General features: G+C 35.4%; 2 protein-coding genes across 3 annotated transcripts; both read right to left on the bottom strand.

Moving 5' to 3' along the window:
• Positions 1 to 15,236: 15,236 nt before the first annotated feature.
• Positions 15,237 to 16,043, bottom strand: LOC136032410 (uncharacterized). Its single transcript, XM_065712720.1, has one exon. The coding sequence runs from the start codon at positions 16,041 to 16,043 to the stop codon at positions 15,237 to 15,239; it is 807 nt and encodes a 268-aa protein (XP_065568792.1).
• Positions 16,044 to 38,027: 21,984 nt separating this feature from the next.
• LOC136031893 (uncharacterized) lies at positions 38,028 to 123,361 on the bottom strand. Of its 2 annotated transcripts, none has more exons than XM_065711869.1 (8): positions 123,128 to 123,361; positions 114,111 to 114,193; positions 93,391 to 93,662; positions 87,398 to 87,531; positions 76,301 to 76,515; positions 64,387 to 64,619; positions 59,391 to 59,636; positions 38,028 to 38,916 (listed from the first exon to the last, which is right to left on the bottom strand). In XM_065711869.1, the coding sequence occupies exons 2-8, from the start codon at positions 114,145 to 114,147 to the stop codon at positions 38,293 to 38,295; spliced, it is 1,761 nt and encodes a 586-aa protein (XP_065567941.1). In that variant the 5' UTR covers positions 114,148 to 114,193; positions 123,128 to 123,361; the 3' UTR covers positions 38,028 to 38,292. The 2 variants fall into 2 exon arrangements, with proteins under 2 accessions (XP_065567941.1, XP_065567942.1); XM_065711870.1 differs by lacking the exon at positions 38,028 to 38,916 and adding an exon at positions 43,395 to 43,527 and having other exon boundaries at positions 123,128 to 123,341.
• Positions 123,362 to 144,179: the final 20,818 nt, after the last annotated feature.

The raw sequence follows: 144,179 nt of genomic DNA, 5'->3' as shown, positions 1-144,179 counted from the left end.
TGTGTGTTTCCTTCAACATAGGTCTCTGCTTCATTATAAGCATAACACCGCTAATTTTCGACAATCTTTATTGAAAAACAATCTTGTCCTTTTTGAATTTATTTGTATAAATACTTTACTGGATATATACTACCAATATATTTGAAATTGATGTGACTTTAAAATCTTATGAGCGTATGAGGGACATATATGGCGACGTGACGATTATCCCGAGTAACTTTACTCGATTATTAGATTTTCTTACAAACAGCAGTGTCATCTGGAAATTGTTCTTTGTTCATTTCGTCTAATTTAGGATTATAACGGCACTGATACTTTGATTTTTCACTATCTGCTAGAGATGTAACTGAATAGTATTGCATTATAAAACCAAAGCAGCACTGCAATTCTTAATTTTTATTGATCATACAACTGACATTATGATTTGACTCCCCTCAACGATTATGGATTTTCAACTTTAAGACTAATTCTCTTATTAAAGCATCGTCGGTATGGAATATTAGTCAAAATAAAATCGGAGAACAGATTCTTTCATAAAAACTCATGATCAACAACAAATTCATATTTAGTAGTCCACGCTCGTGAGATTCAATCGTATACACATATGCTGCCAACTTTATAAATGTCTCTCTTTTATCAATATCATTGATTATTTCCTCAAATTTCAATTTTGTAACCCAAGAAAGCGGGATCACTATGAGGTTGAGTCGACTGATCTGTGATAAACTGATTATCATCAGATTTAATACATGCTGCTTCTCTAACTTCAGGCCAATCAGGATTTCAAGTCATAGCTAAAAGACAAAAATGGGGGTCCAAGGTGAGGAACAGTAGGCAAGGCACCTTCTAAATATGCAGCAAAGTAGCGTGCTCATCCAACGAACGAAGATGGTATTATTACTTTTTCACCAAAGACTGCATTCTATTTTGAAGCCAAGTCGCTAAGAAGGTGCGTAAAACCTTTGAAATTATAGGCCATAATAGTTTGCTAGTTGAGTTTTATACATTGGATCGTGCCCAACACGAATATCTTTATTGACGAGATATTGTTGAAAAACTCTTCCACCGAAACGCAAATCCTTAACCAATATAACGCAGCTCAAGGATTACAGATTGCCGAGAAAGGCCTTTGGCATTTTGAGGTAAAAAACCAATATGATATCTCGCTAATTCAAACAGTGTCAGGGGTGGACGACTTGCAAAAGGTGTTTGAAGTTTCTCGTCAGCAGTCCATCCTTTCGTTCCAGCTGGATAAAATCAAAAGCGTGAATCAAAACGGGTTAACAACGAAAGTGAAGAATAAAGACACTTTTGATTAGAAAACAAGGCACAGTGAGAGTCAGAACATGTAAAAAATGAAAGCGAAGAACATAAAATTGTAAGGTTATAAGGCATACGACAGCTAGTATCAGAATGAGAAAACAAATAAGAAAATATTGTGTGGTTGGAAGACAAGCTACAGCGAGAATCAGAAATAGTCAAAAATGAGAGTGTCAAAAATGAGAAATAGTCAAAAAATCGATATCAATGAAATGCAGGAGAAAGTCCGTTACAAACCTAGAAGATACCGTAAAATACGCAAATGTTAACTACATACCACTGGGACTCTTCAACATTGAATTTTTTCACTGTGGAGACCTCCATTTTCCGAAGGAAAGAGTGGCAAAGAAAGATAATTCTTTTGGAGGTTGCTGTTTACACAGTCAAATTGCATTGCCACGTCCACAATTTCCAAATGGATTCGTTTCCCCTTTTTTGGGACGTCGCTTACTCTCTAACGATTGATAAAGCGGTGATTCATTCAAAAATAATTCCAACAAGGATATGCTAATTTATTAAAACACAGTTCCATCAGTTTTAAATATTGAAACATTGGGATCTATAATCAAGTAGTACAGAAGCTTTGCTTCTTCGGGGGCTCCTAAGCAATAAATATAATTCTTGAAACGTTTCTTCCACGTGTCAAGCAAGTAACTGAAGGTCGTTATCAATATTCAAGGAGGATCTTCTCAAATATAGCCTTATCCAGGATCAGCTAATTCTTTTAACTTTATTTCTCAGATTGACTGTCAAAGTGTATAAGCTTTACATAAGTTTAAGTGGTAGAACTACATTATCAAAACATTATAGACACGATTTTGCTGTATTATAGGCATTGATTACATTGCAGACACAATTGTATTAGTTCAAACGTTTAATACATTAAAACAATGATTGAAATAACTTTAATAAAGACTCTAAAGACTAAAACTACTGTTATCAGCCGAACATGGTTCTTAATTTGCTAAATAAAAGAGAACACAAACTGAAAAAAGTTATAAAATTTTTCAAGACACTTAGACAGCCATAAAACTTTTATTTAACATCATTAGATTTAATGAAAGTCAGTTATAAGACCCCCAGAGTAAAAACTAATAAGAGCATTAGTTTTGGTAAATTATCTACTTTTCTTCTATCAGTCTTCGGATGAAAGCAACTTTAAATTAACCAGTCGTTGTAAAAGGAAATCCAAGATCAAAAAACAAAAAACATTTTCCACAACAAACTAAGAGATGAATAGCTAGCGATACACTTATGGGAATTTTCCATGTCCCCTCCCAAAAATAAGTTATGACAATGTCCTATAGTTTATCATACATTTCAATATAATCCTTTTTATTTGGAATTTTTTAAGTTTTTGAAGAAAACTTAGATGCTGGAAAAATCCTTGCAGTGGTTGGATGAACCTTAAGAGCGACATGAAATTTATCTTCTGAGTTTTACATTAACACACTAACAGACCCGTCAAGTGTGAAGCAATTATGAACTTTCTTCCACAATTTACAGAAAATGGTAGAAAATGTAAATACAACTTATAGGAATCATTTAAAATATGAAAAACCTAATTTCTGAAAGTTTCGTTTATCTAGATCAAGTGTTTTTTTTCTTTTTGAAATTGACGAAAATTCATCAAGAAAGTAATTGTCAATCCTAATTTGGTTATTTTAAGAGGTTGTTGTTTATCCTATTGTATAATCATATATTAATTTTTTTGAAATGACTTATGCTCACTGACAAGAATAGCACATTGGAGGGAATTCAGCCTAAGAAATTAAGCACTTTTCTTTAGTTCCTCCGTCGTCTGCTTAGATATATATGTGCCCGCCTAGTCAGAGCTATCCAGGTTCCAAATTGCAAGAATCCAGAGGCAAAATTTACTGTACAAAGCCATGCTTTCATTTTATCTGCAATAAGATCCATCGGAAAATATAAAGAACTTTTAGAGAAAGGCAAGAACACTACATTTATCCACCCCAAGTATGGTTCGAATTTGAGACTCAGTGGTCCAGTTTCTCAAGTGGCGGCTCTAAGCTCTAGGTCCAGTTTCTGAACTGTCTTTTTATTGTGATTCAGCGTCCCGAAACAGCGCGAGTTGTGTGTTTTGTAAAAGAGGTAGATTGATCATTTTCGCCACCCTGCTAAGCACGAGTCTTTTTGCTTTGGAGCTCCATTACTCCAGATGTTTGTCTTTCTTTCTCTGCATAGGTTTTTTTTTCGGTGGGTTTTCCATTGTAATTAATTGCACTGTATACTTTGAAGCTCCAACTTCCTGTATTTTTTTTTCTTTTATTCCCACTTCTTTTCATTATTTAACTATTCATATGTTTATTCTCTTTTCACATTGCCCCCGCTTATACACAGTATCATTGCTTCTTCTATCTTACTCTTTTCTTCTTCTACTCTTTGTAAGGAGCGATTCGTGCTAAAAATAATCTAAGTTCTAGAAAACATATTTCTAGAAAGAAATTTCCTCCTTTACGGAAGTAAAGAATGAACTTAAAACTTAAAACGACCAAAACTTATTGCTTAGCAGTTTGTGCAAAACATCTGCAAAACTGTATCACCTTGTGATTATTTTGAACGTCTGTAGACTTCAAAAAAATTGGCGCTTTACTGAAAATATAAAACTGACCCCCAAAAACCAAGATATTCTCTTAGAAGCAGAAAATCCCATGAGTAGCCTACAGAAGTTAAAAAACTAATTTATAAGATTCTTTCGGCTTTCGGCATAATACTGATTTATTAAAAGACTAATTTACTTGCTTAACTCTAAACACTAATTTATAACTCCCCCGTCGGCATGATATTGCCAACGTTTACAATACAATTATGATATTCTAAGTCCTTAACCAGGTTCAGTTTTCAGTAAAGTGCTAATTTTAAATTCTAGATATATTGGAAAATATGACGCGTAGGTTTATTTGAGTTTATTTTGCAAATATGTCTTATGTAACCAACGAAACAACAATTTTTGCTCGTTTTGAGTTTCAACTTTGCTTTTTACATCCTTCGGTATATTTGCAATACTTGCCTTATAATGCTGGCTTATTTTTCGTTTCATATTAACAAAAAAAAAAAAAAAACAAAAAAGATCATTGTTTAAATTAGGTGAACAAATTAAAGAGGTCAGCATGATTTTTTGGTACTTGTATGATGTAGCGCCGACCTAATATTCTTTATCAAACAGTTCGTGGTAACGAACTGTAGTAAGGAACGATCCGGCTCAATAGTAACCAAAACTCTAAAAAATTGAATTTTGATATTAATAGCTGCTTGCAATTGTTTAGGTTGGGACTCACAACTAGTAGCTGTTTCTTATATTTTATGGACCCTTCTTGCTATTCCTTTAAAGAAACTATCCAAGGGTTCATATAATAGCTCATAATGGCTCCTGCCACAAGAGTTACTGTCAATACTTGAGCCCATTGAATTACCATAAATTAGAGCTCAATTCAAAATATAATCTTTATTTATCACGTCAATCAAGGATCTGGTGAGCTTGCTTGAAGCAAAATTAGAGCTAATCAAACAGTTCGTGGTAACGAACTGTAGTAAGGAGCGACCCGGCTCAATAGTAACCAAAACTCTAAAAAATTGAATTTTGATATCAATAGCTACATCAAAAGAATCGCATTTTAATGCTGATTTTAAATATATAAGTTTCAACAAGTTTAGTCTTACCCATCAAAAGTTACGAGCCTGAGAAAATTTGCCTTATTTAGGAAAATAGGGGGAAACACCCCCTAAAAGTCATAAGATCTTAACGAAAATGACACCATCAGATTCAGTGTATCAGAGAACACTACTGTAGAAGTTTCCAGCTCCTATCTACAAAAATGTGGAATTTTGTATTTTTTGCCAGAAGACAAATCACGGGTGCGTGTTTATTTGTTTTTTTTTCCCCAGGGGTCATCGTATCGACCAAGTGGTCCTAGAATGTCGCAAGAGGGCTCATTCTAACGGAAATGAAAAGTTCTAGTGCCCTTTTCAAGTGACCAAAAAATTGGAGGGCATCTAGGCCCCCTCCCACGCTCATTTTTTCCCAAAGTCAACGGATCAAAATTTTGAGATAGCCATTTTGTTCAGCATAGTCAAAAACCATAATAACTATGTCTTTGGGGATGACTTACTCCCCCACAGTCCCTGGGGGAGGGGCTGCAAGTTACAAACTTCGACCAGTGTTTACATATAATAATGGTTATTGGGAAGTGTACAGACGTTTTCAGGGGATTTTTTTGGTTTTGGGGGTAGGGTTAAGGGGAGGGGGCTATAGGGGAGGATCTTTTCTTGAAGAAATATGTCATGGGGGAAGAAAAATTCAATGAAAAGGGCGCAGGGCGCAGGACGAATCTGGTCACGTTAGAAAAAAACGTCAAATTCAGAGCTTAATATGCAATGCTGGGTGTTCGGAGCCTCTCAATTATGGAGTTTAATTTGAAAATAACACAACTATAAGAGCGATAAAACATATATACCACAACCACAACTCAACTAACGAAAGAACTGCTAAGAGATAACACAACTATAAAGCGAAAACAGGTGAAAACTAACGGGAAAATAAACGAACTAAGAGGTGGAAGGGGCCCAGAGAAAAAATATAATCCTTTTACAATTTTGAGCCTAACTTCCGCAAAGGAGCAATAATGTCAGAAGCCCCGAAATACCGAATTATTTTCTTTTCAAACAGTTCGTGGAAACGAACTGTAGTAAGGAGCGACCCGGCTCAATAGAAACCAAAACTCTAAAAAATGGAATTTTGATACTAATAGCTACATCAAAAGAATCGCATTTTAATGCTGATTTTAAATATATAAGTTTCATCAAGTCTTACGAATCAAAAGTTACGAGCCTGAGAAAATTTCCGTTATTTTAGAAAATAGGGGTAACTCCCCCTAAAAGTCATAGAATCTTAACGAAAATTACACCATCAGATTCTGCGTATCAGAAAAACCTACTGTAGAAGTTTCAAGCTCCTATCTACAAAAATGTAGAATTTTGTATTTTTTGCCATAAGGCAGATCACGGATGCGTGTTTATTTGTTTTTTTTTTCCCAGGGGTGATCGTATCGACCCAGTTGTCCTAGAATGTTGCAAGAGGGCCCATTCTAACGGAAATGAACAGTTCTAGTGCCCTTTTTGTGTGACCAAAAAAATTGGAGGGTACCTAGGCCCCCTCCGACGCTAATTATTTTCCCAAAGTGAACGGATCAAAATTCTGATATAGCCATTTTATTCAGCGTAGTCGAAAAACCTTCTAACTATGTCTTTGGAGACGATTTACTCCTCCACAGTCCCCATGGGAGGGGCTACAAGTTACAAACTGACCAGTGCTTACATATAGTAATGGTTATTGGGAAGTGTACAGGCGTTTTCGGGAGGATATTTGGTTGGGGGGAGGGGTTGAGAAGAGGGGATATACTGGGGGAACTTTCCTTCGAGGAATTGGTCATGGGGGAAGAAAATTTCCATGAAGGGAGTGCAGGATTTACTAGCATTATTTAAAAAAAAACAATGAAAAAATAAATATGAAAAAGTTTTTTCAGCTGGAAGTAAGGAGCAGCATTAAAACTTAAAACGAAGAGAAATTATTACCCATATGAGGGGCTCACTTCCTCCTAATACCTCGCTCTCTACGCTAAACTATTTTTAGTAATGTCAACTATTTATTCTACGGCCTTTGTGATTCAGGGGTCATTCTTAATGAATTGGGACAAAATTTAAAATTTGGTGTAAAGAGAGAGGTACTGACGAGGGGGCGAACCCTCTCATATGTGTAATAAAAACATGAGAATAAAAAATTCTTTACGTAAGCTAATTTTCAAGTTACGTATATCTTTTACTAATTAAAAGATTCGTAAAAAATTAAAAGTTCTAGTTGCCTTTTTAATTAACCAAAAAATTGGAGGGCAATTAGGCTTCCTCCCCGCTCTTTTTTCTCAAAATCATTCGATCAAAATTATGAGAAAGCCATTTAGCCAAAAAAAAATTAAAATTCCTCTGCGGAGAACCAAAATCAAAACATGTATTGATTCAAAAACGTTCAGAAATTAAATAAAAAAAACAAGTTTTTTCAACTGAAAGTAAGGAGCGACATTAAAACTTAAAACGAACAGAAATTACTTCGTATATGAAAGGGGCTGCTTCCTCATCAACGCCCCGCTCTTTACGCTAAAGTTTTTTACTGTTTTAAAAAGAAGAGTTGAGAGAAAGAGTCAAACTTTAGTGTAAAGAGCGGGGCGATGATGAGGAAGCAGCTTCTTTCATATACGAAGTAATTTCTGTTCGTTTTAAGTTTTAATGTCGCTCCTTACTTTCAATTAAAAAAACTTGTTTTTTTTATTTAATCTAAGTAGAACCTGTTTCGCTGACGCTTAATCCTAATGAGATATAACTAAATATGATAAAAACATAATACCTTAGAAACAAATTTGGGTTATATTTTTTCACATAAGGGATTTCTGGGGTGTTGCACGAATGCGCAGAACCCCCCTGTGTTTTAGGCATGCAGTACAAAGGCCTTTTAGGATTATTTTTAGCACGATTCGCTCCTTACAAAGAGTAGAATAAGAAAATAGTAAGATTTATTATTATTATTAGTTTTTTACAAAAATTAGGCATGCAGTACAGCGGTTCTGCATGCCTAATGTGTTTTAGGTACAGTAATTTTGAATTATGTGAAGTAAGAACTGTTTCCTATCTTCACATTGTCCAAATACTTTACCCCCCCCCGCCTACTGTGCAAATATATAACCCAAATTAAATATTGCCGATCTATTCTATCACTTCTCTTTGTCTTATCCCTTGCTGAGCTGAAAGAAACTAACGAAAACAAGAGCTAAGATCTCATATGGCACTTGTGACGAGGTCGGAAGGGCCAAGAGCCAAGAACTCATATGATATGAGCTCTAGCAAAATTCTAAGAATCAATAGATTGCTTTGAAAGGAAAATCAGAGGCTTAATTCCGGTCGGGATTTAAAATAAGAGCTCTGAGTCACGGGGTCCTTCTAAATATCAAAATTAATTAAGATCCGATCACCCATTCGTAAGATACCTCGCTTTTCACGTTTTCCAAGAATTCTGGTTTCCACCTCCAACTGCCATCAGTGTCATCGGATCTGGTCGGGATTTAAAATGAGAGCTCTAAAGCACAAGATTCTTCTAGATATCAAATTTCATTCAGATCTGATCACCCGTTCGCAAGTTACAAATACCTCATTTTTTTCCGAATTAATCCCCTCCCCCTCCCCCAACTCCACCAAAGAGAGCGGATCCGATCCGGTTATGTCAGTCACCTATCTTGGATTTGTGCTTATTCTTTCCACCAAGTTTCATCCTGATCTCTCTGCTTTAAGCGTTTTCAAAGATTCCCCCCCCCCCTAATGACACTGGATCCGGTCGGGATTTAAAATAAGAGATCTGAGTTTTGAGGTCCTTCTAGATATGAAATTTCATTAAGATAAGATCACTCTTTCGTAAGTTAAAAATACCTCATTTTTCTATTTTTTAGAATTAACCTTCCCCCCTAACTCCCCCAAAGAGAGCAGATCCGTTCTGGTTATGTCACTTCCGTATCTATGACTCGTGCTTATTTTTACTACCAAGTTTTATCCCGATCTCGCCAATCTAAGCGTTTTCCAAGATTTTAGGTTTCGCCCCCCCCCCAACTTCCCCTTCACCGGATCCGGTCAGGATTTAAAATAAGAGCTCCGAGACATGATATTACTCCAAACATCAAATTTCATTAAGATCCGATCACTCCTTCGTAAGTTAAAAATACCTCATTTTTCTATTTCTTCAGAATTAACCCTCTCCCCCTAACTTCCCCAAAGAGAGCGGATCCGTTCCAGTTATGTCAATCACGTATCTAGGACTTAATATTATTTTTACCACCAAGTTTCATCCTGATTCCTCCACTCTAAGCGTTTTCATAGATTTTAGGATCCCCCCCCCACCAATTCTCCCAATGTTACCAGATCTGGTCGGAGTTTAAAATAAGAGCTCTGAGACACGATATGCTTCCAAACATCAAATTTCATTAAGATCCGATCCCTCCCTCCTAAGTTAAAAATACCTTCCGAATAAGATCCGATCACTTAAGATTCATTAAGATCCGATCACTTCTTCGTAAGTTAAAAATACCTCCCGAATAATTTAAAAATACATTCCGATCCCTCCACTCTAAGAGTTTTCCAAGATTTTAGGATCCCCCTTCCAACTCCCCCAAATGTCACCGGATCCGGTCGGGATTTAAAATAAGAGCTCTGAGACACGATATGCTTCCAAACATCAAATTTCATTAGGATCCGATCACTCCTTCGTAAGTTAAAAATACCTCATATTTTAATATTTCAGAATTAACCCTCCCCCCAGCTCCCCCGAAGAGAGCGGATCTGTTCCGGTTATGCCAATCACGTATCTAGGACTTGCGCTTATTTTTTCCACCAAGTTTCATCCTGATCCCTCTACCCTAAGCGTTTTCCAAGATTTTAAATTCACCCCCTCAATTCTCCCAATGTCACCGGATCCAGTCGGGATTTAAAATAAGAGGTCTGAGACACGATATCCTTCCAAACTTCAAATTTCATTAAGATCCGATCACTCCTTCGTAAGTTAAAAATACCTCATTTTTTCTATTTGTTCAGAATAAATCCTCCCTCCAACTCCTCCAAACAGAGCAGATTAGTTCCGGTTATATCATTCACGTATCTAGGACTTCATCTTATTGTTCCCACCAAGTTTCATCCCGATCCCTCCACTCTAAGCGTTTTCCAAGATATTAGGCTCCCCCCTCCCAACTCTCCCCAATGTCACCGGATCTGGTCGAAATTTAAAATAAGAGCTCTGAGACACAGTATCCTTCCAAACATCAAATTTCATTAAGATCCCATCACCCGTTCGTAAGTTAAAAATACTTCATTTTTTCTGTTTTTCCGAATTAATCGGCCCTCCACTCCCCCCCCCCAGATGGCCAAATCGGGAAAATGACTATTTCTAATTTAATCTGCTCCGATTCCTGAAACGCCTGCCAAATTTCATCGTTCTAGCTTACCTGGAAGTGCCTAAAGTAGCAAAACCGGGACAGACAGACCGACAGACAGACCGATAGAATTTGCGATCACTATATGCCACTTGGTTAATACCAAGTGCCATTAAAAAACGGTTCTACAATGCGTCATGGATGAAAAACTTTAGTGGTTGGCACTATATCATACGATAACCATTTTTTTCATGCTAAAGTCTAATAAATAAAAGTTTTACTGCCTTAATCTCTTAAAGTACTAAAGGCACTAAAAATGGAATCTGATTTTAAATTGGTTAAACGATAAACGAAACGAAACATAAACCTATTTTATTATCAAACGCCTTACACGGTCATGCCAATCAGCGGCATTTCTTGTCACAATAAAATATAAGGCACTAAGCACATAAAATCACAGCCATAGCCATCTTCTACAAATTTAGACGTTGATTCAAAATATCACAGAGTCAAACTAAAACCTAGGACTTTGAAATATCCAACTATCTGTAAAAAAAAAAAAAAAAAAAAAAAAAAAAAAAAAAAAAAAAAAAAAAAAAAAAAAAAAAAAAAAAAACTCCAAGTTTAAATTCAAGGAAAATTTTTAAAAAACAAAACTAATAAAAAGAATAATAAAAGTACAATTATTTACGAGTAAGTGCAGTATTAAAAATCTTGACGAGCAAGGGAATAAAACTACTCGCGTAACGCACTTGCCGTGCTGGTACCGGCTGTATTTTTGGTACCGGTTCAGCTTCTTGTCGCGGGAGCCGTTGGCACAAAAATAAATAATCAGAGGGGGAGGGATAACAACACCAGACCTAGAACAAAATTAATCACGGCGTGTCGAAGGATTTGTAAGGGAAAAAGTGTTTTGAAAGGGAGGAATAAGGGACTTTGAGAGATTTAGACACTACCAGAAGAGCTTGGCATTGGATTCTTTCCAGGGGTCTCCCTAGTTCGAAGTTAGGCCGTAATGCCAAACGGGACAAGAATATTCTACCAGTGGTCTGACAAATGTAAGAAAAATAAGTAATTAGGGGGGGGTGGTTGCGACACCATGATGAGTAAGAGTTTTAAAGCAGGGATACCTAGGTCTGCCCGTTTAATCATCTCTTGTGTCTGTTTTTCTCACTTCAGGTCGTGTGTGCGATATATTCCTAAGAGTTTAATATCCATGATGCTACAGCCTGAAATATTCTGTAAAACAAGGGATGAGTTGTCCTTCAGAAAAGAAAAAGTTTATATGAGCGATTTTTCACGATTAACGATGATTTTGCCCGCCTCATCTTGGCGTGATAAAATCACCATTGTTTTGTCTGCCTTGCTTGAAACACTCTTTTCACCCAGTTTCAGTACGAAAAATACTTCATCCGACTTAAAGTGGTCCGAGTCATCATTTGCCAACTCACTTACCATAACCATAAAATGTAGAGGGCCTAAATTTGTTCATTTGGGAAACTCCATAGTAGTTTGGCTGGGGATCAAAATAGGCTGGTTTATGCTATTTTTTTTTAATCCTACCTTAAAGTAGTTGCAACTATTCTTACTAAATATGCAACGACATTACATTTTTGTCAATAGCTTGCGGATAAGGGTTCCATGGAACATTAAATCAAATGCTTTCTTTAGGTCCTTTTGCAATGAGGTTGACCCAGCGTTCTAGTTCATCTAGATGCTTTAAAATCTTATCAAGCAAACTACTGTAACTACGTAATGTCTTGTCGAACTTTTGGTCGCATTACCAAAATGTTGAGGATCAATTTATGCAGAAAAAAAGTTTTCACCCACCCATCGATGAAACTTGCACAGATCTCGCTGAAAATAGGTGTCATCGTAATAGGCCACACACCAGTAAAATCCCATGGGCGCTCCTTTTGGGGGATAGGGGTTATGAGTCCCTTTTACCAATTTTGCAAATACTGGCCTTATATTGTAATCTTGTTGCAAATTAAAGATAATAGAGTACTCAAAAATTCAGGAAAAGCCTTATCAGGGTAAACAGGAATATTGAGTTGTGCATCTTCAGTTTCATGAAATTGAGGCAAATTTGGGATTCTGTGATGATTAGGAAATCCATAAAGTCTGGAGATGGAAGCAGAAAATCTACTAAAGGCGATCTGCAGTGTCTTGTCCTGCTCATCATAGCCAAAATCCAGTCCAGTCTGCATTTTACCTCTCATTTGCTTTGTCCTTTTGTACCACTGTACAGGCTTAGAATCCAATAAATGATATACTTCCTTTTGGCAGTACACTGCCGCTGCCTGGTAGGTAATGCCTCTGATTGTTCTTTAGGGTAGTCGTTTCTTTTTTTCCCTGAAAAGTTGTCTCATTTTCCTGCTTAGTGCTTTGTATTCTTTTGTAACGTATGGACGATCTGCTGAAAAAGTTTGTTAACTTTTTTAAGAAAATACAAATGGTATTTTTCGACAAATTTTCTTGAAAAGTATTGGCCATTTCATAAGCATTATCCGTAGAAATTATGCTGTCCCAGTTTTCAGTCGTTAGCCAATTGCTGAAACTAAACAATCCACCATTTGTGATTGGCCAACTTGTAGTTGTTTCCATAGTGTTTGTGACCCAAACTTTGCTTGTAGGGTGTAGCTCAGGGGTGAAGTCGTTGCTTCCTCCTATTGGAGGGCATGGATAGGATTTTCCGTATAATTGACATATGTTAGTAGCTATGTGGTACAGAGCCGTAACCAGACCATATATGTCTTCAAAAACGGAAAATGAGGGAATTTTATTTTTAATACAAAAGTTTTTCGATGTAGGTATACAATTTCAGTACCTAGCGGGCACGAAGTTTTACAATAAAGAACGTGTGTGAAAAATCAGCAGAAAATGAGTAATATATATATATATATATATATATATATATATATATATATATATATATATATATATATATATATATATATATATATATAAAAAACAAAAAGAGAAATCATCAATGCAACAGCACAAACACGTTTATCCGATCACCTATTCGTAAGATAAAAATACCCCAATTTTCACGTTTTCCAAGAATTCCGGTTTCCTCCTCCAACTCCCCCCAGTGTCACAGGATCTGGTCGGAATTTAAAATTAGAGCTTTAAAGCACAAAATCCTTCTAAATATTAAATTTCATTAAGATCTGGTGACCCGTTCGTAAGTTGCAAATACCTCATTTTTCCGAATTACCAGCCCCCCCATCCCCCAACTCCACCAAAGAGAGCAGATCCGGTCCGGTTTTGTCAGTCACGTATCTTAGACAGATTTTTATTCTTCCCAACCAATTTCATCCTGAAATCCTCCTCTTTAAGTATTTTCTAAGATTTCCGGTCCCCTCCCCACAATGACGCTGAATCCAGGTGAGATTTAAAATAGGAGATCTGAGTTACGAGGTCATTTTAAATATGAAGTTTCATGAAGATCTCATCACTCCTTCATAAGTTAAAAAATACGTAATTTTTTCTAATTTTTCAGAATAAACCCTCTCCCTCCCGAAAGAGCAGATCCGTTCCAATTATATCAATCACATATCTAAGACTTCTTTTTAATTTTCCCACCAAGTTTCATTTCCCCCGATCCCTCCAATATAAGCTTTTTCCATGATTTTAGGTTCCTCCCAAACTCCCCCAATGTCACCAGATCCAGTCGGGATTTAAAATAAGAGCTTTGAGACACAAGATCCTTCTAAATATCAAATTTCATTAAGATTCGATCACCCATTCGTAAGTTAAAAATACCTCATTTTTTCTAATTTTTGAAAATTACCCCCCCCCATAACTACCCCAAAGAGAATGGATCCGTTTCGGTTAGGACAATCATGTATCTTTCCCACTAAGTTTCATCCCGATCCCTTCACTCTAAGCATTTTCGAAGATTTTAGGTTTCCCCCTCCCAACTCCCCCCAATGTTAATAGATCTGGTCAGGATTTAAAATAATAGCTTTGAGACACGATATCCTTCCAAACATAAAATTTCATTAAGATCTGATCAACCGTCCGTAAGTAAAAAAACTTCATTTTTTCTATTTTTTTCCGAATTAACAGGTCCCCCACTCCACCCCAGATGGTCAAATCGGGAAAACGACTATTTCTAATTTAATTTGGTCCGGTCCCTGATACGCCTACCAAATTTCATCGTCCTAGCTTACCTGGAAGTGCCTAAAGTAGCAAAACCAGGACCAACAGACCGACAGAATTTGCGATTGCTACATGTCACTAGGTTAATACCAAGTGTCACAAGAATTATTTAAAATATGAGGGGTGTTGTGCCCTTCTTAATACCCCTTTCTCTGCACTAAAGGTCCATACAGAGCACTTTAAGAGAAAACTATCATATATTTTTTCTTTTATTCGGACAGAAATAAAAGACGAATTCAAATGTGACTAAATACAATAGTCTGGTATACAAACTTGGATGCATTTGGATTTTTTCTTCTAATTTTTGGCTTTTTGGAGCTCTTTCCTTTTCTTTAAAAAGCTTGTTTAGTGTAAAAAGTAAGTTTAGTTAAACTTGTTTAGTTTAAACTAATAAAAAAGAATAACAACCAATGCTGAAATGGTCGATTCAGTGGTTTCACTTCAACCTCAAACTCAACCATATTCAAACTCAAAACATATTCAATATTCTCTCCATTCAGATCAATTAATCTACCTAATTCATCAGTAATAATCATATATATATATATATATATATATATATATATATATATATATATATATATATATATATATATATATAGATAGATAGATAGATAATTTTATTCACCCACTCGATACAAAACCACAAATGGCACGAATGGAGTATAAAGAAGAAGAAAAAAAAAACAAAAAAACACTTAACTGCAAAAACAAAAACAAACGTTACGATACACCGCCAATAAATAAAAACATTATTACAAAAACTCACTAAGGACGAATTGCAATTGCCAGACTACTAGGCCCAAGCGACCCCAAAAATTCAGAACGACGTTTCGTCACAGCAGCAATCGGATCTGTGATACCGAACCTTGCAGACATCTTGGAATTTTTAACCCACGGTGGGGTATTTAAAAGAAATTTTGCATATTTGTAAAAAAGTGATCGAAGGTTTCTTTTATCGCTAACACTAAATATATGCCAAAACGGTGATAAAGCCAGAAAGTGTGGGATCACCAGTGCATTATATAGCCTAGCTCGAATTTGTCGATTATATTTCGCTTTAGTTGAAGATAGCGCCCCGTAAGCCTTACGTGCCTTTTCTGCGAAATTACTTATTTGGCGAGCACGTGTAGATGCCATGTTATGACCTATAGGCATTCCTAAGTACATTATGGAGTCAGACAGTGGAACCTCTTGAGCACCAAATTTGACAGCAAGATCTATACAATCTGCATTTCTCCTATTGAAAGCAACAATCTCGCTTTTACTTGCATTAAAAGATAGGCCTATCTCTCTATAAGCATCATCTAGAATCTGAAAATTTTCTTCAATACGAGACAAACATCTACTTAAATTAAAAATATCATCTGCGTAATTAAGTAATGTTACATCCAAACCTCGGAAAATGCAGCTCATTTGCACTAACTTTTGGGCCTCGAGAACACTATTATTATACAACCGGGGTGACGAAATTGCACCCTGCCTAATGCCCTTTCTAACCGGAATAGCATTTGGTAATACAATCGGCCCGTTAGGAGACGGGACTTTAACTTGGACTCGAAGCTTCTTATACATATCCCGAAAAGGCAAAATAACCGATCGGTCCACACCACGTTTATGAGCAGACACTAATAACTGGGGATGTATCCCAGAATCAAAAGCACGTCTAACAATCAAAAGCATATATATATATATATATATATATCTATATATATAAAAATAAGTTGTCTGTGTGTGGATCTGTGGATCAGGTGACGTCATGTTTGTTCGCATATGACGTCTGAATTATTTCACACTAATACAAAAGAAGAAAAAACTAAAAAAGGTAAAAACTACAAAAAAAACTAAAAAGAAAAAAAAACTAAAAAAGCTAAAAAACTAAAAAAAACTAAAAAAAGGTAAAAATCTAATAACTAAAAAAAAACTGAAAAAAATAAAAAAAGGCAAAAACTACAAAAAAAATAAAAACTAATAAAAAAACTAAAAAAGCTAAAAAACTAAAAAAACTAAAAAAAACTAAAAAAAGGTAAAAAACTAAAAAAAACTAAAAACTAAAAAAGAAAAAAACTAAAAAAAGGAAAAAACTGAAAAATAAAAGAGAAAAAGAAAACTAAAAAAATATGAATAAATATATATAAAAATAAGTTGTTTGTGGGTTATGTCTGTCTGTCTGTCTGTCGAGTGACGTCGTGTTTGTCCGCATATGACGTCTGAATTATTTCACACTAATACAAAAGAAGAAAAAAAACTAAAAAGGTAAAAACTACAAAAAAACTAAAAAGAAAAAAAACTAAAAAAGCTAAAAAACTAAAAAAAAACTAAAAAAAGGTAAAAAACTAAAAACTAAAAAAAACTGAAAAAACTAAAAAAAGGCAAAAACTTAAAAAAAACTAAAAACTAATAAAAAAACTAAAAAAGCTAAAAAACTAAAAAAACTAAAAGAACTAAAAAAAGGTAAAAAACAAAAAAAAACTAAAAACTAAAAAAGAAAAAACTAAAAAAAAGGAAAAAACTGAAAAATAAGAGAAAAAGAAAACTAAAAAAATATTAATAAATATAAAAAATATAAATATAAATATAATATAAATTAGCAATCAACAAAGCACCGAGACACAAATGACGACCGGGACACAGGGAGTATAAATGACGACCAGGACATAAGTAAAAAAAAAAACTAAAAAAACTAAAAAAAATGGTAAAAACTACAAAAAAACTAAAAACTAATAAAAAAACTAAAAAATCTAAAAATCTAAATAAACTAAAAAAAAAAGAAAAAAGGAAAAAAATAAAGGAGAAAAACGAAACTAAAAAACGAATGTATATACAGACCGGGACACCGGGATACAAATGACGACCGGGACACAGGGAATATAAATGACGACCGGGACACAGGGACACAACTACAATGGGGACGCCGGGGGGCACAGGGGGATATAAATGACGACCGGGACACCGGGACACAAGGAATATAAATGACGCCCGGGACACTCAAAGAGAAATCACAGACTGGAACACCGGGACACAAATGACGACCGGGACAGAGGGAATATGAATGACGACCGGGACACGCCCCGGTCGTCATTGGTTCACGGTGAAGCGCCCCCACCAACTAGGTGTTGGGGTGGCGCTTCGCGCCACCCCAACAGCTAGTATATATATATATATATATATGTATATATATATATATATATACATATATATGTATGTATATATTTATATATAGACAGATGCACACACAAAAACACAGTCAGAAACACAGTTATGCAAACAGACGTAGAGACAAACAAACAGTCACAGAGAGATACAAAAATACACGCACACAAAAACAAAGTCGATCACAAGAGCTCTCTCTATCTGTGCCTGTGTGTCCGAGCGTCTCTTTGTCAGTCTCTGTGTCTGTTTTATACCTGTTTTTCTTAATTTCCGTGTTTGTTTGAGTTTTTTCTCTCTCGCTGCCTGAGTGTCTGAGTTTCTGTTTGTCTGTCTCTGTGTGCAAGTGTGTCGGAATTTGTGTGTTTTTGTTTGTTTTTGTCTGTCTCTCTCTCTAATTTTTTTTCTCAGCGTCTGCTTGCTTGTCTTTGCGTCTGTTTGCAAGTCTGTGTGTCTTACTTTGTGTGTTTGTGGGTGTGTTTTTGTCTCTGTCAGTGCCCGTGTTTCTCAGCATCTGTATCCCTGTCTTTTTGTGCATGTATGTCTGACTGTGTATGTGTGCCTATTTTTGTATTTTTGTATCTCTCTGTGCCTATGTGTCCGAGTGTCTGTTTGCCTGTAACTATGTGATGTGTGTCAAATTTCGTCTGTTTGTGTGTCTTTTTTTCTCTCTGTGCGTCTTAACGTCTGTTTGCCTGTATCTGTTTGCCTGTGTGTCTGTGTTTGTGTTTATATATTCTCTTTACCCGTGGGTCTGATCACATGTTTCCTTTTCCCTGTATCTGTTCGCATGCGTGTGTGTCTTGCTTTGTTTGTGTGTGTGTGTGTGTGTGTTTTGTCTCTCTCTGTTCCTGTGCGTCTGGACGTCTGCTGGTCTCTTGACCTGTGTCTGTGTATATGAGTGTCTGTTTGCCTTTTTCTTCGTGCCTGTGTGTCTGACTTTGTGTTCTTGTTTTATGTGTTTTTTCTATCTCAATGCTTTTGTGTCTGATAGTCTGTTTGCTGTCTCTGTTTGCCTATCACTGTGTCTGATTTTGTTTGTTTGTGTGTTTTTATCTCTCTTTCTGCGAGTCTGTCTGACTTTGTCTGCTTGTATGTGTTTTTTTGTTTCTCTCTGTTGCTGTGGGTCTCAGGTCTATTTGACTGTCTCTCTAAGCCTTTGTCTCTGGCTTTGTGTGCTTGTGTGTGTTTTTATCTCTCTCCTTGCCCATGTGTCTAACCGTCAATTTGCCTGTCTTTGTATGCCTGTGTATCCGACTTTTTGGGCTTATTTGTGTGTTTCCCTCTCTCTCTCTCTCTATTTATCTCAATCTCTCTGCACGTGGGCCTGACCGTCGGTTCGTCTGACTCTTTGTACCTTTGCGTCTAACTTTATTTGCTAGCATTTGTTTTTATATCTTTGTCCGTCTGTCTGTCTGGTTGTCTGTCTGTCTGTCTGTCTCTCTCTCTCTCTCTCTCACTCACTTACTCTCTCTCTCTCTCTCTCTCACTCTCTAGCTTTCCCTCTCTTTCTATTTCTCTCTCTCTCTCTCTCTCTCTCTCAATTTGTGTGTGTTTTTCTCTCTCTGTGTTTGTATGTCTGAGCGTCAGTTTGCATGGCTGTGTGTCCAAATTTGTGTGTTTGTGTGCGTTTTTGTCTCTTTCTTTGCCTGTGTGTCCCACTTTGTGTGTTTGTTTTTTTTTTCTCTCTCTCTCTCTGCCCGTGGGTCTCACTGTTTGTTTGCCTTTCTCTGTGTCTAACTTGTGTTTTTTTGTGCTATTCTCTATATGTATCTGTGTGTCTGAGCGTCAGTATGCATGTCTGTGTGTCAGTTTATTTGCGTGTAAATTTTTTTGTTTCTGTTTGTTTTGTATTTCTCTGTGCCTTTGTGTTTGAGCGTCTGTTTGCCTGTCTCTGTGTGCCTGTTTGTCTCACTTTAAGAGTTTTGTATGTTTGTTATTTCTCTTTCTTTTTGCCCTTGGGTCTGACTGTAGGTTTTTCTACCCCTTTGAGCCTGTGTGTCTGACTTTGTGTGCTTGTTTGTGTTTCTCTCTCTCTCTCTCTCTCTCTCTCTCTCTCTCTCTTCCTCTTTCTCTCTCTCTCTCTCTGCGTCTGTGTGTCTAACCATCTGTTTGATTGTCTTTTTGTGCCTGTGTCTGACTTTGTGTGTTTGTATGCATGGTTTTATCGCTCTCTGTTTACCCGTTGGGCCGACTGTCTATTTGCCATTCTCGGTGTGCGCACTTTGAGAAAAATCCTGCTCTTCTCTCTCAAACTTCGGTAAAATCCCATGTTAACCTATCTCAGACTCTAGTAAATCCCTTATGAGCCTGGTAGTAGTATCGTTGTCTCTAAAAATTTCTTTTCCTACACCTCTGACTATTGGATAAACAGTCTAAACATTGGAGTTGTTACCTTACCTATAGGAAACAAGAAAATTGATCTGGGAGTCAAAAGTTAGTATATTGCCTCACAACAACAAACAAATCTATAACGTTGGTCATAGTCTTACTCGAGCTGTGATATCAGTAAAATTATCCACACAATTAAAATTATGTTAAAAATTAGGCATAAAAATAGATATAATCTTAATACGTGCAAAGTCATTGAACACCATAAGAAAAATATTGGATTGATTTATCAGGAAACATCTTGGTCTCACCTAGTATTACTCGAAATGAAGAACAAATAAACCATAATTAAAACTCTGGAAATCTGGTTGTTTCTCTATATATAACGGAGATGAATTTTAAGTTATAATAAAAATTCAGAAGCGACTCTGTAGACCCGAAAGTACTAAGATTGGTTCCCTTCGAACTTATCTACAAAATAATCAAAAGAGTCCTTTTTCAGATCCAAAACGACAGTTAATCATTGGACTGAGCTCATTGTACCGTAGTGACACCAAAATAAACAAAAAAAATTAAGCAACAATCTTTAATTCTTTATTTTTGTACAGTTAAAAGTGTCCTTAAATTATTTACTTTCACTGCACCAAAAATCTTATATTTTTTTGTGTTTTTAGTAAAGCGCTAGTTTTCTGTAGTCCTACAAACATAGCAGAATATCATCAGTTGATGTATTAGCACTAGTTTTGTCGATATATGTTAGATATGCTGTGAAGTAATACATTTTGTTTGTTTTAAGTTTCAACTTCGCTCTTTACTTCCCTCAGAAAAACTTCGTTCTTTAAAATTAACTTTTATTCAAGCTGAGGGAAAATTAAGTGAATCTTTTAATATTACGCTATTGTAAATTGGTTTACAGGAATATCTTCAGTATTTCTATTTAAAGCAAGGTTTTTATTTATACAAACATAAAGTTTGCCGCAATTCTTAAAAGCGACTGCACAAACACAAGAGCTGTTGAATTGCAATAAGAAGTATTCTTGAAGCACTATAAAACTGTAAAAAAAAAGTGGTAGGGAATGAGGAGGGGGCCCTCTTATACGGCATAATTTCTGTTCGTTTTATGTTTCAACAGTGCTCCTTACTTTCACTTGAAAATGCATGTTTTTTTTATTGAATCAAAAAGTTAAAACTGTAAATAAGGAGTGATATGGCTCAATAGTAACCGAAACTTTAAAACACAATGCTTCTGATACCAATAGATACATTAAAAGAGTGGGATTTTTATGCTGATTTCAACTATATATAGTTCATTAGTTTAATATTACGCATCAAAAGTAAATAGCCTTGGGGAAACTTGTCCAGTTTTCGAAAAAAGAGGTGAATCTCCCCGCAAAAAGTTTCATGACATTAATGAAAACCACACCATCACTTTAAGCATATCAAAGAAAAATACTGTAGAGGTTTCAAGATTCTCTATACAAAAATTTGAAATTTCGCATATTTTGCCAGAAGAAATGTCACAGATGCGTGTTTATTTGTTGTTGTTTTCCCATGGGTGACTATCAAACCAATGATTCTAGAAGATTAGGAGAGGGTTCACTTGGGCAGATATTAAAAGTTTCTAGTGCCCTGTTCAGGTAATAGTAAAGATTGGAGGAAAACTAGCCCCCATCCTACGCCCCTTTGTTCCTAAAAATCATCCGATTAAAATTTTGAGATAGCTATTTTGTTCAGCACAGTTAGAAGGTCCAATAGCTATGCCTTTGGGGGTAGAATGCCCCCCACAGCCCCTTTAAGCAAAAGAGCTTTAAGGTACCAAAATTTACCAGTATTCATTAATGGGAAGTATACAGACCTTTGGGGGTATTTCCTCCTAGGAGGATTTTTCAACTTGAGATTTTTCTTGAAGAGGGAAGTTTCCTGGGATGAACATTCTCGGGGGAATTTTACACTGGGAAAATTTTCTAGAATTCCTATACAAAATTCTTAATGTTTGTCTTAGGCCTAATTTGTCTTTCACAGGTCAATTTTATATGTTGATGTGTTCCAGTGAAATTTTCAGCGGGGTTGGAATTGTCTGGAGGATATTTTGGGGGGTGGGGGCATTTTTAGCGGAGGGAATTTTACGGGAGAAATCCTTAATGGGAAAAATTTCGTCAGGAACGACTTTACAGTAGGGGTGAAGTGATTTCCAGGGAAATCTTCCACGAAGGACATGCTTTTCGGTATGATTTGAAAACCGATCAGAAATTCGAGTCTTTCTCAAATGAAAGTAAGGTAAGGAAAGTTTTTCAGACGGTTTGAAAAGCGAAGTGTTGAGGTGAATAATATCCTTAATATACAGGATATTTTCTGTTTATTTTAAATTTTAATGTTACCCCTTGCTGAAAAAAACTTGTTTTTTTTACATAGTTTTATAAAAACATCTGATTTTCGACTCTGCCTTCGTCCCTTTAAATCCATTACTATCAATTTAAAGAAAAACAACTACCCTAGGAAACCTCATAGTATATTCAATCTACTTTGTATTCAGTAAAACAAAAGGAAACTCATCTTTTGATAGGGATTTGTTGGCGCTAAAATCATCCTAATCTAAGTTAATTTATGCTCGTTTGATGTCTTTGTTAGTATTTTAACGTAGTTGTTTTAGTATTTAACAGTGCGTAGTAGTATTTAACAAGTAGTTGTTGGTCACAGTTCTTCATCAATAGTAATTTCTGATCATTTTTAGCTTGAAATCTTGTGCAAAATAATTTCTGTTTGTTTTAAATTTACAATTAGCTGTGTACTTTTCATAGGAAATTTTTCGTATTTTTAATTTTATAAAATATTAGCATATAAAAGATAACGATTTATCTTTATACATTTATAAAGATAAATAAAAATTTATAGGTTTATTTTTATACAGAAGATGTGGTTGAGAATAAGTTCCTTATACAATTCCAGTTCGATGACAATCAACATAGAGGAGGATGAAACATGCTCTCTGAGGATATTTGGTTTTAGGACTAACCCTCAACAATCCAATCAATTCTCTACTAACAGAGATGGGCAGATGCTACTTTTGAAGAAAAGTATTCTACATTAATTGTTTATACCTACGCTAAAATTGTTTAGTGTTTATTTTATTTTCATATAATGCTTTTTTCGTAAACTGTTCAGCATCTCTTAATTATTTGTGTTTACAGTTTTTTTGCGTGCTAATTCAGGAAAAATTTAAAAATATATACTGGCCAGGGATTTTTTGGTAATTCGCCAGGCTTCTACAGGTAATGTGCATATAAGATTCGACTACTACTTCCTCAGAAGTTCATAGTTTACATGGGTAATTTTAGAAAAGCTATTAAGATTGATTAAGCCCCAACTTGCATGCATATATAAACTTGAGACGCAAATAGAGAGGTCATAGACACCGTTTCTCTTATTCGTAGTGATGCGCACAACATAAGAAAAACCGGATTAACTGTGTAATTAGCAAAAGCAATTATTTTACGCCATACGTTATGTTGTCTGGCGTAGGCTGTTACAAAGGCTCATCCTTTTAATATTGTTAATGCCGACTCAAGTGGAAGTCCTATCAATCTGTTCACAAGAATAACGATTGAAATACCCAGGGGGAGGGCGCCAGAGGACAGAACCCCCCTATAGTTCTCTTACTGAGAAAATATTTAAATATTTGAGCAAATTCGGTATTTTTATAGGTTTTTTGTCTATTTTTATTTTTGGCAAGATAAAGGCTGAGAAAATCACTGATTTGCTGCTTTAAACTGTGTATATGAGTAATTACTACGACCTTAAAGACATTTTCATCTTTCTTTTTTTTTATCGTGGCAGATTCTTCTAAGATTAATTTAAAAAGTTTTTCCCTAAACTAGTAAACTTCGAAAGAATAATTAAGAGCTATGTTAAACCAAAAATGAGCAGAAATGAATTCAAATAGTTTTCCAGGCGTAAAACTACCACAAATCACCATCAATAGGTAAATGATACCTAAAATGAACATAGATTACAACAAATAATTAAGGGGAAAAAAAGGAACGGAGACTGAGAGGAGTAGGGCTAACACCTCCAATACTTTCTGAAGACCAGACAATAATTTGCACTTTACTGAAAACAAAATATATTTTATATGGTTTCACATTCTTAATTTTGAAAATCCTAAGTTATTAACACTTTAAAGAATAAGTATCAGTATATACCTTATCTCTATAAACGTGAGTGGTGACGGGCCTCTGCTTTTAAACGGACCCATGCCCATTACTCCATTCTTCCTTTTATGCTTTAAGTTGTACGGCGATTCCCTCAAGACACAGGTATTGTTAAACTTGTTTGAAATGGAGGTGATAGGTGGCAAGAAGGTGACAAACGGTCGGTCATGGAGTGACAAGGTGACATGAAATGTCATGGTGTACCACAGAGGGATGGCTTGCAAAAAACCCGAACTAATGGATTTAAAGCATGATTTTAACATGAAAAGACCCGGAAAATGCCTTAGCAGTGATGAGAGGGCGCTAGAGGGTGCCAGAGGGTCGGTAATAGTGTAGCACGGTGGCGTGAATTGGCATGAAGGGCATCACATTGAGGGATGGATTGTAAAAACACGAATCAAGGGAATTTATGCAGAATTTTATTAAGAAAATATCTGGAACATGCCTTAGGAATGATAATGCGTATCTTAGCGTTGTCACGGGGGGGGGGCTTAGCCACATATTATCACGGTGCGTGAATTGCCCTGGAGGCGATTCGGGCCTAAGGGTGGCAGAGGGTTCCGTGTGTCATTCATAGTGTGACAAGGTGGCGTGAATTGCTTGGACTAACATGTTCTACAGCTTTGCCAAGGTGGGGATATTAAAAGAATTTTTCAATGGTGAGGGGACTGAAATCTAAGAACCAGTCAAAAAAAATAAGGTATTTCCATTTAAAATATCTCAGAAATAACTCTTAATATGGTTACAATTTATCTCTAATAACAACCCTCCCTCTCTGGAATGGCCTGCTAGGGTGGGCTAGCCATTTATTGTCACGGTGGCGTGAATATGCCTAGCCGTGGCTCAAGGAAACGTAATGTTTCCATTAAAAACTCTCAGAAATAACTTTCAGTTTGGTTAGATTTATCGCTAATAACAAACCTCTCTCTGTTGAATTGGTTGTTAGGGTGCTGCCGTTGGAATTGTATGTTAGGGGGCCCCGCTGGAATTGCTCAAAAGGGTGCCATTGAAATTGGTTCTTAGGCACCCGGTGGAATTGGTTGTTAGGTGGGCCCACAGGAACTGCTTTCTACGGTCCCATTAAAAATGGTTTCTAGGCCTTCGGTGGAATTAGATATTAGGGTATCCCGCTGGAATTGTTCTCTAGGGGGATGGTCAGCCACATATTCTCATGATGGCGTGAATATACATAGTATTGGCTTAAATAAACGTGGCATTTTCAGTAAGACCTCTCAGAAATAACTCTTAATTGGTTTAAATTTACCTGTAATATCAGGAACCCCCACCTCTGTGATTGGTTGCTAGGACCCACGTTGGAATTGGATGCTAGGGGCAGCACCGGATTCGCTGGTTAGGGTCCCATTGCAAACGATTCCTAGACCCCGGTTCAATTGGATGTTAGGGGGCCATGCTGGAATTGTTTACTAGGAGGTGAGTCAGCCACCTATTTTCACAGTGCCGTGAATATGCATAATCTTGGCTCAAAGAAACGGTGCATTTTCATTAAGACCTCTCAGAAATAAGGCTTAATATGGTTTGAATTTATCTCTAATAATAACCCTCCCGCTCTGGAATCGCTTGCTTGGGTTGGCTAGTCACAAATTGTCACAGTGGCGTGAATATGCATAGTCTTGGCTCAGAGAAACGTATCATTTTCATTAAGACCTCTCAGAAATAACTCTTAATGTGGCTTAAATTTACGTTTAATAACAACCCTCACCCTCTGGAGTTGGTTGCTAGGACCCAGGCCTTTTTTATAATTTGTGCTTGTTTTTGTTTAGTTTTATCCGTTAACAGGTTCTTTCACGTTTTGTTTTTGCTCTTGTTGAGTTTTAACTGCTCTTTCTTTGATTTCAAGATTATTTTTGCTTATATTTTATCCTTCATAAGCTTTTACACGTTTTTTTTCCATTTGTTGAGTTTTAATTGCTCTTTCTGCGTTTTATTAATGCCTGGGAATTCATTTTTTAGTAATAGAATTTGTCTGTACGATAATAGTCTTAATTCTATAGATTACTTGTTCCAGGACGAATCTTCAATATGTAATCATTTACGTAATGGAATATCTAGAACCAATGCTATGTAACATCTGCCATTTAACTCAAGCTGTCTAGATTACGTTAGAAAATTAAAAGCATTGCAATGAAAATATATCTAATGGAGCAAAAATCAATAGGATTGATTTCAATAGGATTCAACCCATTTCTTATTTGAAAGGGGTTGAAATCATGCGATCAATTTAATCATTCTAGTATGCACGAATAGGGGATTCTCCTTGCGTGCAATAAGTTATCATGTAGAATTTATTAGCGGAATCAAAATATTGGAAGGACTTGTTGGTCAAAATGTCCAATTCACAGCTCCATTAGATAGAAATGCTCTTTCGAATCCAAATGGGGACATTACCGCGATGAAATTACAATGAAAATTACATTTACCACAATGGGATGGTTCCTTACACAACTGCACCAATATCCAATTGATGTTGTTGTGTTTCGGAATATACGTTCTAGTGGAAATAACTCAATAAGGCAAAGGATTGCATGTTTCCTCTCTCTGGAATAATTCACATAGAGGGAGAACATTGACTACTGGAAAATGCATACATTAGATTTGCACCTGCTTGTTACAATTTTATTGATTTTCTAATGTGAGCTAGACAAGATTTTGTTTTGATTCTCAAATGGTTTTGTAAGACATGGACTTCCTATTGTACATACAATACTTAATTGTACAAATAAGGTGCCACATAGAGTGGAACAGGTCGGAATGTGTCATGAGGGGGGCATTAAGTTGGAGTGGCTTGCAAAAAGACGAGCCAGTAGATGTGAAGCGTGATTTTTACAAGGAATTATCTGAAAATACCTCAGAAATGATGAGGGGTCCCAAAGGGTGCCATGTGCCAGCCGTAGTGTGCCACAGTCACTTTAATTGCCATTGGGGGTCTATGGAATAACTCACATAAAGGGAGAAAATCGGCTACTGGAAAATGCTTACGTTTGATGTGCGCCTGCTTTTTACAATGTTATCAATTTTCTAATTTGAGCTAGACAAGATTTTGTTTTGATTCTCAAATGGTTTTGTAAGACAAGGACTTTCTATTGTACATACAATATTTCATTGTAAAAATAATGTTCCACATTGAGGTTAACAGGTCGGAAATTGTCATGAGGGGGGCATCAGGTTGGGGTGGCTTGCAAAAAGAAGAGCCAGTGGATGCAAAGCATGATTTTTACCAAGCAATTATCTGTAAAATGACTCAGAAATGATAAGGGCCATTGGGACTAATTGCCATTGGGGCATCACGTTGGGGTGGCTTCAGAAAACACAAACCAATGGAAATGCCTTAGAAAAGATTAGGTGTGCCAGAAGGTACCGTTTGCAAGCCATAGTTTGCAACAGTGGCGTGAATTGCCATGGGGGCATTATGTTAGGGGTTTGTGCGAAAACACCAACCAATAAATTTAAAGCATATTTTTACATGAGAATATATGAGAATGCCTTAGTAATAATAGTTTGTGCCAAAGGATGTCTAATCCTAGCCATAGTGTACCACAGTGGCGTGGTTTGCCATGGGGGCATCAGGTTGGGTGTGGCTAGTGAAGACTGAATCAACGGATTAAAAGCATGATTTTTATCAAAAAAATATCTGTAGAATATCTTAGGAATTATGAGGTGTGCCAGAGGATGATATATGCAAGCCATACTGTTCTAAAGTGGCGTGAATTGTAATTAGGAGCATCACGTTGGGTGTAGCCTGCAAAAACACGAACCAATGGATTTAAAACATATTTTTATCACAAAAACATCTCAGAATGCCATAGGAATGATAGTTTGTTCCAAGTTTGTGTCAAGTGCCATCCATAGTCTTCAACGATGGCTTGAATTGCCATAAGGGCATCACTCTGGGGGCGGCTTGAGAAAACACCAATCAATGGACTTGAAGCATATTTTTGTCATGAAAATATCTGAAAATGGCTTAGGAGTCATAATATGTACAACAGGAATGTCACGGGGCTGCCAATTTTTACAAAATCAGTGGAAATAAGGGATAGAGTCATTCAAGAAATTCTCTGTCCTTTTTAAGCAATAAGAAAATATAAAATTAAAGACGAAACATATTTCAATAGATCAAATGCTTTTCTAAAGGTAAGGAGTGAGGTTAAAACTTATGATCCATATTTAAAATGCAATTAGGGGGCTGCTCTGTATTCAGAAGATTCTGTAGGTTTTAGAAGTTTTAATTTTACAGGGGAAAATATATGAAACCACTGGTTGAACAGAATAAGGAAAATGCTTATTCAAGAAAATGTTGAATGTATTATATGGTGTATACTTGTTCTTGTCTGATTACAAAGGTTCTCAGACCAAATTTGAAAGCGAGTACAAGATTTATTGATAAAAAGTAATGGTTTTCATGCAGTATTTTATTTTTGATGTATTTGATATACTTATGGCGAATTTTTCAGAATTTATGTAGACAATCCCAGATTGAATGACTCTATAGTGGAAAATAACACTGTACCTATATAATATTGATTTCAATGCCCTAAGAATAAATTGTTTTAATAATATTTATATATTTTTGTTTACTAATAAAACATGTACTTACAATTAAAAGTCCTTGTGTTACAAATCCATTTGAGAATCAAAACAGAATCTTGTCTAGCTGATGCTAGAAAATTAACAACATTGTAATGAGCAGGTGCACGTTAAATGTAAGAAATTTCCAATAGTCAATTTTTTCACTGTTTATGAATTATCACAGAGAAAGGAAAAGCGTGACCCATAGTTTTATTGAATCATTTCCACTAGAAAGTATTTACCGAGTCATTACATCATCAATTGCATTTTGGTCCACGCATGTAAGGCACCATTTCATTGGGGAGAATCTCTGATCTTAGATTTGATTTTTAAAGCGGACAAATATCTTTGATGACAAGGCTACCTGAGGAAAAAAAAACGAAAAAAAGAAACCCCTTTGAAGAAAAGAAAATCTTTAAGAAAAAGCATCGTTTAAAGTATTACGCAACATCCCACGTGTGTGCCGTCATTCGTAACATTTATGTGTGCACCATTCTTTCGTAACACTCATATGCGCGCCGTCATTATATAGCACCCACATATGCGTTGTTATTACATAACACCCACATGTGCACCGTCATTACGTAACATCCACGTATGCGTCGTCCTCAGTTTCAAGCGGTGATTCCCCGCTTGACTAATGGGCCCTGAACCATATTAAGTCACGCGGAATTACGTCATTCCTCAATAAATCTAACAAGTCAAGCGGGATTACGTCATCCTCAACGTAGGCAAGCAATCTCATATTATGCAACAGACACCTGCATCTTGAAGAAAACACTCCCTATTATGTAACGAATAGGTGTGCTATAGCATTACGTAACAAACGTGTGTACTATAGCGCTTAGCAAGACCCAGGTGTTCGTAATAAGGCTTCGAGATGTGTTCGTCTTGAGATGTGGGTCGAAGGTGTTCGTCTTGAGGGATTGGTAACTCCAACAGTATACCCCCTATCTGTAGGTTTGAATAGATTCAGGCATAACTACTGCTATCCCTTTTTTATAAGTCGAAAGTGGTTGGAGATTAAAAATCCAAGGGGGAGTATTTTCAGGGCTGTTCCGAGGGGAAGTTTTCAGGGGGCTATTTTCCATGGGGGAGAGGTAAGTTTGTGAGGGGGCATTTTCTGGGAAAGGGATTAAGCTCTAGTTCCCGATGGAGTCAGAGGGCAAAGAATATTTTCATTTTGATCTTCTTCGTGCTTTAAAATATGTTACTCCCAGCTATAACCGAAAGAAACTAAAAATGTTGACTACTCCTAATCTCAGCTCCTAGTTCTTGAATAAAAAGTAATCTCAAAACTAGAGAAGCTTCTTTTTTTAAGACATCAGCCGTTGCTTCCTGTTACAATTTCTGCAAAAATAATGTTCTTCACTGAAAAACAAACCACTCGGAAAGTGTATTGTAGTTGCTATATTAGTCTCTTCTCATTAAGTGAACCTTGTCTTCTATAGCATACTTTTAGGAAGTGGGGTGTAGACAAAGAATCATTCAAGAAATAACTGCTAAGAGAGCTACTGGAAAAAAAGAAAACGTAGTCGCAAATCCGTAAGAGTTCTCAGTAGCACCATTTCAACTTTTTTTTCTTCATGGAGGACTAAAACCGAAAAAAACTATTCAAGTCATTTTTATAATAAGAAGTCTGTTTTAGAACAGTTTTAGAATTGTCTATTTTTGTTGGCCTAGCCCCGTTTCCCCTTCCAAATTAAGTTATTTTGATTTAGACCCATTGCGTTTCTGAGGGTATCATGCTCCTATTCCGAAAATCAGGCAACCTCTCTCAGATTTGTAAAGTTGGTGGATAACTTTAAACTTAGTGCCTTTTCAAACAGTTCGTGGCAACGAACTGTAAATAACGAGCGACACGGCTCAATAGTAACCGAAACTCTAAAAATGTAATTTTACTACCAATAGATACATAAAACGTGTTTGAGTTTTAGGTTGATTTCAAATATACAAGTTTCATTAAATCCAATCTTACCCATCAATGGTTAAGAGCCTGAGAAAATATGCCTGATTTTTGAAAAAAGGGGAAACATCCCCAAAAAGTCATTGAATCTTAATGAAAATCCCAAAACCAAATTCGGCATATTAGAGAACTCTGCTGAGGAGGTTTCAAGCGCCTATCTGAAAAATGTGAAATTTTGTATCTTATCCAGAAAAACAATCACAGATACGTGTTTTTGTTTTTCATGGGTGATCGCACCGAGTCAGTGATTCTAGAATATCGTGAGAGGGCTCATTCGAAAGGATATTAAAATTTCTATTGCCTTTTTAAGTGACCAAAAACGTTGGAAGGCAAGTAGGCCCCCTCTCAACCTCTATTTTCTGCAATTCCTCTTAACGAAATTTTGCAATAGCCATTTTGTTCAGCATAGTTGTTTTTTGTTCAGGCAAGGTCGAACAACTCTACCTTGGGGGATATCAAGACCCTCCCAGAGCCCCAAGAAAAATGTTTAAGTTACAGAATTTGCCCGTTGCTTACGTGTAGTATTTTTTATTGGGAAGCATGCATACATTTTTCGGGGGGAGGGTCAAATTATCTACTGGTGGGATTTTCAACGGGGATAAACTTCCACGGGGAGGGAAGTTTCCAAGGGGTTAGTTTTTCAGGGGAAACTTCACACTAGGGGAATTTCACTGACTTCTATAAGAAATTCTTCTTATGTATTGTTTTCTCATTGCCGACTCAATTTTACGCGATGAGATGTTAAGGGTAATTGTCTGGGATGACAATTCAAAAGTTTACTTTTGATAAGTAGCATTGAGCCTAATAAATTTTAAATATTTGGAATCAGTATAACAAGGCAATTCTTTGACTCTTTCTCTTAACTCTACTTTTTAAAGAGTAAAAAACATGAGCGTAAAGAGCGGGGTGTTGAGCAGGAAAATCCCCTTACATATACGGAGTAATTTCTGTTCGTTTTAAGTTTTAATGTCGCTCCTTACTTTCAGTTAAAAAAATTTTTCATTTAATTTCTGAACGTTTTTGAATGAATACATGTTTTGATTTTGGCTCTCCGCACATAAATAATTAAAACGAAATTTGCATATTAATTTTTTTTTTGGCTAAATGGCTTTCTCATAGTTTTAATCGGAAGATTTCAAAAAGAGGAGCGGGGGAGGAGGCCTAGTTGCCCTCCAATTTTTTGATTAATTAAAAATGTAAATAGAACTTTTATATTTTTATGAACGTTTTCATTAGTAAAAAATATACGTAACTTAAGAGTTAACTTACGTAACGAACTTCTATACTCGTATGTTTTTATTACGTATATGAGAGGGTTCACCCCTCGTCAGTGCCTCGCTCTTTACACTAAAGCATAAATTTTGTCCCAACTCCTTAATCACAAAGGCCGTAGAATAAATAGTTGAAATACTTTAGCGTAATGAGCGAGGTATTACGAGGAGGTGAACCCCTCATATGCGTAATAATTTCTGTTCGTTTTAAGTTTTAAGTACTTCCCAATAACCACTACTATGTGTAAACACTAGTCAAGGTTTTTAAGTTGTAGCCTCTCCCATAGGGACTGTGGGGGAGTAAGTCGTCCCCAAAAACATAATTATTAGGTTTTTAAACCGTGGCAAATAAAATGGCTATCTCAGAATTTGTATCCGGTAACATTGAGGAAAAAATGAGCGTGGGAGGGGGCCTAGATGCCCTCCAATTTTTTTGTCACTTAAAAAGGGCACTAGAACTTTTATTCCCGTCAGAATGAGCCCCCTTTCAACATTCTATGACCATTGGGTCGATACGATCACCCCTGGTAAAAAAAAGAAAACAAAAAACAAATAAACACGCACCCGTTATCGGTCTTCTGGCAAAAAATACCAATATCCACGTTTTTGAAGATAGGAGCTTGAAACTTCTCCAGTGGGGTTCTCTGATACGCTGAATGTGAAGATGTGATTTCAGTTAAGATTCTATGACTTTAAGGGGGTGTTCTCCCGTATTTTATAAAATAAAAAATCGGCATTTAAAAAACCAGCATTAAATACGATTCTTTTGATGTAACTATTGAGCTTAGTTTACTATTGAGCTGACTCGCTCTTTACAAATGAAATGTTTGATTTTGCTATACAGACAACCTAAATACTAATGATAATTTGACAGATTGCTTCAAAAATTACCAAATAACATCCCGATTTCTTTCTTTTTCTTTGAAAACTAAACTATTAATTATTGTAATATCAATTCACAATTGGGGCTATTGAGAAGGAAATGACATAAAATTCTGAAAACACTTAACAAAGTCTTAAATACTTACATCATTTTGAAAAGGGATTCAGTTTATTTTACCTTCAACCTCTTCTCCCTCCAACTGTGCAAATACATAGCGCAAACAGTATATTTTCTAAGTATTTTGCCAGTTGTCATTTATTTTGAACTTAATACCCGTAAAGTGAATCAACGTTGACGAAACAAAGAAGCGGAAAAAAAAACCTTGGGGAATTCGCAATATAGACTATATTCTGCTGCCGTCTCCCCCAATGTGTCGAAGTAATGTCAATTAACAAAAACAAAGGTGGGGCTACAAAACGTATTTTTCATTGTCTACAGGGTACAGATTTGTCACTTCTCGGTATTTTAAATGAAAAAAAAAAGATATTTTTCAATAAAACCCCCCTTCAAAAAAGTTTTTCTCAGTGTCTAACAGGGCAAAGAATCTAGCGGGAACTTCACCCTCCCCACATTCATCTCACTGGTGCCTGCAACTAAGCCGGAAAGGGTTTATTTTTCAAAGGGAGACATGTTGCTAACAAGAAATTTGCCAATTTTTTAAAATGTTTGTTTTTAGGACTTTAGCATCAACAGTTGCTTTTATTTGAAATTTATAATTGGATAAAATGCGAAAAGTCGACTTTTTAGACCCAAAATGTCATAAAAGCACTAAAATGTCCCTTTTGTTGGAAGCCCTGGCTAGAGTTTTAGCTCCAAAACCTGTAACTTTCTACCATTTCACGACAAAAACCTGTCGATCAGTGACTATATAAAAGAAACATGTGAAATTTCAGAGGAAACTCTGAGGGGTGGCAACACTGCTTTCAGTTATCACAAACTGTTTGATGATGTTACCGGAGTTGTATTACACGCAATTGCCTTTTTACTACCATTCATCTTCAATCCGGAATACAAAGATGAGGAAGAAACAGGCTACTACCGACAACATTTAGAAGGAATTGGAAAAGATGGATGGCCGTCCTTGTTTGAGGAGTTTTTAGGCATTTTAAGTGAATGTTGAATACCGTGCCAGGTATAAGCCTGCTAGTTTAAAACCAGAATTTCCTGAATCGTCAGTTTTTCTACTGCACATTGAGTATGGGTCGGTAATTTGATTTATGTTCAAACAAAAGGTCTTCCAATGACAGTTTGTGATCGTAACAAAATGACTTGCGGAATGTCAAGAAAACCTATTGGTGGGATTGAGTAAAAGATAGGAAGAGTGAAAACAGAGAGGGGTATTTAAACCTAAAGCAAATGAAAATTGTTGCATACTCTAGGGAAGGGGAGTCAATGCTTCTCCTCAATTCTATTTTTTTTTATAGAGTTTTGTTCATACTTTAATGTAATGAGTAAACATATTCAAACGAGATTTTCTTTTCTTCTCCTTTTTGTTTCTATGAACGAAGGATTAATGTTCAGCGCCTTCTCTTTTCTTCTTTAACAGGATGTAAAACCTTTTCGATAGAAAAGAATTTTTGATAGAAAATTGGTGGATGACTCTCAAGGTTCGATGAATTTTCATAAGAGGTTTTTCGTCTTGGATTAGGTTTTGAAAACATTTGAGCAATTTGCAACTAAAGTGCCGCATTATAAAAGCTCATACTGCAGATCTACAATATCCAGATGTGACTTTGGCAAGAAATTCGTGATTTTGCATATCAGTTTTTGTCGAAGTTGACTTAGTTTCTAAGAAAAACTTGGGAAGCAGTTAGAAGCCCTTCCAACACCGATAAAGTATAACATTTTTAAATAACATGGTCGTGATTCGTTCAGACTTAAATATTTTTCTTCATCGACACTAATTTTTCCACTTTTTCAGGCTCCATGGCGCAACCAATTAAGTTCAGGAGGGTAAAAAAAAAAATCCAAACAAATTTTACCTTGAGGGTGCTTGAAAATTAAAAGCAGAATATCGATGCAACCAATTTGGAGAGAACATTGGACAAAGTTCATGTATAAGCCAATAAATTATAATCATAGTGCCTGTAAGTGTTTTCTTTTGATTTAGAAAAAAAACAACTAAAAGACCACAAACGGCCATAAGAGAAACAAAATGACAACAAATAGCAGTTTTCGAGATTCAGAGTTTTCTATAGATTTTCGGTAGTTCAGGAATCTTTTTTTTGTAGAAAGATGCATCGGTAATTCAGTATATCTCCCGAAAAAATTGTCAGAAATGGAAACAACGCTAAGGTCTTGAAAAACAATAATTCAACAAAATATTAGTAATCATCAACTACCTATATTCTTCACATTCTGTTATTTATTTTTAGAAAATCACAAGAAACAGTATATCGCAAAGAAAGCAGGGCTAAGAGAAATCTAAAAGGGCTAAGCAAAGCTAAGAAAGCAGGGCTAAGAGGGTTGGTCATCACCCTCCCCAGAAGATACTTGCTGCTTGTTGTATTCTTCAATGTCTTTTTTTTTAATATCGGGTAAAAGAAACTGGGGTTTTGATTTCGTTCATGTTATTTTAAGCCCTCTGAATTCCGTAAAAATTAACAAAATTTTAGAAATAATTGTATTTGTCATGAAATATGTGTGTTGTGTTAGTCTCCCCCCTCGCCCTTGTCAGTAGCTAGCCTCAAAGCGGGAAAATTAAAGTTGATATAATCGGAATAATGTACAAGAACAAATTGCATTATAGACTTTAACTATTACAAAAAAGGACCGTTGAAATACCCAATATTGTATTCAGTGCAGCCTTCTTTTCAATACCAGCTGATGATTTAATGAAGAGATAACTGACTGTGGCACTCAAGTAATACTGTAAAGCTTGATCTACATACTATAGAGGCGTTTTCAAAGATGGCGCTTAAAACCTCTTCTGCGAAGTTTTAGACGATGTTGCATCGAATGGTTAACTCAAAATTTGCATTCCCCGACATGTTGGCCCTCTTTGAGCGAAAATCGATGTTTTGTGGCACAAAATGGCAAAAAACCACTTTGCTGAGGCACAGTCTCTTTTGTTACTTATAGGGATAATCAGCATACGAGTTTTTTTCAAATCTCTTTCCCAATATTCTAAGACCACTGGTTCGATACGATCAGCCCTAAGCAAAAAAATGGAGACAAGTCAGTGTTTCGTATGCAAAAAAGTAATATTCGTTGTTGCTAAACGCTGGGGGACTGTAATTCTCCTTTACAAAGTTTTCAACCATGTCGAAAACATGTTCGTTTGGAATGCGTTCCAAACAATGCATCTTTCACTCAGATCTAACGTTATTTTCGAGGATTTTCAAACTACCTTTCAATTTCCCATAAACTTCTTTTTGCAATAGACTTTAATGCTAAGAGTATTCAAAAGAATCGTAACCATTCCTTAACCAGCTTGAAATGGCAATTTTCCCCTCAAGACGAAGTTGAGCCACCCCAACAGCTAGTGATGAAACAATTCAGACGTCATATAATGACGTCACTCGACAGACAGACAGACAACTTATTTTTATATATATAGATTATAAGTTTATAGATTACATTAAAGTAGGTCTACGAATAAAAATTCAAAAAAATTGAATTCAAATAATACTTTAAACGCACAATTTTAATTTGAATTTATGGATTCTTTCTGTAATATAAACTGATAAATTGGAATTTTGAGGTTCAACGCGCTAATTGCCATATATGCAGCTATTATGAATGCGGTTTGTGACGAATACGCTTAAAATATTGCCTCTTTAAAAAGTTATAAGAAACTATTTATTTTTTCAAATGAAAGGGAAGAGGGATATTAAAACTAAGACGAATAAAGGTTATTCCATATAGAGGCAGGGTGTCTGCCAGTCCTCCCAACGCTCGACACCATTTAAAATGCAACAAACATAGCCATTCGGTATTTTTAATAATTTTGTTTCTTAATCGTCTCTCTGAACGTTTAAACACGCACTTCGGTTGTTTCAAGTAAATACTATTAATAGAACTTTTCCGCCATAGAAGTATTATGATGAAAAAGTGAAATAGTTTATAAAACAGAATTGCTAACAAAATTAAACTTTAGCTCAGAGAGTGGGTGGTTTAGGGGGGCTTCTGCCCTAGAATAGACGATAATTTATGTTTGTTCCGAGCTTTGACGTCTTTTCTAAGTTTAATTTGAGATTTTTAAAAATACTTTATTTTGTTGTTTATATCATATATAGTGTTATGCTAGATATTGAGGGGAAGAGAGTACAACCACAATCGACATCCCACTACTTTCACTAAAGTTGAATAGCTTTAAACGATTTTTTTAAAACAAGGAGTTGTATGAGTGCATTTGTCTTATACAATAAATATACGTTTCCTAAATTTAATGGGAAGTCGCCTCCACCCCACCCCCCCCCCCTTTGTCACAATGATTCAGTGCTACAAAAGTATTGTTTTTTACTTTTGAAACAACTATTTATCACAATATTCTTCAATTAGAAAACTCTCATTTTCACTTAAAATGCACAACTCCCATAATAAGAGGGGTGGTTATCAGCCCTTTCGAACCCATATGACACGCTTAGTCCAAAAACATCCTTCCTTTTACCCTCTATATCGATCTGAAGTACCTCTTTTGACAGTCTAAAGATTTATACATTTAAGTTTAAACTTTATGGTTTTACCCCCCCCCCACCCTATCAAAAGAGTTCTACTGACTTCCCATCTAATAGCTGGCACGTCGCTACAAAATACATTACAGTTTAAGCGTTTGAATTACTTTAAAAATAGTCTTTAGTATCCGTTCAGTTTGTATGGGGAAAAAAATTAAGGATTTACTTCTTTAATAGTTTTCAATAGACAAATTTGAAATTATTGCATTTCAAGCATTTTAGATCAGAATTAAAATTAAATTTATCTAGTACTTAAATAATTATCGAAGATCCGATCTGTATAGATTCAGTGTGTACTGACAAGTGTAGCTCTTTACTTACCGTTTATAACACTTACTGCTTAATATCTTCTGCTTATAGATTTAGATTTTTCAAAGCTGTATTAGGGGGCAAAATGAATGAAGCTATTTTTTCCAACTTCAGGATTTTGGATCCAATACAAACCTGTTTAGGAAGACCAAATTGTCCTTGCAGAATTCTTAGAGCAACATTAGAAAAAATAATTTTATTTTGAAAATACACATTATCTCCATTCAATACTTAAAAAAAAATTAAAATAGCCTCTAAATACAGAAAAATTTAGCGTGTACAAATAAATACCATCTGCTCTAATTTTATACTTATGCACTTTTGTTCTTATTTTTCATTAGAGCGATATACTGTCTGAACGAAGTAAAAATTTATAGTAGAAATAAAAAAAAAATCGAAATCAAAGCCAGTCAATAAATCTGAATCATAATTAAGACAAACACAAATCACGACTTGATTACCCTATTTCTATTAATTCTTCTAGATCTTTGATTCCGAAAAGTAGTTATTTCTATCATTTGTGGCTGGGGATCTTCAGTTTCTACTATCGCCACTATGGAAGGACGCTGGCTTCTCCGTCCACTCTTACGCTTAGGTTCAGGTTCAGTTACTGCCTCTACGGTTATTTGTGACTCAGTACTGCTTGAAGGTATAGATGACGTTTGTGCTCTAGCTGAATGTCGAACCGTCTCTCTATCTCTTGAACGAAGAAAGTTTAAGCGATTTCTTAATTTTGTTGCACCTACAGGCTCTTCAACTGATCGGCTGACTGAGGATGTTGGTTCTGTGGTTAGGGGTTCTTCGGTACGAACTTGTCGCTCTGGCAATCCTGCTCTTCTAAAAGCAGGTTGTAATTTTGGAACTGTGTCGGATTTTGTAGTCGTTATGACAGCCTCTTCAAAAGGCTGGTCAGGATCTTCATCAACATATTCAATGTCATAGTAGTATTCAACATCTTGTTCAGATGTGGATGGCTTCATGGTTGTTGTGGTGCTTGTCTGGGCGGTAATCATTGTTGTTGTTTTTAACATCGGAGGTTCGATGGGGCCCCGTTGCTTCAGTGATCCCCGCTGAAAAAAAATCCTGTAAGTGAAGTTTCGCATAATTTTATCCGTATAAAACTCATTACTATTGCTTGTTTCCAAATGATTCTTTTCAAAATCTAAGAAAAAAATTTGTTTAGACAATGGGCATTATAATTAATAAATGGCCTTACTGTACATTTTCATTTGTTTAGGTTTGTTCAATATTTATCACTTTATTGTGAAAGTAAGCACGATATTCGTTTTGATATTGCAATAAACAGTGAATATTTCATTCTCACTCTTGAGTTTTTTTAATGGGTAATATTACTCGAATGATATGTAAGCCGATCAGAAAGTTTAAGCTCATCCCGCAAACGTTCTGACGTTTCTTTTCTAAATTATGCTATCTTAAAAAAGAAGAAACTCTAAAAGAATAATTTTTTGAGAAAGACAAAAAAAAGTCTGTTGGAAACTATAAGACTTTGCTTCAATAATCCGTGATGAAAAAAAAACATAAAAGTAAAGTTTTGACAAATTTTATCCTTATAAAAGTCAATAACATTGCTAGCTTCCAAATGATTCTGTTCAAAATTAATGCCAAATTCGTTGAATAGACAACTGATTTTTTACGTTGGACACAATAATTAGTAAATGGCCAAACTATAAATTTTGTTTTTATTATTAGGCTTGTTCAATATTTGTCATTTTATTTTGCAAGGATGACAAACATTTTTAGAAAATATTCTTTCAAACCGACAGCATTTTTTCTCAGTTTCAGTTTTCTTTTTTTAATGGGCAACATTTTCTCAAATAATATGTCACGGGATCAATTGCTTAGCTTCATCCCATAAGCGATCTGGAGTTTCTCTTTCTAGATGTATTTACTTTCTTACAAAAGTGATAAAACTTGAAAAGATTATTTGTTTGAGAAAAAAAAGAAATTACAATATTTCATCATCTGAACAGATTATGTTTTGAAAAATGATAGACATCTCAAGTTGTTCCTACCAGAGGAGAAACCACGAATCCATTAACCATAATAGTACTTACACGTGTATGAAAGTTTCTGTTTATAAGGTTACTTTAAATCTTGAAAATCAAGAGGATACGTTGATCACGGCTTCTCATAGCTAAGCAAGTATTCTGGATTCATACTCTCCTATCAAAATTTTTCAAAACAGAAAACTGGCTAATCCCACAACAGTAAGACGATCAAAAATTTTACAACATTTTGCAACTAAATTAATGTCCTTTTGTGAAAAACTGAGTTATGTATCCTCAGTTATTTAGCGCTAATAGTTTTTATTTATTTGCGACTTTTGAATGTGTCTACAACAAGAACAACTATACAAATTGGGGTTACAGAAAAACAAGAATTCCATTGCCACATCAAAATTACAGATAATAAAGAAACGCTGTAAGCATAAAACTTATTAATCTGTATAATCTTTGACATTGCTATCAGAATAGGTGTGGCTGGAAATCCTGCTAATAACCATAAATTGGCAAGTATGCATAAGCAAGCCAAAAGACTTACTAATAAAAACAAAGATTTTTAGCTTAGTTTATGAGTATTATACGTTCCATTTATTGCATGAAATAACTAGATGATATGAATCATTAGATAGTTTGTCTTTTTCATTTTTAATGAGGAAAAAATGTATACATTTTTGCCAATTAATGAATTTGTTACATGGCAATATTCCGTAATGATTCTTATTTGTATCAATATTTAAATAAAATAACATTTTAAGTAGTTGAATCAGAATAATAAAATTATTGTTAAAAAGAGTAGTATTTACATTCAAGTCTTTTAATAACGGAACAAAATCCTAAAAGAGCAAAGCAGATCAAATAGGAAAGAATCATGGACAAAAGAAAAAAAAACAACCTAATTTGCCCCCATTAAAACGATAGCATTTCAGATGACACTGTACTTGGTATTAAAATACCAATCCTTAGTCACCGGATCATACCTTGAAATTTCCCTGGGTTTGGGTTTGTGTAATAGATGTATAATGCAGAATATTGCGCTGTTGCGTCAAATGCCGAAGTTTGGGCTATTAAAAACGTACAAAAAAGTACTTAGAGCAGAATTAAAAATTTCTTGCTCCCTTAATATTTTACGAATGATAAAATAAAAATACAAACAAAGAAGTATCATTAGTTAGGGCGAAATTTACTAATATAAACAGATAAACATTTAAAACATGGTTTGTATATTTTTCACAGGTGGGAAATACTTCAAAAGCATAAAAAATGCTGTAGTGAGGATGAAACATATCTACTTTTCAACTGATTCTATTGAAAACACAGCATAAGCTATCATTTTCCAAAAGGGGGACGTGAAGATAAAGTCTTTTTAAAGCTGGATTTTTGTATGTAATGCATTTCGATTTTGGACGGCGCAGTTGCTCAACCTAAGCCACTGAATTATTATGCTTTGTCAGACCCACGGCAAATCCCACTTTTTCAGTCTTATTCTTCCAAATCAGCGTCTTTCATAGTTGTATCATTTAGGGATAACAACTGCAAAACACGTCTATTATTTGGATCTAATCTGAAACACGTTAAAAAGGCTATTAATATTCAGATTGTAGTACCTAATTTCATTGGAAGATACCAAGGCTATAAAATACAAGGGCAATCCTTCGTTTAAATTTTTGTTGAAAATTCGATGACTTAATAACTAATCAGTATGTTATGAACGGAGTGCATTTTGTTTCTCAATAATCCAATAGCAACACGCTCATTAAGATGAAGATGAAGTTTCTGGCTAAAGTTGAAGAACTGGTTGAGTTGAACAACTTGGGAAAAACCGGACGAACTTCAAGAACATTCTATTTATTAGGGAAGTGAAGGTTTTATCTTGTTCTCTCTTTTATTATTTTTGGGACAACAAGCCATGTTAGAAGTCGAATTCTATTCTTTTGGCCATGTAGTCACTTCTTCACGAAAACAAGAATAGATTGAAAAAAAAAAAATCTATAATAACAAAATACAAAAAAAGACAAAAGAGACGATGATGCTACTGCCCAAGTTAAACCGAACTACGGAGATGAACTCATATTCTAAGTTTGACACATTTTTGAAAAACTACAAAAATCAATTATTCAGTTTTCAACCAACTGTAAGAATCCACATTCTAACAATCACAGGATTGCCCTTAAATTTAACGATGTTTATTCTAACAACATTCTAACAATCACAGGAATGCCATTAAATTTAACGACATTTATTCTAACAACATTCTAACAATCACAGGATTGCCATTAAATTTAACGACATTTATAAGCCATATTTATTGTAAAATTAGAAGGGATTCTAGCTCAATTTCTGGCTTGGCTATACTTGACCATATGAATTTGAAAAGTTACTTGGTATCTTTTTTTTCTTTTTTTTTTTTACAGAAAAACAACAGTTGTAGGATAACGATGAGTCAGCGCAATACACATAATCATAAAAAAAAAACTATCAAAATTTTCTTATATGAATTTAAAGTTAATATTTGGGATTTTACTTTAGCTGGAAAGCTATTCCACGTTGTGATTCATCGACACTTGAGTCTGTTTGATCAATCCTCCTATACATAGGTCCCTTGATGAAATATATCAGTTTCACCGATTACACAATGCGTTTCTCCTGCACATAGATAGGTTGCTCAGACAGGGATTATATTAAGCATCTCCTGATAATAATTATTAATGTAGATAGTTGTATAATGCTGACATTTGCAACGTTAAATCGCTTCTAATAGGACTAATTGTAGTTTCCATCCTCAGAGATCGACACTCAAGATGCTTGAAATGAGCTACAAATTTTTTGGTGCCTTAGTAAACAAAGAACAAGCATACTCAATCGCTGTTTTCTTTTTCAGATAACATTTAATTTATGCTACTTTGTTAACCACGTACTATTTTGCTATTTCCGGACAAGATCACTTGCAGAATAACATGCTACCATAAAAATTAAATAGCTTTTTATTTTTGACATTTTTTAATCTTTTGAGGCCATCGAAAATCCAGAACATGCTTGATTTAGTGTAATTTTCTACGTTTTAAGGGAAAGCTCCAAACCTTGATTTCAGGTCACCCTATAGCAATGAAACTATTTAGTGTGGCTTTTACTCTGGAAGAATTTTGGTTCATTTGTTTCCAAACTAAACCCACGGCTGTAATATTACCTTAAAATAAAGAGGGTTATAATGCAAAAATTTCATAGTTTCTCTAAGGTCTTATGTTAACTAAATATATATTCTTAATTCGGCTTTTAAAAATTAATATAAAACGAGTCATATCATATGAGAAAAAACGCTTGACTTTACATTAATTTTTCTGAACACGTTGTTTCAGGATTTGGTGATATAAACTAGCCACAGGTCAATGACCGTATGGGCACCGGTCAAATGGAAAGTAAACGCAGATGAACAAGACTGTTTGCTTGGTAAATCAGACCAATAGAATCAGACCTGCCACAAAAGAGAAAGAAATTCCAGTTATTGTAAAATTTTATTCAACAAGACGGAGATCACATAGATTCTGATGCAAGTAATCATGTTGAGACCGTAAACCATATCCTCTTTCAAGTCCAAAGGTAATTGAGATAGTTCCAATATAGATGTAGGGATATTTAAACTGTTTTTCAACCAATAGTATCCTAATAAAAGACTGTGTATTATAGATGATACCCAAAAAATCTGAAGAATTAAAACTAAATTAAGACTAGTACTTTAGTAGCGCAAAGTTTTTACCTGAATAATCAACAAAACGTCATAATCGTAAACGAAGCAGAATATTGCAAAAGAAAACAACCATAATGCTATTTTTCATTTTTTTTTAAGCTTAAATCTTCTTTATCTTTTTCGGAACTACTAGTTCTGATTAGCGCCAAGAACTTTTTGCTGATTATAGAGGTAAAATAATGGTGATGTATTTATCTTCTCTGTGCTTCACAGACCTAACTTTCTGTTTCTTAATTGCTTCCAATTTCTGTTGCGTTGAACTAATTATTTTGTTATGGCTGGTCAGTTTATCTCTATATAATCCCTAAAAATAATGGGTACTTGCGTGATATAAACTCTATCTGACGTTCTTCTAATATGTTTCTCTTATACTTTAGAAATAAATTTGGGTTATAAATTTGCACATTGGGGGGGGGGGGGTAAAATGTAGCGGGTATAGTGTGTCAGGTACAATTATTCTGCATATTATGCAGTACAAATTGTTTTACTTTACCCCACCCCCACCCCCCTAATGTGCAAATATGTAGCCCAAATTATATATTTTCCATCTATTCTGTCACTTCTCTTTGTCTTGTCTTACACTAAGCTGAAAAAAAAAAGTTTTTATAAATGCGTCACGGAATAACGACTTGAGTGATAGGGCGTATATCACACAAGTACCAAATATTGCCCTAACAAATGAACTAGTCCATAATTACTGTAAAATGAATGACATTCTGTTGGACAAAATTTTGCGGCTTTTGAAAAAATCACTGCCAAAGATAGTTACTTGGCACCACATAAAGGATACCTTGTGTCTCCAGAAACAAGTCATGATTTAAGAATTCAAAGTAACAGTGACAAAAAGTAGCTGAACAATGCAGCTCCATGAAGGTATAATTTAAATTTGTCGCTTTCTACTTTCTGGACGATTTTTTTCTGAAAGTTACAAGAGAGCCCTGCGAACTAATTTGTATAAGTACTACTGTAGATTGTTCACCCTGACTGTACACTGCATGGAGAAACACTTAAGAGTACAAATGGAAAACGAAACGCAGACAAAACACATAAGAAAAAACCAAAAAATGAATTAAACCTCATGATGCGGTGAGGCGGATAAACATGAACACAATGTGCAAACACAGTGCACGTTTTAAATCTCTCCTGAATCTTTTACCCCTGTTGTCACGTCAAATCATGAAAATTAGGGGAAGGTTCAAAATTATATTTTCAATACGAAGGGTGCAGTTTTTACATTTTTTAAATGAAAATTCCTAAAAAACACATTTTTCAAAGAAAATACCAAAAAAATTACTTTGCAAACTCTAGTGGAGGTAAAACAGTATGGGAGAGACAGTACCCTCCTGACTTCTCCACCGCAATGGATGCTGGTGCGCCCTTGACCAGGAACTCCAAAGCAGCAACTATGTTGGGTCCCATTGACCTTTATGTTACTGTTAAGGCCCATTGATGATGAGATTTACCAGTTCGGGATTTAGCTAGCGCTAATTTAAGTAAATCAGAATTTTCCCTGAATTTTTCAACCAATCAAAAAATTATATCAAAAATATGATTGGATCAAATTAGAGATAGCTAAAGTTCGGAATTAGCAGAATCTCATTGTGAATAGGCCTTTACAGAAAGGATGCAAACATTAGTATTTCGATTGACTCGGACAATAGCTTTTTTTGCTTGTTTCTATAAAGGTATATTGCGATATGTACATCCTGTAAAGTTGGCCCCATTTGTATTTATGTTGTATTGTAGTCAGGGATGTCGTTGGGGGGAGGGTAGGCAGCCCCCCCCCGCCAATAATGTGGAAAATGAAATTATTATGTATCCCTCGCCACTTGCCCATCCGGATATGGACCCCTCTTGCCTCCCCCCCCCCCAATGAAAATGTCGGATATTCACCTCTGTTTTTAGTTATATTCTTCTTCTGAAGTTAAATATATTTACGCTTCTATTGTATTGTGTCTCTTTTTTATGTTTCTTCTGCTCGCTTTGTTAAATTGTTTTTAAAAACGGATAGTAAGCCCCGGGCCAGTCCCTTAAACCTCCTCAAAAATTGAGAAACCTTATCAATGATATGTGGGTAAACACCTACTAATGAAAATATATCATTTTTAAGCTCAACTCGTTCAAAAAAAAAAAAGATAAAGCACTTTCATGCATAACTTTACAGTATTATTATAACGTGAAAATAAGCAGTTGTTCAAATGAACTTTATTTAATAAATACAGGTTATATCTGTCTCTTCTAACCTAAATGAACCTTATTATGAATAATGGTTTTGTAGTAACTGGGCAACGCCCATATGTCTGCATACCACTTGGTGAAACTATTGAAAATGTTCACCGATCAGCTTTCCTGAGTGTCAGAATTTCTAATCTCTTTAACCTACTTTCATTTGTATTATTTATCGTGATTTATAATTCATATTTTGGTCCTGATACGGTGATTGCCTCCTCTAAATATTTCAGTCAAGAGTAAAAAAAAAAGAGAAATCCTGAACTAAAGGGTATATTGAACATTTTACCCCTAGATGATATACCCACAAAATACTTCACTCAATTGTATTAATTCCGGGAAATATTGTATCCATAGGTTGCTGCGTATACGAAAGATCTTGCCGGTAAAAGGATTTTCATTATGGAGATTGTTCACATGGAAAATTAACGTTGGATGAGGAAACTAACGAGGAGAAGGAGTCTCAGAGCTGGACATCTCGGAATGTCATAATTTTTTAATAATTTTCTTTAACTGCCACTGCTTTTATGTACTTAGCCCGTTCAAATGTTACTTTTGGGACATATTTGTCCCAATACCTATTTCCGCAGTCCGAATTTTCGGAAATATGCTTATAGATCTTGCACTGTTTTTGGCATCAAAGATTAGGCCAAATTTCTCAGTTATACAAGGTTGATACACTTTATAATCTTTTAAGTGTTCTACATTCAGTGGGTTTGATTTTATGTATATGACATACCATTCTGGATTCAATAAGCTTTAAGCATGAAGTTCCATGCGTATAATCTTCTTTAGGTGTAGTCACATAAGATTCTGTGTGTGTAATCATCCTAAGACCCGGAACAGTAGTTGGCGAGTTGAAAGGTAAATAGTTTTCATTACCAATTATATAACGCTATGATCAGAATTCGTCATATTAAGGATCATTAGTTTTGAACAAAAAGTAACTATTTGACCAATTCTTAGTTTGGACGACCAAAATCAAGCAGTTCGTGGTAATGAACTGTAGTAAGGAGCGACCCGGCTCAATAGAAACCGAAACTCTAAAAAACGGAATTTTGATACCAATAGTTACATCAAAAGAATCACATTTCAATGCTGATTTAAAATATATAAGTTTCACCAAATTTAGTATTACCCATCAAAAGTTACGAGCCTGAGAAAATTTGCCTTATTTTGGAAAATAGGGGGAAACACCCCCTAAAGGTCATAGACTCTTAACGAAAATCACATCATCAGATTCGGCGTACCAGAAAACCCTACTGAAGAAGTTTCAAGCTCCTATCAACAAAAATGTGGAATTTTGTATTTTTTGCCAGAAGGCAGATTACGGATGCGTGTTTATTATTTTTTTTTCCAGGGGTGACGGTATCGACCCAGTGGTTGTAGAAGGTCGCGAGAGGGCTCATTCTAAAGGAAATTAAAAGTTCTAGTGCCCTTTTTAAGTTACCAAAAAATTAGAGGGCACCTAGGCCCCCTCCCACACTCATTTTCCCCCGAAGTCACTAAATCAAAATTTTGAGATAGCTATTCTGTTCAACTTAGTCGAAAACCTAACAACTACGTCTTTGGGGACGACTTCATCCCCCACAGTCACCGGGGAAGGGGCTGCAAGATACAAACTTTGACCATTGTTTAAATACAGTAATGGTTATTATGAAGTGTAGAAACATTTTCAGGGGTATATTTTGCGTTGGGTGGGGGTGGATCAGAAGGAGGGGGCTATGTGGGAGGATATTTCCAAGAAGGAATTTATCACGGGGGAAGATGATTTCCATGAAGGGGACGTAGGATGTTCTAGCGTTATTTAAAAAAAAACAATGAGAAAATAAATAATTTTTTTCAATTGGAAGTAATGAGCAGCATTAAAACATAAAATGAACAGACAATATTACGTATATAAGGGAGTTCGTCTCCTCTACAATACCTTCCTCTTTACGCTGAAGTATTTTTAGTAATGTCAACTATTTATTCTACGGCCTTTGTGATTCGGGATCCCTTGTCTGAGAGGACGCGGGTTCGAATCCCGGTGTACCCAATTCTTCAGTTTGGGACGGGGGTCAGTGGCGTGACTCTGTAAGCTTAGCCAGAGTCGACCCAGCTCTAAATGGGTACCTGGAGAAATCTGGGGAAGGCAAACAGGAAGGGTGTGCGAAAGCGCAGGATGGCTGGCCCCCAACCCCCCATTGCACTTCCTGGCTGAAGGGCCAAGAAACGGAGATCAGCACCGCCGGTACGGGCTGTAAAGTCTAATGCTGTATCCTTTACCTTTGTGATTCAGGGGTAATTATTAAAGAATTGGGACAAAATTCAAGCTCTAGTATAAAGAGCAAGGTATTGACGAGCGGGCGTACAAATTAAAAATGTACAAATATAGAAGTGCGTTACGTAATTTAATTGGTAAGTTACGTATATTTATTACTAACAAAAACGTTCGTAAAAAAATAGATAATTCTTGTAGCATTTTTAAGTAACCAGAAATTGGAAAGTAACTAGGCCTCCTCCCCCGTGCCTTTGTTTTATCAAAATCGTCCGATCATAATTATGAGAGAGCTATTTAGCAAAAACAACTAATGTGCAAAATTTCGTTTTAATTATTCATGTACGGTGAGCCAAAATCAAAACATGCATTTTATTCAAAAACGTTTTTTTTAAACTGCAAGTAAGGAGCGACATTAAAAATTAAAACTAACAGAAATCGTTCCGTATATGAAAGAGGTTGTCCCCTCCTCAACGCCTCGCTCATTACGCTAAAGTGTTTTATTGTTTTAAAAAGTAGAGTTGTGACAAAGACTAAGAGCTCATACGGCACTTGTGACAAGGTCGAAAGAGCCAAAAGCTCATATGGCATGAGCTCTAGCAAAATTCTAAAAATCAATAGATTGATTTAAAAGGAAAATCAGAGGCTTAATGCCGGTCGGGATTTAAAATAAGAGCTCTGAGAAACGAGATCCTTCTAAATATCAAAGTTCATTATGACCCGATCACCCACTTGTAAGTTAAAAATGCCTCATTTTTTCTAATTTTTCCTCTAACTTCAGCCCCCCCCCCAGATGGTCAAATCGGGGAAAACGACTTTATCAAGTCAATTTGTGCAGGACCCTGACACGCATACCAATTTTCATCGTTCTATCACGTCCAAAAGCACCGAACTCGCCAAAGCACTGCCCCCCCCCTACTCCCCCAAAGAGAGCGGATCCAGTCCGGTTATATCAATCACGTATCTACGACAATTGCTTATTCTACCACCAAGTTTAATCCTGATCTCTCCACTCAAAGCGTTTTCCAAGGTTTCCGGTTTCCCCCTCCAACTCTCCCCAATGTCGCCAGATCTGGTCGGGATTTAAAATAAGAGCTTTGAGACTCACTTTGTTCCTTTTAAATGTCAAATTTCATTAAGATCCAGTTACCCGTTCGTAAGTTGAAAACACCTCAATTTTTCTGAATTAATACCCCCCCCCCAACTCCCCAAATAAAGCAGATGCAGTCTGGTTATGTCAATCATGTATCTAGGACTTGTGCTTATTCTTCCCATCAAGTTTCTTCCTGATCTCTCCGCTCTAAGTGTTTTCCAACATTTCCTGCCCCCCCCCCCAATGATACTGGATCCGGTTGGGGATCTAAAATAATATATCTGAGTCACGAGATTCTTCTAAATAAGAAATTTCATTAGCATCCAATCACTCCTTCGTAAGTTAAAAATACCTCATTTTTTCTAATTTTTTACAGCTAACCCCCCCCCCCCCAACTCCCCCAAAGAGAAGGGATCCGTTCCGATTATGTCAATCATGTATCTAGAACTTCTGCTTATTTTTCGCACCAAGTTTCATCCCGATCCCTCCACTCTAAGCGTTTTCCAAGACTTCTTAGGGTAAAAAAATTCAGGACTATTTACGCTATTTTGATCAGCCTGCATATAGCTATTGCTGTCATTTATACCTTTTGGCTTGTCTCATTCATACATGAAAAAGCTGTAGAATTCGTTTTTTCTTTTAATTTACTTTTTATCATTTGATGTGTGACCATAGAACTTTTTAGGTTTCTAGCCCATTGTTAGTAAGAATGTATCTATAATGTACATGGACGCTCGCTTTGTCACTGCGATAGCCTGATGAATTTATTTTTGGGGAACGCTCCTATACAAAAATTAATTTTCAGCAAAGCATTTGATCGTAGAACCTCGTTCTTCCGATGTCATGAGACATTAATTTCTCAGATGTATATTCAAAATTTTTCCCGTCGGTCTCCTCTTTAAAGGCTCAAAAGCAACGTGTTACCGCTTTTTCAGCCAGCGTTGCTCAAGCATTAAACGTTTTTCATAAAAGAGAGCCGAGAAGCGGAAAAAATTGTACCATCACATATTTCCACAGTTCCTTTTTTTTTATTATTTGGACAAAATAAATTAACACAAGCAGTTCAGGATTTGCCTTTTTTTTCTGGTCATGAATTCCAACATAAATAGAAAAATATAAAATACATAGGTGCTTATTTCAAAGATACAATTCGACAGTGCAAGTTATTATCCTGAGAAAGCAGGGTAATCTACTGTAGAATATATTAATCTTCATTTTTTATGATCCCGAAAAAACTGACCAGTAATAGTCTGTAAAGCCAAAATAACACGAATCATTTCCTTGGTGAGGAGTGTTGTAACATTGTTGATAACATTCGTCCAATAGTACAGTTACATTTGTTTCTTTTGAGCGATGACACTTTTTACTAAAAAATTGAGGAAGTCATAGGGAAAATGCAACTGAGTTTAAGAAACCTTAAACATTTAAGAATGCACCTTTGCTTATGATTAAATAAGTAAAAATTTGTTAAAGAGTGATTTTACAACTTAAAAAAAAGACAGGAAATATTTGCTAAACATTTCAATCCTCCGGCTATTTGCGATAAAGTTTAGCTGTTTTAATAGAAAGCTTTGAGAATGGATATGCCCATTTTGGGAAATCTTTCTTCACTCATTAACATTTACAGTTCGAAGGTTTGATGACATTAGGGGAGTAAAACACTTGCAGTTGCAAACTGGTTATATATCTAGCCACGATTGATGTCAATAATGTGCAAGATAAACCTTGACTTAAAAAGTAGGTGCATTAAGGCTGTGTCCCTCTCATATTTGGTATAAACACTGTTCATTTTGTGTTTTAGCGTTGATTTTTAGTTCAGTTTCAGAATATGCTGCTTTTTTTAATGTCTGCTTGCTTAAAGTTCCTATCTAATTTCTTAAGGGTAAAATATTGAAAAAATGAGCATCAATACTTAAAGAGCAAAACATGCCATCATATGAAAGCATACCAATGGAAACTAATAATTCACAAAAATAACTTTTGTTACCTTAAACCAAAATCTGTGGTGCCAATTACGGATTTTGACAATCAGAAAGATTAATAGCCATATTGTCACTCCGCGACACAAAATGATAGAAAACAAAGATTGATTATAGTACAATTGTTTTTTTCTCCGCAAGAAAGGCAAACAAATCTAAAATTCATTAGTTTTACCATTAATTTTATTTCATTTAAACTTGAAATACTCAGACAAAGAAAATTCAGGAGGCCTTGTAATAATTTAAAAACGGATTCATCAGGCTACAGTTTTCCAATACCAAGGAGTGGGTTTTATTTCAGAAATCTTGATGTCTGGGAAAAAAATTTCCCTAATCCTGTTTATACAGCTCAGCAAATGAATGTAAATATTATACTTTACAATAGAAATCAGTGTCCAATAAGCACACCCATTCTTTAAGCTTCGCTTATATAAATTCTACTTATGTAGACTGACAAAATGCAACACGCTAAAGCCACTCCTCCTCAGAAACTGAAAGGTTTTTGAAAAAGACTTCGATAGTTTAAACTGATAAAATATTCATAATTTTGTTTGGTGTCATTTTGGTCCTATTACACCAAAAAAGTGGTTTTACGGTTCAAAACAGCACCAAAACTGTTCTTCCTTATGGTGCAACTTCTGCTATTGCTAGATAAGGGGAGACTAGGGCCTGAATGGAAGTTAAATAAGAACTCATCTGGGAAATCAAGAAATAGACACGTCTTCATGGTCGTCCTTTTCAAGAAGAATATGAAACATTATATTTTTGTAGATAGAGTTTCAAAATCCCTTTTTAGAGTATCTTTGAATATTCAGTTGAACATTGCAATTTTCATGAAGGTTGCACGAAGAGTTGTGGTATGGAACTCATCCGGAAGGAAGCAGACCTTGGTCTGCAGACCACGTGCCACTGGATATTGGGGAACTCCCTAACTAAACGCTCCACACAAAGGGTGGTCTTGACCTCACAAGGTGGGTGGAGCACACCCCAGGGATATTCAATAGTTAGCCTCCCCTAGCTAATCAGGTCCCAGGCTTAGGGTAGGTTATGCTTGCGACCCTCCACCCGAACCTAAGTGCAACGAATAGTGATGTTTATGCCTCGGATGATCGATCTTCTTTTTACCCTTAAAGACCTCAACATGTCCCCGGGCCGAGATTTGACCATCTTTTGAACCTTATTGACCAAGGTGGTCTTCGCCTGGCCACCTGGAATGTTCTGACCCATAACTTCCCTGGAGCAAAGTCAATGCTTGCGCTAAAATTCAAGCGTTTTGGTGTGGCTGCAGCAGGCGTAACTGAAGCTCACCTTATAGGCAATGACTGTGAAGAAATTAGTGAAGGTTATCACCTAATCTAGTCAGGTGATCAGAGAACCAAAACCAATGGAGTCAAAGTTGTGTCAGACACTCACACCAGGAGGTGGCTCCTTTCTTACGATCAGATATCAGACAGGATACTAACGGCGCAAATCCGGCACAAACATGGAAAATGGACCATCATTGTCTGTTACGCCCCAACAAACCAAGCCTCAGATGAGATGAAAAACTGCTTTTACGCCCAACTGTCTAGCGTCCTAGCAAAAATATCCCCTCATGATATTTAAACCCTTCTTGACGACTCCAACGGCACTGTCAGAGATACAGACGACGTTTGGAACAATGTTCTAGGACCTGTAACACCGGACTGCTTGAAAGACAATGGGCTGAGGCTCCTTCAGCTGTGCAACATGCATGATCTTGTGATCACTAACACCTTCCAGCAAAGGAAAGAGGTTCACAGATATACCTGGTATAGCAATGACGGACGAACAAGAAAGATGTTAGACCACATAATCGTGTCCTGACGCTGGCGTTCCTCTATAACTAACTGCCAAACTTACAGAAGTGCAGAATTGGGAAACACCGACCACAGGCTTCTCGCCTTTAGCCTCGGACTACGCTAGAAAGCCCAGAAAAGTGATTGCCTTCCCCCCAAACTAGAACTGAACAATCTCGCAAACTCCAACATGTGCCACGTTTATGCTGTCTCCATGCCAAACTGTTTTGATTTTCTTGGTCAAATTTCAGAATCTGAATGAGCCTGCCAACTATTCAAAAACGGTGTATTGCTTGCAGCCGAAAGTACTATCGGTTGTCTGAAGCCAGAAAAAAGTCCTGGATATTGCAGGAAACTCTAGATGTTATTGAACAGTGTCGTAAAGCACGCCTAGCAAAGGACATGGTTACATGCAGACGTCTAAACGGCGTAAGACAGAGACAGAAGGCTGTTCACAGACAAAAAGGCTACCGATCTTGAAGAGCTCACCAGAAAGGGTGACATATGCGCTCTATACAAATACCTTCGGGATCTTACAGATGGAAAGCCCTCTTCCCTAGGCTCTATCACATCTAATGATGGAGATATTCTCACTGACAAGAGCGCTCACTTTTCTTCCTGGAAGGATCACTTCTCCTCACTACTAAACCTAGATTGTGTTGGTCAGACCGATCCTAATCTTCTTGAAGTTGCACCTAACACCCCTCATGCCCCGTGTGAGAGTGTGCAGTACACTTTCAACTCTAAAGAAATCTTGAAATCTCTGAAACGGATGAAAAACACCCAAGCCCCTGGAATCTGTAGTATCCCTGCAGAGCTGCTGAAATATGTTGAGGTAGCGACCCTTCTCTGGCTCCAAGTACTGTTCTCCATAGTATTTCATGCAGAATGGATTCCAAAAGACTGGAGAGCAGGCATCATTCTGCCTCTTTGGAAACTGGAAGGCAGTCGCAGAATCTCCTCCAACTATCGTGGCATCACACTTCTCTCTGTGCCCAGGAAGCTCTTCTTATGACCCTCTTGGACCGCTGTACCACTTTCTTCAGAAGCCAACGAAGAATGCAATGGGCTGGCTTCATGCCAGGAAGTTATACCGTGGAGAAAATATTCACAATGCGTCAGCTGGTAAAGAAGACTCGTGAATTTCAACAAAAAGCATATGTTACCTTTGTGGATTTCAAGGCTGCTTTCGATTCTGTCGACAGGCAATCACTCTAGCTCAGACTGAAAACAACGGGACTACCAGCAAAGTACTGCAACCTTTTTGGGCGGCTCCACGATGGGACTGAGAGCTGTGTGCAAGTCAATGGCAGGCGCAGCCCATCTTTTGAAATCAATACTGGAGTCCGTCAGGGCTGTGATGCTGCTCCAGAGCTCTTTAGTTGTGTAATCGACTACGTTGTGACTCGGGACTATAAACCACCTACAGTTTTGGCTGCAGTACGGCGGTAGAGTACTTTCAGACACTGACTATGTCGATGATCCTGCTCTTGTCTCTGATTCACCGTCGAAGCTCACAGAAGCCCTACAGATCCTTGCTGATGAAGCCTTAAAGATAGGGCTGTTGATTATCTAGCAGAAAACAAAAGTGGCGTTTGTTGAACCCCGTCGCTCACCACATCCCCCGCTAGTGCTAATGGTCGGTGACAAACCCGATGAGGTTATTTCGTCAATTTACATACCTTGGCTCTATTCTCTCAAATGACGGATCAGTCCTCAAAGATTCAATGCACCGAATCGCCGAATCCTCAACAGTGGTGGGAAGACTAAGTTCCCTCTGGAGGAAACCTTCTATCAGCCGTAGGACCAAGATACGCATTCACAATTAACTGCTCATTAGCTGCATTAACTGCTCAAACATCCTTCTCAGTCCAACTCGCCAAGCGAACACTACGTTAGTACGGACATCTCCTTCGCATGCCCCCCCCCCCCCCGACACTCCCGCACGAACGATTTTTGACTTTGATCCCGTGCTGTATGGCGGGAAACGCCCAAGAGGTCGTCCCCCAACCAGATGAAAAGGCACAGCATGTGCCTTCTTAGCATGGCAAATATTCAGGAGGATGTCCACATCCTTGCAAGAGACCAGTCTAAATGGAGGTGCCATGTAGCATCCCTCTCGACGCCGGAAGCATTTTGGTAGGAGCATTAAGTCAAGTAAGTCAAACCAAGTTGCAAGAAGATTGAAGATTTTTAAAATAAAGCAAAATTTCTTAGGCTAATAGCTTTTGATGGGTAGCTACAAACTCAATGAATTTTATGCAACTGGAGTCATTATGAAACGCAAAACAGTTCAAAATAGGGATGAAACCTTTTTATTGACGGTGAACAGATATAAAATTTCGTGACTGGATATTTCAAAGACATATACTGTGTTCATCATCAGCAGTTAAACATCAGCAGTTAAAAAGAAATTTTATATCTGTTCACTGTCAATAAAAAAGTTTCATCCCTATTTTGAACTGGATACCTTCGTCATGGAAAGGCAGTGTGGTCTTCGAAGTTATATATGAAACGAAAATTCGTTTGACGTGTCTTGTGTAAAAAAATTCTGATTTTTGGAATTTGAGTTACGTTGCCGAGGGTAAGTCTTTACGTATGGCTTATTATCATAAACAGCTTGAAAATTACATGACAAGAAATATTTAAGTACTGCGATATGAACTGTATCCTTATTATTTTCTCTACACAACAAAGTGTGTAATTACACACTATTAATATTTAATAGCAGTAATGCCAATAGCTTGCAGTACCCGAAAACATAATTTAAAACCAAAAACCCCGTTTAATCATACATGAGTCTGGCATGCTAAGCAGGTGTTTACGGTATAAATTTTGGATTGGATAACTGACAACGTCAGAGATTAAAGTCAATTCAAATTTATATTTTACTGATAAAATATAATAAAATATCCTAATTTTTGGAATCATTGAAGTCCCAAACTATTTACAAAAGTGGTTTAGCCACTGTTGTTCCCAGACACAAAAAAAGCCAAAACCTAAGGTAAATTGTTCTGAACTTAGCTTGTAAGAATTTTCCCAGTAAGACTTTAGCCAATAAGAATTTTCTTCTTAAAATAATGACTGGGTGCCATATTCATAATCATAATTAATATAACATTGGGTCAAAGGCTGTTTATGAATTTAATGAGTCTTAATATTCGGTCACTAAAGGACGGTTTTTGAATTGTTTGACATTGTTGACAAAATTCCATTTTAAATAGTTTCTATGTTGAAGCTTCCAGTGCAATGTTTGAAAGAAAAACTTTAAAGGCACTTTGCATCAATTGTTTTTTCTTCATTTTATGTTAAATCATCTTTTGAATAATCAATTAACAAGCATCGTCGAGGCTAAGACAGTTGTACTTCAAGCAAAAACTAGGAATATTAAAATATTTTAAAATCCAGAAAATAGTTACTGTTGGCTTTAAAAAAGAAAATAATTTGCACAATAATTGCACATGCTAAATGTCGAAACCTGCGAAACTATTTACTCTTTGTGGTATTGTTTTTCAGCTCCTCTCCTTGATTTATAGCATCTCGTAGCACAATTGGTAAAACCTTCTAGTTGTTCATGTCAACCATGCGTCATTTGATTGCTGACATTGTTGTTTTGTCAATTCGTCACCCAAAATACATAGTTTCCATATGTGCATTTCTAAAATAGTTTGAAATGGTTCTATTTTGAGGGGAGCTATTATGCTGAAATAATAAATCAAGGAAATTTAGGCAACTGTTTTCCAGCAACGAATTTATTTTTTGTAGTTAAAACTAGTCTATAAGCTAGTTTATATTAGAAACTATAATGCAAGATACCTATAAAATTGATATAATTTATTCTGCATTATAAATACTTTTTGCCGTAGCTTCATACGATCCAATTAAACGTAATACTACGTAAAGTAAGAAATTTCTCTGCAATATTTTTTGCAAGGTTAAAGTAACACTAAATTACCTCTTTTCATGCCATTTAAATTAACGAATATATTTTCAGTACAGTCTACACTACGCAGTACTTTACCGTATTTCAGCGTGAATTATTCACCCCCAAAGTTATTGGCCGATAAAATTAAGAAATTAAGATAGTTTGCTTTTTTACTTAAACGACAAATTTAGTTATTCCTAAGAAAATGGTTTACCATGTTGTAGATACATGTCATTTGTACTTCTACTCGAGCTTTCTGTCGTTATATTAACGCCATCTATCGATGTGAAATTTTCGATACAGCCACCTTTTCTCTTGAAAGAAACAAAGAGGCAAAACGCGGACACCAGATTAAAGATCTAAGCAATATTAAGCAATAATTTGCTGCAAAATTCAACAATCCTGCTAGTGCTCAGACGCAGGGGTGAGTCTAGCATCTTTCAATACGGTCAGCAGGAGGGGAGGCGGGAAATTAATTTCGATGATCCCATTAGGATACAAAATACCAATGCATCAATAATAAATTCTGTTATAATACACAAAATTTATAACTTTAATAAAAAATTGTAGATAACAACCATTTTGACTTAATTTTGATTTAGTTTAATGCGTATTTTCTTTTCTACTTCAAACAGTCGTTCTCCTCTTATTTTCGAGGTTCATTACTGACCTTCATGTACTACACATTATAAGAGCCAACTAAAAGTCAGGTTCGCTGAAAAAATTACGAGACTGAAATCTCTATTTAGTGTATAGTAGCTTGTGCCTCTTGTCTGAGCCCACTAGCCTAAAAAAGGTAAATAATACGGCATTGAACTACGGGTGATTCTGATCTCCATTTCATGGCTCTGGAGATTTGAATGGCACCGATAAAATGTTATTTTTTGCAAGCAGCTTTGACTTATGATCGAAAATCTGAATCTCTGAGCATACATTATCCAGAATCCCACCAACTGCCAAAGAATTTTAAACGAGAAGGAAGTTTATATGTCTAAAAAGAGCAACAATACTTTTTTTGAGGATAAAGAGGCAAAAAAAAAAAAAAACAAAAACTAAAGGATGAAGACCTGAAAAGCAAAAAAAATTAATCTTAAGACAAGAAAAGTAAGATCTACTCCTGATAGAAGATGTCTCTATTTATAAGCTGCATATGTCAATCAGAAGATATTTAGAAAATGCATACAAATAGAATCAAGATAATTAGCTTCAAATTTTAATCCTTATTTGTCTATAAATGATAGTAAAATCTACAAAGTCATTTTCTGTTTTTGCTGAGACAATAATACTCGTGCCATCTATAAATAGTAAAAAAGAATTGTCGAGTCAAGAAGCATACTGAAAATTCAGATTGTTGCGATAATAATTCTAAATCTCTAGATGTAAGCAGTTAATACTAATAGCAAATAATACAGGTGCTAAAGAATATTCCTGAGGAACTTCAGAATATACATTGAATGTAGAATCCTGGATCTATCAAAAAAGAATAAGTAGAAAAAGATAAGAAGAGACATGACATACCAAAAAATATACGATTGAAAGCTTCTGTAACAAAATTTGACGGTAAAGCTTAGAAAAAAAGCATAGACCTTAAATCTATAATCCAGCCAGCCATTAATATAAGCTTTCATAAAATGAGCAGCGTCCTTATTCAAAGTGACTTCTCAAATAACCTAACTTAAGAATAGAGAACAACTTATTTTAAATTAAAAAGAATTTAACCCTTAAAAATTATTTTTTTTTTCAAATTACTTCAGAGAATACCGTCAAAACAGTGATTAGTTTATAATTTTTGGAATCATTTCACCGCCTTCCTTAAAAAGGGTCACTATTTAGATCTTCTTGAAAATACTAGAAAAAAAGCAATCTTTAAGACACACGATAATGAGCTTAAACAAAAATTTATATAGGATCGATCACCAAGCTTCAGGGTGGATCTTTGCCTCAGTCTTGACTGCTTCTTATTCCAGCACTCGTCTAAGAACCCCAGTGTCATTCAACCGGCTTAATAATTTATAAGATGGTCCATCGTTTGGCTAGCCTTTCCAGCTAGTTTTCGTTGGATTAGTTTGATAATTATTAAACTGGCTGCAACACATTTACAGATTTCCTTAAACAAATTTAAGTACAGTTTTTATTTATTTACAAAGATTTTGAATTCTTAACTTTATTTTTCAGACTTATGAAATTTATCTATTTTGTATCACCTAATGTTTTCAAGAATTATCTCTCTTAATCACATCAAACATTTCTCAAAAATTTCTTACCTAGAACATCTACCCTAATATTTCGGTGCCTCATTTAATCAGAAATTTCCTTGAGTAAGTTTTCCTTCTTGGTGAAACGATGGTAGATGTAGTAATGCTGAGTTTTCGGTGGATGTGTATTGGCTCGAACCCTGGAGACGGGTACGCACACAATATGGTGTTTAATTAAATAATCATTATTCAAAATAATTAATTAGAATACATAGAATACCTGCTGAAATAATCTTCTTCTTTCCTCTGGAGTTGGTGATAACTGGGTTTTTGACTCCTGTGCCTCTACAGCATCAGCTGAGTTATTTTCAACATTTTTTGGCCTAGCTGATAGCTCTTTTTCTTGATTTGATATTTCCGTTTCTTCTTCGTCTTGACTTCCTTCATTTACTTTTGCCTGATTTGGCCTTTTTTTTCCTGGTCTTCTGATGGAAAATCTGTTGTTTGAATAGTCATAGTCATAATCCTAGAGAAAAACAATCATTCTTTATAAAACTGTTTTGAGCAGGCACAAACGCGAGAATTTGCTTTGTGGAGGACTGGCATTTTCAAGAAAGAAAAAAAAAATGTAAAGATAGGTGGAGTATCTTGCATGAAAAACAGAAGAAATTACAAAGATAATCTGAAGAATGTCTGCTGGTTCTCACAACATCCAAAATACGCTGACATAGTCAATCAATAACCCAAATCCAACAAACTAGAAATTTATTTCTTTTCAAATCGTTTGCCATACTCACCATTATGTATCATATTTTACATCAATTGCAGAAAATTTACCAATGGTTATTGTTTATTAAAGTACTGAAAATTGTTTTAAAATTCTGTACGCTACAAACACCTTTCTAATGTGTAGTTTTGGTTTATTTCGTTTAATGTTCTAATCATAACAATAAGTTTTTGTTTGCAAACTATTTTACCTCGTTTGCGCTGCTGTGATCTCACAAGTAAGGAAATTCAATGAAAGTTTTTTCATAGAATAATCCCTCTGGACCCCTCCCCCCACCGTTGAAAATTCTCATCTATGCATTAATAACGACCGTATCTTTAAATTTAAAGGTATTTAAAGAATTGCTCCGGCGTAAAACTTCTCCCCCTTTCCCGTGCAGAAAATTACCCCATGGGTAAAACTCCTCAATGGAATATTTACCTTCTCCCACGGAAAACCCCCTCGACAGTTTCCAATCAGTGGAAAATAGAGTCTATAAATCGAATAGCACGATGACGCACTAAATTGATAGTCACGAACAGCGTTTCTTTTCAAACATCTTGTTATCCAGAGTAGATTTAATCCAAGACTCGATAAATTTGTCCTTTACCCTACATTTTTATCAATTAACTAATTAATTTATCTGGATTACAATATGTAAAGAGCCGGATAACGATAAGCAAATCAAAGTCACTTTAATATAGAAATTCCGTACCCCCAAGGAATCCCCCAGCACAACAATTCCCTGCACGGAAAATCCGACTCCTAAAGGGGACAATGCTCTTCAGTTCGGACAATTTAAAGAATTTATTGAAAGAGAAATTTTCTAATTTTGGAAATGCGTTAGATAACAGAATTCACAATGAACTGACCCGTTAAATAAATATCCAGAAAATGTGGACAATGTAACCGAAAGGAATCTGTCAAGTATTTGTGTTGAGGGGTCCGTAATGTCAGTGGACGTAAAAAGTATTAGAGGCCTTGGGGGGGGGGAGGAGGAGGGAATTTTACACCTATAACCCCTTTTAAGAGTGTAGTCAACAACTTCTTAAAGTTTCTTGGTGATTGGGAGAACAGTGTCGTAATGCAACAGTAATGACAGACACACAGACATACATTCGTTTTTATTTATATAGAAGACTGAATATAAGGGACGGAAATTTCACTTATTTGAAAGTCATGGTCAACAACGAAATTGGAAGTCAGTCTTTTAGTAATTACCCTACAATTTTAGTTTATTTTATTTTACATTCTTTTCAAATTACCATGTCTTTATTTGAAAATTTAAGAGAATATAAGATATAAAATTTTACTTTTGTCAAAATTCATAGTCTACATGATTGAGAAGGTATTCACAAATAGGAAAATACTACAAATTTTTAGGCGACTTTTCTTTTTTTCAAACCTTTTTCTCCTATTGAAATATTTTTTTACGCTTCTGTTGAATCTAGACTTGTTTTTCTTCGATAGAATTGTCACTTTTTATAGATCATTTTCATTTTCCATTCAAAATTGCACGACTTACGAAAAAATAAAGCAAATATCATAAGAAGAATCTAAATGCTGTTAATATCGGCTACATATGTTTCAGAAGATCAACTTTCATTAAGGGACTAAAACAGAAAAAAAAAAATCACAGGTCAACGTCCAAGACTGGCATCAAGACTCTATAATGAAAACAAAAAAAAAAACAATAAAAAAAAACGTGGATTGTTAGTTTAATTGACATATACTGATATTTATTCCTTAAAGTTTTGAAATTTTTTTATTTATGAAAGTTAAAAAAAGTGAAAACGTTTAAAATTTATTTTGTTTTCAGTAAAACCCAAATTATGGTCTGGTCTTGAGAAGGTATTGGGGTTATCAGATCTACTCATCAGATACACTATTTATTTTAATTTCTGTTCTTTTTGAATTTAATTTATTTTTGATAGTGGTTTGGGGCAGTTTTACGCTTAGAAGATTATTTGACTTTATTTCTGCTCATTTTTGGCTAAATAGTGCTCTTTAATTTTCTTTGAAAAACTTGTTTTGTGAAAAAAGTTTTAAAAATTAATTTCTGTTTGTTTTTTATTCCCACAGTCTTTTTAGAATAATATTTTATATCTTTTCAGTTTTTTTTTCTATAAGAATCAATAGTTTGGGTTGGTATTTATATGTTAGAGAAATGTTTCTACAATTTTTAATCCTAACGTAAACAGTATTTTGTTTTAATTCTTATAACTCCTGAAGTTCAACTGAAAAATAAAGCTTAACATCATTCCCAAAAGATTCTATCTATGCTCTGTGACATCCTGGATACACTTACACTCTTTTTATTTATTCAAATTGTAAGAATAGAAGCAGTAATAGTAGTAGCCCTAAAAAATTCAACTTAATCCCCAAGTTGTTCTCGATATATTGCTGAGGTGTATTATTGGCAACCATAAACACAATGCCTTTAGATCTAGTTTAAAGCAACATATAGTTTTAAAGCATAATGGGCCAAGTGCATGATTTTGGGGGTTGGCATACCCAATATCCCAAAAGACACAGTTGCTGTACTGTTCTACTATGCTGAACAAAATGGTTGCCTCAAAATTTTGACTGGATAAGTTTGGAAAATAAATGGGCTAGAGAAAAAGGCTGCTTGCCCTCCAATCTCCTTTTTACTCTTAAAAACGTCACTACACCTTATAATTTTGAATTGAATTAGCTCTTTTACAAGTTTCAATGATATTTCTAGTAATTATAGGGTGGTGCTACCTATGATATTGTTTATATGCTCTTTTGAAAACCTGCACGCGTACAATTTTTTTTTCATTGAAACTCCTGTTAAAATTTCCTAAAGAGTTTCACCTTAATATCTTTATACTTAAAAGTTTCACCCAAATACGACGTGAGGGGGGGATGTTGCTGCAGGGTGACATTTAAAGAAAGACTCAAAAGCCATTCTACCATATTTTAATTATCTACGATAGTTAAATAGCTTTATTGTTTCGTCAGAGAACTTAAATGTTTTTGTTCCGTTTTATCATATATGCATAACTGCTATTAGCAAATATATCTATTTTACAGTCACTTTACCCTTGTAGACTTAAAAATCATTATAATCCTTGCTTCTACGGTTAAGGTAAATTTAAGTAAACTAGACCAGAACTCTTGATTTCAAACTTGAAATTAAAGAAGGAAAAACTCGGAAAAAGCTTTTGAAAATAGGATTAAATTCTAATTGCTATTTTATACCTTATTTTCTTGTCTTTTTTTGTAGCCAACTAGCAAGGTGGCTACTAGTTTCATACTTACTCGGACTATTTACAAGAAATTTTTGGGTAATATTGAAAAGTAAAAGAAACTGGCGATGCCTCTATAAAAAAAGCAAACACTATCTTCATTAAGTAAAAATAAGAAAAAGACTTAGGTTCTCCTGTTTACATTTTTGCGAATTGGCTTATTTGGCCTGCCAACTCACATACAAAATGAGACATTAATTACCAGTTATTAGTCTTATTTTAGAACAAACTTATCTTGTCTTGTGTTTTTTTTCAAATATCCGTTTTGTGTTCACTTTCCCGTTGAAGACTTAAAAGCCATTCTAAGCCTTTCTTCTACAGTTAAAGTAAAATTAAGTAAACTAGGCTAGCACTCTTTATTTCACGCCTGAAATTAAAGAAGGGAAAACCGAGAAAAGCTTTTGGAAATTGGACGAAATTCTAATTGCTATTTTTATAAAAACCTTATATACCCCGGGGCATAACTTAAAATCCTTTCCCATCGGCTTCGGGGGATTATGTTCACCCTAAAAACATTTTTTTGTGATTTTTTGACTATTTATAACAAAATGGCTATCTCACAATTTCAATTGAATACGTTTCGGGAAAAGAGGATATCAGGGATTTTAATTTAAGGCTTCTTGACTTTTCAGGGATGTTTTCCTCCTTTTCGAAAATCAGGCAAAGATATCTCAAGCTCGTTACTTTTGATGTGTGACGTTAACCCTTATGTGTATGTTATTAAAGTTCTTATTTTTTCGAGTTTAGGTTATTACTAGGCCAAGTTGCTCTTTACTTACACTTCGTTACCAAGAACTGTTTGAATTACGGAACTGATAAAGCACAAAAGCTAAAAAGAGCAATCAAGAAACAAAATTATAAAGAAGTAATAACAAAAAAATGACTTGCAACTCGACAACTCTAGACGACAAGCTATGAGTATCTTCGTATTTGAGTGTTGATGCACTTTGTTACCATGAACTATTTGACCTTGGAATTGACGAAACAACGGCAGATCTATCTAGGATTCACACTTTTTTTACATTTTTTTTTATGCATTTCGAAAGCATAATCTAAAACCAAAGTTTTAAAACACAATTATTTTTTTTAAATTACAGCTATAAATGATTCCATTTATTGATACAAAGACACAAAATTTACCCTCAAAATGTAGTTGTAAATTTGTATATTTATAATCTAAGTTCGAGGGTTCACTGAACTACAATATAAGCCAATAATACTAAAAATACGAAACTTACGTCTTTATCTGTGTCTGCATACTCATCATCATAGTAATCGTAGTAATCGTCATAGTAAACAGGTCTAAATGGTCGTCTTCTATTTGGTCTACCTGGTCTTCTTCTTCTTTGAGCTATTGCCCGCAGTCTTCCTTGACCTGTACCAGCTCGAACAGGAAAAGAAGCTACAATTCTATTTTCACCTAACTCCTGGTTCAGTTTCTGAGATGATGTGTCTTGGGTCGGTGCTTGATCTAAAGTAGTTATTTAATATGTGAAAAAGAGTTATTGAATGAATTCTTCCCAGAAAAGTATATAAACAAGAAGCGAAAGAGAAAAAATTGAAAATAGAGTTTTATAGGGCCAACAAAAATACTGGAAGCAACAAAAACGGATATTTCAAGAAAACAGCTGCTTCTGTTCTTCATCAAGTTTCAAAAATTAAGCTCTTATTTTCTGCGGAACAACGGGAACGATTTAGACCAGAAGAAAAGAGAGTAAAAAAAAATTAAAAAAACAAAAACATATTACGTCGATATCAAAATGAAACAAAAACGCAAATTGAAAGAATTAAAAGGCTATCAATGCGGAACAAAATGAAGTTAAAAAAAAACAAAAAAAACAATAGACCCAAATAAAAAAAAGTCAGCATTCCGTGTTGATAGCTTTTCATTTCTTTCAATTTGGGTTTATGTTTCACTTTGATATCTACGTTGTGTATTTTGTCTTTTACTTATTTTACCCTCTTTTTTTCTGGTTTAAATCGTTCCCATTTTCCCTCAGTAAAAATGAAATTGATTATTTGAGACTTTCTCTAATACTGCTGAAGAAAGAAAGCAGTTGTCTTCACGAAATATTCGTTTTTTTACTTCTAGTATTTTTTCTTGACGTTATAAAACCCCGTTTTCGCCTTTCTTCTCTTTTGTTTTTGTGACAGCGGGACAATATAGTTTACGAGATTAAAGTATATATAGACAAATTTCGTCAAGCAGAGCCTGGCTTCATCAATAAATTCCAATATTAATGATGTAATTACGATTTTTCTTATCATTCGATATAATTTAGGTGACAGCTATGTATCGTGGAAGTGATTTGTTTCGCAAAAGAAGAATTTATTAGGAACCATCCATTTATATTCTTTTTTTCTGTCTATTTTCTCATACTCTTTCAATTCTTTTTCTTTTTGTGGTATTTTTAGATTTTTAGTGGTATTAATGATTCAAAGGGACTTGCAGATCCATCAACAAATAGATGTCACTGACGGCAGATTTATTTATTTCGTGTGTTACTTTTCCAAACCATACTAGTTTTAGAATATAATCTAGAATTTTCTCAGAGAAAATTCACATCCAACAAAAATTAATAGAAAATGAGAAGAGCTTCAGGGGTTTTGTCAATTTTTTTTTTTTACCACACGAGGTACTTTTCTAAACGTTCTAAGTCTAGAATACAAGCAGTTGCAACTAGAGTACAATTTACGGACCAAATCGAGAAACCACATTTATAATAATACAAATAATAATTAATTGGTACAAACACTAACGAGGATCGTGACAAAACGACTAAAAAGCAGATCAGCAGGAAAAAGCGCTTAATAACAAATATCTAAACGTGTAAATACTACTTCTAATGCTACTAATAACGACTCACCGAAACATTAAGGTGCCTGAGGCCAACACAGCTATTCACACTCCTCCTTCATCCTAATTAATTCAAAGTCTCCCTATTAATAGTCTCCCAAGATGTTACCATTTCCCTTAAATATTTCTTTACAAAATCCTCCCACCCAAACCATGGACGACCTGCTTTCTGTTAAGTCCTAGACGGTTGGCCAAAAAGGACAATCTTTGGCATTCTGTCAAATCATCATAAAGCTACAGACTACAGTTCTCTACCCCGTGCTTATAATTTCAGTGACAGAGTCTTTGCCAGTTCTTGTACCACACTTGAATATCCTGATCCTATAGACCCTCTTTCACTCTTATCGTTATTGCACTGACGTCCACATTCACATCCACGTCCCACAGCTCATTCAGACCCTATTCGTCCAGAATTTTCTTTATTCTTCTTGGGCACCAGTCATTCTTATCTTCACGCACAGCATCTAAATACGCTGCTTTGCAATATGAAACCTTGCAACATAGAAAAGTTTTTCCCTAAGTATAATCATAGCTAACAGTCTTCTACTTCTCAATGACATTAACGCTAAGTTTTCCGAATTACCAAATTGCTCAAAAATCTAATAGCTCCTGGAACCCCTTTGCCTTTGCCAAACTAATAGCCCCTTTGCCAAACTCGTCTATATACGCTACTGGACTTACCGTTTGCTTTAAAATTACAACTCAAATATGTAAAATCTTATTTTATTTCCAGACGAATATCCTTAAACCAAAATCTATCTCTTGTTGTCACCCTTCTTCCTTCCCTGAACAACACCAGCACCGACTGCTTTACATTCAAACTTAAATTCTTCAATTAATTCTTCTATTCAATTATATGTTTTAGTTTATCCCCTGATTCTGGCATTACGTTATATTATTCACAAACATTAACAGGCACAATTCATATATATCAATTACCAACATAGGAGCTCCATTTACCTTTAAACATCCTGGAAAATCATTCACACAACTTGAAAATAATCGTAGAGAAATAACACATCCCTGTCAAAATGCCCAATTTAAATTTAATGTGACGCAAAGCCTACTCCCCTTCTTTCTTACCTGTTTCCTAACTGAACAACTTAATACCTTAAACTGATCAATTACACCACACCCCTCCCAAAACCAGTCTCTTTCCTTTCCAAGACAAATGACCAGCCCTTTGGGTCAATTAGGATATGTCAATAGCATTGCAATTTGAATACATGCCGTGTTATTCCTAAGGATCTGGTTGAGCCACGCACTCGATATCTATGTCAAGTCCATGGCAAAATGAAAGAACACAGACTTCAGTTAGCCTTGTTAATATTGAAGTTTGAAAAGGGAAATAGAGATACAAATTGCGGAGATCCAAGTAAAGAAGTGACATTTTTGACTTCCTGGTGGTAAGACAAATCTTTAAGAGTAATTTTTAAATTCAGTCTATTTCGTAAGACAGTTATGAGCACGAGTATTAATAGAAAGCAAATCTGTCTATTAAAAAACCATATGACACAAGCCAAGTTTTACACTACCTACCGAATTGAATTTACCTTCCATACTTAATAATTTTATACCAATCTCCAAATAAGGATATTGCACCCCTCCAGTGCACAGTTAAATCGCGATTATGATTTGTTAGTTTTGCTAGCCCAAGTGCAAACATTCTCCTTTAATGGCCAACTTAATACATTGTCTTTTGTAATTAATTATGACCTTAAGACAACCAGGTAGAAAGGTAGCTCTTTTGAGAAAATATAAAAGGGTGCACGTTTCAAGAAGGCTTAGGGGATAAACTTCCTCTGGAGTTCTGTGTCGAAAGAATTTATTTTAACTACATTACGGGAAAAACAAGCTCAGTTTTTCGGAAGATTTATGTTTCTATTAAGACAAGCAACAAACAAAGGTAAAAATAAATGAAACTTGTTTTCAATTCTAGACTTGTTATTGTTTTTTTCTTTTTTTGTAAATCTGAAGCATCGATACAGAACAATGCTGGTGACTGTAGTCATTAGTTTACTCACAGACTGATATTTATGGTTCTTAGTCCTAATCTAAAGTGAATTTTGTGGGTTTTTTTAACGCCCAGTATTAGAAACAGGAACGGAATAGAGTTCAAGGGGAAATCAAATATTCTCGTGAAATTTGGGACAAACTGAGTCGGTTGCAAACACTGCCTTTAGCATATTTTTCCTCTGTAACTAGTATACTACGTATATGTGTTACATAAGTTAACCTTGCTTAAACATTGTTGCAGCTTTTTTAACGTCCTTATTTATTTCAACAGCAAAATAAATTTCAGAAAATAGATAAGTCGATACTGGTTAACAAATAAGGCACTAACTAACTTAGCAAAATCAACTTGGCATGTACCGATGATATGTATTTGTATTTCATTAGAATTTGAAAAATTATGAGGCTAAAGTCTTGGTGAATAGAATTATGACTATGTAAAGGCTGGATAATCAAACTTGCACGAGCTTGGACTTATGTTCGATAATAACCATTAGCTTCAAAGGTTTTTACCGTAGAAAACAAATTATCTAAAATTTAGCCAGGCGCAAGCTAACATAAAAATATTGAGAAAAAGTATTTAAAAGATACACAAGGATGAAGACTAAGATGCCAACGTCATTTTCAGACTTTTTCAATTACATCCCTTGCAAAATTTTACTCCCTTTTTAGTAATTTTAATTTAATCATCATATTTTTAATATACGTGAAAATAATTTTATCATTTTCTACTGCTTCTTGTTGGATTACCAATCTCAATCGCTGCTAACAACAAAGTGAATCTAGGAAAAGTGCTAATTGATCACTTGTCAACCTAAAAGTTATTTTGGATAACTACAGAAGTCTTAGATATCAGCCTCGTGTCGGTCGACGCCATCTATTCCACTTTGATGAAAATTAGCGACAAGTATGACAATAAAAAGCCTTGGTAAATAATTACAACAGTACAAAGTCTCTGTAAATAAACTTTAGAATTAGTACTTTTTTGTGTTTTGTATTATTGCATTAAACTCAAAGACTTGGAAACAAAAAAATGAACATTAGAAGCTACCCCAACGGAAAGTGACACGATACTGAAGTTCATTTTCAAGAATGTACTTTTGAAAAAAAAAAAAAATCGTTGAAGCTTATGCTAATATGGTTAGAACTAGTTGAAACAAATTTGTTATATATTGTCATTTCTGGAAATGATTGAGTTCTATCGATAGCTACGGCATCTTTATATATTTTGTATTTCATGTAGCCTACGGCAGATCAGAAAATTTACAGATTTAATGATAACATGTGTGATATGGGAAGGCTTTAAGATTTGTTCCTCAAATGACTTTTGGTTCCAATTTAAAAATAGAGTTTTGTCTCTATAATTTCTCAGAAATGATTTTTATTTTCTCTTTTCTTTTTCAGTATCTTGTTTTACAACAAAAGTTTCCCGAGTTCCTCAAGACTTTTAAAAATATTTTGTTTTTCTTTTATCTTTTAAGGTTTGTTTTTAACCAAATAATTGTAAAGAATTTCAATTTGATATTTAACATTGGAATCTTAGCTTTATTTTACACTCAACAAATCTTAAGAGTTTATCCTCTGCCAAAATACTTTTTGTCTATAGCTCACCCTGAAGAAATCAAATCGAACGACAAAAAGGCTATTTCAATCGAGTTTAGTTTTGTCGGAAAAGAAGGATTTAGCAACAACCAACCAACCAACAAAAAAAAAAAAAAAAAAAAAATCAATTGAAAGTCAACTATCCAAGCTTTTATACGCATGCTTTGTTTTATTTTTTTTGCTCTGTCAATTCTGGTCTCATTCTAAACTTGGTCGCTGTCATCACTCATCCATGGAACACGTCCTAGCCATCTCAACCTTTTTCTCATTACAGCCTTAGAAAGTGAATTAAAATCCCATTTTTCTTACAGCTTGCTATTTTTATATAATGAGAGTTAGACGGGTACCATGAATAATCAAATCCTCCTTCATCTTTTAAAGCGCCTACATTTCAGAATCCTACTTAACAACTGTCTTCATAGTAGCTTCCAAAATTCTAAGCCAGGCTCGCATATTTATCTTACTACTCTTCCTAACTTATTCAACACTGAAAAAATACCCTGGACCCTGGCTATTCTACTTTCGACATCTTCACTGCTTTTGTTATTTTTACTAACAATACTACCTAGGTAAAGGAACCGTCTACTTCACTGATCATTTAGTTATCCATAATTGACTTGTCACCTTCACTTAGTCCAAGTCTAGGCGACTTAGTCTTCTTAACGCTAATTTTCAAACCTAATCTTGCACCCCGAATCTTCAAAACCTCCAGATAATTATCAGATTTTCTGAGATTTTCATTTAAGACAATAAAATCACAAGCACATTTACGTCTTGGAGAGTTTTACTTTCCCATTGGGTTCCATGCTCTCCCATAGCCTTTGGCGTGCTCTTTAGGACAAATTCCATCAAAAAGACTCATTATAAATGGGGATAGAACGCAACCTTGCATAATCCCACATTCAATTAGAAACTAGTTACTAACCTCATTTTCTACCTTAACTGCAGCATTGTTATTATTGCACATAGCATTAATCACTTTAATGTAACATCTGGTACACCCTACAAGGATAGGACCTTCGCTAAAGCTCTCCTATTGGCTGAATCAACAACTCCTATTATTCTGCTTAACACATGACTACAGGAGTCGCATAACTTGACACTTCTCAATTACTAATCTGAAAGTGAAGACTTGGTCGATAAATCCTCTCCCCTTCCTAAAACCATACAGTTCTTCTCTTCAGCCTCTATCAACAGCATCTTTACGTCTAAAAAGCATCACCATACTAAGTAATTTGCTTCCTACAGAAACCAAGGTAATGCTTCTGTAGTCACACACTCACTCTTATCACCTCTCTTTAGGAATGGTTTAACTGTTTTTTTTTTGTTTTTTTTTTTCTAAATCACTAGGTACTCTTTTTCAAAAATCATGTTCATAATCTTCACTACCATTATATTTAAAAAACTCGTTTATCACACTATTAGAACCTGATACGTTATTATTTCTTTATCCTTTTGCTACTGTCTCTAATTCTTCCTGGCAAAATAGATCTTCCCTCACTTCCATAGTGTCAAAGACTTTTTCCCTTCTTTTCTATATCATTTACAGTGACTTTTCCATGGTTTTGAACATTCAAAAAAATTCTGCCCATGTCTCTCTAAATCTTGTTCTTATCATTAATTGTGGTCCCGCTCCTAGTTTTGAAACCCAGATTAACTATTCCTTCTCAATTTTTTAACATATCAATGCAATATTTTGATATTATATCGGCTGGCCAAATTTTCCAGATCCTAAGCAATTTTATTCATGACCTCGAATTCACACCTCCTTAATTCACATCTTAATAATTTCTCTAAATTTCTAACATTCTCTTGGGTTTCTCATGATCTACCACTCAAATATTTACTTTACAAGCCTCTCCTCTTCTTTGCGAAACCTAAAATACTTTTGCTAATATTCCTAGCTGTTTTTCTGATTTTTCCTCAGCTATTTCTCAGTTTTCCGAAAAAAATTTCGCCTTAGCCTTAGGTTAACAATAAACACTGCTAGATGGTGATCTTTACTTTAAAGATCAATAACATAACTACTATATACCCTATCCTGTTTTTTTCAGTCCTTCCAGTCTTTGATTTATAATAACCGAATCAATTAGTTTGACCGTCTTACTTTCATGTGAATACATGTTACCTAGTGGGCTATTTCCTGACTAAATATCGTCTTGTTTACAACTAAATCGTTAATACCTATGAAATTACAGCACTATATATTGACTACTGTTTTCTAAACAGCTGAGCCTTAGTATCTTCTAATAAAAACACCATATCTACAACAAAGATTCTGTATATTTGTTTCAGTAGCCTTAAGTAAAATTCATCTGAGTCACTAGAATCTCCATCAGTCGGTTTTTCTGAAGAACATACTACTATACCGGATGTCTTGCATTTTCTAGCAGTAAAATGATCAACAAACATTCTATTATTAATGCCTTCCCAGTCTAAGCAAGACTCAAAAGCTTCCTTATTCATCATGAACCCTAATCCCTACCTGTGCATATCATCCTTCCTGCCTGAGAAAATACATTCTAAATCACCAAATTTCATATTTCCTCCACCTCTGGGATATGAGATTCTGAAATTTCTAATCAGTCCATTTCAAAAGATCTGAGTTTGTCAGTCAAAATTTTAATGCGAAAGTTGCTTTCTAAAGCTGTAACATTCCAAGTTGCAATTTTCATATTATTTACATCATTGAACTTATTATGGTCTCGGGAAAAGCAAAGGATCCCAAGTTAGTAGTGGGAAGGGACTAATACATCTTTTCAAAGCAACACAAAGTGAGTAAGTCGGCTTAGAACTAGACAACAAGACGTCCCAGTGGCCTCTTATATAAAAAGGGGTTTTGTGCAATCCTGGGCGAATTTTGGTCACAATATATTTTTCAAATTATGCATCCAATTATACAGGTAAAACACAAATAATTTTATTGAGTCTGTTTGCTTCGACCATAGTACGAATATATATATAATGAGAGCCAATTATCAGACTCTGGAATTAAGTTTCACCTTTTTTCATAATTAATTTAGAAAACTTTTTCCACAAGACAAGTTTTTCAAAGAAAAGTAAAGAGCTCCATTAAGTCGAAATGGGAAAAAATAAAGCGAAATAGTCTCCCAAGCGTAAAACTACCACAAATCACTATCAATAAATAAATGAAACTCAAAACGAACAGGAATTACAATAAATAGCCGAAAACTCAAAACGAGCCAAAATTAAAATGAGTAGGGCTGATAACTCCTAAGCCTTCTCTAGACCAGAACACAATTTGCACTTTACTGAAAAAACAAACAAACAAAATAACAAATGACCGTGGGTTCTCAGTTAAATTGGCATATACTGACATTTATTCATTAAGGTTTCGATCATTTTTATTTATGAAAGTAAAAAAGACGAAAACATTTCAAACATATTTTGTTTTCAGTATAGCGCAAATTGTGTTCTGATCTCGAGAGGCATAGGGGTTATCAGCCCTACTCTTGTTGATTATTGGGAAAATTAAACATGTATTTTTCGGGAATTGATGGGCATAGGGGGGGGGGCGTGTTGCCCTACAATGGCTTTTGACTAATAAAAAGGGAACTAGCCCTTTCAATTTCAAATCGAATGAGCCTTTTTCAAAGTTTCTACGAGAACAAATGGTCATCTCAAAACTTTAATCAGATATATTACAGGAAAACACGAGGTTTTCACATTTCGTAAATTACGAAATGGTGGGCGTGGAAGGGGGATTAGTTGCCCTCTAATCACTTTCACCTACTAAAAATGGCACCGGCTCTTTCAATTTTCATTCAAATGAGCCCTGTTCGAAGTTTCTACGACAACAAATGATCATCTCAAAATTAAAATCGGATGCATTTCAGGAATATATGATGTGTGGGGGGTGTATCCATCCTCCAACCAATCTGAATCTTAAAAAGAACACTAGAACTTCTGATTACTAATCCAATGAACCCCCTTCAAAGCTTATACGATCATCCTTTCTATATACACCTTATATGCCTCCAGGGCATAACTTACAAGCCTTGCCCTGAGGGCTGTGGGGTTGTCATCTTCAGGGACATAATTTCCTTCCTGGCCTTTCAATTACGTTTAACAAAATGGTTATCTCAGAATTTTTTTTAATGTATTTGGGGACAGGTTGAGCATAAGAAGGGGGTTAGTTGCCTTCCAATCACTTTCACCTGTTAGAAAGGGCATTGGCTCTTTCAATTCGCAATTAAATGAGATGTTTTCGAAATTTCTTTGACAGCAAGTGGACATCTCAAAATTTATATCAGATACATTTTGGAAAATACGAGGTTTGGGCGGATACCCACCCTCTGATCCCTTCGAATCTTGAAAAGGGCATTAGAACTTCTGATTACCAATCCAATGAGCCCCCTCCAAAGTTTATACGATCACCCTTTCTATATATACCTTATATGCCCCCAGGGCAAAACTTGCAAGCCTTGCCCTGAGGACTCTAGGGGGGGGGGGGGGGCTACCATCCTCAAAAACATGATTTTCAGACCTTTCATTTATGTTGAACAGAATGGCTATCTAAAAATTTGGATTGGATGGGTTAGGTGAAATGGTGGGCGTGGGAGGGGTTAGTTGCCCTCCAATCACTTGCGACTATTAAAAAGGGCACTAGTCCTTTCAATATCCAATCAAATGAGCTCTATTCAAAGTTTCTAAGACAACAAAGGGCCATCTCAAAATGTCTATCAGATGCATTTTGAGGTTTTTTTTTTTTGGGGGGGGGGGGTATCCTCCCTTTGATAACTCTAAATCTTCGAAAGGACACTAGAACTTTTGATTACCAATTCAATGATCCCCTTTGAAGTTTATACAATCGCCCTTTCCATGAATACCTTACCTGCCCCCAGGGCATAGCTTACAGCCCTTGCCCTGAGGGTTGTAAGGCGGTTGTCATCCTTAAAGTCATAATTTCTGGACCTTTCAACTATGCTGAACAAAATTACTATCTCAAAATTTTTATTGGAGGTGTTTGAGGAAATTTTAGCTCAGGAGGGGGGTTAGTTGCCCTCAAATCACTTTTGACTATTGAAAAGAGCACTAGCCTTTTCAATTCCCAGTCCCAGTCAAATGAGTTCTTTTCGAAATTTCTACGCCAACAAATGACCATCTCAAAATTTTTAACAGGTGCATTTCGGGAAAATTTGAGGTTTGGAGGGGTGTGGGTTATCCAACATCCAGTTACTCTGAATCTTAATAAGGGCCCTATCTATATATACCTTATACGCCCCAGGGCATAACTTACAACTCTTGCCCTGAGGACTGTGGGAGGGGGTGCCATCCTCAAAGACATAATCTCCAGACCTTTCAATTACGTTGAACAAAATCACTACCTCAAAATTTTTATTGGATGTGTTTGGTGAAGTGGTGGGCATCGGAGGGGGGTTTGTTGACCTCCAATCACTTTTGAATATTAAGAAGGACACTGCCCCTTTCAATCTTCAATTGAATGAGCCATTTTTGAAGTTTCTATGACAACAAATGGTCATCTCAAAATTAAAATCATATGCTATTCGGGAAAATAGGATATGTGGAGGGGGGGGTTACCCACTCCCAGATCACTCTGAGTTTTAAAAACCTCTGATTACCGATCCAACCTGCCCCCTCCAAAGGTTATACAATCATCCTTTCTGTATATATCAGGGCTCTGGGGGGGGGGGAGGAATCCTTAAAGACATAATTTCCGGACTTTTCAATTACGCTGAACAAAATGGCTATCTCAAAATTTTGATTGAATATTCTGGGGCTGTGGGCGTGAGAGGGGGTTTGCTGTTCTCCGATCACTTTTGACTATTAAAAAGGGCAGTAGCCCTTTCAATTTTCAATCAAATGAGCTCGAGAGTATCTAATGGCCATCTCAAAATTCTGTCAGATGCCTTTCGGGAAAATACATGGCGTGTGTCTTTTTTGTGCCATCTTTTGTGTGAAAATGGGATATAACGCATCTTTGGAATCAAGTATCAATTGCAAAATATCTTGAGAAACAATGAATTGGCTCATTGATAGATTTTGCTTAGTTCAGGGGATGGACTATAAACATACGTTTTACATAAATAATGTCCCTTTTGAATCACTGCAGTTGAACTGAGATGTCAGAGAAGTATTTTTTTTTCTATCTCTTATCAAAACCTATTTGCTTATTTGTCAATCCTTTTTTATTGATTTGGCTTTGTATTTTTTTTCATTACATTAATTCTGTTCTGACATTTATAGACTCTGGGCGTAGATTGAGAATGTGGCCATTATTTTTAGCAATTCAATCTAAAATATTGTAATAAGTAGTCGAAGGTGAAGAATACAATTGCATTCCTAACAAGACATACCTACATCTGTTATTACCTTGTAGTTTTTCATTTTTCCCAGTTTAAGGATCCTAAGACCTAAATTCATTAGAGGCGAAGCTTCAAAAATTATAAAGAAACTACATTGTATAAAATTTAACTTGTCTACTTGTGATTCAGCTTCAACGCTAGGATAAATGTAGTATGAAAAATAAAAATTAAAAGTTCTATTCTGTATTCAGTTGCTTTGAGCAACTGAAGAGTTGACGAGACTTAATCTTTTATAAACAAATGAAGTATTTACATAGCAACTAATTCTTGAAATGATTATTTATTCTCAAGACCTTTTAATTGTAAGGTGTTTGAGTGGCCCTAAGTGCAGACCTGAATTTACAGCGTTCTGAAACTTCGACTCTTCAGCTCTCTGCTTAGGTATTGCGGGTAAATCATAATCTTCATATTCTTCAAATCGCGGGCCTTCTGAGTTTCTTAAGCGTGCTAACTGTGGATGAGGACGTCTTGGTCTCTGACTCCTCAGTATTCCAAGAAATGGAGGTGTCTCTGTTGTAGTGGTAGTTGTCTTGTAGAGTGCGTCATTCCTGGAAGAACAAGATTTTATAAATATTTAGCATTTTTTCATACACGGTTCTCCTTAGTTGTTTTAAACAAACCCTATTATAGCAGATAACATAAAAAGAACCGCATTACTGGATCTTAGGTATATTCCAAGAGTCTAAAGTATAGTGTATGTCTTGAAAGTCTTATTCTGAATATAACCAAATTGAATTTGGATGACAATTCACCTTAAATCACTCTGAAAATATTTTAATACAATTTTCTGTTATCCTATTTAAATGTTTTCTGCATCTTGAAATGAATACAGCAAGCCTAGGAAATACCCACATATCAAAAATGAAGTTTCTTCCTTTTAACAAGCTTAGTCAATCTAGGTGCTCTAGTGATAGTTTGGCATTGTGGTAATTTTAGTATTCTAAAATTTAAGTCCATTTGATCGAAGCATTTTGATTAATTCTTGTCATAACTATTCCAAAAAAAAGGTTTTCAGTAGCAAAGATTCTCATTTATTTGTTTTATCTTTAAAGGGAATTTTTCAGGCCGGGACACTAAACACTGTTTTTGACACGAAAATCCCTGCCAAGTAGAATATCATCCCTGTCAAAGCATGTCAGGCAAAGCACTCAGTAAACTAAACCAAGAGGAAGCATAATATTTCCTTACAATTTAGAACGAACTACTACTGTTAGCAACTCGCTGCATCACCAAGGCACCTGAGGCCAACACAGCTACGCACGCTGCTCCCATCCGAATCTATTCAAAGTATCGCTATTTAGACCCCTCCAAAAAGTCCCAATTCCCCTTACATCCTTCCTTTCGACCTTCTCCCAGTCAATTCTGAGTCAAACTGCTTTACGTTTCAACCAAGATGGTTGACCAAAAAGGACGGCTTATGGGAATCTCTGATTTTTCACCTATAGATTATGTCCTAGCCATCTCAACCTTTTTCTGATTGCCCTAGAAAACAAGATAAAACCATATTAATTTCCCATAGAACAAGCCCCCTTCAATGTTCGTTCGTCCAATGTCCTCCAATTTTGGTCTTTACTTAAGCAGCACTATTGTGCGTTGGCTGGAAACTCATTGCTTCCGAGGCTAGGAACTCAAGAAATTGGTTTTTAGCTACTTTATATTTTAAACACATTTTAAGCAAATTGCCCTTTTAAGCATAGTAGAGACAGTTGCCAAAATATTAAAAAAAAACAAAAACAAAACAACGATGTTAACTTTTATTTAAATATTTGGCTATCTACAACTGCTGCTGTTAGTGCTCCTAACGTAGCACCAAGCTACCAGACACCAACACAGCATTATAACCTGTTCTTCCACTACACTTTGCCGGAGACTTTACTCCTTTGCACAAAACTTCTGGTCCTTTTAATGAATACACAATCTAGGTTATTTCCCTTTCAATCTCTATTTTCTTTAAGTATTGATGATAAAAGAATTTTCGATTCATTTCTGGTTTAGAATCATAAGTAGCTCTCTGAAGGGATTTAATGTTACAACCCAGGTGGCAGGTGTGTTTTGATCTAGGTGAAAATGAAATTTTACACTTCATGAGTAAAAACAAAAACAAAAGGCAAAAACAAAGGCAAAAACAAAAAACAATTTGATATCAATAGCTACATCAAAAGAATCGAATTTTAATGCTGATTTTAAATATATAAGTTTCATCAAGTTTAGTCTTACCTATCAAAAGTTACGAGCCTGAGAAAATTTGCCTTATTTAAGAAAATAGGGGGAAACATCCCATAAAAGTCGTAGAATCTTAACGAAAATGACACCATCAGATTCAGAGTATCAGAGAACCCTACTGTAGAAGTTTCAAGCTCTTATCTACAAAAATGTGGAATTTTGTATTTTTTGCCAGAAGACAAATCACGGGTGCGTGTTTATTTATTTATTTTTTTTTCTTTTTTCTTTTTCCCAGGGGTCATCATATCGACCAAGTGGTCCTAGAATGCCGCAAGAGGGCTCATTCTAACGGAAATGAAAAGTTCTAGTGCCCTTTTTAAGTGACCAAAAAAATTGGAGGGCATCTAGACCCCCTCCCACGCTAATTTTTTTCCCAAAGTCAACGGATCAAAATTTTGAGATGGCCATTTTGTTCAACATAGTCGAAAATCATAATAACTATGTCTTTGGGGATGGCTTACTCCACTACAATCCCTGGGGGAGGGGCTGCAAGTTACAAACTTTGACCAGTGTTTACATATAGTAATGGTTATTGGGAAGCGTACAGACGTTTTCATGGGGATTTTATTTTGTTTGGGGGTGGGGCTGAGGGGAGGGGGCTATGTTGGAGGATCTTTCCTTGGAGGAATCTTTCATGGGGGAAGAAAAATTCAACGAAAAGGGCGCAGGATATTTTAGCATTACAATAAGAAAACAATGAAAAATAAACATGAAAACGTTTTTTCAAATGAAAGGAAGGAGTAGCATTTAAACTTAAAACGAACAGAGATTATTACGCATATGAGGAGTTCTAAAAATACTTTAGCATAAAGAGCGAGGTATTTAGGAGGAGATATATACCTCGCTCTTAATACTAAAGTATTTTCAGTAATTTCAACTATTTATTCTACGGCCTTTCTGATTTAGGGGTCATTCTTAAAGAATTGGGACAAAACTTACGATTTAATGTAAAGAGCGAGGTATTAACGAGGGTACAAACCCCCTCGTATACATAACAAAAATATAAGTTTATGAAAGTTTGTTACGTAAGTTAATTCTTAAGTTACGTATATTTTTTACTAATAAAAACGTTCGTTAAAAATTAAAAGTTGTAGTTGCCTTTTTAAGTAACCAAAAAATTGGAGGGCAACTAGGCCTCCTTCTCCACCCTTTATTTCTCAAAATCGTCTGATCAAAACTAGGAGAAAGCAATTTAGCCAAAAAAAGAATTAATATACAAATTTCATTTTAATAATTTATGTGCGGAGAGCCAAAACCAAACATGCATTAATTCAAAAACGTTCAGAAATTAAATTTTTTTAAAACAAATGTTTTTAGCTGAAAGTAAGGAGCGACATTAAAACTTAAAACGAACAGAAATTACTCCGTATATGAAATGGGTTGTCCCCTCCGCAATCCATCGCACTTTACGCTAAAGTTTGACTCTTTGCCACAATTGTACTTTTTGAAACAATTAAAAACTTTAACGTAAAGAGCGAGGGATTGCGGAGGGGACAACCCATTTCATATACGGAGTAATTTCTGTTCGTCTTAAGTTTTAATGTCGCTCCTTACTTTCAGCTAAAAACATTTGTTTTTTTTTATTTAATTTATCTTAAAACGATTATGTAGCAGGATTTGCCTGATGCTTTTTTGCTCAAATTTGAGAGAGAAGCTATAACCTAAAATTTTCCCTTCTCTAAGGACAATCGCCCTTGTTGAAGGGTTGTGTCTCAGGAGTCAGCAGAGGCCAAAGGCTTAGTTTGAAAATTTTCAGCCAATCAAAGCAAAATATTCCAAAGTTACGTTTTGGGCTTTTGCTCTCCTATAAAAAATTATATTTTGTGTTAAGCACTTTTCGTAATTTCCAATTACAGCCAATTTGAACAATCCTTTCTCTTTTTTATAGGTGTCTTATATAGTTAGTTATTTTATACCACTTTTAAGCAAGAGACAGAGCATTCTTCGAATCTTTCATAAGTATGCATAATGCTAACAGGCGGGGGGGGGGGGGCTCAGTGGTATGTTTAAACTTAAAATTTATTCATGTCTAGCATGAGCTTTCAGAACGCGAAAAAATCTGAGGTTACTTGGCGCCTACATAAGTATTAGTTTTGGCATGAATCACTCGCTGAGATTATTCTATTTGTTGCATATTCCAATTTAAAGTTTGCTAAAATCTATTTCCAATAACCTACTTTTAGTTAGCTCTTAGCCTCTATTAGGTAAAACAGGCGGGAAAAAACATGTCCTTTCACGGGCATAAATAACTTGTACATATTTAATTTGAAAAGTTGGATTAGCTTTATATGAAGAAGAAGACCTCTATAAAGTTCAAACTGTAATATAAGGAGCGACCCGGCTCAATAGTAACTGAAACTCTAAAAAACGGAATTTTGATGCTAATGGATAAATAATAAGAATCAGATTTTCATACTAATTTCAAATAAATAAATTTAATCATGTTTAATTTCATCAAGTTGAATGCAACCCACCAAAATTTACGAGCCTGCGAAAATTCGCCTCATTTTCGTAAAAGAGGGAAACTATCCCTGAAAGTCATAGAATTTTAATGAAAATCACATCATCAGATTCAGTATATCAGAGAACTCTACTGTAGAAGTTTCAAGCTCCTATCTGCAAGAATGTGGAGTTTTGTATTTTTTGCAAGAAGAAAAACCACGGATGCGTGTTTATTTGAATTTTTTTCTTCCCAGGGGTGATCGTATCGACCCAGTGGTCGTAGCAAGAGAGCTTATTTGAACGAACATTAAAAGTTCTAGTTCCCTTTTTAACCGACTCAACAAAATGGAGGGCCACTAGGCCACCTCTCACGCTCATTTTTTCCCAAAGTCACCCGATCAAAATTTTGAGAGATCCATTTTGTTCAGCATAGTCAACAAATCTAATAGCTATGGCTTTGAATATGACTTTATCCCCTACAGTCCCGGGGGAAGGGCTGCAAGTTGTGAACTTTGCCCATTGTTTACATGTACTATTGGATATTGGAAAGTATACAGAGGCATTCAGGGGGGATATTTTCTGGCGGAAGGCTATTTATCAATCAAACAGTTCATGGACATTGGGTTTCCGGGAACATTGGGGGTGGAGGAGGGAAATGGAAATCTTGAAAGCTGGAAATCTTGGAAACAAGATATCTTGGAAAACGCTTAGAGAAGAGAGATCGGAATGAAACTTGATGGGAAGAATAAGCACAAGTTCTAGATACGTTATTGACATAACCGGACCAGATCCGATCTTTTTGGAGGAGATGGGTGGATTCCTAGTGCTTTGGTGAGTTCGAGACTAGGCACAAGTTCTAGATGCGTGATTGACATAACCGGACAGGATCCAATTTCTCGTCAAAAGTGCCATATGAGCTCTTAGCTCTTGTTTTTTGTTGTCATACGGCACATGTATTGAAAAAGCAGTCCTAGAAGATCGGGAGAGGGCACATTAGAACGGAAATTAAGAGTTCCAATGTCCTTTTTAAGTGGCAAAAAGAATTGGGGGCAACTGGATCCCCTCCCACGTTATTTATTTCCTAAAGTAATCTAATGACAATTTTGATATAGTCGTTTGTCTCAGTATATTTGAAATATTAAATAAATGTTTCTTTAGGTGTAAAATTGCCCCCCCCCCACACACACAGTCCGTGGGGAAAGGCCTTAAAGCTATGAAATTTGCCCATTGTTTATGTGTAGTATTGATTACTTGGAAATGTACTGGCATTTTTCGGGGGTCGATTTCGTGCTTGAAGTGGAATTCTATAGGGATAATCTTCCTTAGGGAGGGAAATTTCAGGGGTGAGGGTGAAAATTCCAGGAAAGTTTTATACTGAGGGGATTTGACAGGATTCCTATATGAAATTCTTGCTAGTTGTCTTACATTATGTTTGCCAACTCAATTTCGCATGTGGATATGTTCCGGGGGAATTGTCCAGGAGATATTTTCCGAGTGTTATGATTTCCGGAAAAAAATCCTACGGAAGGGGACATTTCCGGCGTGATCAATAAACCGATTAGAGATTAAAGCCTTTTTCAAATGAACGTATGCTAAGAAGAATTTTTTATACTGAATCGTCTGCAAGACGTTTTACGGGGGGGATAATTTTAGCAAGGATGGAACTGTCCCGAGAGAATTTGAAGGGGATGTGCTATAAGTTTTATGAAATTTCCAAGGGGGAGTTCTCCTTGGGGGGGGGGGGAGGGGAGGTATATTTCATGGATGATGAGGGAGATTTACTGGTATTATTTGAAAAACGATTAGAAATTAAATAAATAAAACAAGATTTTTTAAAACTGAAAGTAAGGAGTAATATTAAAAATCAAGCTGAATATAAATTATTCTGTATGTTAAGGGTTGCCCAATCTTTAATACCTTAACAAAAGAGAGACTAATGAGGACTTTTTTCCCAAGACAGTGAACCAACAAAACCTATTTGAATATTTCGGCCCTATATCTAAGGGCCGTCTTCAGCAAAGAAAAAATATAAAAACAATAAAACACTTACAATAAAAGTTCTCAGTTAAAAATCCATTTGTTTTTATTTTAAAATAGCCTTAGCATCATTACTTCTTAACGAAAAGTTCAGCCAAGACTGTCTGATAAAAGCTAACATTTTGCAAGATAAAAAGGTTCATTCATTTTACTATTTGTATTTATTAAAAATTGGAATGATTTCTTATTGCGATATTTGCCTTCTCTGCAGCTAATCTGATAGTTCTTTTGATATTGGGCTTGTTTTTGTTCGTTCCTATTTTTGTTTTATTTTGAATTAGATTATTTTTTATGATTAATTTTGTGTACATAGGGTTGAGTGTGTATTCACCCAAGTCTCTATTTAGGGATGTGTTATTATTTAAGTTTCGTTTGATTTCGATTGCCTCACGGACAGTTTGTTTGATTCCTAGGTCATTGCTAATTAGAATTGTTTCGTCAAATAGAACATAATGGTCTGGATTTTCAAAAATATGATTACTTAAAGCTGAATCGAAAGATATGGAGTTGTTTTTAGATTTTAATGCTTTTTCAATACTTTCTTTGTGTTGCTGCAATCTTGTTCCTAAATTTTGGTGGGTTCGACCAATGTAATAATTTCCACAACTACATGGTATTTGATACACCCCTCGTAGACGAGTAATTGGGGTTTTATCCTTACCAGAATTGACAAGATTCATTATACTTAAATTGCTTGTGAATACAACACGTAAATTGTTCTTAAACAAACTTTTTTCAGTTTTGAAGTAATTTTCGGAATATAAGGTAGGTAAATCGTGTTTGTGGGTTTATTTGAATCATTTACTGGTGTGGGATTTAAGGCTTCAGAAGAATGTATCTTTAATCTTTGAGCAATAACAGTATTTATGAGAGAAATTGGGTATCCGTTGCCAAAAAGTATGTCTGTAATAAAATTTAATTCTTTTTTAACATACGGCTCTGAACAGATATTAAGTACTCTATCCACAAGAGATATTACCACACCTCTTTTAACCTGTGGAGGATGGTTAGATTTGAAGTGAAGGTATCTATTATTATGCGTAGGTTTTCTGTAAACCGTAAATTCAAGTTTATTCACACTACGTATTATCAATACATCTAAAAAAGGTATTTTTCCATCTCTTTCGGTCTCTAGAGTGAATTGCAGGTTTCTATCGTAAGTATTTAAATGTTCTAGAAAAGAAAGTTCACTTTCGCCATAATTCCAAACTGAAATTACGTCGCCCATGAAACGTCCCCAAAACACATGATTAAGAAAATACGAATCTAGGGCCCAATTTTCAAGATTCTCGACGAAAATATTTCCGAGTAGGCCTGATAGAGGTGCTCCCATAGGAAGGCCCCTTACCTGTTTGTAATATGAATCTCGAAACTGGAAGTGCATGGAATATTTGTTACATAATTTAACCAAATTCATGAGAACATCAATGTCTAGACCTATTGCTGACTCTTCAATTAGATGGTAATTGTTTTCCAGTTTATTTTGTAATAATTGTTCAGATTTTGAAACATCAATACTAGTATACATAGAAACTATGTCAAAGCTGCTTAATATGGAATTTTCAGAAATGTCTATTTGTTTCAATTTTTCTACAAGATCAACTGAATTTTTTATATAAGATTTTTGGGAGTGAAGTAATGGTTTAAATGCAGTGCATCACCATTTTCCAATGTTTGAGGCAGGTGATTTTGCAGAGAAGGCAAATATCGCAATAAGAAATCATTCCAATTTTTAATAAATACAGTTAGTGAAATGAATGAACCTTTTTATCTTGCAAAATGTTAGCTTTTATCAGACAGTCTTGGCTGAACTTTTCGTTAAGAAGTAATGATGCCAAGGCTATTTTAAAATAAAAACAAATGGATTTTTAACTGAGAACTTTTATTGTAAGTGTTTTATTGTTTTGTATTTTTTCATTGCTGAAGACTGCCCTTAGATATAGGGTCGAAATATTCAAATCGGTTTCGTTGGTTCACTGTCTTGGGAAAAAAGTCCTCATTATTTTCTCTCTTTTGTGGTTGTATTATCGAAAGGCAGTGTGGTTTTCGTCATTATTTACTTCAATACCTTGCTCTTTACGCTAAAGTTTGACTGATTTGTCCCATTTCTTAAGAACAGCTACTGAAAGACAAGGGTGGTTTAATTAGAATAGGAAGCTTTTTTAAATGTTGTAACATCTATAGCGTTAAGAGCAAGGTATTGAAGATAAGACAACCTTTCATGTACGGAATATAGTAATATAATGGAATATAACAATATAGTAGAATATAGTAATGTCCTCCTTCACAATCAAGTTCTTTACGGTAATGTTTGGGAATTATAAAACACAAGGGTCACTTAATTAGACCATCAAAAGGATCTTTTTAGTAATAAACAACAATTTAACGTAAAGAACTATGTGTTTAGGAGGGGGACAACTCTTCATATACCAGAAAGGGTTATACGTTGTAGAATTTGCCCAACCTTTTTTTACCGTATCATTTGTTATTGAAATGAAATTTATCAAACAGTTCGTGGTAACGAACTATAAGTAAGAAGTGGCTCAGCTCAATAGTAACCGAAACTCTAAAAAACTGAATTTTGATATCAAGAGATAAAGCAAAAGAATTGGATTTTAATGCTGATTTCAAATATATAAGTTTCATCAAGTTCAGTTTTATCCATCAAATGTTACGAGGCTGAGAATATTGGCCTTATTTGTGAAAAAAGGGAAAATAGCCTCTAAAATTCACAGAATTAAAGAATCAGAGATCCCCGCTGTAGAGGTTTCAGGCTCCTATCTGCGAAAGTGTGGAATTTTGTATTTTTTACCAGAAGAAAGACCACGGATGCGTGTTTGTTTGTTTTTTCCTACCCAGGGGTGATAGTATCGACATCGACTCAGTTGTCCTAGAATGTCCTGAAAGGGCTCATTCAAATGGAAACTAAAAGTTCTAATGCCCTTTTTAAGTGACCAAAAAATTGGAGGGCAACTAGGCCCCATCCCACGCTCCTTTTTTCCCAAAGTCACCCGATCAAAATTTTCAGCTAGCCATTTTGTTCAGCATAGTCGACAAATCTAATTAATAGCTATGTCTTTAGGTGTAAATTACCCTCCAAAGTCCCCAAGAAAAATGCTGCAAGGAAAGGGATATTTTCGGAGTGATCAAGAAACCGATTAGATATTAAAGTCTTATTAAAACGAAATAATACTAACAAGAATTTTTAGGGATGAATCGTCCACAAGCAATTTTTGCAGGGAGAGGGGATTCTAAGCAAGGATGGAACTGTCTGGAGGGAATTTGAGGGGGATGCACTATACGTTGGATGAAAATTCCATTGAGAAATTTCTCCATGAGGGTGAAGGGTATATTTCATAAAGGGCGAGCTATATTTACCACCATTATTTGAAAAACGAATAGAAATTTGCAATATATGAAAGGGGCTATCCTCTCCTCGACACTTCGCTCCTTCTGCTAAAGTTTTTACTGTTTTAAAAAGTAGAGTTGTGACAAAGAATCAAACTTTAGCGAAAAGAGCGAGGAGTTGAGAAGGGGACAGCCCCTTTTATATACGGAATAATTTCTGTTCGTTTTAAGTTTTAATGTCGCTCCTTGCTTTCAGTCAAAATTTTTTTTCAATTAAATTCCAAATAAACCAATTGTGCTTCAGGGGTCATTTTTAAAGATTTAGAACAAAATTCGAACTTTAGCGTAAAGAGTGGAGGATTGACGAAGGGGAGAACCCCCTCATATAAGTAATAATTTCTGTTCTTTTTAGTTTTAATGTTGCTCCCTACTTTCTGTTGAAAAAACTTCTTTTTTTATTTAATTACCAAGCAGAGATCAATTCTGTTGCGTCGCTGCATTACAATAAATTTATTATTTGTTCAACGATAAAAAAAGAAATTTTATATCGATGCAGGTTATTGTCAATTTCTCACGTTCAAGTTTCAATAAGTAATAACTGATTGGTTCAACTTCATGGAACACTAGAATCCAAAAAGTACGATTAAAGGTTTCGTTATATAAGAACGTGGAACAAAATCCATTAGTTACAAATTGCTAAAAATCAAAAAAATTTAGAACAGGGGCTTTTTGCTGTCTTAGAAAGCAGTCTAGTTAGGAGAACACAACTTTCAAAAATTGATTTACTGTCCAAATTAGAACTAAAAGAAGCTTCTTCAAAGTTTAACTCCATTCTGTATTCTCCTCCAAGGCACTAACTATTTACGAACTTCCATTCATTTTTGATAGGTCAAATACACACCTCTGACAAAGCAATAAAGAGCTCAAATACAGGTTTAGCTTCCTCTTTATACCTCTATAGGTTTCTTTTCGTTTTTCTACTCTTTGCCAGGTGCAAAGTTTACAAGATTCTGTGAAAATGGGTTCTAACTTAGCATAAAAATTCAGATTCGGGTTTCAGGTCAGATCCTGGGATTTGAAATTTGAAAATAAAGAAAAGCCCCTCAACTAGAACTCTACCAGAGTTCTGTTTTTTTGACAAATCGTCACTTTCTATCTTTTTTCTGATTACCTTTATTTTCACTTGGCGTTTTCGGCTTTAAAACTTTTATTCGAAGCGCAAACATACTTTTAACAAGTCAACAAAAGTTGTTTTGAATAAATATGACTTTGTTGCATCTTAGCAACTGAATTCTTACTTCTTGATAAGCTATCGATTTTTGATAGGAAAAATTGGAATTAAAGACACTTTTCGTTAACTAGGGTAGTATTCCTGGTTACCTGTCAAAGAATCTTTCCGAGTTGGGGCAATCAACATCGCTAGCGAATATGCAGTTGAAATTCTTCTGGTCAAATGACGTGAAATTGGCACACATGAAGTCATATCGGATGCCAAACAAGCATTGATGGTAAACCTTGAAAGAGGAATTCAAGAAAAGGTACACCACAGTCAAATTACCGCAAAACACATTTCAGTTAGATGGACAATAAAATTAACCTTTCGGCTATTGTCAAAGATTGACATCGGTGACTGAAAATTTAACGTATTATTAACAAATTTAAGCATATCACTGAATCTTGGATTCATATAGCTGCGTTTTCTTCTGAAATGAAACAGCTCACACACAATAGAAGCAACGAAAACATTCAACTGTCCTTATCAAATTGACCATTTTTCATCCGCTTATAGGATTAGACAGAAAACCTTTTCTTTTCTTTCTTTCTTTTTTTTTTTTTTTTTTTTTTTTTTTTTTTTTTTTTTTTTTTTTTACGGATGTGTTTTCTAACATATACATCTAGACTTAGCGAAATAATCTTTTTGGTATACAGGATTGTAGCAAAACCGATAGCAGAAACGTAAAAACAGCTTTTACAGCTGTGCAAACCCATTGGAGGCATTGAAACTAATTTGAAAGTTCTGGACAAATGCTATAAGAAATGTTTTGCCGGTAGCCCCCAAAGAATGCTTTTATGGTTCTGATCAAAGAAATTTGTGCCTCAGCTATTATATTCCACAGTTTAACTTCACAAAACAAGTTGAAATAGTGATAAAGACGATACTCAGCTGGTGATAGTCACTTCGCAAGAAAAAGTTTAGGATATCGAAGGATTAAATTTTTTAGGTTCACTATGAAGAATTTGCTTAGGTTAATTTAAAGATGAACTTCGGCAAATCATCTAATAGAGAAATTTATCACATTTCTTGGCTCAAGCTTTGGCATATTGACCTTTACTTCTAGGGAATTCCTTTGCAAACATAGACAGTGAAGATTCAATCTTGTCATTTAATGTAAATTTGAAAAATTTGCTGCGAGGGGAGGGGGATGGAGTCTATCAGAAGTTCACATGAATCAACAACTAATGGTAACTTTTAGTACCTTGTAGCCAAACAAAATCTTTCTCTGTCACTGGCATGTAATTTCAAGCTTTTTTGTATAATTCTGAAGTTTTGAAAGGTACTATTATAAAACCGATTCATGCTTTATGGTGCGTAAATGTGTAGTTTGTTATAAATTGTGCAGAATGTGAGAGCGGTAGTGTTATTTTAGCGTTAAGAGCGAGGGTTGAGGAAGGGGCAGTTTCCTTTATATACATAATAATACCAATTTGTCTTAAGTTTTAGTGTTGCTCTTTACTTTCCAACGACGAAGACCACGCTGCCTTTCCATCACAAACACCAAAAACAAGAAGAACAATAGGGAATTTCTCAAGACAGTGGGAAACAAATTAGAATGAATATTTCGGCCCTATGTCCAAGGGCCTTCCTCAGCAATACAAATAAGAAAAAACAACTTACAAGAAGATAAAATCAATAAAACTAAAATGAACAGTTTTTCAAAATAGTCCCAGCATCCTTACCTCAGCGAAGTTCAACCAGGACTGATAAAAAAATACTGTGATGAAACGAGGCAATTCGTTGAAATGAAAGAAAATGATTGAAAAACACGTTTTTAATGCCAACCTAGCTTTTTTTTGCTGCTGATCTCATAGGTCTATTTGTGACAGGTTCTGTGTTAATATCTATTGGTTTTTTATAATATTTCATAAGGTCATGTCTAATTAAATTTGTGCATAGAGCATTCATTGAATATTCTCCTAAATCCCTATTTAAGGAAATATTATTATTAATCTTAAGTCTGATTTCAATTGCTTCTCGAACTACTTGCTTTATGTCTAGATCATTGCTAATAATGGCGGATTCTTCAAAAAGTATTTTGTGGCTAGGATTTTCGAAAACATGGCTGCTTAAAGCAGAACCAAAAGAAACAGAAAACAGAAGCTGCTTAAAGCAGAATCAAAAGAAACAGAAGAAACGCCTACAACAACATAAAGATGATATCACCAAAGCTCTGAATTCTAATATCACTTCTGTTTCTTTCAAAAAAAAAAAAATCAAAAAACAATTTTGATACCAATAGTTACATCAAAAGAATTGCATTTTAATGCAGATTTTAAATATATAAGTTTCATCAAGATTAGTCTTACCCATCAAAAGTTACGAGCCTGAGAAAATTTGCCTCATTTTAGAAAATAGGGGGAAACACCCCCTAAAAGTCATACGATCTTAACGAAAATCACACCATCAGATTCTGCGTATCATAACCCTATTGTAGAAGTTTCAAGCCCCTATCTACAAAAATGTGGAATTTCGCATTTTTTGCCAGACGACAAATCACGGATGCGTGTTTATTTGTTTTTTTTCCAGGGGTGATTGTATCGACTCAGTGGTCCTAGAATGTCGCGAAAGGGCTCATTCTAACGGAAATTAAAAGTTCTAGTGCCCTTTTTAAATGACCAAAAAATTGGAGGGCACCTAGACCCCCTCCCACGCTCATTTTTTCCCCAAAGTCACCGGATCAAAATTCTGAGATTGCCATTTTATTCACCATAGTCAAAAAAGCTAATAACTATGTCTTTGGGGACGACTTACTCCCCTGCAGTTCCCGTGGGAGGGGCTGCAAGTTACAAACTTTGACCTGTGTCAAACAGTTCGTGGTAACGAACTGTAGTAAGGAGCGACCCGGCTCAATAGTAACCAAAACTCTAAAAAATGGAATTTTGATACCAATACCTACATCAAAAGAATCGCATTTTAATACTGATTTTAAACAAATAAGTTTCATCAAGTTTAGTCTTACCCATCAAAAGTTATGAGCCTGAGAAAATTTGCGTTATTTTAGAAAATAGGGGGAAACGCCCCCTAGAAGTCATAGAATCTTAAATTACACCATCAGAAAATCACACCATCAGATTCAGCGTATCAGAGAACCCTACTGTAGAAGTTTTAAGCTCCTATCTACAAAAATGTGGAATTTTGTATTTTTTGACAGAAGGCAGATCACGGATGCGTGTTTATTTATTTATTTTTTTTGTTTTTTTTTCCCAGGGGTGATCGTATCGACCCAGTTGTCCTAGAATGTTGCAAGAGGGCTTATTCTAACGGAAATGAAACGTTCTAGTGCCCTTTTTAAGTGACCAAAAAAATTGGAGGGCACCTAGGCCCCCTTCCACGCTAATTATTTTACCAAAGTCAACGGATCACAATTCTGAGATAGCCATTTTATTCAGCGTAGTCGAAAAACCTTATAACTATGTCTTTGGGGACGACTTACTCCCCCATAGTCCCCGTGGGAGGGGCAACAAGTTACAAACTTTGACCCGTGCTTACATATAGTAATGGTTATTGGGAAGTGTACAGGTGTTTTCAGGAGGATTTTTTGGTTAGGGGGAGGGGTTGAGAAGAGGGGGATATGCTGGGGGAACTTTCCATCGATAATTTGTCATGGGGGAAGAAAATCTCCATGAAGGGAGCGCAGGATTTACTAGCATTATTTAAAAAAAACAATGAAAAAATAAATATGAAAAAGTTCTTTCAGCTGGAAGTAAGGAACAGCATTAAAACTTAAAACAAACAGAAATTATTACCCATATGAGGGGCTCACCTCCTCCTAATACCTCACTCTTTACGCTAAAGCATTTTAGTAATTTCAATTATTTATTCTACGGCTTTTGTGATTCTGGGGTCATTCTTAATGAATTGGGACAAAATTTAAGCTTTAGTGTAAAGAGCGAGGATCTGACAAGGGGGCGAACCCCCTCATATATGTAGTAAAAATATGAGAATACAAAAGTTCTTTCCGCAAGCTAATTTATAAGTTACGTAAATCTTTTACTAATAAAAATATTCGTCAAAAATTAAAAGTTCTATTTGCCTTTTTAATTAACCAAAAAATCGGAGGGCAACTAGGCTTCCTCCCCTGCTCTTTTTTTCTCAAAATCATTCGATCAAAATTATGAGAAAGCCATTTAGCCAAAAAAAAAAAAAAAAAAAAATGCAAATTTCGTTTTAATTATTCCTCTGCGGAGAGCCAAAATCAAAACATGCATTGATTCAAAAACGTTCAGAAATTAAATAAAAAAAACAAGTTTTTTTAACTGAAAGTAAGGAGCGACATTAAAACTTAAGACGAACAGAAACTATTTCGTATATGAAAGATGCTGCTTCCTCTTCAACGCCCCGCTATTTACGCTAAAGTTTTTTACTGTTTTAAAAAGAAGAATTGAGAGAAAGAGTCAAACTTTAGCGTAAAGAGCGGGGCGTTGATGAGGAAGCAGCCTCTTTCCTATACAAAGTAATTTCTGTTCGTTTTAAGTTTTAATGTCGCTCCTTACTTTCAGTTAAAAAAACTTGTTTTTTTTTATTTAATTTACATATAGTAATGGTTACTGGGAAGTGTACATACGTTTTCAGGGGGATTTTTGGTTGGGGGGAGTTGAGGGGAGGGGTTACGTGGGAGGATCTTTCTATGGAGGAACTTCTCATGGGGGAAGAGACTTTCAATGGAGGGGGCCCAGGATTTTCTAGCATTATTTTAAAAAAACAATGAAAAAATAAATATGAAAAGTTTTTTCTACTGAAAGTGAGGAGCAGCATTAAAACTGAAAACGAACAGACATTATAGCGCATATGAGGGGTTTACCTCCTCGTAATACCTTGCTCTTTACGCTAAAGTATTTTTAGTAATTACAACTACTTTTTCTACGGTCTTTGTGAGTCAGTGGTCATTCTTAAGGAATTGGGACAAAATTTATGCTTTAGTGTAAAGAGCGAGGTATCGACGAAGGGCGAGCCCCCTCATATACGTAATAAAAACATAAGAATACAGAAGTTCGCTACGTAAGTTAATTGGTAAGTTAAGTATATTTTTTACTTATGAAAACGTTCGTAAATAATTTAAAGTTAATGCCTTTTTAAGTAATAAGAAAATCGGAGGGCAACTAGGCCTCCTCCCTCGCTCCTCTTTTCTCAAAATCTTCCGATTAAAACTATGAAAAAGCCATTTAGTCAAAACAAATTAATATGCAAATTTCGTTTTAATTATTTATGTGCGGAGAGCCAAGATCAAAACATGCATTAATTCAAAAACGTCCAGAAATTAAACAAAAAAACAAGTTTTTTAAATGAAAGTAAGGAGCGACATTAAAACTTAAAACGAACAGAAATTACTCCGTATATGAAAGGGGCTGTTCCTCCTCAACGCCCCACTCTTTACTCTAAAGTTTTTTACTGTTTTAAAAAGTAGAGTTAAGAGAAAGAGTCAAACTTAAGCGTAAAGAGCGGGGCGTTGAGGAGGAACAGCCCCTTTCATATACGGAGTAATTTCTGTTCGTTTTAAGTTTTAATGTCGCTCCTTACTTTCATTTAAAAAAACTTGTTTTTTTTGTTGAATATATATATAAATGGTTTTCTTTCTTTTGAAACATTGTTGTGCGAAACTAGAATTTTGTTTTATAAGGCCGGGTTTTACGGATGGTAGCCCTCCTCGCATTTAGGGTAACAGTGGTACACTATGAAAAACGAGCAGAAATGCGATATAAAAAAGCAAGTTTTCTCAAATAAAAATAAAGAACCATGTTAAAATTTAAAAGAAACCAAAATTATTCCGTGTATGAGGGGGGGGGGGGCTATACCTTCCTACAACCTGCCCTCGTTGCGTAAAGTTTTATAGCACTTTTTATTCCAATTCAATGGCCCATGTGTTTGAGCAGTCGCTCTTAAATGATTGTAACACAGAGTCAAACCTTAGTTTAAAGAGTAGGGGGCAATAAGGGGACAACCACTTATATACGAAATGATACCTGTTTGTTTTAAGTTTTAATGTCGCTCTTCACGTTCATTTGAGAAATCTTTTTTCTATTTAATCAGTGAAAAGCGCTATCCATCTGAATAAAACTCAAGTGAAGAAAACACTACTTGATGAAAAACATCTTACTTGACAATTCCATTCTATATTTGCATAAAATCCGTCATGTCGTCCATCACATTTAAACGTAATATTTTTGGGCATTTTGTTTAAAAAAGGATAAGTAGAAAGATCATATCCATTTAGCTCCCTCGGTAAATTTGGGTCATGAATATAGTCTATTTGCGGGATCCCGGTTAAGGTAATGTTGGGTTTTGATTCGTCGCCTTCTTCTTCGAAAAGCTCTTGTACAAGCTCTTCTTCCTCTTGAGCATTTGATAACACGACAGAGAAGATGATTCCTGAAAAAGACCAAAACATAAGTCTCGTCCTATTTACTGACTATCTTATTCTTTGTCTGTATCTTTAATATATTGGTCTATTTGCTTGGATCTAAGTCTTGTCCAAGACTTATCTATTATCTATCTATCTATTAGTGCTTTTTCTTTAGTTTTTTTCACATGAGTGAGGGAAATCAAAAGCCGAATTCATCTAATAAATGACGGAAGCTCAATTATTAGTACTACTATTCTTTAAAGGACGGAGTAATAAATGAAAAAGACAAAAAAAGAACATTTACATTAACCAATTAATGACAGTTTGTACTTCAGTATATTTCATTTGTGACTTTTGGACATAGAAATAGACCAGAGTTAGGGAGGAGCTACGTGTTTCTATAGTAGGGGTCTCTAAGCAGCAGCCACTGGGGCCCTCTCATTCATCCCTGGAGAACTTTTAGCATCCAGAAAAAGACGGCATTATATCATTTCATCGACTTTTCAAAGTCAAAGAACTGACATAGTGCCATCTAATGGAATAGTTGGCTTCCCCACATAGCATATATGGCACTGCTACTGGAGAGGATATATTCAACGAATTGAAAACAACATTTACTGATCATAGCTTGGACTAGACTAACTTCTGTTGCTTGACTGTTGATGGAGGAAAAAACACGAGTGGCATAAAAAACGGCTTAGCTGGACAAGTGAAGCAGATGTATGATGAGAAGAACATTCTACAACCGATGTTGCTGTACTGTATGTTTACCAAAAATAATTGCTTGCCAAATATGTGGACATTCGAAGTGTATTGATTTGTTTGCTGTCAATGGTGGATTTAATAAGGTTACAGGGGCTCAACCGTTGACAGTTGAGAGACATGTAGGAAGATGTAGACATAGAACGGCACCCTAAACGGCACCATACCACAAACGGCACCCTAAAAGGGCTTTTACTAAAATCAGTTATGGAACCAAGATAGGTGAGCAGTCTGTATGAGGGGACCGCAGTTGTTTTTGCATACGCTAATTAGTTACACTTTACGCATCTGCTAAAAACATTTTTTCAATAGGTTTAAAGTCAATAGGTTTAAATTGCCCATCAAAACCTACAAGCCTGAAAAAAATCTGCCAAATAAAAATTTGCCTAAGAATAAGGAGGCAAATACCCATAAGAGTGGATAAGCTTGAAGAAAAGTGCACCGTCATATTTTGTATATTAGAAAATGTATCCTGTGGTTTCAAGCCCACATTGTCACCACACATCATGATTGTTCTTTTTTTCTTTCCCCAGGGGTGATCTTTTTGAACAAATGATCTTAAAGTCTAAAAAGAAAACGCTATTTCATGGGAAACTGAAACTCCTAGTGTCCATCTCAAGTAGCAAATGAGATCATTCCCCAGTAAAGTGGTATATTCTACAATTTTTGGGATTGAAACAATAATTACGATTTATCAATCAGTCATTTTACTGTTATTCAAATATACGAGGTGTGTTTTTTAATTAAGATCTGTTTGAACATAAACGCACAACGACAGATTATTTTACAAAAGTAAATTTATTCTCAGTAAGCGCATACTTTAATCATATTTTTCGACATAGTTACCAAGTTTTTTTAAACATTTTACATGCCTCTCAACTAATTTTAAAGTAAAGTCTTTATAATAACTTGCCACCGGCTCCAATAACTAAGAGTTCACTGCTGTTTTACGTCGTCATCTTTTTAACAGTTGCCATTGGGGTGGCAACCGGTTGAACTGGAGACGAAACGTGTGTCTCGCATATCACGTCCAAATCAAGGCAATAGATCATGGAATGGAAACCCACATACTCCCCTGACAATTTGAAGGCCGAACATCCTCTCTCCCAGCGCAATATCATGGCGTCGGTGTTCGGGAATAAGCATGGTGTTTTTTTGGTTGACTTCATGCTAGGGAGGAACCACTATCAATGATGAAGCATACTGCCTAACCCTCACAAGGCTCCAGAGAGCGATGAAAAAAAATTAAAAAATTGGCATGCTGACAAAGGAAATTGTCCTTCTTCATAACAATAAAAAACCGACAATGCAAACACCTAAAGGTTTTTCAACCTTTTTCTCTCAAAAATAAATTTATCAACCATTGTTTCTACTTTAACAGCGAAAACTTGTTATTTCACTGCTACTGTGATGTTCCACGGCAATTCCCAGCCTGTGAGACTGAATTGATGACACAGGGCACCCTCTAGCAGGCATTATTACACATATGGCATTTTTTGGATATTTTCCTGCAAAAATATTCGTTTACACTATTATCAGTCGTTTAAACTTAATGAAAAAACCACGGTTAGCGTTTTTTCTGAAGGCTCTTAACAATTGAAGCCAGCGTGGCACAATGTACCATACCCCGATGACACCTTTTGGAAGGGGGGGCACGTTATTACACCCAAGGGTTTTTCAACTTTTCTTTCAAAAATATATTTATAAACTAAAAGAGGCCATTGTTTTTATTTGAATAGCGGAAACTTGCCATTTCATTATTATATTGCGATATTCCATGTAGCATTTCATTGTTGGAACGTGATGGTCCAAGGTAATTCATGCTACTTAGTATTTAAAACATTTCTTGAACTAGCCCTCTCCTTATTTCCAGTAGTTTTACAGAAATGGGCTGCATGGTGGCACCCTCTGGCACCCCTCATCATTCCTAAGATATTTTTTTCTTTTAATCAGGCTTCCAGTTCCCCCTCTTATGACCCCGGTTACGACCACAGTTACAATGGTTCTGTCTCCAATTTTGCTGGCTTCCACCCCGGCTCAACCGATTCCAATTCCCACTATGCCCGCTCCGATTCCAATTCAAAATCCGGCTCCGCTTGCATCAGTCCAGATCATCCACTTCTGCCCTACGATTACTCAATCCCGATCCAATACCACTCCCAGTTCCCTAGAACTATCACCTGAACTATCAAACGTGATAAGACGTGAAAATCCACAACCTGGACCATCAATTGCGACAGCACCAATACAGGAAGCTAGAGTAAAAGCCATTGTTAGATTGTCTGAAGAGATCAATACCCAAAAAGTGTCAAAAATGAAAATGAAGAGCAAAGATACGGACGATTTGAATATATGTGAGAACGACAATTAGAGTGTATTGAAAAGAAAATGAAGACACACATGGTTACAAGACATGTGACACCGAGCAAGTGAGCGAGTCAAAAATGAAAATGAAGAGCAAAAAAACACGCGGTCAAAATGCGACATCGAGCATGTGAGCAAGTCAAAAATAAAAATGAAAATCAAAGATAAACCTGATTAGAAGACACGCGCCACCAAACATGTGAGCGAGTCAATGAAAATCAACCTGGAAAGCGAGAAACAAAATATGTCAAAATTCATAATGATAGCGATGACGATTTGCTTTGGGATTTTGATATGGATAAGCTCATCAATGGCTACCATATCTTTTTTTAAACAAATGTTCCACGATATGTATTTCCTAATGATTAAAGACCAGCCGAGTTAAAACGAACCTAACAAATTGAAAACGATAGCGATGATTATAAGGTTTTGGATTTTGACACGGATAAGGTACACTAAAAAGAACCAAACAAATTGAATATGATTAATTGGCTGGAAGAAAAGGAAGTTTTTGCCCCACCACCTTAACAATTAAAAGAAAAAAAAGTTCGGAGATGTGTCTTTAATGCCTACCAATTAAACCAATGCCTACCATACCTTTCAAAATCAAAAACTTGGACTAGATAAATCTTCGGAAGAAAGAGAAGTCTTTGTCCCAATACCTGAATAATTAAGAGAAACACAGGTTCGGCGACATGTCCTTCGTAATGACAAAAAACAAGCCTAGGCAAAAATTAAAGGTCTAATAAAAAATGTAATTTTACAAAGACACTACTTCTAACTTAAGGTCTATTTGACCGTCATGACATCAAGAAAAGGCTCAAACTGTCTTTGTTTAGAAGACAAGCGACAGTGAGAATTCATATATATATATATATATATATATATATATATATATATATATATATATATATATATATATATATATATATATATATATATATATATATATATATACCTTATCTCTTTAAACGAGCAATAATTGTATATGTGTTTGTGTTTTTTCTCAAAAATGGCTCCATAGCATCTTATTCATGAGCATATCAAACGTTGGTTTGGCGCTTCGCGCCACACCAACACCTAGTTGGTGGGGGCACTTCGCATCCCCAAGCCCCCCCCCCCCCCGCGTAAGTCGTCACGCGCCATATTAGTTACGCGCCATTGTAGTTATGTCCCTGTGTCCCACCTGTAAAAATAGATATATATATATATATATATATATATATATATATATATATATATATATATATATATATATATATATATATATATATATATATAGAAAAAAACTTCGTTTTCTTAAAGAGTTAAAGAGGCTGCGTCCCAAAGTCGAACCTTAAAACGTACAGGAATTAGGAGAGGCAGTTGGGGGGCTGCCGCCCCCCAAACCTCCCGCTTTTAAAGACTCTTTTGTACAGGTTTTTTGTTGTGGGGGGCTGCCGTCCCCCTAACCCCCCGCTCTTGGCTTCGGAAAGGCCCTCTTTTAATTAACAAAAACTTGAAATGAATGAATAATGGAATAACCTCAAAAAATGTTAAACACAAGAGGACAGGAGAACCATTGCGCCGAAACTAGTAATTAGTAACAATGAAGTCCCCCCACAGCAAAAAACCTGTACAAAAGAGTCTTTAAAAGCGGGTTGTTTGGGGGGCAGTGTGGTTTCTGGAAAACAGGGAAGGAGTTATCGGATCGAGCTGAAATTTCGCGGATAAGCTCCTGGGCCGTAGGGGACCTTAACTTGTGAATTTCAGCCCGATCAGACAAAGTTAAAGGGTTGGGGTGGGGTTGGGGGGTCGAAACTTTCGGGGGGTTAAGATTTTCCTTCGAAACTTTCAAGGGCACTTACTCGGAGAATTCCGCATCGAATGAGTCTTCGTATACCCAGATCCGATGTCGGCTGTGACCTGTAGGCGTGGCAGATAAAAAAGAATATGAAAATTAAGTGGCTATGCGTGGTTTCTGGAAAACAGGGAAGGAGTTATCGGATCGAGCTGAAATTTCTCGGATAAGCTCCTGGGCCATAGGGGATCTTAACCTGTGAATTTCAGCCCGATCGGACAACGTTAAAGGGGGAATGGGGTTGGTGGGTCGAAAATTTCGGCCAGATTTTCCCCATGAAGGAAAAGTCAGAGGGGGGTGAAATTTGGCAGGTTTCTTAGTTGGAGCTCGGGCTACGAAATGCATCCCTTCCCATCCCTCTGCGACCACTGGAACCGAAGATCGCTTAACATTGTCGTGGTTCGCCTCTTTATAGAGGCACGAGTGTGCCTCCTTGATATATATATAAAAATAAATATATATCTATACTAGCTGTTGGGGTGGCGCTTCGCGCCACCCCAACACCTAGTTGGTGGGGCGCTTCGCACCCCCCCAAGCCCCCCCGCGCGCGTAAGTCGTTACGCGCCATATTAGTTACGCGCCATTGTAGCAGTGTCCCTGTGTCCCACCTGTGAATAGAGATAGATATAAATATATATTTTTAACTACGTAAAACATGCGAATATACAACATTTTTCGCTGTCCCATTGTCTGTGCATATAAATAGCATTTATATTCCCTGTGTCCCGGTCGTCATTTGTGTCCTGGTGTCCCAGTTTGTATTTCCTCTTTGAGTGTCCCGGTCGTCATTTATATTCCCTGTGTCTATTCAAACAATCCCTGTGTCTCAGTCGTCAATTATATATCCCACCTGTGCCCCCGGCGTCCTCGTTGTAGTTGTGTCCCTGCGTCCCGGTCGTCATTTATATTCCCGGTCGTGATTTGTGTCCGGGTGTCCCAGTCTGTAAATTTTCTTTGAGGTTCCTGGTCGTCATTTATATTCCCTCTGTGTCGGTCGTCATTTGTGTCCCGGTCTTTAATTTATCTTTGAGTGTTTTTTCTTTTTAGTTTTTTTTAGTTTTTTACATTTTTTCAGTTTTTTTTTCTTCTTTATTTTTCAGCGTCACTATGAAGTACATATCGCCGAACCTTCAGTCATTTTACAATTAAACATTTTTCCGTGAACGCATGTCTTAAATACCAATAAAGACGTCACCGTCAAAGCAAAAATGACGACAACTAATTTCATGACGTCAGCCGACACAGAAACATGACGTCACCTGATCCACAGACAGACAGACAACTTATTTATATATATATATAGATATATATAGAAGCGCCACCCCAACACCTAGTTGGTGAGGGCGCTTCGCTACGTAAAACTTGCGAATATACAACATTCTTTGCTGTCCCATTGTCTGTGCATATAAATAGATTGTCAGGTTTACCGACTCTTGAACATGCAACATATAATGGTCCATGGGAAAACAATCCGTATTCAGATCTATACCTCATGATTCTAATGATTGCCCTTGAGCTTTGTTGATGGTGATTGCTAATCGACCATTCCCTGAGTCGCCATCTTCATTTATATATCCCCCTGTGCACCCCGGCACAGTCCAACTTATCTATCTATATACTAGCTGTTGGGGTGGCGCTTCGCGCCACCCCAACACCTAGTTGGTGGGGCGCTTCGCGCCCCCCAAGCCCCCCCGCTCGCGTAAGTCGTTACGCGCCATATTAGTTACGTGCCATTGTAGTTGTGTCCCTGTGTCCCATCTGTGAATATAGATAGATTTATATATGTGTTTCAAACTATGTAAAAATTGCGAATATACAACATTCTTGGCTTTCCCATTGTCTGTGCATATACAAAGCCGTATGTACTAATAATGACGTCATATGCAAACGCTCTTTTTACAAACAAACAAACATGCATACACACAACTCGTTTTTATATAGATAGATAGATAGATAGATAGATAGATACAATACAAATTAACTGCGTAAAACTTGTGAATATACAACATTCTTCGCTGTCCAATTGTTGCTGCATATAAATAGATTGTCAGGTTTACCGACCCTCGAACATGCAACGTACAATTGTCCATGGGAAAAACAATCAGTATTAAGATCTATACCACATTTTTCTAATGATTGACCTTGAGCTTTGTTAATGGTGATTGCAAATGCTAATCGAATTGGGAATTGCAATCTTTTAAATTGAAAAGGCAGATCCGTTGGAATCATGGGAATGCGAGGAATAAGAACAGCCTCACCCTCAAAAGGCCCTGTCAAGATTGTGGCCTCTATTAGGTTTTCCATTGTTTTTTTTTTACGGCAAGTCGCGTGCCATTGCAAAGCTTTGGTGGGTTGATATTTCTTAAAAGTATTATTGGTACGCCTATTTTTAGTTGTAGCACGTGTGGTGGAAACCCTGAAACATCCACGGAATTTAAAAATTCAGATGGATAATTAACCGCTTCATTTGGTTCCAAAACTGTGTCGACTGAATTGTAAAGGACTGCCTGGTCTCGAATCTTGGTCAAAACAATATTGTTGATTTCGTGGACGTCTATATTTTTGGGTGCAAGAATCGCTCTTTCACTTAGCCATTTATTATTTTTATAATTTTTTAGAATATTCGGAAATACTTTTTCAATCAATTCATTTTTGGACGTCACTAAATTACAGAAATCAGCAGGTAGTTGTATACGTCCTGAAATTGAGTCTACTGGGAGCTTTCCGTTTCCAATTGCCAGCAATTGATCTGAAAATGTTTGACCAGAGTCATCGTTTTGCAATCGGACACGCATATTTGTAGTTAATTTTAATCTTTTTACGTGTGCCCATAAATTAGAATTTTTCAGGCAAGCATTCATTTCGTCTGCAGGAGTTGATCTAGGTATTATAGGTAATGTTTGCCTGAAATCTCCCGCTAGCAATATTAATGTGCTTCCAAAGGGTTTCGACTTCCCTCTCAAATCTTTCAAGCATTGATCCAGAGCCTCGAGCGATTTTTTGTGTGCCATTGTGCACTCATCCCAAATAATAAGTTTGCATTGCTGCAATACTTTACCCATCCCAGATGATTTGGAAATATTGCACGTGGGAGTTTCTGTAGAATGCAAATTCAGAGGCAATTTCAAAGCGGAATGAGCAGTTCTTCCACCAGGCAGCAATGTTGCGGCTATTCCGGACGACGCAATTGCCAACGCTATATCATTTTTTGATCGAATTGATGCCAAGATCAGTTTTATCACAAACGTTTTACCAGTACCTCCTGGCGCATCCAAAAAGAAAATTTCTCCAGCGTTGTTATCCACACCATGCATTATCGTATCATAAATGTCTTTTTGTTCCGACGTTAACTTGGAAATGTTATTTTGTACATACGACAATAGATCACTCGTACTGCAACTTTGTTCACGATCCAATTCTACACATGTCGAAACAGCAGCGATACGGTTAGGTGAAGGCATTCCCAAATCCTGAAGAGGTTGGTTTGCCATACGTACGCACAAATCTTCTATAATAACTAAAGTGTAGTTATAAATTTCTGATGTAAAATCAAAAGTCATATCTGACGTCTCTAACTGTTTTCGATGGAGTATATCTTCGGACATTTTTGACTTATATTTTTCCCATAACTCTGTAGGAGCTGATGGAGAGCAAGTTGTTAAAATGATGCCAAACAATGCACGAATTTGACTTGGGGTTGACGTTTCGCACGCGTCATTGATGCAGTTATCCCAGTGTTGGTCATTCTCCAATAAATTCAGAGCTTGGCATGCACTACGGTAAGTGTCATGTATAATACCGTTTACAGTTCTCAAATACTCAAAGGATGTCGGACCGGGTACATTCACCAAAAGCAGGCGTAGAAAGAAGCATTCATGTTGATTGGGGTGAACGGTGTAGAGTCTTCCTATCGTGGTAAATTGAAGATGGTAGGTTGGCCGTCGACTGACTTACCCTGTTTTCGACGTTCAAATACTTTATTTTTAGTATTCCACGTGCAATACGAAGGCACTTCAGTATACAGCAGTTTTTTTGCAAAAGAATCATTTTTGCAAAGCGAAAAGAAAGCGGTTAACTTTGTATCCGGTGGATTCAGGGCTCTTTGTTGCACGTTGGTTTCCGAGAAATAAACACGTTGACCATTCTGTAAATGTACCGCTAAGTGAACAACAGCTGGACTACGTTCATGTATCGGAAATGAAAGAATTCGCCAAACAGCTTCATTACTGCTTATGTATCTTCCAGCCTGATATTGTACGATTTCGTCGATATTTTCGATTTCGCACTGCAGGCCAAAAACTGCCATGTCACTGCCTTTGTTGACGTATTTACATATGTATTTGATTGCCTTTACGGAGTTACAGTATTCAACGTTTATGTGTGCATTAAATGTTTTTGATAATAATGGGGAATATGGAACAACCCACTGGTTATCTACTACGATGGTGGTACCGTTACGCTTCTTTATTATTGCTGTTTTACCGCCATCTTCAGTAGATCTTCTTCTATATTGTGGGTAACCATCATTGCCAGTAATTGTGTTGGATACTAAAAGTCGAGGATATTGCTTTGTGCACCTTCCTTTGGCCATGCATGGTGAATTTTCGTTCAGTGCACCGCAAGGTCCATGTATCATATTTTTTACAATAATATCATGTAACCCCTTATCGACATTTTCATCAGGTATTTCAGCGGAAATCACATCATCAATTTCGTTCGAAGTAATTTTTTTATGTAGCCAGATTAGTATATGTGCGTGTGGCAAACCTCGTGTTTGCCATTCCACTGAGTACATCCAGCATCGCACTGACCCAAACACTTCAAGTTTTACTATGTAGTTTATCAGTGATTTCAACTTTTGCCGGAAGACACGGGCCGTAATGTCATGTCTATGAACCGCCGATTGTCCTTGAAGTAAAAGCTGCAGTATCTCGTCCCAAGATTGATTACATGTAAATGTAATAAATAAATCTGGACGACCATAGAGACGAACATACGCATCTTGAGCATATTCATGCATATGACGGGGACTGCCAGCATATGACGAAGGTAAAATTGTTAATATTCCAACGTTTGTGGTATTACCGTCATTTATAACTGCATCTCGCAAATGAATGTATTGTTCAGAGCGGAGCTTGGTCTGATTCAGGCGGATATATAGCAAACGTTCTGATTCAATTTTAGCATACATATCAACGACGAATTGGTGAAACAATTCACGGCATTTTAAAATATCATTTTCTTCATCCTGCCGAATCATTAGTCTATAGGAATAATAATGCATTGCACTGCATTTCTTATTCATTTCTTTGTTAGTGGCTGGATTCATCAATTTAATATTAAAGTGATAGCCGTCGGCTCCATCCCAAAAAATGATAGGATATTGTAGGGCATCGTAGCATCGATGAGTTTCAGTAATTCTTAACAACTGAGCGTTTCGCTTATGAAGAATAATATCTCGAGGTAAAAACTGATCACCGACCATAACGATTGCCACTTCGTCGATAGTTGGAGCATTGTATCTAAGCACATGTTGGCCATGAGACGTTTTGTCAGCGGATATAACAATTTTATGCGTATCGGTAGGCATCAAATCGATGGCTGTTTTGAACAGACGCACTAAATTATTATTTTCGTGGAAAAGATGTTGCAATTGGGAAACGATTGTCCTTTCAACGTTGGGAGAAATTTCGCAACGTGCATTCAATTCAGAATTTCTATCACTGATGAAGTACAATTGTAAAAATTTATGATTCTCGCCTGAGAATGGTAGAAGGGACCCTGCTCTATGATAAATTTGCCCTTTTACTTTGAAAGTAGACATAAATTGATCTGGATTTTCGATTTGGGCTCCAAACGACGTCATTTGGAAACATGAGTTATATTTTCTGATTTGTGACAAAAAACGCTTAGATTCTGACGTAGTTCCAGTAAGGAAAGTCTTCAATGGCTCTGGTGGTGCAGCCAATAGAGGAAGTTTAACTTTTCCTTAGGCGCAACACATTCCCATTGTTTCACCATTGAATTTCAAGGCCTTGCAATAGGGACAAATTTTAGACATAGTCCCGATTTGAACACATCTACTCAAGCTATAATCATCGACTGGGCTGTACCTGAATGCCAGGCGATAACTTTCAGGTTGCTCTGATTCCTCGGCACGCTTTCTTTTCTTACTTTCTCTATCAGCAGCAAGCCTGATTTCTTGCTGTTCCTGTGATTCCTCGGCAGGCCTTCTTTTTTCACTTTCTCTTTTAGCAGCAAGTCTGGTTTCATGGTGCTCTGGTAGTTCCTCGGCACGCCTTCTTTTTTCACTTTCTCTTTTAGCAGCAAGTCTGCTTTCGCGTTGCTCTGGTAGTTCCTCGGCACGTTTTCTATTCTTTCTTTCTCTATCAGCCTCAAGCCTGTTTCCTTGCTGTTCTTTTGATTCCTCGGCACGCTTTCTTTTCTGACTTTCTCTATCAGCAGCAAGTTTTTTGGCATAGACTCTTTGAGCATCTTCCTCGGCTGTTGCCATTGTAAGTTCATCAGTCATGTTAAAGTTAAACATTAATAGATTTCTACGTGAACGTATGTCTTAAATATCTTTAATGACGTCACCGTCATAACAAAAATGACGAAAACTAACTTCATGACGTCAGTCAACACACAAACATGACGTCACCTGACAGACACATCCACAGACAACTTATTTTTATATATCAAAATAAGTTGTCTATGTGTGTGTGTCGAGTGACGTCATGTTTGTGTGTCGACTGACGTCATGTTTGTCGACTGACGTCATTTTAAGGATTGAGCTGTATGCGTCATGAAGTTGTTTGTCGACTGACGTCATGTTTGTCAACTGATGAAATTACATACCGGGACACAAATGACGACCGGGACACAGGGAATATAAATGACGACCGGGAACCTCAAAGAGAAATTACAGACTGGGAAACCCGGACACAAATCACGACCGGGACACAGTGACACAACTACAACGGGGACGCCGGGGGCACAGGCGGGATATATAAATGACGACCGGGACACAGGGATTGTTCGAATAGAAATTGCAGACCCGATATGGCGCGTAACGACTTACGCGCGCGGGGGGGCTTGGGGGCGCGAAGCGCCACCTCAACAGCTAGTTTTTATATATATAAATAGATTTCAAGAAAATTAACTACATCATTTCCACCTCCCCCCAGGAGTGAACTTACCGGTTTTATATTTATGACGTATGCGACATGATGCAAGGAACATAACTAAGAGAAAATACGAAACATAATTAGTCTCTTTATAAATGGCGTTTTAAGCATTTTCATAATACCTAGAGGACAAGTGAAAAACCTATACCATCAAATGTGACAAGATCAATCTGAGAAGATAAGGTGAAGGGTATTGAAAAAATGTCTAAAGCTGTCTAAAAATGTCTACTTTCCAGTAAAAATCAGAATAAGTCAAAAATGAAAATGAAGAATAAGGATGTATTGCGTTGGAAGAACAAGAACAACGCCATCACAATCTTCGCTGGCAACAAAATGAGGTGCATAACCCAGTACAAACCTGCAAAGATGCCATAAACTATGCAACTGTTGATAACAAGTCATCAAAACCCTTTAGAGCTAAATGTATTCCCCAGGGATTCCTCTATTTTCCCGAGAAAAGAATACCAAACAAAGTTGATTCCTTTGGTGGTTGCTAGTTACAACGAGAATCAATACATACAAGCCTGCCACATGACGAGTGCCGGGGCCCGGCCTTGAAATTGTCTGAATAGTTTTTTTTTCATGTTGTTTAAAATAGGGAAATTTAATTTTACAATGACTTTAATTATAACAATGACAATTCAAATAGTATTTTTGTCATTTCGATTCGATGCCATTTTCCACGATCTTTATGCTCTTTTTAAATTTCTGTAAATTTGTTTTTAAGATAACATTTTACAGTTAAGATTAATTGAAATATCAGTTACTATTCCTGAAACAGCTAAAAGTGTCAATTTTTTCACTAGATAGTTTTTTTAACGAAGCATTTTTAAACCTTTTTTCGCTCTTTTGTTGGTGGCAGCTATCTCTACAGCCATTATTAAACCTTTTCGGTGTTCATATTTCCAATAGTAAAACAGAGGTTCTGGAGAACTTTAAAACATTATGGATTCATTTTTTATAAGATATCTATATGGGAAGAGTAGGAGGAACATTTCTTGGGACACCAAAGAAAATGTGAGGTTGTCAAGGAATTTACTGATAAATGTGCTCAAATTAAACAATGCATTCAATTATAAGATATTCAGCCATTGGAATCTAAATTGGAATCAAGATACGAAAAAATTACATCAATATACGATCCAGAAATGCAATCAATCTGTGAAAGTGAATGGTCTTGCATATTAAATAAGGCAAAATGTAAACTTTATCTAAACACCCAGAAAGTGAAAACGCCTCCAATGACTGGTCTGTGAAGGTCATTGCCTGTGTCCTTCTGTCATCTTAAGGTTGTGCTGATTAAAAGGTTTTTTGACTTTAGTTAAAAAAAACTGCCTTAAAACATGATTCTGTAAATAGGAAATACCCTCTATGGATTTCCACAACCTAATATGCACACATTTAATTTTGAAACTTGGTGTTTCCCTAATGCTAGATAAACTCACAAATTTCGGTACTTCTGTGTTATACGAGAAACACTCGAGAATTTGTATTGCTAACATGAGAGATCACCAGTTTATGGTAATCTCTACACCAGTTTCTTGGTAAAATTATTTACCAGTTTCTCACGGTGTAAATACCAAACAATTAGCTTCGGCTCGCTGGGAAAATTCATTGTAGCTATATTTTAATTAAATATTTAGTTGGCATTTTGGTTAGATTAGTTTAGGTTACGTATTTAATATAATTCTTTGTAATTCGTTGCTGCAGTTTTCACAATCTTGTTAATGAAGTAGGCCTACTAAATTTTCATCATATTTTGTTTTATTTCATTAGCATTAAACAAACTTCACTTCTTGAGTGTTTCTCGTAAAATATATAAGTACCCAAATTTCTTAGATTTTTACTAAGTACCAAGTCAAAATTTCTTAGAATCAAGGCTAGCTTTTACTGCAAAGATGTTTCTCGATTCTAACTTGTAAGTGTCTTCGTGCAAAACTTTCGGTAATTCTAGGGGTTTAAATATGCATCAAGTTTCAAGTTGATTCATGGGCTTTTTGGCTAGAAGGCCATCTAAAATGTTCTTATTTGTCTTACTTTCTATTTGCCAACTCTATTAAGCATGCGGAGATATTCCTGGGAAATCGTCCGGGAGATATTTTCAGCGTGTTCAGATTTCTAGGACAAAATGGCATGGAAGGTAGGATATCTGGAGTGATCGGAAAAATGATTTGAAATTAAAGTCTTTTTCGAATGAAAGTATGCCAAGGAGAATTTTCCAGGCTGAATTGTCCGAAAGAAATTTAATGAGAGGGACGGGATTTTCAGCGAGGACGGAATTGTGTGAAGGGAATTTTACGACGGGGTGTATTTTTAAGTGGGAGGAGCTTTCCACGGAGGATTTACCCGTTAGGGGAAGGAATTTTTCATGGAGAATGAGCCGAATTTACCAGCATTTTTGAGAAAAGATCAGAAATTAAACAAAGCAAAGAATTTTTTTTAATTGGAAGTAAGGAGCAAATTCAAAACTCAAAGCGAACAGATATTATTCCGTATATGAGGAGGTTGCCCCCTCCTCAATATCTCACTCTTTACGCGAAAGCTTGACTGTTTGTAACAACTTTTTTAAAATGACTACTGAAATACAAAGGCAGGTTAATTAGATTAAAAAGCTTTTTAAAAGTGCTAAAAACTTTAGTAGGAAGAGTAAGGTATTGAAGAGAGAAATAATCCCCTCACATATGGAAGAGTTTCTGTTCGTTTTGAGTTTTAATTTTGCTCCTTATTATCAGAAAAAAAAATTTATGTGTTTCATAACTTACTAGGATGTAATAAATACAGTAAAATATCAGTTTTAAATACACTTGTTACCAGTTCCATTTCAAGACTTCAGCTCTCCGTCCTTATTATGAGAAACAAAAGCAAAGAAAGAAAGGGAGGATGAGGATATTAAACAGATTGTATCCCTATACGAGCTAAAATTCAAAGTAAAGTAATGGGACTCGAAGGGGAGAACAGAAACCACTAAAAAAATAAGTTTATGTTTCTATTAGGTTTTAATATCGCTTTGTCTTTTTATGTTATTTTTTACTTTGCTTGATAAATCCTTTATTTATAATAAACTGTAGGTAAATGCAGGGTCCAGTGCCAAGAGTAACCAAAACTATAACAAGAAGTTTTTTGATGAGATACATAAATAAGAAGAATTTATTATTAATGGCAATTTCAAACATTTAAAGTACACTAAATTTCAAGTTCCGAGTTAGAAGTTATTAGATAATAAACATTTGCAAAATTGAAAACGTGTAGAAGTTACCTTAAAATGGAGGTGATTTTGACGAAAATTGCGTTGTCAAGTTCAACATGTCCGTGATCCTTATACCTGAGGCTTAAGCCGACTTTATGTAAAAACACAAAATTTTACATTTTACTCTGAAGGCTGATGCATGGGTTGGTGAAACATACTTATGTGTTTATTACTTCCAAGGGAGATGGTTGCATCTGGTAAGTGGTTGTGGAATATTAAAAGAGGTTTTTGTTGGAACGTTCTAATTTCTTGTTTGAGCAACAAAAGAGATCGTACCCCAGCAGTGCCGATTTCTGGCAATTTGAGCGCTATAATGATAGTTTTGAACTAGCCACGCTTGATATGCTATCAATCTATGCTTTTGAGACAACACATTGATTTTGAACTATCTGAAACTTGTTTAGAGCCAAATTTCCCAATTTTCGTCAGAGGTTCTTAAAATCAAAATTAGAGGAATTTTCTCTCTTTATTTGGAAACATTCGTTTGTACTAAACATGAAAGGCGGATACTGAGGTGAAGGTAGATCACTACCTCTTACAGAAATTATTCTAGTACGATATGAGGCAATATATTCATTTGTGCAAATGCTTAGTATTTGTCCAATGACCCCTGATAAATTTTTTGTTAGGCAAGATTGCCTAACTTATGGGATTTTAGGTCCAATCGAAATAATATGTAAGGGTACTCCACTTTTTCAAAGTTAATCTTTATTTTCAAATATCTGCTTCAAAAATATAGCATATAGAGAACGGGGAATTTTTGGGGGTCATTACTTCCCTCGTATAAGCTTAACACTCAATATATGTTCAAAAACAACAAAAACTATATAAAAATGATTTTTCTTCAAACAAAAATAAAGATCAACGCTAAAAAATTAAAACATACATAAATTATACTTTATATGCGGAAAAAAACTGGAGGGGGGTTGTCAATTCTAATCTTGCAACCCGCTTTTAATGCCAAAGATTGGTGCTTTTATTAAAGAAAAACAAATGAACAATCCGAATCGGCCTTCAAGACAGGGTACCTTCATTTCAAGTACAGGAGAGTGCAAAAAGTGGCTAAAAAGAAGAGCTTCAAGTCTTGTTTCCTTTTTGACCAACATGAAAACAACATACAATCCACAAACAAAATTCACTCTCGATAGAAAAACAGCTTTAAAAATAAATAAATCGTTGAAGTTGGCAAAACACGGAAACAGAAATAACGCGGGATCAAACATCCTCTTAGTACTGTTAAATGAATCCGAGTTGAATCACTTTAAAAAGTATTTCACAAAGTACTTAACTAAAAGTACTTAACTGTTAATTCAGAAGGATAGAAAAAATGAAGTATTTTTAACTTACGAACGGTTGATCAGATCTTAATGAAATTTTGCAAGGATATGTTTGGAATGATATCGTGTCTCAGTGCTGTTATTTTAAATCCCGACCAGATCTGGTGACATTTGGGGGGAGTTGGGAGGGGAAACCTAAAATCTTGGAAAACACTTAGAGTGGAGGGATCGGGATGAAACTTGGTGGGAAAAATAACCACATTGGTGGGAAATGTCTTGAAATCCGAATCGGCCTTCAAGACAGGGTACCTTCATTTCAAGTACAGGAGAGTGCAAAAGTGGCTAAAAAGAAGAACTTCAAGGCTTGTTTCCTTTTTGACCAACATGAAAACAACATACAATCCACAAACAAAATTGACTCTCGATAGAAAAACAGCTTTAAAAATAAACTAAAATCAGTCATTCACTTAGACCTAATCCTGCTGGATAGTTTCCACACAACCTCTACAGACTCAGGTCCTCGCCCTCCTCACTAAAAAATAGAAACAGCCACCAGGATTCCGAAAAAAACCTGCCGTCTTTAATAGAACCCAACCAGACCTTTTGAAAATAAATAATAAGCCACCCATCACCTTAACGACAAAACCACCACAGGTGCTTCGGCAAATGATCACTATATCTAACCCTGCCGGGAGACATACGAGGCGTTTCCTCAATGGTCATTCCGGAATATTGAGCCGGCTGAAATCGAACAGTCATTCGATCTCATATGCTCAAAGGTCTATGGCACTTTATCTGTGACTTTGACATCCCAGCCCACTTGATTTTTATGGCACTTATTATTTACCAAGTGACATATAGCGATCGCAAATTCTGTCGGTCTGTCTGTCTTTTTGTCCCGGGTTTGCTATTTAGACACTTCCAGACAAGCTAGGACGATAAATTTGACAGGCGTATCAGGGACTAGACCATATTAAATAAAAAATGGTCATTTCACCGATTCGACCATCTGAGGGGAAGTTGGGATACGGTTAATTCAGAAAAATTTGAAAAAAAATGAGTTGTTTTTATAGAGGGGGAAACATAAAATCTTGGAAAACACTTAGAGTGGAGGGATCGGGTTAAAAATTGCTGGAAAAAATAAGTACAAATCCTAGATACGTCACTGACATAACCGGAACGGATCCGCTCTCTTTGGGGGAGGGTTAATTCTGAAAAATTAGAAAAAACGAGGTATTTTTAACTTACGAAGGAGAAGTTGGATCTTAAATGAAATTTCATTTCTAGAAGTACCTCGTATTTCAGATGTATAATTCTAAATTCCGACCGGATCCAGTGTCATTGGGAGGAGTTGGGAGACCGGAAATCTTGGAAAACGCTTAGAGCGGAGAGATCAGGATGAAACTTGGTGGGAAGAATAAACACAAGTCCAAGATACGTGACTGACATAACCGGACGGGATCCGCACTCTTTCGGAGAGTTGGGGGGGTGGGGGGGCAATTCGGGAAAATTAGAAAATGAGGTATTTTTAACTTACGAACGGGTGATCAGATCTTAATGAAATTTGATATTTAGAAGGATCTTCTACTCCAGCACTCTTATTTTAAACCCCGACAAGATCCGGTGACAGTAAGGGGAGTTGGAGGGGAGACCGGAAATCATGGAAAACGTGAAAATTGAGGTATCTTTATCTTACGAATAGGTGAACGGATCTTAATTAAACTTGATATATAGAAAGAGCTTATGTCTTAGATGTTCCATTTTCAATTCGAATCGGATCTGGAAACATAGGGGGTTGGAGGGGGGAAACAGAAATCTTGGAAAACGCTTAGGGTGGATAAATCGGGATGAAACTTGATGGGAAGAATAAGCACAAGTTCTAGATACGTGATTGACATAACTGGAACGGATCCGCTCTCTCGGGGAGTTGGGGGGGGATTTCCAGTGCTTTGGCGAGTTTGGTGCTTCTGGGCGTACTAGGACGATGAAAATTGGTAGGCGTGTCAGGGAACTGCACAAACTGACTTGATAACAGTCGTTTCCCCAGTTCGACCATCTGGGGGGCTGAAGGGAGAGGAAAAAATGAAAAAAAATCGGGTATTTTTAACTTACGAATGGGTGGTCGGATCTTAATGAAATTTTATATTTAGAAGGACCTCGTGTCTTGGAGCTCTTATTTTAAATCCAGACCGTATCCGGTGATATTGGGGGATCTGGAAGGGGAGACGGGAAATCTTGGAAAACACTTAGAATGGAGAGACCGGGATGAAGCATGGTGGGAAGGATAAGCACAAATTCTAGATACGTGATTGACAAAACCGGACTGAACCCGCTCTTTTTAAGGGAGTTGTGGAGGGGGGCATTAATTCGGAAAAATTAGAAAAATAGGTATTTTTAACTTAAGAACGGGTGACCGGATCTTAATGAAGGTTGATATTTAGATGGAACTCATGTCTCAGAGCTTTCATTTCAAATCCCGGCCAGATCTTGTGACGTTGGGGGAGTTGGAGGGGGAAACCGGAAATCTAGGAAAACGACTAGATTAGAGAAATCGGGATGAAACTTGGTGGGTAGAATAAGCAAATGTCATATATACGTGATTGAAATAACCGGACTGGATTCGCTCTCTTTGGGGGAGTTAGAGTTGGGGGTCCAGCGCTTTGGCGAGTTCAGTGCTTCTGGGCGTGCCAGGACAATGAAAATTGGTAGGCGTGTCAGGGACCAACACAAATTGACTTGATAAAGTCGTTTTCCCCGATTCGACCATCTGGGAGGCTAAAGTCGGAGGAAATGTGTTTTTAATTTATGAGTGGGTGATTGGATCAACGAATTTTGATATTTAGAAGAACCTCGTGTCTCAGAACTCTGATTTTAAATCCCGACCGGCATTAAGCCTCTGATTTTCCTTTTAAATCAGTCTATTGATTCTTAGAATTTTGCTAGAGCTCATACCACATGAGCTCTTGGTTCTTCTGACCTCGTTACGAGTGCCATATGAGCTCTTAGCTCTTGTTCTGATTGAAGAAATTTATGAAAAGTTTAATTGCCTTTAATATTTCTTTTAATAATTTTTTTAATTTTAATTTTTTTTTATTCTTAATTTTTTTGCTAGTATAATTTTATACTAAAAGTTATCAATTTCATGGCCGATGAAAGAACATGACCACCGATAAACTAATCTTTCATTTTCTGCATGTTACTTTTGGAACCTTAAGCTACTAAGAGAAAATCCTTTTTTTTAAGTCGGTTTTGTGTTTTCATGAAGCACTAGTTTACAGAATTCTAGAAATTTTGGAAAATATTACGTGTCAGTTTATTTAAGCTAAGAGTCAGTCTAGATATGTTTGATTTATCTGTCGAGCAGTAATGCAACTTTTATTCGTTTTAAGTTTCAACTTTACTCTTTACTTTCGCAAGATTAGCTTTTTTCAATTCTATTGACGTAATCTGCTGCTATACTCAAATGGTAATGCAGCAGTAGAATTTTGTCAAAATCCTGGGGGGGGGGGAAGTTGGAGCTAGTTCTTGCAAATCAAGTGAAAATGACAGTGAAAACTAAAAATGATCATATATTACTATAAAGCCAAAGATATACTAAAGAAAACGGACCTGGTTCTCTTGATACTTGAATTATGCGGGCTTACCTTAGTTTTGACAAGATTTGCAAGAACTAAATTTCAGGTGGGTAGGGGGCAAAATGAGGTTTGGGGGGGGCAAACTTAGGTCTGGAGGAGGCAGTTTCCCCCTCCACCCTTATGCCCGAGTAATACAGGCCTTTTATAATGAAAAGAACTCACCTAACATGAGTATCCATTTCATGCGAAGACGTCCCATGCTAATTTTTTCAATATCCAATAAGGTCACGCAAGAAATGAACTATCTAAAATTAAATAAAACTAATATTAAGATATGAAAATGAAAGTAAATTCATTACTACTTCAATTCATTTAACTTGTAAACCGAGCGGAAATAGAAAAAGCCACGCCCATGTACCTTGGCCGAAATTTAGCAACGGGCTCTAGGTCAGTGTAAAGCGTCCAAAGCTACAGTTTTTTTTTAAATAAATTTTACAAAGCGAGTCGAAAGAAGAGCTTAAAACTTAATACTAACGGGAATTACAATAAATAAAGAAAAAAGAAACACTAAGACGATTATAAATTATAATACTTCAAGCTTAATATGAACAAAAATTTACACAAATAACGACGACGTGGCTGTCCTTTATACTCCCCAAAAGGCTTAAATGTCATTTGTGTTTTACTGAAAATAAACCGATATCTCAAATTGAAGCAATTTTTACCAATTAGTTTAACAGTACATTTGAAAGGAATGAACTTAGAAAGATGAAAACAGTGACGAAAATAAGTCCCTTTTAAATTATTAGAACAAAACGACTGGTCATAATTGTTTTTTGGATTTTTTTTTTGCCACAAATAAATGTATTGTTACCACCCTTTAAACCCTCAAGAGTTTAAGGTACCAATTGGTAAAACCGAACGTATATTTAGAATTAGAATCCTGAAAATCTATTACGTTATCAAACTAATAATTTCCATTGATTTTTACAATTACAATGATAATGAAACCAAATCCTGGAATATTAGCTCTGTAATATTCAAGCGCACTGTGCGCAGGGGGCTTCGGGGGCCAGAACAGACAAATTCATAATATATTATGAGTATTTTAGGATCTTTTTGCGAAGATTTAATAATTCTTCTTCTTTTTTAAGCGAATTAAAAAAATGTCTTTGTTTCTTATAAGTTATTTTCGGAGCAACTCGTGACAAAAATCAAAGTTCTTGAACGTCTTTCCAAGCATACCCCCAGCTTACGGATAACTATCAATGGCTTCTTAGGAAATGGAATTTGCTGTGCTCCCATTTTAATGACATTTTCAATAAGTCGACTTGGCCTGCATCCAGAAGTCTTCATTAAGAGATTATTGGGGCTAGTCTGCAAATATTTTAATGCCTGAAAACCAAAAAAAATAAAATTAGTCCCTATTAGTTCACAACCGAAGCAGGATTGAGAATCGTGAAACATGTAAAAATTATTTAGTTTCTAATCTTAGTTAACTAAAAAATAAAATATTTTTACAACAGTGAAGAGCAAAGTTAAATCTTAAACGAACGAAAATTATTTCTTCACAAATTACGCAAGGTATGCCTACAAAACTAGAATATAGAAACTGACTCGGCAAATTTTCCGATATCAAATTGGATTCTAAAAACAGCACTTTATTGAAAAAACAAAATTGCCTCCCCCCATAAAAACAGGAAGTTTGCTTGGGAACAAAATATTCCATAAGTAGCATGCAGAGAATTAAAGACTAGTTTATAATGCTCTTAGTTGTACTTCATCGATTGAAATATCGAAAACTTTTAGCGTACTCATGTCATTCTCTAAAAAACAACAACCAAGGTAATTTGTGAGTAAAGCGGTAGTTTTTAAAATGTTAAAGGAATTGGGATATACCACAATTAGTTTTTTACGTAATCTTTGAAGCAAATATTTTTCTTCATTCTAAGTTTCGAATTTACTCTATTTTAGTAAAATAAAAAGACTTTTCATAAATTTATAATAAGTCCCCTAATATACAAAATAAAAATATACGAAAATAGAAGTTCGTTACGTAAGTTAATTCGTGAGTTACGTATATTTTTTACTAATAAAAACGTTCGTTAAAAGCTATAAAATCTAGTTGCCTTTTTAAGTAACCGAAACATTGGAGGGCAGCAAGGCCTCCCCCCTACCCATTTTTATCAAAACCGTCCGATCAAAATTAAGAGAAAGCCATTTAGCAAAAAAAAAAATAATGCGCAAATTTCGTTTTAATTATTCATGTGCGGAGAGCCAAAATCAAACATGCATTAATTCAAAAACGTTCAGAAATTAAATGCAGAACAGGTTTTTTTAACTGAAAATAAGGAGTGACAATAAATCTTAAAACGAATAGAAATTATTCCGTATATGAAAAGGGTTGTCCCCTCCTCAACGCCTCGCTCTTTGCGCTAAAGTTTTTTTTTACTGTTTTAAAAAGTAGAGTTGTTACAGAGTCAAACTTAAGCGTAAAGAGCGAGGCGTTGAGGAGGAGGGGACAACCCCTTTCATATATGGAATAGTTTCTATTCGTTTTAAGTTTTATTGTCGCTCCTTACTTTCAGTTAAAAAACTTGTTTTTTTATTTAATAAACTTAAAACGAACAGAAATTGCTAAGAACAAGAATGTGGATACTGCCTCCTTCCCTATCTGTTTAAGTCTAAAACCTACTTCGTCACTGATCCTTTACTGAAAACCAATTTAACTAAAAATATTTTCTATTGCACTTACTACAATATTGACAATAAACACAAAAATTAAAGTAAAATTAAATTTCGAGCTTAAGTTCTCTCGGCAATTAATATTATTATATATCAAATGTTCAGTTTGATTTTATTAGTTCTTTCCAAGACCGTTCATAACAAATATAGTTTCATCAAACAGCTTGTGGCAACGAACTGTAGTAAGGAGCGAACCGGCTCAATAGTAACCAAAACTCTAAACAATGGAATTTTGATACCAATAGTTACATCAAAAGAATCACATTTTAATGCTGATTTTAAATATACAAAAGCTACCCATCAAAAGTTACGAGCGTGAGAAAATTTGGCTCATTTTACATAATAGGGGAAAACACCCCCTAAAAGTCATATGATCTTAACAAAATTCACAACATCATATTCAGCGTATCAAAGAATCTTATGGCAGAAGTTTCAAGCTCCTATCTACAAAAATGTGGAATTTCGTATTTTTTGCTAAAAGACAAATCACGGATGCGTGTTTATTTGTTTTTTTGTTGTTTGTTTTTTTTTTCCCAGGAGTGACCGTATCGACTCAGTAGTCCTAGACTGTCGCGAAATGGCTCATTCTAACGGAAATTAAAAGTTCTAGTGCCCTTTTTAAGTGACCAAAAAATTGGAGGGCACCTAGGCCCCCTCCGATGCTCATTTTCCCCCAAAGTTACCGGATCAAAATTCTGAGATATCCATTTTATTCATCATAGTCAAAAAACCTATTAACTATGTTTTTTGGGACGACTTATTCCCCCGCAGTCCCCGTGGGAAGGGCTGCAAGTTACAAACTTTGACCTGTGTTTACTTGTAGTAATGGTTACTGGGAAGTGTACAGACTTTTCAGGGGGATTTTTTTGGTTTGGGGGTGGGGGTGGAGGGGGGTTTACCTGGGAGGATCTTTCCATAGAGGAACTTCTCATGGGGGAAAACACTTTCAAAGAAGGGGGCGCAGGATTTTCTAGCATTATTTAAAAAACAATGTACAAGTAAATATGACAAGTTTTATCTACTGAAAGTGAGGAGCAGCATTAAAACTTAAAACAAACAGAAATTATTACGCATATGAGGGGTTTACCTCCTCGTAATACCTCGCTCTTTACGCTAAAGTATTTTTAGTAATTTCAACTATTTATTCTACGGCCTTTGTGATTCAGGGGTATCGACGAGGGGTAAGCCCCCTCATATACGCAATAAAAACATACGAATATAGAAGTTCGCTACGTAAGTTAATTCGCAAGTTAAGTATATTTTTTATTAATAAAAACATTCGTAAAAAATTAAAAGTTATAGTTGCCTTTTTAAGTAATCAAAAAACTGGAGGGCAACTAGGCCTCTTCCCTCGCTCTTTTTTCTCAAAATCTTACGAATAAAACTATGAGAAAGCCATTTAGCCAAAAAAAAACTATTATGCAAATTTCGTTCTAATTATTTATGTGCGGAAAGCCAAGATCCAAACATGCATTAATTCAAAAACGTCTAGAAATTAAACAAAAAAACAAGTTTTCTTAAATAAAAGTAAGGAGCGACATTAAAACTTAAAACGAACAGAAATTACTCCGTATATGAAAGGGGCTTTTCCTCCTCAACGCTCTTTACGCTAAAGTTTTTTACTGTTTTTTACTGTTTTTACTGCAAATTTCGTTTTAATTATTTATGTGCGGAGAGCCAAGATCCAAACATGCATTAATTCAAAAAAGTCTAGGAAATAAAAAAAAAACAAGTTTTTTAAAAATTAAAGTAAGGAGCGACATTAAAACTTAAAACGAACAGAAATTACTCCATATATGAAAGGGGCTTTTCCTCCTCAACGCTCTTTACGCTAAAGTTTTTACACTGTTTTAATAAGTAGAGTTAAGAGAAAGAGTCATACTTTAGCGTAAAGAGCGGGCGTTTAAGAGGAAAAGACCCTTTCATACACGGAGTAATTTCTGGTCGTTTTGAGTTCTAATGTCGCTCCTTACTTTCATTTAAAAAACTTGTTTTTTTTGTTTAATTACAAAAAAGAGATGTGATACTGCCTCTTTCCCTAACAGTGAAAGTCTAAAGCCTACTATGTCATAGGTGCTTCAATTAACACGAATTATATTACAAATATTTTATTTTTTTCAGTTATTACAGCATTGAAAATGAAAATAAAAAATGCAGTGAAATAAGATTCTGAACTAATAAGCTTTAAACAATTAATATTATTATATATCAAATATTCAGCTTGATTTTGATAGGTCTTTCAAAACTGTTCAAGACACATATTGTTTTCAGTAAAGTGCGAATGACGCAGTAGGTTTTAGACTTTTACAGTTAGAGAAGGGGGCAGTAACTCTTGTTCATAAGAATTTTTGATCGTTTTAAGCAATAATTTGCATATTCACCTGAAGTCTTACTCGTTTTAAGATCTATTTATTCATTCATTTTACCTGCTGATTGTTTATTTGCTATGATGGTTTATTTAATTTATGTTCGTTTTGGTTTTCATTTATACTTCAATAGCAAAAGACTTTTGTTACTTTTAAGCTTGATTTTCACATTCAATTTAAGCTTTACTCGTTCTAAAATTTACTTATTCATTTATATTAGTACCTACTGTATGTTTTTTGCTATAATTGTTTGTTTAACTTCTGTTAGTTTTGGGTTTCATTTAATTCTTTAAAAGTTATTTCTGGTCGTTGAGTTATAATAGGTTTCTTTTTCTTTGATCTGAAGTTTAATATGGCCTTTACTTTTCTTTGAAAAACTTGTTTTTAGGAATATTTTTTAATAAATTACTTAAAAAATGCACTAGATATGGTTATTTATTTTCGAATGAGCCCTCTTTCAACATTTTATGATCTTAGGTTCGGTATGATTACCCCTGGTAAAAAATGAGAGAGCTTTCCATGAAAAAAACAGGATTTTCTGTGGATGTTTCTTGTTGTTCAAGGTGGGGGGGGGGCTCTAATTCTATCGATTGCAATTTTCTACCATGGCAATATCAACTGAATATTTTTATTGCGATCTGACACAATTGTTATTGGCTGTGGTTCGTTTCTGTACTAGGTTGAAGCTATTGCTGCAACAATGATCTACATCTGGAAAGCTGATTGGGGTATCGTTAGTCAAAGTTTGCTTTTCTGAGAGGCCATCAATACTTAAAGGGTTTAAATGTAGTCATGAAAGTCCATTGTCCTTTGACTACACATCACTTTCCAGGAGTTTCATTGATGAAACGCAACTGAATGTGCAATATCAATCAGACTTTCTTAATGGTCCGAAGGGGAGAGATAGGAATCTGATGTTCCCTGGGATATCTTAATTAAGTCAATCCTTTCTAGTAAAAAGCATTCATGTGGCTTCATTCCAAATTTGATTTTTCGAGAAGTTGCGATTCTGTAAATTAACCAAATACGAAAATGAAATGTAATTTATAGTGACAGGATGTAATAAGTTGACTTAAACAGAACAATGTACTTAAATGGATTAGTGCTCTTTGACAATCCATTTTCCCTACTCTGCGAATCATTTTACTGTAGTCTTCTTTTTTTATGCTTAGTTTTGCCTTATTCTGAATTCTTAAAGAGGCTTTCGCATTCGAGAATCGAAAAGTATAATGTTAAAGGCTTATTCACAAAGAATTTTTACAAACACCAAGATGCAGCTAGCGCTAATTTGAAAAAATCAAATTTCTTATAGGATTTTCTGATAAGATCAAAAAAAAATTTCCTTAAATTACCGCTAGCTGAATCTCTGTATTAGTAAACTTTGTTGTGAATAGGCCTTACTATTTACGTTTTGTTACCGTGAGAAATTTGGGTTACTAGTTAATGGCACTTCAAATTTGTATGTGGTCAAATACATATTACCATGAAGCTAAATTTCGGGTACAAAAATAAGACAAGCCAATCAGCCAACTTTGGTATCAAACAGTTCGTGGTAACGAACTGTAGTAAGGAGCTACCCGGCTCAATAGTAACCAAAACTCTAAAAAATGGAATTTTGATACCAATAGCTACATCAAAAGAATCGCATTTTAATGCTGGTTTTAAATATATAAGTTTCGTCAAGTTTAGTCTTACCCATCAAAAGTTACGAGCCTAAGAAAATTTGCGTTATTTTAGAAAATAGGGGGAAACACCCCCTAAAAGTCATAGAATCTTAACGAAAATCACACCATCAGATTCAACGTATCAGAGAATCCTACTGTAGAAGTTTCGAGCTCTTATCTACAAAAATGTGGAATTTTGCATTTTTTGCCAGAAGGCAGATCACGGATGCGTGTTTATTTGTTTTTTTGTTTTGTTTTTCGTTTTTCTTTCCCAGGGGTGATCGTATTGACCCAGTTGTCCTAGAATGTTGCAAGAGGGCTCATTCTAACGGAAATGAAAAGTTCTAGTGCCCTTTTTAAGTGACCAAAAAAATTGGAGGGCACCTAGGCCCCCTCCCTCGCTAATTATTTTCCTAAAGTCAACAGATCAAAATTCTGAGATAGCCATTTTATTCAGCGTAGTCGAAAAACTTTATAACTATGTCTTTGGGGACGACTTACTCCCCCACAGTCCCCATGGGAGGGGCAACAAGTTACAAACTTTGACCTGTGCTTACATATAGTAATGGTTATTGGGAAGTATACAGGCGTTTTCAGGAGGATTTTTTGGTTGGGGGGAGGGGTTGAGAAGATGGGGATACGCTGGGGGAACTTTCCATCGAGAATTTGTCATGGGAGAAGAAAATTTCCATGAAGGGAGAGCAGGATTTACTAGCATTATTAAAAAAAAAACAATTAAAAAATAAATGTGAAAAAGCTTTTTCAGCTGGAAGTAAGGAACAGCAATAAAACTTAAAACAAACAGAAATTATTACCCATATGAGGGGCTCACCTCCTTCTAATACCTCGCTCTTTACGCTAAAGTATTTTTAGTAATTTCAACTATTTATTCTACGGCTTTTGTGATTCAGGGGTCATTCTTAATGAATTGGGATAAAATTTAAGCTTTAGTGTAAAGAGCGAGGTACTGACGATGGGGCGAATCCCCTCATATTTGTAATAAAAACATGAGAATACAAAAGTTCTTTACGTAAGCTAATTTATAAGTTACGTAAATCTTTTACCAATAAAAACAGTCGTAAAAAATTAAAAGTTCTAGTTGCCTTTTTAATTAACCAAAAAATCGGAGGGCAACTACACTTCGTCCCCCGCTCTTTTTTTCTCAAAATCATTCGATCAAAATTATGAGAAAGCCATTTAGCCAAAAAAAAAAAAAAAAAAAAAAAAAATGCAAATTTCGTTTTGATTATTCCTCTGCGGAGAACATGCATTGATTCAAAAACGTTCAGAAATTAAATAAAAAAAAAAAACAAGTTTTTTTAACTGAAAGTAAGGAGCGACATTAAAACTTAAAACGCACAGAAATTACTTCGTATATGAAAGAGGCTGCTTCCTCATCAACGCCCCGCTCTTTACGCTAAAGTTTTTACTGTTTTAAAAAGAAGAATTGAGAGAAAGAGTCAAACTTTAGCGTAAAGAGTGGGGCGTTGATGAGGAAGCAGCCTCTTTCATATACGAAGTAATTTCTGTGCGTTTTAAGTTTTAATGTCGCTCCTTACTTTCAATTAAAAAAACTTATTTTTTTTATTTAATATACTCTAGGTCAATACTTTTGTTGAATAGCCACCATACTCAAGATCTTGTATCGCGATCAAACAGAAATGGTCGTGCTTCTAGAGTCAGCATTTCTAAGAGCTACAGATTGGAGACTATGTTGCTTTACAGCAGAGTTTCCACTTTATACAGCTTGAGACGAAACTAAACAATTACCCTCAGTTACACCGGAAGTGACAGACAATCTAGTAAGAACAAAATTTTTGAACTTAGCAAAGTATCATTCACAATATTACACAAAAGGAGAGGGGAATAAACTATAGCTGCATTTTTTTTGCTCTCCTTCGTCTTTTTATTTTTCTTTCCTTTCAAAGACCCCCGAAAATCATATTTTGGACAATCGGCTTCATATTTATGCTCACACTTTGTGTGATACTTGCTATAAACTTGGCGAAGACGTGAAATGAAACTTTCCTAAGCAACACCACCCAACTCAACTCATTTATCCCAGCCATTGTTGTGTCCAACCCACATTCAATTCAACCCTCGTTCAACTGAACTTCCTTTAACTCAGTTTGAACTTCTGTTTAACTAAAACCCATGGAACTCAAACCCTGTTTAACTCTTTCTAGTTTAATTCAACCCCTGTTGTACCCACCCACAATCCATTTCAACCCATGCAAAACCTTAGGTTAAATAGGGTGGGCTTTATAGAGGTTGTGTTGCACGTACACCACTATTAAAATGGGCATATTTACACCTTTGAGGGGATGTACTGTCTCAGTGACGTTTGTGCCAAGGAAGAGGTTTCCTGACACTACCGTTCAAAATTTAGTTCCCTCCTTATCCCAAAAGATATCCTACGCAAGAGTCTCGCTTACGTATCTAAAGATGGAACATGGTTACTTACATTTGAGCATCCAGTTCAGAAGTTATTCAAATATCACTCATGGTCACCAGTTAGTATACAAACAAGACAGACAGCCGATATACAACTACTTAAAACCTGGCGTCATCTAACTAGCTTGCCTGTTAAAAACGGCAAATGAAGCAAGAAAGTTGATTGTGCACTTTCAAGTAGAGATCTGCAGCCGTACCCGGGTGAAAAAAGGGTTTCACCTTGCTCTGAATTATGGTTGTTTATGTCTTAGGGATTAACAGTGAGCTGGCCCTTCAGTAATCTGCTATGACCTTCCGCTGGTCGACAACCTTCGGCCACTTATCTAAATCGTTTAGTGTAAATTATTACAATTTAACGGTAATGATATTTTTGCATCACAGGCATAAATGTGGGTCTGTTTGCCTTGTATATCATCACCTTTCATTATTAGTGTCGACTCCTCTAGCCTAGCTGTTTAAAGACACAAGTCCAAAACAAAATAAGAAAAAAAAATAATGTATTTGTTTAGAGCTTGACAACTGATATAAAAAATTAAACTTAAGCCTCTGTTTTTAAACTCTCCTAAAGTTTTGGAGAAAATATATACCACCCCTACTTTCATTCACCCTCCCCAACAAGAGCCCTGTCAGAACTAAAATCTTGCCTGTCTAAACTTTGAAAAGCTGAAAAATCGTTGTCTTTGCGGATCATAATAATTACAGTGGCCAGTGTTTACCTTCCCCACAGAGAATAACCCCCGGAAATTATTCTCCCGTGGAAAATACCCCCCTGGAAAGCATTCCCGGGGAAAATGACCCCACTGAAAATACCCCCGTAGAAATACATCCCCACCGAAAATACCCCTAGAAAATAACATCCCCCAAAGTAAAATACCCCCCACCCCAGAAAAAAACGTGGAAAATACCACACAACCCCCTCCCTTGGAAAACACCCCCCAACCCAGCAGAAAATTCCCCCCGGAAAATACCCTCCCTCCCCGTGGAAAATAAGGCTTTCCAAATTTGAGAATTTTATTTGAGTTTTTTTTTGTTTCCCGAAGGGGGAAGAAATTTTGGTACTTGTGTATTATTCGCCGCTTACTTAAGTTTCAGCAATTTAAAACTCGAGAGCAAACTGGTTTCTTCGCTAGTTTCATTCAGCTTAGTTTGAGACAATACAAAGATTAGTGACAGAATAGATGGGAAATATATAATTTGGACTATTTATTTGCACATAAGGAGGGAGGGGGTAAATTATTTGGACAGTCATAAGGCAGAAAACAGTTCATACCTCATAATATGCAGAATGATTGTACCTAACACATTTTGAATGCAGACCCGCTATAAATAATGACGAAGACCACATTGCCTTTCCACAATAGAAATACAGAAGAGAGAATAATGAGGACTTGTTTCCCAAGACAGTGAACGAACAACACCTATTTGAATATTTCGGCCCTATATCTAAGGGCTGTCTTCAGCAAAGAAAAAAAAATAATAACATACTTACAATAAAAGTTTTACGTTAAAAATCCATTTTTTAAAATAGCCTTGGCATCATTACTTCTTAACGAAAAGTTCAGTCAAGACTATGTGGTAAAAGCTAACATTTTAGCAGAGAAGGCAAATATCGCAATAAGAAATAATCCCAATTTTTAATAAAAATAGTTGGTGAAATGAAGGAACCTTTTTAGCTTGTAAAATGTTAGCGTTTATCACACAGTCTTGGCTGAACTTTTTGTTAAGAAGTAATGATACAAAGGCTATTTTAAAAAATGGATTTTTAACCGAGAACTTTTATTGTAAGTGTGTTATTATTTATTATTTTCATTTATTTTTTAGATATAGGGCCGAAATATTCAAATAGGTGTTGTTCGTTCACTGTCTTGGGAAAAAAGTTCTCATTATTGACCCGCTGTACTTTACCCCCCCCCCCCTAATGTGCAATGTATAAGCCAAATTTGTTTATAAAGTAAAGACAAAACTAACAAAGAAATCGGTTTGTTTCACGAGTTTTACACATTGTAAACTTGAGTGAGTGGCGTATCATGCACAAGTAGGCTACTGGAGATTTTCATGGAGCGAGAGATGGATTTCCTGGTATCAAATAAAGAAAGTGACACAAGCACCGCAATTTTTCATGGAGAGATAGAGCCTGATTTCCAAGTATTATTTAAAATGAACACAAATTAATTACAAAAAAAATTTCAACTAAAAATAGGCCTAACTTGAAACGAACATTACGAATATTACGTATATGAAAGGAGTCACCCTTTCCAAAAGACCTTGCTGTTTACGTTAAAGTTTTGACTTTTTGTCCTAATTCTATAAGAACGATTTCTGAAACACATTGGCTGTTTGTTTAAAATAATGAGCTTTGTTTTTTAGATTCTATAAGAAAACTTTAATTTAAAGAGCAAGGTCTTGAGGAGGAGGCAAACCCTTTCATATACGTAATGATCTCTGTTCGTTTTAACTTTTGGTGTAGCTTCTTACTTTCAGTTAAAAAGACTTGTTTTTAAATTTAATTTTTGATTGATTTTAAACAATACCAGGAAATCTGGCTCTCTCCATGAAATATTCCGGTTCTTAAGTATTATTAAATAAAAAAAACTAATTTTTTTTAGCTGAAAGTAAGGAGCGACATTAAAATTTGAAACGAACAGAAATTACTCCGTATATGAAATGGGTTGTCCCCTCCGCAATTCCTCGCTCTTTACGCTAAAGCCTTTAATTGTTTTAAAAAGTGGAATTGTGGCAAAGAGTCAAACTTTAGCGTAAAGAGCGAGGGATTGCGGAGGGGACAACCCATTTCATATACGGAGTAATTTCTGTTCGTTTTAAGTTTTAAGGTCGCTCCTTACTTTCAGCTAAAAAAATTAGTTTTTTTTATTTAATTTCTGAACGTTTTTGAATTAATGCATGTTTGGTTTTGGCTCTCCGCACAAAAATTATTAAAATGAAATTTGTATATTAATTCTTTTTTTGGCTAAATCGCTTTCTCTTAGTTTTGATCAGACGATTTTGAGAAATAAGGGGTGGAGAAGGAGGCCTAGTTGCCCTCCAATTTTTCGGTTACTTAAAGAGGCAACTAGAACTTTTAATTTTTAACGAACGTTTTTATTAGTAAAAAATATACGTAACTTAAGAATTAACTTACGTAACAAACTTTCATAATCTTATATTTTTATTAAGTATACGAGGGGGTTTGTACCCTCGTTAATACCTCGCTCCTTACACTAAATCGTAAGTTTTATCCCATTTTTTTAAGAATGACCCCTGAATCAGAAAGGCCATAGAATAAATAGTTGAAATTACTAAAAATACTTTAGCAAAAAGAGCGAGTTATTTATCTCCTCCTAAATACCTCGCTCTTTATGCTAAAGTATTTTTAGAACTCCTCATATGCATAATAACCTCTGTTCATTTTAAGTTTCAATGCTACTCCTTCCTTTCATTTGAAAAAACGTTTTCATGTTTATTTTTCATTGTTTTCTTATAGTAATGCTAGAAAATCCATCGCCCTTTTCATTGAATTTTTCTTCCCCCATGAAAGATTCCTCCAAGGAAAAATCCTCCAACATAGCCCCATCCCCTCAGCCCCACCCCCAAGCAAAATAAAATCCCCCTGAAAACGTCTGTACACTTCCCAATAACCATTACTATATGTAAACACTGGTCGAAGTTTGTAACTTGCAGCCCCTCCCCCAGGGATTGTGGGGGAGTAAGTCATCCCCAAAGACATAGTTATTGTAGTTTTCGACTATGTTGAACAAAATGGCTATCTCAAAATCCGTTGACTTTGGGAAAAAATGAGCTTGGGAGGGGGCCTAGATGCCCTCCAATTTTTTTGGTCACTTAAAAAGGGCACTAGAACTTTTCATTTCCGTTAGAATGAGTCCTCTTGCGACATTCTAGGACCACTTGGTCGATCCAATGACCCCTGGGAAAAAGAAAAAAAAAACAAAAAAAAAACAAACAAACAAATAAACACGCACCCGTGATTTGTCTTCTGGCAAAAAATACAAAATTCCACATTTTTGTAGATAGGAGCTTGAAACCTCTACAGTAGGGTTCTCTGATACGCTGAATCTGATGGTGTCATTTTCGTTAAGATCCTACGATCTTACGAAAATCCTACGATTTTCTTCAATAAGGCAAATTTTCTCAGGCTGGTAACTTTTGATGGGTAAGACTAAACTTAATGAAACACATTTTAGGACTACTGAGTCGATACGGTCACTCCTGGGGAAAAAACAAATAACAAAAAAAACAAATAAACACGCATCCGTGATTTGTCTTTTGGCAAAAAATACGAAATTCCACATTTTTGTAGATAGGAGCTTGAAACTTCTGCAACAAGATTCTCTGATACGCTGAATATGATGTTGTGATTTTCGTTAAGATCTTATGACTTTTAGGGGGTGTTTTCCCCTATTATTTAAAATGAGCCAAATTTTCTCAGGCTCGTAACTTTTGATGGGTAGCTTTTGTATATTTAAAATCAGCATTAAAATGCGATTTTTTGATGTAGCTATTGATACCAAAATTCAATTTTTTAGAGTTTTGGTTACTATTGAGCCGGGTCGCTCCTTACTACAGTTCGTTACCACGAACTGTTTGATACGCCACTCACTCAAGTTTACGGTGCGTAAAATTCGATAACAAACCGGTTTCTTTATTACTTTAGAAACAAATTTGGCTATATATTTGCACATTAGGGGGGGGGGAGGTAATTTGTAGCGGTTCTGCATGTAAAATGTGTTAGGTACAATTATTCTGAATATTATGAGATAAGAATCGTTTTCTGACTTCAAACTGTCCAATTGCTTTAACCTCCCCCAACCTCATATATGTAATTATATAGCCAATATATTTCCCATCTGTTCTGTCACTTGTCTATGTCTTGTCTCACGCTAAGCTGAAAGAAACTAACGAAGAAGCCGATTTGTTCTCGAGTTTTACATAGTGCAAACTTGAGTGAGTGGCGTGTAATATACAAGTACCAAAATTCCTTCCCCCCTCGGGAAAAAAAAAACTAAACTCAAATAAAATTTTCAAATTTGGAAAGTCTCATTTTCCACGGAAAGAAGGAGTATTTTCATAGGGAGTATTCCATAGAAAGAAGGGGAGTATTTTTCGCTGGGGGAGGTGTTTTGCACGGGGAGGGTATTCTCCGTGGGGGTTATTTTCCACGGGGGAGGGTGTATTTTCCAGGGTGTATTTGCCGTGGGGGTATTTTCCGCAAGGGATATTTCTTCTTTTTTTTTTGGGGGGGGGGGGGGTGTTTTACGGGGGATAAATGCCGTAAGGTTAACGCCTAGGACCAATCATTACATGCAGTAAAATGAATGATTTAGAATAGCAAATATACTATTTTTAAATATTTTTTTACGTCGAGTAGAAATATAGGCTTTTCGAAATACAACTTTTATGTTTTTTGTTTTACTTTTTAAGTAACGGGAAATGGAGTATTTAGTCAAATTTGGGCTTTTCATACTTCTGAAAACTATTTATTTAGGGAATGGTTATAAATTACATTGTCTACCTAAAGAAGCCTTCGTGCTGATACAAAATAGGCTGTGTCGAGTTGATCCGAACCAAGAATTTGCTAAAACTATTTTTAAAATGTGGAAATTAAGCAGGATGGATTAATTGCGGGGTTAAAAGTACAGATCGGCTTTGGTATCATATTTGGGATCAATGTGACCGACCGACATATAGCCTCCTGTCCAGATAGTTAAATCAACAAAAAAGAAATATATAAAGTTAGTGGCAACATGGAAGAAACAACAAGTAAAAGATAAATGAACCAAGATTAGGAATAATCCAAAGTTGCTTTATAATGAGTTTAATAGATTAACGCAGTCATCAGCGGATTTATCAAACCAAATCCCGCTAGAACAATGGTATGTACACCTAACTTCATTATCTTCGTCCAACCCACCACAAACTGAATTGAATTATCGTTAATTGTTATATAAGTATGTTTCTCAGTTGAACCCATATAAAAACTAGTTTGTTTCTCTCCATTTTCGGTTTTGATTCAAATTAGATTAAATAAAAAAATAGGTTTTTTAACTGAAAGTAAGGAGCGACATTAAAACTTAAAACGAACATAAATTACTCCGTATATGAAATGGGTTGTCCCCTCCGCAATCACTCGCTCTTTACGCTAAAGTTTTTAATTGTTTTAAAAAGTAGAACTGTGTGCAAAGAGTCAAACTTTAGCGTAAAGAGCGAAGGATTGCGGAGGGGACAACCCATTTCATAGACGGAGTAATTTCTGTTCGTTTTAAGTTTTAATGTCACTCCATATTTTCAGTTAAAAAAACTATTTTTTTAATCAATTTCTGAACGTTTTTAATTAATGCATGTTTGATCTTGGCTCTCCGCCAAAATCAAACATGGGGCCTCAAACATCCGCCTCAAATCTTAAGTTTTGTCCCAATACTTTAGCGTAAAGAGTGGGGCGTTGATGATTAAGCAGCCCCTTTCATATACGAAGTAATTTCTGTTCGTTTTAAGTTTTAATGTCGCTCCTTAGTTTCAGTTAAAAAAACTTGTTTTTTTAAATTTAATTTCTGAATGTTTTTGAATCAATGCATGTTTTGATTTTGGCTCTCCGCAGAGGAATAATTAAAACGAAATTTGCATATTTTTTTTTGGCTAAATGGCTTTCTCATAATTTTGATCGAACTATTTTGATAAAAAAAGAGTGGGAGAGGAAGCCTAGTAGCCCTCCAATTTTTTGGTTAATTAGAAAGGCAACTAGAACTTTTAATTTCTTACGAATCTTTTTATTAGTAAAAGATTTACGTAACTTATAAATTAGCTTACGTAAAGAGCATTTGTATTCTCAGGTTCTTATTACATATATGAGGGGGTTCGCCCCCTCGTCAGTACCTCGCTCTTTACACTAAAGCTTAAATTTTGTCCCAATTCATTAAGAATGACCTCTGAATCACAAAAGCCGTAGAATAAATAGTTTAAATTACTAAAAATACTTTAGCGTAAAGAGCGAGGTATTAGGTGGAGGTGAGCCCTTCATATGGGTAATAATTTCTGTTTGTTTCAAGTTTTAATGCTGCTCCTTACTCCCAGCTGAAAAAACTTCTTCATATTTATTTTTTCATTGTTTTTTTTTAAATAATGCTAGTATATCCTGCGCTCCCTTCATGGAAATTTTCTTCCCCCATGACAAATTCTCGATGGAAAGTTCCCAAAGCATATCCCCCTCTTCTCAACCCCTCCCCCAACCAAAAAATTCCTCCTGAAAACGCCTGTATACTTCCCAATAACCATTACTATATGTCAGCACTGGTCAAAATTTGTAACTTGTTGCCCCTCCCACGAGGACTGTGGGGGATTAAGTCGTCCCTAAAGACATAGTTATAAGGTTGTTAGACTACGTTGAATAAAATGGCTATCTCAAAATTTTGATCCGTTGACTTTGGGAAAATAATATGCGTGGGAGGGGGCCTAGCTACCCTCCAATTTTTTTGGTCGCTTAAAAAGGGCACTAGAACTTTTCATTTCCGTTAGAATGAGCCCTTTCGCAACATTCTAGGACAACTGGGTCAATACCATCACCCCTGGGGAAAAAAACAAACAAATAAACACGCATCCGTGATCTGCCTTCTGGCAAAAAATACAAAATTCCACATTTTTGTAGATAGGAGCTTGAAACTTCTACAGTAGGGTTCTCTGATACGCTGAATCTGATGGTACTATTTTCGTTAAGAGTCTATGAATTTTAGGAGGTGTTTCCTCCTATTTTCTAAAAAAACGCAAATTTTCTCAGGCTCGTAACTTTTGATGGGTAAGACTAAATTTGATGAAACTAATATATTTGAAATCAGCATTAAAATGCAATTCTTTTGATGTAGCTATTGGTATCAAAATTCCATTTTTTAGAGTTTTGGTTACTATTGAGCCGGGTCGCTCCTTACTACAGTTCGTTACCACGAACTGTTTGAAAGGCCGTAGAATAAATAGTTTAAATTACTAAAAATACTTTAGCATAAAGAGCGAGGTATTTATATTCTCCTAAATACCTCGCTCTTTATGCTAAAGTATTTTTAGAACCCCTCATATGCGTAATAATCTCTGTTCGTTTTAAGTTTTAATGCTACTCCTTACTTTCAATTGAAAAACTTTTCATGTTTATTTTTTCATTGTTTTTTTATAGTAATGCTAGAAAATCCAGCGCCCTTTTCATTGAAATTCTCTTTCCCCATGACATATTCCTCCAAGGAAAGATCCTCCAACATAGCCCCCTCTCCTCAACCCCGCCCCAAACCAAAAAAAATCCCACTGAAAACGTCTGTACGCTTCCCAATAACCATTAGTGTATGTAAACACTGGTCAAAGTTTGTAACTTGCAGTTCCAAAGACATAGTTATTATGGTTTTCGGCTATGCGGAACGAAATGGCTATCTCAGAATTTTGATCCGTTGACTTTGGAAAAAATGAGCGTGGGAGGGGGTCTAGGTGCCCTCCAATTTTTGATCACTTAAAAAGGGCACTAGAACTTTTCATTTCCGTTAGAATGACCCCTCTTGCGACATTCTAGGACCGCTTGGTCGAACCGATGACCCCTGGGAAAAAAAGAAAAAGAAAACAAATAAACACGCACCCGTGATCTGTCTTCTGGCAAAAAATAAGAAATTCCACATTTTTGTAGATAGGAGCTTGAAATTTTCGCTATAGGGTTCTCTAATATGTTGAATGCAATGGTTTGATTTTCGTTAAGATTCTATGACTTTTAGGGGATGTTTTCTCCTATTTTCTAAAATGAGGCAAATTTTCTCAGGCTCGTAACTTTTTATGACAAAGACTAAATCTGATGAAACTTATATATTTAAAATCAGCATGAAAATCCGATTCTTTTGATGTACCTTTTAGTATCAAAATTCCTATTTTTAGAGTTTCGTTTACTATTGAGCCGGGTCGCTCCTTACTACAGCTCGTTACCACGAACTGTTTGATAACTAAAATGCGGGAATGCCCCAGGTCCAGATGGTTTGTTACCAGAGCACATTCTGTTTGGTACTACAAAATTACTAAAGCATCTTCCATTACTATATCCAGTAATAGTAACCCATCATTATATCCCTTCTTTGATGGGTTAAAATAAAGTAGTTTGTATACCCAAGAAGGGCAAGGATTCTTCACATTGTTCATCATATAAACCTATAACACTTTGTTCTGTTATTAGTAAATTATTTGAAAAAATTTTACTCCCATTTTTATCATAAAATTTGATGTGGGGGACAATCAGTTGGATTTTCGAAGTGGTGTAGGGGTTCCAAAATGCACACGCAATATTTCTAGAAATATTGGAACACCATCATAATAAAAAAAACAACTATTATGTTTTGGAGTTGATATTTCAAAAGCGTTTGATAGTATGTTGCATAACAACGCTTTTTTACCATTGTTGCGTAGTGGAATGAACCGAATAATAGGCCAGTGTTTGACGGGTTGGTATGGTAATTCATCGTGGAGAATCTTTTTCGGAAGGAAAATTTTCAGACCGAATTTCTTTACGTCATGGAGTAAAACAAGGGTCAGTTCTTAGCCCTTTTATATTTAATTAAACCATTAGAACGTCCACACGGTACCTACCCCCAAATATGTTTGACGGTATCGACATTAGCAACTTGTCGTGTGCTGATGGTATTTTGTTATTTTCGGACAATTTAGTATTAATGCAGAATGCAATTAATATATTACACTTACATCTACGGGAGATATGATTAGAGATTGAATTATATATAAAAGTTTGTAACTTATATCCAATTTATATTCATTGAATTTATAATTCTATGTTTGCACCTCAGATATTTTTACTGTTCCAAATTTGAAGTTTTTAACTAAAAGTGATAAAAAGCGTATTCGCGCGTTCTTTTTCCGGCTTTGTAATTATTTTCCTAGAATTCCACTATGGTTCAAAAATATATATATTATACGAAAATTCGGAATATCTGATATTACTGTTAAAATGGATCAACAATACGACCGATTTCCTAGACGGTCTAAAGAAAATGGAATAAATTTTCCCCTCAATTGTCTTGTTTAATAGAAAAATAGTTGGTTGCATAGCTTTAGTAAAACAGCTATTTATGCCTCATGTTTTATGAGTGTTTTTAGTGTTATCTGATAATGAGCTACCATAAGCTATTTATTATATATTCATGAGTTATTACGAGTATTATGAGCTACTCATTGTCGCCTTTTTCGTTTGAAGTATAATTTTATATCTTTCAGTTTCCTTTCATTTATTTCCTATACTCCTCTTTGTACATCCATGTATGTATAGAGGGCACGAATAAATTATTGTTATTATAGTTATTACTTAGCGAAGGAGAAGCCTTTTGGGAATAGAGTCTATGCCTAACCACTTCCGAAAATGCATAATTTTATGGATGTCTTGTATTATCTTTCAGCTGTATCATAAACTTATGAATAATAATTCACATCCAGCTATCTCATGCAATGTGAATATGAATTTAAATATCGCATATTTCTTTGAAAATCAGATATATTTTCTGTTAAAGTTTATATTGCTTCAAAAATATACATAAAATTATTGGTTATATACGCTTTTAATAAACACGTTTCGGCACTGAGTTTTTTTTTACTCAGGGTCACCCCCTTCTCAGGAAAACAAATTTCTACAGTGGAGCTACCATAAGTTACTTATTATATATTCATGAGTTATTACGAGTATTCTGAGAAATTTTTCATCCACAATTTTTTGACGGTTTCACCATGCACTTCACCAGAGAACCTACTTCGTTGACTTGTTCCTTCTAAGGAACGAGAAACGTCATTTTTTACTCGGCAACTTTGTTTCTCTGTAGAGGGCACCTGCAAATTAAGACAATGAAGAAAAACCCTACTCTAAATAACCTATTCTATACATTTAGGTTTTATTAACCTTTCATAGAAGCACCCCGATACGCTACATATTAGATTAAATATTTGGGTACTATTAAAAGAAACTTAAATGCATTCAACAACATAAAATGTTTTTTTTTGTGTTTAACAAAACCCATGGAGATCACCTCGAAAATTTAAACGTCCTTTGGTGTTTTCTTACATTTCAAGTGATCACCAATCCGTGTGGCACAAGGACAGTACTATGATTTATTTTTTAAATATCTTGAAATGCAGAAAAAGATAAAATGATGAAAATATTATCCATATTTACAGCGCGGGAGTTGTGTTTTTCTTTCGTTGTTAAGTTTGATTTCAAACAACTTGAGAATATCCATTATTGAGCATGTGAATTTACCATATGACTTAAATGATTAGCAAATATAAACAATAGTACTCTAGAAGACTCTAGTTCAAGTTTAATCTTGAAGTAATGGCGAGAGCGCGAAAACACAAGACAGAAATAAAAATGGGCACCACAACTGTTAAAAGTATCTTTAATGATCTGAGCATACACGGTTTGAAATATACAGGAGGCAGCATGGGATACTCAAAATTTACACGGTGAGTAAATTGAAAATTTTGCGCTCAAAATATTACGAGTCTAGACTAATGACCTCATATAGAAATACTGAAAACTATCTGTTTATTAAATTAAAAACCGAAGAATTCTTTTGGAGAAGCAAAAATAGTCCAGTCTGGTTGCACCATTTTTATCACACTTTCTATTATTTGTACGAAAAAAAAATGGCGGATAATATTTGACTGGGAAGATGTGAGTATTGTCTAAACTAGTCAGCACATGTCTGGGTCAGGAGAGTATGTCCTACTGTGGTGCTGTATCCCCTAATTTTTTACAAAGGACCATAAGTGGGGTTTTGTTAATTTTGTTTTCTGCTTGGTGTCAAAGAGTTCATGTCAGACAAAAGGTGATTCAGGTTAAGAATTTGGATACACTGTTCAAAATGTCGCGCCAGTGGAACTCAGGCACTAAGAATATCTCAGACCTACACAAAGCACTCAACCCCACTTAGAACCATACAGGAAAAAGACAGCAGTAAGGGGTGCTGAACCTGAATAGAGGATTTTTGAAAGCTTGAACCCATCCTGTCACTAAATGGCTTTCAACATTTGGCAATGCTTTTCTATAAGCTGGAGTCAGTGTTCTGTGCAATCAATATCAAGCTTACTACCTCCAAAAGCATTATATATTCTTGCCTCCAAAGATTATACTCCGATCAGGCAACCCATAATAAATAATATAGCCAGGAAGAAGATTTTCAGCCCAAAAATGGTCACTAAAAAATTGAAATATTTATTAATCAACATATCGTGTACTAGTATTGGCTGTTTTTTTCTTACTTCTCAAAGTTACCCTAGAACACTGTTTATCGTCGCAGTCCTGGTCAGACAAACTTGATAAAGGTCTACCCCCAAGCCACTATGAAACTACGCAAGTAGGGTTTCTTTATTTGCTGAGGATGTGCTGGTTATGATGTTGAATAATTAACTTTTGTTTTAAGAAGAAAGCTAAGCTTACATAATGTTTAATGAGAGCTTAAACTCTAATCAGCTAGCTCAAGATTAATATAAGGAGATCAAAATGAATAAGAGTTGTCATAGAACAATCAAAACTAACCATACCCTACGTTTTTCTTGTCGTAAACAATTGTTCAAATAGCCACGGAAAGGAAGAGATCCTTTCCAGATAGCTGAAAATAAACATTGAAAGAAAAATGCCAAAAAGAGCTATGAATCAAGTAAAAATAAATTACTGGAACTAGAAAGCAAGGGAATTGGCTCAAATATACAGATATATTATTTCTTCAAGATAACTACTTTTTTGTATTAATTCTGTCTTGCAATATATTTGACCATTTTGATCTCAGTCATTGCTAAGTAGCAGCATAACCTGTTTCATGGACTGTAGGTACCTTAGAAAAGCCTTTGTTTTATGTATTGGTCACTTGTTACGTATTGAGTTCCCTCTGTTTGCAGTTTTAGTTATTTATTTGTTCGTGAATTTTGTTTGATGTGATTCTGGGATTATTCTTTTTTTTTCTATATTTTATATTCTTATATTTATAAATTTTGAATTTTGTGTTGCTGTTTAAAAGGAGTCCCGAGGCTGTCAGAAAATATCAAGTTTTGTTTAACGTTATTTTCTGTCACAATAAATTATGCACTCTTTTGTATTTATAATGAAAAGACGATGCAGTTTTAAAGGCGACATGCAAACATAATTTCAAACAAACTGAGAAGGGCAAAATGCGTAAATATGTTGATTTTCACGAGTGAAAGCTACCCCCCCCAAAAAAAAACAGTCTCCCCAATGATACTGGGTCCTTTCGAGATTTAAAATCTGAGGTCTGAGTTACGAGGTACTTCTAAATATCAAAGTTCATTAAGATCCGATCACTTGATCATAAGTTAAAATATCTCTTTTTTTCTAATTTTTCCAAATTAACCCCCCAACTCCCCCAAAGAGATTGGATCCGTTCCAGCTAAGTCAATCATGTATTTAGGACTTGTGCTTATTTTTACCACCAAGTTTCATCTCGATATCTCCACTCTAAGCGTTTCCGAGATTTGAGGTTTCCCTCCAACTCTCTCCAATGTCACCGGATCCTGTCGGAATTTAAAATAAGAGCTCTGAGACACGAGGTCCTCCTAACTGTAAAATTTCATTAAAATCTGATCACCTTTTCGAAAGTTAAAGATACCTTATTTTTTTTATTTTTTTTAACTATCCCCCCCGACTCCCCCAAAGAGAGCTAATCCAGTCCAGTTATGTCAATCACGTATCTAAAACTTTTGCTTATTCTTCCCACCAAGTATCATCACGATCTCTCCATTGTAAGCGTTTCCCAAGATTTCCAGTTTCCTCCTCCAACTCCCCTCAATCCCCTCAATGTCACCGGATCCTGCCAGAATTTAAAATAATAGCTCTGAGACACTAGGTTCTTCTAAATATTGAATTTCATTAAGATCCAATCACCCTTTCGTAAGTTAAATATACCTCATCTTTTCTAATTTTTCCGAATTGCCAAAAGAGTTTTCCAAGATTTCCAATTTCCCCCTCTAACTGCCCCCAATGTCACTAGATCCGGCCGGGATTTAAAATGAAAGCTCTGCGACACGAGATCCTTCTAAAATATAAAATTTCGTTAAGATCCGATAACCCATTCGTAAGGTAAAAATACCTCGATTTTTCCAATTTTTCTGAATTAGCCATCCCCTCACTCCCCCCAGATAGTCGGATCAGGGAAAAGACAATGTTTAATTTAATCTGGTCTGGTCCCTGATACGCCTGCCAGATTCCATCATCTTAGCTTATCTGGAAGTGCCCAAACTAGCAAAACTCGACCGACAGACCGACAGAAATTGCGATCGCTATATGTCACTTGGTAAATACTAAGTGCCATAATCATGTACCATAGTACATGATTATGGTACTATGAAACGTACTGGTTTTTCTAGAAGTAGTAATTCGAGCAACACCATTAGAGGAAAACTCAACATAAAGGTAAACTCAACACTTACTATCATAACAGTCACCACACACGTTTTAACCTTCCCACAAACACTAAAATTACAAATCATTCCACCAAGAACCACTTCAACATAACCAAAAAATCCATAAGACACCATAACTTGTTGAAAAAGCATAAGAAACTAAGTTCTTGAGTTAAAATAGAAAGAAAACTCACCAAGGGGAAATTAATCATCCATATTTTTGAAACAGGATATACTAAAAACAATCATCAATCTACTTGTATCTTTACCCAGCCAAACAGTCATAAATCCTGGAATCAACACAACGCTACATTAAGGAAACCTAGTATGGTGAAGATACGTGAAGAAAATATGGAAACGGTGAAAATAGAAAATGTTAAAAAAATTGGGACAAACTTAAAAAAATGATTTAGATCTATACGAAAAAATTAAAAATTTGCGAACTTTCTCGACAAAACTTGAAAATCTTTAAAATCTTTACGACAAAAATCGAACAAAATGGAAATGAGTTCGACAAAAATTGAAAATCTGAGAAATATTTAAAGAAAGCCTGTGAACTTCCTCGAAAAAATTTATTCGGAAAAATCGAAATAAATTCGACAAAAATTGAAAATTTGCAAACACAAAAGTAAATTTATTTTTAAACTTTGCGACAAAGGAAGAAAATCTATAAATCTTCTCGATAAAGTTGAAAACCTTTGAAGTCTATACAAAAAATTAAAAACCTGTGAGTTTACTGGAAAAATTCGAAAAAGGGACAAAAACTTTGGGACGACTTTGGGAAGGTCTAGTTAAACGAAAATATAGAAAAAATGGTCAATATTTCAATGCTTTCTGTCTTATTTTTAACAAGCTTAGAGACAAACATTTTTAAAAGGTATTCAAAAAAGTCTCTCAAGTAAAGTAAAAGTATATAAAAGTAAAATACATTCAAATAACTACAAAGAATGCACAAAATAACAGCCTACTAATGAAAAATATTATAGGAACCTAGAATTCAGTTGTATTCAGCAATGTCAGAGCGTTGGGTGGCCATAATAGATCAATACTAATATTTTTGTAATTAGTTATCAAACACCGATATAATTAGTGCCTTCAAACTCAGTGATTATAAAATTAAGCCATAATCAAAGAAGTTTGTTCAAACTAAAGCATTAAAAGTAAGACTAAGAAAATCAACTAAAAATTTCTAGTCCTTGGCATTGTTCAAAAAGCTGTAGGAGTTGAACGTTACTAAGTAATATTGATTATTTTAATTTAACTTTGAATACCAAAATCAATATATTTGGCTTTATACTTCATAACTATGAAAAATTATGACTTTTTTCCAAGAGAATAGAATGATCAATACAATCACTCCTCGTAAAAAAATATCAATAATGATAATGAAACACAAAAAAAACGTATCTGTTATTGGACAAAATAAAAAATTAAGCATTTTTATTGTAATGGCTACAGATATCGGATCATAAATACGCGTGCATGCTAAATTTGGCGGCGTATTTTTTATCAGGATCGCCTTCTTCTTAAGTGATTTTCCTTCTTTTTTCTATTATTATGCCACCTTTCTTATGCAATAATAATTTGGAATGTTTAACTTAAAATTCGAAAGGAACACATATTTAGAATTACCATAGAAAGCTGACTCTTCGATTTAACGAAATAATCGTTAAGGTTAAGGCTTTTATTTTTTTTATTATTGATGAAGCTTGCTATCTACTCACCATTCCCTGTTATGAAGAATTTGATTTTTTTTTTCTTTCTTTTGTTTTACTCTAACCAAACCATATAGAAAAAATATTTGTGGAAAATTGAAGAAGGGTAATTTACTCTAACCAAACCATATAGAAAAAATATTTGTGGAAAACTGAAGAAGGGTCATTCAGTGACAAATTAGAATTGATGTTGCCACTAGTTGAGAATAAAACCTATTGACAGGCAGCCAACCATGGGCCAACACACATTTTTTCCTTAACTTTTCCCTAACCTTTTCCTTTTTCTTTTGTTCCTTGCAATTACTTTATAATCCCTAATTTTTAAGGGGATTTGGTCCCTTGACCCCCCCCTCCCTTAAGGGAACCCATGGTGACCTTAACTTCAAAATCAGTAACAGCACTGCAATTTACCCTAGTATCTTGGATCGGTCCTGCTAGTCATATGTTTGTTATAGCATAATCAATAAGGTTGACTTAATGGAAATAACTAGACTGTTATATTTACAAAGTTGCAATAGTCTATAACTGTTAGTATGTTCGTTTCTTACAAATTTACATAGACAGGATACCTTCTGTCCCTATTTCTACCAGCCTGGGTAGTAAAATCCCCCATAGAAATTACCATATTTTTTTGTACCTGGGATTCCCTCTATCTTATCCTTTAGCCTTAAGTCAAATTCATCTGAGTTATTAATAACTTTGCCAGTTCATTCTACAGGGAAATATAGTACTTTGACTGATGCCATGACTTTTTAGCCGTAATTTAAGCAAAAAACCTTCTATTATTCGTACTTACCCTACCTAAGCAAAACTTGGCAGCTTCCTTATTTTTCTTAGCCCTACTCCTTGCCTTTGCATCCCATTATACCGGCCTGAGTAAATAAACTCTATGTCACCTAGTTTCATGTTTCCCAGCCCTGGGATATGCTTCTTTGAACAAAATTTTATAACACGTAACCTGGGTTTTTAGAATTCTACATATATCAAATAATATAATTGTCCAATTTATTTCAGCTAGATTGCAGATACATCTTGCATAATATGCAAAAGACCAAATTTCTGTCTGTTTTAAGCTTCTATTTCATTCTTTACTTCCGCAAGGAAATAATTTTACTATGAGTTTTGAGAAAAACCCACCACATTTTCTTATGTATTTAAAATGAGTCTCTGTGTTTTAAGTATTCGTACTTTTAAATCCATTTTCTAAACATACGCAATACTGCTTATACTGGCAATTCAGTGCTTCAAAAGCAGCTTGTGGCCAACACAGCTAAACACGCACACCCTCCATTATAATTATTTTCAAAGCATTCCTCTTTACACCCTTCCAGAATTTTACTATTTCCCCTAAATGTTTATTTAAGAGCCTTCTCCTACCCATCTTATTTTCAAGAAATAATAGATTTCAAACAACACCATCAGATATTTTCATCATCTTATTTCAAGCATCAAAGCATTTGTAAAAAGTATTTTGCGATTTGAATAACGCAGTGGCTCATTTCCATTCTGTTTTCAAGAAAGAATACAGTTTGAAGAAACCACCCCTTCCATAAAAACCTTATATTCCCCCAGGGCATAGCGTAGAAAACTTGCCTCTAGGCCCTGAGGGTTTTGTCAGTTCCGGAGGCACTGTTATATCATCTCTGGACTATTTTGATCCAATGAGTATCTGAAAATTTCAGTCGTCCTGACAGTTTTGGGAGGGGGGTTGACATTCCGAGAGATATAATTACTGGACGTTTTATCTGTGTGGAAAAAAAACTTTCTCGGTAATTCGGTTAGACATGTTTTGGGAAATGATTGGTTTGGGTGACTGGATGCCCCTCCAATCACTTTTGGATTTAATAAGGGCACTAGGACTACTAAATTCATATTGAATGAGTTCCTTTTGAAGTTTTTGCGACAACTTTTTTTAAGAGGTGCCTAGGTCAGAAACAATAGTAATACACTGTGGCCAATTCACTCTTTACTTAGGCAGGGCTATTGTACTGTTGACAATAGTTTCTCTACAGGACCTATCGTTTTAAAATGTCAAGGGCTTGACAACTGAAAGTTGAAAAGTTGAAAAATTAATAGCAAAGGAAAGAAAAAACAGAATTTGACTTTTGCAATATTTTGGTTGGTGAAGGCAACTACGAAAGATCGCTACGACACTTGACATACACAACTCTATTTCACATGCATATATATATATATATATATATATATATATATATATATATATATATATATATATATATATATATTAGCTAGTGTGGGAAAACAAAGCAGATAATTGAGTAGCTTACACTTTTGGTTTCGAATATTACTTCTAGCCCCATATTCAACTACTGTGTCTATGTTTCATTTACAAAACTCTGGAAGGATAATTTGGTTTGTAAGGTTAGTTTTATTATAATTTGAATTAATCATAAGGGTTAAATGTCCCCTCCTTTCTTATTGAGTAAAAACATCTTAGATTGAATGAAGCCATATTTTGTTTAGGTCATTGGTAATTATGAACAGAATGATATTGGCTATTATTTATTATTGGTCATGATTGGTTATATTATTAGATTATATTGGTTATATTATTGGTTATATTATATTGGTTATATTGGTCATATTATTATTGGATATTGGTTATGATATTGGTTATAATGAACTTGTTTTAAAAAGGCAGATCTGAAGCGTTTTGTACTGTTTATGATCTTATGTGTTTTGCAGATTTTGGTGGATTTTACTATTCTGCCTCGCTAATGCTTTTGGCTGGTATATGGTCTTCAGGATTTATGAGCAGTGGAATAAATCTCCGATTCAAATGACTGTCGATCCAGAACCCTTAAAAGTTTTCGATGCAGGTTTCCCTTCTATTACTATTTGTAATAATAACAAGCTTTCAGCAACCAAATTTGAACGAGCAATGACTACTCAGAGGTATAGTTGCAAACTTCTTATCTATTTAGTTAGTAGCTACAAAAACTTTTTTTTTTGCTTCATGAACAAATGATGCAACTCTTAAAAGCCTTAAAAACCTTTCTTTATTCCTTTGCTGCTGAAGTAACAACATGTTAAAGAAATTATTTTTTGTTGTTTTAACTTTCTTATTCAGTCACAACAGAATTGTTGTCTATTTACCCACTGAATTAACACAAAAAAAGTTATCTAGCCTTTCATATATGATTTTATACCTTGCTAGTAATTTAGCAAACTATTGCTTCAATTCATTAAATAATAATTAGGCCAACTGAGCTCTTTTAGAAGGTACTATGGCTTATATGATTGGTAATGAAAATTCAAATTGTCTTAGAGCTAGACCTGTCATATTTTGGACTCAAAGTTAATTTACAATGAAGCAATGAAAACTACAAAAAGCCTATATTTTAAATAAGCTAAAATGTAACCATAGAAATACGTTACAGTGCTAAAAATCAAAATTTTTCATCAACAATCTTTTTTGGACCCGATTCAATTTATTCTAGAATAATTTGAAATTTAAAATAGACTATGTGACAAGAGACAGCCTTTACAGCAATGAACAAAAAAAGAAGAAGATAAAGAACAAAAAAAGAAGAAAAAAGAAAAAAAAGGAACGATTGCTTCTGCTTGTTTTGATTCACTTTAGATGTAAATTGTGGAGAGATGCATCATACATCTCACTGTCTAATTTCTTAAATGTTTTTTCTCCTTTTTTGCACTCTATAGGTAGTATATTTTCAGTTTTATAGGTGAACAGTCTTTGTAGATATAGCCTAGGTCTTTGGCTTCACTTTTTTCTTCTAAGCTTGACTTCTGTTTTCCTTCAAAACCTTCCCTTTTCCGAGAAAAAGAAAGTATTTTAAAATATTCATCAAGGATTTGTGTTTGTCACTGCACAGTAAAATGACCATCAATCTCAGTTATGATCAGCTGCGAGTCTCTGACTTACAAATCTCAATTGGTAAACTTTCTATTACAGATTAACAATAATAAAAATTAAAATTCATAAGACCTAAAAACGTATTGAATCTCTTAACTAGATCGGCTTTTAATGACGTGGCTGAAAAATATCAAAAAGGGATAGGGACAATTCGAAGAATCTTGTTTTTCTTAAATTAAATCTCTTATGGAGAAGGTTCTGGGGAGTAATTAAATAAAAAAACAAGTTTTTTTAATTGAAAGTAAGGAGCGACATTAAAACTTAAAACGAACAGAAATTATTCCGTATATAAAAGGGGCTGTTCCCTCCTAAACGCCCCACTCTTTACGCTAAAGTTTGACTATTTTTCTCAAATCTACTTTTTAAAACAATAAAAAACTTTAGCGTAAAGAGCGTGGCGTTGAGGAGGCAACAGCCCCTTTTATATACAGAGTAATTTCTGTTCGTTTTAAGTTTTAATGTCGCTGCTTACTTTCAGTTAAAAAAACTTGTTTTTTTTTATTTGATTTCTGATCGTTTTTGAATTAATGTATGTTTTGATTTTGGCTCTCCGCACGTGAATACTTAAAACGAAATTTGTATATTTCTTTCTCCATTTTTGATTGGACTATTTTGAGAATAAAGGGATGGGAGAGGAGGCCTAGTTGCCCTTTAATCGTTTGGTTGCTTAAAAAGGCAACTAGAACTTTTGATTTTTTACGAACGTTTTTATTTGTAAAAAATATACGTAACTTACGAATTAACTTACGTAACGAACTTTTATATTCGTATATTTCGAATATGAGGGTTTGCCGCCTCTCTAATACCTTGATCTTTACATTAAAGCTAAAATTTTGTCCCAATTCTTTAATAATGACCCCTGAATCACAAAGGCCGTAGAATAAATAGTTGAAATTACTATTTTTTGAAATTATTATTTTTTTAAATAATAAAGTAAAGTAAAGCTTTTTAAGAATAAAAAGCTTTCTCTTAGTTTTGATTAGACAATTTTGAGAAAGAAGGGGCAGGGG

The sequence above is a fragment of the Artemia franciscana genome, chromosome 10 (assembly GCF_032884065.1).
Source record: "Artemia franciscana chromosome 10, ASM3288406v1, whole genome shotgun sequence".
Lineage (NCBI taxonomy): Eukaryota > Metazoa > Arthropoda > Branchiopoda > Anostraca > Artemiidae > Artemia > Artemia franciscana.
This window is presented reverse-complemented; position numbering and strand designations above follow the sequence as displayed.

Excerpts from the sequence above, each read along its gene's own strand:
- LOC136032410 (XM_065712720.1), bottom strand. The coding sequence starts at position 16,043 with ATGTATAAGAAGCTTCGAGTCCAAGTTAAAGTCCCGTCTCCTAACGGG.
- LOC136031893 (XM_065711869.1), bottom strand. The coding sequence starts at position 114,147 with ATGGGACGTCTTCGCATGAAATGGATACTCATGTTAG. Across the intron at positions 76,516-87,397 it reads TCGGAAAGATTCTTTGACAG|GAATGACGCACTCTACAAGA; the intron begins GTAACCAGGAAT and ends TTGTTCTTCCAG. Across the intron at positions 64,620-76,300 it reads TCAGAACGCTGTAAATTCAG|ATCAAGCACCGACCCAAGAC; the intron begins GTCTGCACTTAG and ends TAACTACTTTAG.